General features: G+C 36.8%; 14 protein-coding genes, 2 long non-coding RNA genes, 1 other non-coding gene and 2 pseudogenes across 21 annotated transcripts; 9 read left to right on the forward strand and 10 right to left on the reverse strand.

Annotated features, from left to right (window-relative positions):
• The first annotated feature begins 6,897 nt into the window (after positions 1-6,897).
• LOC125216928 (uncharacterized) lies at positions 6,898-7,917 on the forward strand. Its single transcript, XR_007175513.2, has 3 exons — positions 6,898-6,998; positions 7,092-7,220; positions 7,299-7,917. It is a non-coding gene; the product is annotated as an uncharacterized LOC125216928 (long non-coding RNA).
• A 1,908-nt stretch (positions 7,918-9,825) lies between these two features.
• LOC125215219 (ribulose bisphosphate carboxylase small subunit, chloroplastic-like) lies at positions 9,826-11,250 on the forward strand. The gene is made up of 3 exons (XM_048116578.1): positions 9,826-10,032; positions 10,300-10,440; positions 10,815-11,250. Exons 1-3 carry the CDS (start codon positions 9,859-9,861, stop codon positions 11,043-11,045), a joined length of 546 nt encoding a protein of 181 aa, XP_047972535.1. The 5' UTR covers positions 9,826-9,858; the 3' UTR covers positions 11,046-11,250.
• A 686-nt stretch (positions 11,251-11,936) lies between these two features.
• On the reverse strand, positions 11,937-16,969 carry LOC125216768 (agmatine deiminase-like). 2 transcript variants are annotated; one of them, XM_048118532.2, is made up of 10 exons: positions 16,562-16,964; positions 15,148-15,261; positions 14,971-15,060; positions 14,802-14,886; positions 14,431-14,486; positions 14,247-14,325; positions 13,279-13,413; positions 12,703-12,935; positions 12,297-12,452; positions 11,937-12,195 (listed from the first exon to the last, which is right to left on the reverse strand). In XM_048118532.2, the coding sequence occupies exons 1-10, from the start codon at positions 16,679-16,681 to the stop codon at positions 12,109-12,111; spliced, it is 1,155 nt and encodes a 384-aa protein (XP_047974489.1). In that variant the 5' UTR covers positions 16,682-16,964; the 3' UTR covers positions 11,937-12,108. The 2 variants fall into 2 exon arrangements, with proteins under 2 accessions (XP_047974489.1, XP_047974490.2); XM_048118533.2 differs by lacking the exon at positions 11,937-12,195 and adding an exon at positions 12,557-12,608 and having other exon boundaries at positions 12,310-12,452; positions 16,562-16,969.
• An 11,564-nt stretch (positions 16,970-28,533) lies between these two features.
• ENO1 (enolase 1) lies at positions 28,534-32,127 on the reverse strand. The gene is made up of 7 exons (XM_048118430.2): positions 31,581-32,127; positions 30,492-30,799; positions 29,801-29,955; positions 29,406-29,723; positions 29,064-29,210; positions 28,931-28,981; positions 28,534-28,838 (listed from the first exon to the last, which is right to left on the reverse strand). Exons 1-7 carry the CDS (start codon positions 31,997-31,999, stop codon positions 28,773-28,775), a joined length of 1,464 nt encoding a protein of 487 aa, XP_047974387.1. The 5' UTR covers positions 32,000-32,127; the 3' UTR covers positions 28,534-28,772.
• Positions 32,128-35,980: 3,853 nt separating this feature from the next.
• LOC125211317 (tetraspanin-8-like) lies at positions 35,981-37,609 on the forward strand. The gene is made up of 2 exons (XM_048111051.2): positions 35,981-36,470; positions 37,168-37,609. The coding sequence occupies exons 1-2, from the start codon at positions 35,988-35,990 to the stop codon at positions 37,483-37,485; spliced, it is 801 nt and encodes a 266-aa protein (XP_047967008.1). The 5' UTR covers positions 35,981-35,987; the 3' UTR covers positions 37,486-37,609.
• Positions 37,610-38,396: 787 nt separating this feature from the next.
• Positions 38,397-39,040, forward strand: LOC125217083 (SKP1-like protein 11). The gene is made up of 2 exons (XM_048118908.2): positions 38,397-38,684; positions 38,754-39,040. The coding sequence occupies exons 1-2, from the start codon at positions 38,397-38,399 to the stop codon at positions 38,925-38,927; spliced, it is 462 nt and encodes a 153-aa protein (XP_047974865.1). The 3' UTR covers positions 38,928-39,040.
• Positions 39,041-44,009: 4,969 nt separating this feature from the next.
• LOC125210874 (uncharacterized) lies at positions 44,010-44,750 on the forward strand. Its single transcript, XM_048110488.1, has 3 exons — positions 44,010-44,135; positions 44,228-44,301; positions 44,374-44,750. The coding sequence occupies exons 1-3, from the start codon at positions 44,057-44,059 to the stop codon at positions 44,554-44,556; spliced, it is 336 nt and encodes a 111-aa protein (XP_047966445.1). The 5' UTR covers positions 44,010-44,056; the 3' UTR covers positions 44,557-44,750.
• Positions 44,751-44,833: 83 nt separating this feature from the next.
• Positions 44,834-47,690, reverse strand: LOC125211197 (rhamnogalacturonan I rhamnosyltransferase 1-like). The gene is made up of 8 exons (XM_048110907.2): positions 47,193-47,690; positions 46,806-46,873; positions 46,633-46,721; positions 46,380-46,545; positions 45,995-46,284; positions 45,706-45,910; positions 45,452-45,609; positions 44,834-45,366 (listed from the first exon to the last, which is right to left on the reverse strand). Exons 1-8 carry the CDS (start codon positions 47,425-47,427, stop codon positions 45,111-45,113), a joined length of 1,467 nt encoding a protein of 488 aa, XP_047966864.1. The 5' UTR covers positions 47,428-47,690; the 3' UTR covers positions 44,834-45,110.
• Positions 47,691-49,562: 1,872 nt separating this feature from the next.
• On the reverse strand, positions 49,563-54,159 carry LOC125211308 (uncharacterized). Of its 2 annotated transcripts, none has more exons than XM_048111040.2 (6): positions 53,650-54,159; positions 52,540-52,640; positions 51,938-52,035; positions 50,892-51,103; positions 50,171-50,219; positions 49,563-49,843 (listed from the first exon to the last, which is right to left on the reverse strand). In XM_048111040.2, exons 1-5 carry the CDS (start codon positions 54,068-54,070, stop codon positions 50,185-50,187), a joined length of 867 nt encoding a protein of 288 aa, XP_047966997.1. In that variant the 5' UTR covers positions 54,071-54,159; the 3' UTR covers positions 49,563-49,843; positions 50,171-50,184. The 2 variants fall into 2 exon arrangements, with proteins under 2 accessions (XP_047966997.1, XP_047966996.1); XM_048111039.2 differs by having other exon boundaries at positions 49,563-49,880.
• Positions 54,160-58,054: 3,895 nt separating this feature from the next.
• Positions 58,055-59,125, forward strand: LOC125212631 (dof zinc finger protein DOF5.4-like). The gene has a single exon (XM_048112845.2). The coding sequence runs from the start codon at positions 58,118-58,120 to the stop codon at positions 58,898-58,900; it is 783 nt and encodes a 260-aa protein (XP_047968802.1). The 5' UTR covers positions 58,055-58,117; the 3' UTR covers positions 58,901-59,125.
• Positions 59,126-63,356: 4,231 nt separating this feature from the next.
• On the reverse strand, positions 63,357-63,429 carry TRNAF-GAA (transfer RNA phenylalanine (anticodon GAA)). Its single transcript has one exon. It is a non-coding gene; the product is annotated as a tRNA-Phe (tRNA).
• A 305-nt stretch (positions 63,430-63,734) lies between these two features.
• Positions 63,735-63,844, forward strand: LOC148930439 (U6 spliceosomal RNA; annotated as a pseudogene).
• A 159-nt stretch (positions 63,845-64,003) lies between these two features.
• Positions 64,004-68,601, reverse strand: LOC125200743 (galacturonosyltransferase). The gene is made up of 2 exons (XM_089069273.1): positions 67,997-68,601; positions 64,004-65,699 (listed from the first exon to the last, which is right to left on the reverse strand). Exons 1-2 carry the CDS (start codon positions 68,150-68,152, stop codon positions 64,272-64,274), a joined length of 1,584 nt encoding a protein of 527 aa, XP_088925399.1. The 5' UTR covers positions 68,153-68,601; the 3' UTR covers positions 64,004-64,271.
• Positions 68,602-70,185: 1,584 nt separating this feature from the next.
• On the reverse strand, positions 70,186-75,897 carry LOC125198128 (agamous-like MADS-box protein AGL8 homolog). Its single transcript, XM_089068759.1, has 8 exons — positions 75,544-75,897; positions 74,817-74,892; positions 71,622-71,686; positions 71,232-71,331; positions 71,089-71,130; positions 70,970-71,011; positions 70,681-70,787; positions 70,186-70,571 (listed from the first exon to the last, which is right to left on the reverse strand). Exons 1-8 carry the CDS (start codon positions 75,726-75,728, stop codon positions 70,454-70,456), a joined length of 735 nt encoding a protein of 244 aa, XP_088924885.1. The 5' UTR covers positions 75,729-75,897; the 3' UTR covers positions 70,186-70,453.
• A 10,511-nt stretch (positions 75,898-86,408) lies between these two features.
• On the forward strand, positions 86,409-90,997 carry LOC148930440 (Transducin/WD40 repeat-like superfamily protein). Its single transcript, XM_089068444.1, has 14 exons — positions 86,409-86,732; positions 87,173-87,256; positions 87,372-87,493; positions 88,125-88,197; positions 88,309-88,392; positions 88,484-88,573; positions 88,780-88,850; positions 89,085-89,136; positions 89,237-89,294; positions 89,472-89,569; positions 89,664-89,818; positions 90,120-90,228; positions 90,477-90,533; positions 90,624-90,997. Exons 1-14 carry the CDS (start codon positions 86,628-86,630, stop codon positions 90,774-90,776), a joined length of 1,311 nt encoding a protein of 436 aa, XP_088924570.1. The 5' UTR covers positions 86,409-86,627; the 3' UTR covers positions 90,777-90,997.
• A 16-nt stretch (positions 90,998-91,013) lies between these two features.
• On the reverse strand, positions 91,014-93,847 carry LOC125190822 (small ribosomal subunit protein mL104 (rPPR9) pseudogene; annotated as a pseudogene). 2 transcript variants are annotated; one of them, XR_016137117.1, is made up of 2 exons: positions 92,071-93,847; positions 91,014-91,370 (listed from the first exon to the last, which is right to left on the reverse strand). The product of XR_016137117.1 is annotated as a small ribosomal subunit protein mL104 (rPPR9) pseudogene, transcript variant X2 (transcript). The 2 variants fall into 2 exon arrangements; XR_016137116.1 differs by having other exon boundaries at positions 91,014-91,341; positions 92,071-93,846.
• A 3,108-nt stretch (positions 93,848-96,955) lies between these two features.
• Positions 96,956-98,969, reverse strand: LOC148930441 (uncharacterized). Its single transcript, XR_016136343.1, has 3 exons — positions 97,452-98,969; positions 97,297-97,356; positions 96,956-97,217 (listed from the first exon to the last, which is right to left on the reverse strand). It is a non-coding gene; the product is annotated as an uncharacterized LOC148930441 (long non-coding RNA).
• Positions 98,970-103,802: 4,833 nt separating this feature from the next.
• On the forward strand, positions 103,803-106,789 carry LOC125209686 (psbP-like protein 1, chloroplastic). Its single transcript, XM_089066475.1, has 6 exons — positions 103,803-103,815; positions 105,404-105,457; positions 105,718-105,804; positions 105,884-106,002; positions 106,079-106,346; positions 106,450-106,789. The coding sequence occupies exons 1-6, from the start codon at positions 103,803-103,805 to the stop codon at positions 106,551-106,553; spliced, it is 645 nt and encodes a 214-aa protein (XP_088922601.1). The 3' UTR covers positions 106,554-106,789.
• A 1,613-nt stretch (positions 106,790-108,402) lies between these two features.
• On the reverse strand, positions 108,403-111,325 carry LOC125216857 (cytochrome P450 78A5-like). Its single transcript, XM_048118629.2, has 2 exons — positions 110,364-111,325; positions 108,403-109,338 (listed from the first exon to the last, which is right to left on the reverse strand). The coding sequence occupies exons 1-2, from the start codon at positions 111,267-111,269 to the stop codon at positions 108,733-108,735; spliced, it is 1,512 nt and encodes a 503-aa protein (XP_047974586.1). The 5' UTR covers positions 111,270-111,325; the 3' UTR covers positions 108,403-108,732.
• Between the last annotated feature and the right edge of the window lie 3,284 nt (positions 111,326-114,609).

Genomic DNA, 114,609 nt, shown 5'->3' on the forward strand with positions numbered 1-114,609 from the left:
ACACACAGAAAACCCCCAAATTTTACCCGAAACCCTAACTCAAGAGACGAACCCCCCCACACACTATTCCTCAAACAGAAACTGAGCCCCACGCCGAACCCTCTGAAAATATAGAAGAAACTGATGCTGAGGAGGGTGATAGGATGGGTATGGAGGAATTAGAGAGAGAGGAGGGAGGGGGTAGTCTAGGTGAGCAAGAAGAAACACCGGATGTAGAGGCCGCTGGGTCAGGGGACGAAGGGGAAAAAGAGGAGGGTGAGGATGGTAGCGAGGGTGAAAAAGTAGAGGAAGTGGAGCAAGAAGAAACAGGGGATGTGGAAGAGATGGATGAACAGGGTGTAGAGGAGACTGTTGATGATGGGAAGGGTAGTGAGGGCAGCGTAGGTGAAGAAGGTGAGGCAGTTGTTGACAAGGAGGCTGAGAAGGAAGGTGAGAGTTTTGATGAGGAAGTTGCTGAAAAGGAGACTGAGGAGGAAGAAAAGGCTAAAGGAGAGGATGTTGAGAAGGAGGAAGAAAGAGACGGCGATGAACAAGATGCCGAGAAAGTTTGTGAAGAAATCGAGACTGACATCGTCGTGGTGGACGATACGACTACTGATGAACAAGTGACTCCAACGGATGAGAGGATGACAAGGAGGCAATCCCGTCTGAACAGAAAGCAAGTGGATGAGGCAGAGGCAGGCAGATCTAAGCGGCTGAGGCTGGAAGACATAGAGGAGACTGAGGATGATATCCCCCTGGTCCAAGAGACTGTGGCAGCCGAGAAGGAAATCTCTCCGGAGGCTATGGAGACGAGATACGAAGCGGAAAGGAAAAGGAAGGGGAAGCATACTGCTAAGCCCCAGCAGAAGAAATCTCGCCCCGCAAACACCACTGTGGTGATTAGCGAGCCGGAGGCGATCCGTGTGCCGTTTGCCCATCCAACAGACAAAGAGGAGACTGAGATACCAGCCGTGGAAGAGAGCCCATTTGAGACGATGGAGGTCCTTGTGACCAAGAGGTTGTTGGAAGCCATGGTCCAGTTTGAGGACCCAAAGCTGCAGAAGGCATATGATGGCCGAGCCACGAACGGAAAATCGGCGAAGTCCGGAAAGAAGTTGTGCCTCTCGGACCTGGAGGAACTAGGAGTGGAGAAGAAGTTCATCTCCTACTTCAAAAGCATCGGGTTTGAGTGGCTTCTCAACCACAGCAATGCGGAGGTGCCAGTGGCTCTGGCCAAGGAGTTCTTCACATCATTCAAGTTCAAACAATCTACGGATCTCGATGCAGACACAATCTCTTTCAGGATGTTCAACGAGGAGATGGAGATGAGTATAAGGGAATGGTCGTTGAGACTGGGGCTACTGACACCCGAGGAGGAGGAAGAAGGAGCGTGGAATGAGAGAGAGATCGGCGCGCCCAAGAATACAGCTGGCTTCGATGCTGAGGAGGCCTGGAGGATGGTTGCCCACAAGAAGGTGGCCAAGTTCAAGACAAGCACATCGAAGGGGATGCACATCACTGACCCTGTACTCCGATTGGCACAAGTATATATCGGGTACAATCTCTTGGGTCAAGTGGGTGCAACCCTCACTACTCCAGAGCTGTATTTCATGTGGTGCATGCTGAACAATGTGAAGGTCCACCTCGGGTACTGGACTGCCTATGCGTGCCAGAGAGTCAGAACTCACTCCGACCGCCATCTCTACACGTGCAACTTGCTGGGAGCATACCTCCAGAGAAATGTGTCAATGAAGATAGCCAACTCAGTCACCAACCTGCCAATGTGTAGCGACCCAGGATACTTCGATCTCCCGTTCTTCTTCAACAAGGGATTGACGATAATGAAGGACGGCGTGTTGAGATTTTACGAAGTAGGGAAAGCTGACGGAGTGAAGATAAAGACAGAGAAAGTGGATGAAGAAGGTGATGAGAAAACGACAAACGAAAGGTGGCAAACAAGAATGGAGGAAACGATGTTGAAGCTGGGAGCAAATACGGTGCAGCAACAAGAGATCTTGCTGAAGCTGCACCAAGAGGCGGTGGCGAAGAGGGAGATGATGGCCGCGCAAGCTGACAAGATGGCCCAGGCCGTGGAGACAATGATGAAGATGGTCACTGTGGTTGACCAAAAGATCCTCCGGGCCCAGCAGCAGCGCATGCCTCCCAAGTTGCCCACAGAATCTAGGCAGCTGACCTCAGGAGTCACCCCAGAGAAGCCAGCCCCCAGCACCCAAGGAATGCCACCAGAGAAGAAGAGAAAGGACAGTGAGACCACAACCAGCGTACCAGTGAAGAAAGATACCCCCAGGCCAGGGGAACAGAAGGCCAAAAAGGATGATGAACCCAAGCCCAGCCAGAAGAAAGCAAAGACGATGCCCAAGAAGTCTAGTCCCATGGGGGACCAGAGCCAGAATTGACCCCCCCCCCCCCAACCAAGTAATTTTAAATTTTAGTTTTTCTTTTTACGTCTTTTTATGTTTTAGTTCGTTTTTTTTTACAAAGCATGCCGTTTTTTTTTATGTGTCTGTGAATACTTGTGTTATCTTTATATATATACGTGTTAGCTATCTTCTCACACTTAGCCCGATGCTCGGTCTAAGTGTGAGAAGTTTGTTTTTATATAGCATGCTTTGGTGTCTGTTAATTTGTGTACCTTCTCCCACTTAGCCCGATGCTCGGTCTAAGTGTGAGAAGTTTGTTTTTTTCATAATATGTGTTTTGTAAGTCTGTTAGGTGTCGCACTAACTTAGCCCTGTTTTCCACTTCACAAAAAAATGCTTGGGGACAAGCATGGTGAAGTGGGAGGGGGGAGGGAGTTAGTGCAAGTTAGTGTCAATAATATGTGTCTGTTTACTAGGTCTAGGAGTTAGTAGTAGTCAGTTAGTAGGAAATTATGTTTTTATGCATAACTGGTGAATAGAAAGCAAAGCCCCTTAGTGAGAGTGATTGAAGAGAGAAAGCATGTCAACTTTGATGCCCTTTTCCTTAATAAATCAAAATCGGTTTGGATGAAGTAAGGACGATAGAATATGCCTCGACTAAACTAGCTGTGAAGCCCTTCATAAAAGTGAGTTATAAGCCTTAAACACTTCATACTAACAAAAAAATGAGAGGGCTGCCACTTGATGCTTAGGGAAAGAATTTAGAAGAAGAAAATTTTTGGTGATAGAAGTAACCTCTCGGGCCTAGGGGAAGGGTACTGGAGGTATAAGCTGGACGAAGTCCAGGGTCTAAAAAGGGAGGAATAAACTGGAACAAGGTCCAGATAAAATATATATATATATATATATATATATATATATATATATATATATATATATATATTTTGGAGTTATAAGCTGGACGAAGTCCAGGGAGGTATAAGCTGGACGAAGTCCAAGAGGGAAGGAGAAAATTATAATAAGAGCTAAGACAGGGGAACTATCTGACCCGAGGCATTAGTGGTATGGCATATAAAGAGCGAACGATCCTAACATCCCTGGTGAGGAATGAGTGACCGAGCGAATCCAACAGTTAGCGAAGTTAGGGGCTATCTTGACAAACTGACAAGCCGATTAGATAGAAGAAGGGAAGGGGAAGATTCAGAGACTGTAGGTTCTTGAATTGACCTTAATCTTGTGGGGATGGCTGCTAGAAAATGAACCAGTTTGTGCAATTATATGTTTATGTGTTTTTATCTGTTTTCTTTGTCTAATTCCTTAGCGTCTAGGTCTAGTAGTTTGAGTCTTTTTCTTTTCTCTAGTAGAGTCGGTTAAGGGGAAACCATGCATTGAAACGTGCCTTATTCCTTTTTCTTGTCTTCATACTTGAGGGCAAGTATGGTTTAAGTAAGAGCAGTTTGATAAGACTCGTTTCATGCATCGGTTTAGGGTTAAAATTCTGTGCATTTGGGGCGCTAATGTGTGTTATTGAGTTCAGGTGCGTAGTAAATCTGTCGGACCCAGGAGTTGTTGTTACCTGACCTGGCAGATGCAAAAGAGATGAAATTGAAGCAAAAGTCAGAAGTCGTCGTTCAGACCTGGGAGAATCAAAAGTTGGCGACAGGAGCAGAATGGAGCGAGAGCAAATTATTTTAAAGAGTCTTACTCAAGGGCAAGGGCGTAAAATCACCGGAGGGATACCCTAGGGATCAGAGCCTCACATATATAAAGAGCTCAACCTTGAAGAAGAAAAAAAGGAGGGAGATCCGTGAACAGCCACTTCTGCACTTTCTTAGCTCTAGCTTTCGTTCCATGCTTTAGTTCCACACTTCAAGTTTCTCATTTTGACTGCTGCGCACTTGGACATGGAGGATTCTGGCCACCGTGATTCTCATCGTCATCGTTGTTATTTTGCTGTGTAACACCGCCTCGTGGTGGCGAAGAAACAATTTTATTTGCTTTTGTTTAGTACTTTGTTGGTTTTAAGTTTCGCAACTCTAGTTTCTTGCTTTGATCTACTGGATTCAGACCTATTTCTAGTTATTATGGAAGTTTATGTTTGCTTTTGGTTGAATATCTCTGCGTTTATGTTCATCTCTTGTTTTTAGCTTTCGTTCTTGTTTGTTGTTGGATGTTTGGAGCTGAGATCTGTGTTTGTTGTTGGAGGTTGGGAATTTGCATATGAAGATGTTTGGATTTGTTGAATCTTGGTGTTTCGGAGTTGGAGTTTCACATATTTGGTGCTTGATGTTTACGTTATGCATGATTATGGGTATTTCCTTTCTGTTTCTGCATCCTTTAGGTCCAGTAGCGTAGATCTGTTAGTTTAGGCTTTAATTTCTCGTTCTAAGTCTCATTTTAAGTTAGATCTAAAGTTTGCTCTGTTTTCATGGTGTTTAAAACTCTGTTTTCTCTGCTATTCTCGTTTGATTCCTGAAGAAGATGAAGTTGTTAGTAGTTAGAACCAGATCTGCTTTATGTCAGTACTTTTCTGCATGTACTTTACTTTTTCTGCATATCTGCTAGACCTGTCAGTACGATCTACTTTGTCTCTTTTACTTTTCTGCATGCTTTCCAGACCCTGGTAGTTTGAGGAAACTTGTCTTGCTTTTTCACTTTATGCTTGTTTGCCCAAATTAGGAAAGTCTATCTAGTTAAGTTTACCCCAGCTGTCTTAGAACTTAGAAATATCTCGCTTTCTCTGAGTCATGTATGTTCCGTACGCTTTCGTTTCTTAGGCCCAGTAGGTAGAGTAAAGTTCTCCTGATCTATTAGACCCAATAGGTAGAGTAAAGTTTCGCTTATCTCTCAGACCCAGTAGTTTTAAGTTCTCGACCCACAAAAATTGCGTGGCAGCAGCCAACCCTTTCCCAAAACATCCTCAATTACAGTTCCGTGACACCTGCTTCCTCGTGGGATCGATCCTTTACTTCCCTGTGCTAGTTGTAGTATAGTGGGTTGAGGTTTTTGAAGGGACAGAGTACACCCAACGACCCCTTTCTGATAAGTTCCACGATCTTCTAGCCTTCGAAGTCTAGTCGAATCCTCTGGACCTGTTAGATCGAGTGACACATATCCTGCACTGCACTTCTGGGACCTGTCAAGGAGCAAGAAGATCTGGCTAACTCAGTCTAATTATGTGTCGAGGCTGATCAGTAAGTTCAACATGAATAATGTGAAAGAGGTCTCAGTGCCTATGGGGCAACATTACAAGTTAACAACAGAGCAAGCTCCAAAATCAGAAGATGAAATGAGGGAAATGCAGAAAATCCCATATGCCAACATTATTGGTAGTGCTATGTATGCAATGATTAGCACACGGCCTGACATAGCACAAGCCATATCTGTGACCAGCAGGTACATGTCCAACTATGGAAGGGAGCATTGGTCTGCCTTGAAGTGGTTGATGAGATATTTGAAAGGTTCTACAGATGTTGGGATCTTGTTTGATGGAGGCATTGAACATAAAGGTGATGCTTTGATGGGCTGGAGTGATTCTGATTTTGCAGGGAATTTGGATACAAGAAGATCTCAATCAGGCTATTTGTTCACTCTTTATGGCTCTGTGATAAGTTGGAAGAACAGCCTTCAAGGAGTAGTTGCTCTATCAACTACTGAGGCAGAGTTTATGTCTTTAACTTCTGCTGTAAAGGAAAGTAGCTGGCTCAAGGGAATTCTGGAGGATTTTGGCATAAGTCAGAATGTTGTAAGCATTGGTTGTGACAACAACAGTGCTCTATGCTTAGCCAAACACCAAGTTTATCATGAAAGGAGCAAGCACATTGATGTGCGGTTGCACTTCATTCGGGAAAAGATTGAGGAAGGAAGTATAAAAGTCTTCAAGGTTGATACTGCTGATAATCCAGCAGATATGCTTACTAAGCCTCTACCTAGAGCAAAGTTGGAGCTATGTATGAGGCTGGTGAATCTGTGCAAGGGGGGAGAGTTTAGCAGTTGAGCCATCAAGGTGGAGTTTGTAGATATTGATGGACCAGCTGCATTAGAGCTAAAGGCAGCTCATCTTATGAGGATTGTACAGCAGCCGTCAGATTGGGTTTGATTAAATACCTTTAATCTGAGCCGTAGGATTAAGTTTCTATTTTCTGGCTGTTGCTTTTAAGCTTTTGTAAAAAGTCTGTTTCAGAGTCAACGAAGTAGTTTGACAGCTCAAATTGTAATCCCCAAAATTCTCGAGAAATCAATAAGAGGTTTTTCCCGTTTTCTCAAATCGATCTTCAATCTCTCGTGTGTTCTAACAAAATCAATCTTTTGGTAGCAACGGTAGAGTAGGTCCGTGAGGATGGCTGGACAATGACACCTTGGCCAGGAAACATCGTCAAAGACCAGATTGAACAAATTAAAAGATTCAAAAATATGTCAAATATATAGTCGGTCCATTGGTAGGTAACATTTGGAAATTATTTAGGCCCATAATATAACCGGCCCACTGGAAGGTAATAATAGTTTCATCTTAACCATTATTAACGCACCAATACTCTATATATAAATTGAGGGCACAATCCTCTTTCAAATGTACAGCCACAAAATCGCAACAATATTCTTTCTTCATGTTCATAATTTTTTATTACAACAAAGGTCTCTTCTCTAATTTTATTTCCCTAGTTTATTGTGATCATACTTCACTTTGGATTTTTCTAATGCTCTTAAAATTTATCTCTCTTTATATAGGTTAATTAGATATCAAATCAGGTCGCCGAAAATATTAGGGAAGCGAACGGCCGGCCACAAAATATCCAAGGAATGAAGATGACGTCCAACAATCAGGAAAAGTTTCAGAGTCCTTTGAAAAATCGAAGGGTAAAATTTTGTTTTTAAATTATTTATTTTCCTAAAGTGTGATTTTTGTTTCGCATAACGTTATGTTCTTTTAAAAAGGTGTTTTGTGTGCTATTTTAAAGTCGGAATGAAAAGTGGAGTTGAGGAAGTAAGCAAGTAAGGTGGGCTTTTTGTTTAATATGGATTATGTCCTAAATATGTTTTGATGTGAAAGATGATGTAATGTATATTTCTCGTGCCATGTTTTTTTTATTTCCTCTATGGAACCCAGTAGCGGATTCAAGGGGGGCAGGAGGGGGCGGTCGCCCCTCCCCGGCGGCCAATAGAGCGAATTTGTCCTTAGATTTGGCCGGAAAAATCCGTGGTCGCCCCCTCCGTCGAAAAAAATTAAGAGAGAAGAAGACTCGTAAACTGAGCGAGCAGTGAAGAACGGTCCAAGGTCAGAAGGTGACTTGAGATGAGAAGGTTATCGGAATATGAAGACAATGGAGTTCTCACCGGAAATGGAGATTTGAGGGTCTGCGCACAGTAGGGAAGAAGAAGACAATATAGTGGGTTGCATACTTTGGGCCTGATAAATTAATGGACCAATATAAAAAACTAGAGGGCGGCATCATTATTAAGTCGGCCTATTTTATAAATTTTGATTTAATAGAATAGACTTAACAGATTTATTACTCCATTTTTCAATAGAGTTATTTCACAAAAATAATTATTAGACTTATTGCTAGAGATTTAATACTTCAAGTCTTACACAATGAATGAAATTTACAAAAAAATAAATAAACGTAACATTACTATGAGGCATGCATTAAGTATATATGAGTTGATTATATTTTATTGATTTTTATTTTTAATAAATTTATATAATTTTAAATTTTAAGCTATACTTTTGTTACCATTTTGTAAACTAGTTTCATAATCAAGTCGAGTTTTCAAAAGAAAAGTTTAGCTACCGTATTCTTCACCATGAATTTTGACAGAGTTATAAATATTTGGACCAAAAGTTAAGATATTTGATTTATCTGGCCAAAAAGTTGCTTTAAACAATATGTACGGGATTACTTGTAGATATTAGTCTATTGTATATATCAAATATAGTACTAGTAAAAATACTAGTTTGATGATAATTATGAGTGAAATTGCCGTTTGCATGTACGAGACATTTCAAGCAACGTACATAAGAAAACACAATTTCGCCCCCTCCGGAAAACATTTCTGGATCCGCCACTTATGGAACCTATCCAATGACTAGCTATATTCTCCCTTTTTAATTTATGGGTATGATTTTAACTTGGAAGAATACATACATTTTAAAATAGTAACTCTTTAATGTTTTTCTATTTTCGATTTTTAATATTATTCTTAATTATAGCATTTTTTTTATGGATTACTCGATTTTGTGATTATGGAAGACATTAGTGCGTGAGTCATGTCACACTACATTACTTAAATAAATAAATAAATGATTTCCTAGTTAGTAGTACTGTAGTAGTAGTAGTAGTTTTTATACGAAAGACTTATGTCTCAATCTGGAGTACTGGGGCTGGACTTAAAATTTGACCACAAATAACAAATTTATCATATACTAGTGGGAGTTGGGATCTACATCAATTTGAACCTAACATTCTCACATAGTTTCCTTACATCAAATTGAAGCCATCTTCACGTCCAAGCCCAAAGAAAATTCTTGAGTTCAAACTTCAGATAGGGGGGATATTGTGACCACACATAATAGTTGTAAGTTGTAACTAAACTTACTTAAGAGACTACTAATTCTTGAAATGGATAAATTATTATTATTATAGTACTTATCACATTAATTGTAAACACACGCATCAAATACATTATACACTCATCAAGGAAAAGGTCTACAAATATAAAAAGTCGAAAGAAAACTACAAAACAAATTAACCTTGTGCAACAGGTTTGAAGATACTATGTGATATGCAACCATAAATTAATTTACCCACAAGTCCACCCTTAATTAAACCAGTCCCAAGTGGCTATGTATTCTCTTTTTTTTTCATTTTTATTTTATTTTTTGGGAGAAATTTTTATACTCCTATTGGTTAGCCAACAACAATAGTAGAGTTATTTCTACAAGCTTCGCCTAGACCAAAATCACTGCCCTTGTCATAACTAATCATGATTGTATATGATTGATCAACTATGAATATTGCAACAACCTTACTTCCATTGTACCTTTAACTAAGTGAAGGTGTGAACATAGTGTAGTCATTTAAAAAAAAGAATAATTCAAACTAGAGGCATGGAACATCTTATCCTATGAAACACCTTCCATCCCATCAATTTCGAAGGTGGCCATAAACTTAATTTTCCTCAATTTCGAAAGGAAAAAAAATATCTTATAGCAAACAAAATAGAGTAAAATCTAGAGGATGAAGGGCTGTGCTGCCATTGCAGTCTCAACCTCAAATGCCCCATACCAGATAAGATAACCGCCACGTGTCAATATGGCACTAATCCATCTATATGTGGTTGCAAAAGACCACATCCAACGGCCTATATCCACCGCCACCACCCAATATCAAACCACAGCCCTCCGATGAGAAACGAGAGAATGCATGGCCGTTATAAAGGGTGGGGGCAGCCAACGATGGTACCACGCTAATTACTTTGAGAGAGAGAGACAGAAATGGCTTCCTCAATGCTCTCCACCGCCGCTGTCGCCGCCCGCTCCGCCCCTGCTCAAGCGAGCATGGTGGCTCCTTTCACCGGACTCAAGTCCGTCTCCGCCTTCCCCACCACCCGCAAGACCGCCGACATCACCACCATCGCCAACAACGGCGGCAGAGTCTCATGCATGAAGGTCACATTCGTCATACCTTAAATTAATTGTCATTACTTTCCTTTTCGATCCCGTTGCAAATACTTGTTACACTTATAGTAGTACTACTTTTGTTAATGAGCTTTACATTCCACTGGATAATTTGATTCACATTTTATTATTATAAGATTAGTACGTAAAAGTAGGACTCACAATCCACTTACTTTCCTTTACATTTCTTAAAATCTAACCCGAGTCAACCTGTGACAATTAGTTATTGTACTTATAAATGTGTGTGTGTATGTATAGGTGTGGCCCACTGAGGGACTGAAGAAGTTCGAGACATTGTCGTACTTGCCACCACTAACAAGGGAGCAACTCTTGAAGCAAGTCGACTTCCTTATCCGCACCGGCCTCATTCCTTGCCTCGAATTCGAGTTGGACCCAAAGGTACTTTTAATTCCTTTTAAGTTGAAATCATTTTTTTTATATTAGTAAAATTTTATAGTTCTATCACTAAGGTGTCGTTCGATTGCTGTGACTTTTTATCATACGATTATGCATCTATAATTAAATTGTTAGATTATTTTAGTTGGAGAGAGTTGGCTAGGACTCATTATCATATAATGATCCATCTAGGATTAACTTATAATTTAGATTATTTTAGTTGGAGAGGGTTGGCAATGATGCATTATCATATGATTATCCATCTAGAATTAAGTTGTGAAATTCAATATCATAAATAAAAATAATATATATTCAATCATGACATATATATAATATTTCAAACCGAACATACCCTAATTGTATATATTACAATGTAGAATGCGTTCCCGCACCGTGAGAACAACAGATCCCCAGGATACTATGACGGAAGGTACTGGACAATGTGGAAGCTGCCCATGTTCGGGTGCACTGACCCAGTCCAGGTCCTAAAGGAGCTTGACGAGGCCGCCACCCTCCACCCCGAGGCCTTCATCAGAATCATCGGATTCGACAACAACCGTCAGGTGCAGATTGTCAGTTTCATCGCCCACAGGCCCCCAGGCTACTAAGCATTGCTTTCTGCTCTCTCCATCAGTTTCATGGATGCTTTGGTTTTTTTCAGTTTCATTTTGTACCAAAACTTATTTTGTGAATTTCCTCCCCCCTTCTGTTTATCGGATCCTCGATGGAATGTATGAGCATAAATATCATATCTTGAACTATCATCCATCCCTTTTTTGGTTATAGTAAAATATAACGCATATTTGTTTTTAATTTCTTCGTTCTCGAGATTTATTGTATTTTGCTTAAAAGTATATTTTTATATAATTTAAATTATTAATAAGGGTTCTGCATAGTACTAGTATTACATTTGGATAAATATAAAACATTCATAAAAAAACATTTTAAAAATGATTTTAGGGAGGGCTCGAGCCCCGCTAACTTTTGCCATTTACATTTCATTTTAATACATGTATAAATACCGCCAACTTTCTGTAATCATGAAATGATAATAAAATAATCAAAACTTTTTTTAACTAAACAAAGAAGAATTCTTTTATACTAACATCAATCGTAAAACATTTTGTACCCCATATTAGCAAAAGGTTGACGTTGAGCTAAATATAGTTAACAAAATGTATACATGAAATGCGAATGTATTATTCTTGCACACTTCAAACTTTTTGTACAAACATAAAATAATGACATAGTAACATTTTGTATGAATAGTAAAATTACAACCCCGCAACGCACATCGTGACCTGTCCTGTACCGCTCTCTCCACCTAGCGTCATCCTCCTTTCTCATCACACCCCCCCCCCCAAACTCCAGCAACGGGGTGTACCGCACGACACACCTCCCAACCGGTGCAGCGCCCACTTTTCCTATCCATTACCCATGCCCTAAGATGCCACATTTACCTTTCAAGTTGATTTGCAAGTTGTCTGAAGAAAGAGAGAAAATCGCAAAACAATATATTTTACAAATCAAGCAGTGCAAATTATTATGTGCTTCGCTTCTAAAAGTTTGCATAGAAACATTGTTGATAGAAGAGAATACGAGAGTGAATTTTGAGTAAAGTTATGAATCAATAAATTCAAGGCAATAGACGCTGCCTTTGAAGCTTTAGATTTATGGAGAAGCTGGTTGCTGTTGGGTGATGCAATGTATATTGCCTCCACCAAGCACGATATCACGAGCGCCTTCGATTCTCACAATCTGGACTCAAACATCAAGCAAAAATTATATAAGTAAGCATGAACATAATCTACTGGTAGCTAGAGATTCATGAACATCAATCTGGACTGGGAAACATCTACCTCATAATCTGGAAAGGCGGAAGACAAGACGCGAACAGCTTCATCATCCCACTTCTTATCACCAAATTGAGGGGTGATAATTGCTCTGTTTGCAATATAGAAGTTTGCATATGAGGCCGCAAGTCTCGTGCCAGGATCCCTTCCTTTACCATCGCCCTGTAGGTCAAGTCTCAGTTTCAGAATTATTCAATGGCATGGCAAAGAAATTAAACGATCATAAGCACAACAAAGAGATAAACAATGGAGTGTACTTTTATGACCTAAGATCAAATGCCGAAACAAGGAGTCGCCTTTTACTCGTGTTGAGATAAGCTTAAGTCAATCAGGCAGGTAGTTAAGCTCATAATTCTATCATTGCTAGAAAATTGGCGACAAAAAATGGTTATATGAGAGAAAAAAAATCAACCTGCTGTAGTCCATTAGCTTCCTCCTCTGTCATATAGAGTGGTCCTGGCACATGAAGTTTGATAATTTCGAATTTTCTACCTTTGGCATCAGTTTCGCTGGTAAGAACAGAAAGAGCTTCCATTGATCGTTCGTATTGGGGGTCTGACGTATCATCGGTCCATGACAATAAAACTACACCAGGCCTCGCGAAACAGCACATGTTATCAATGTGCCCATTAGTGTCATCATCACCTGCAAGATACATAACAATGTTTGAAAATATATGTCAGGCTGTGGTGTTTCCATGGAATTAGGATAAGCCCGAGTCAATGAAAATAAGGTGGTGAAGATCAACTATCTACCGTCAACCCTAAACCCTAAACCCTAAACTACGAAAACCCACTTTTATGCATTCGATTATAGCCTTACACTAGTTGACAATATGGAACATAATAAGTGAGGTTGTATATGTGTAAATCCAGACCAAACATGTTAATCTAGTTACATGTCCCTGAAGAGATGTGTTCATATCGAGCTATTTAGAGTTTGTCCCTGAAACCAAGTAACCAGAAGCAAGATGTGAACAAGAAGATACCAAATAATCCACGAGGCAGCCAGATGACCTTCTTCACTCCAAGGTATGCCTTAAGTTCATCCTCAATTTGTCCCTTAGATAAACCAGGATTTCTATTTTTATTCAGTAGGCATTCCTCTGTTGTAAGACAAGTCCCTGAAGGAAGAAACAGATATTGATTAGTCTGTGTTATTCTAAAAAATTCTAAGGATAATAAGTTTAACGTACACACTGGAAGTTCTTACGAAAGAATATGCTTGTTAGTGGTAGGCGGTTATCATGAACTATAGAAATAAGAAAAGTCTTAGTTTATAGGATGTCATATTGACACTAAATAAAGAGGCATATATACATCAATTCTTTCGCCTGCTAATATCAGTGCCTCAGTCCGCAGTGTTGAGAAGTAGTACAAAAACATTCTATAGACAGAGACTGGGTTTCATGGACTGCATTCTGCAATATAGAGTGAAATCAACGTACTCAATGCATTCTGCATTCATACATATTGAGATGCACCACTCAGTACATTCAGGGAGAAACCAAAGTAAATAAGCAAATCAGCTCAACTGCTTCAAAACCGTAAGTCGCGAGGCACTTGATCTTTTCATACGCTGGTCGTATATATATTCTGATCCACACCAAGTTAGTTTTCTTTTAATATCTAAGCAATAAGTTGACGAAAAATGCTTATATTTTCCACTAATTAGGCATGTCAGTACTCATACAGAGCAATCATTTCTTATACAGAAATCTTCATATAGGAACTCAACGAATTTGAATTTGGGAGTCACGTCTCTTGCCAAAAATCTGAGTGACTAAGATTATAACTAATCATGCCATATAGAAATAACGATGGAATATGATCATCCTAATACATAAAAGATAATGATAAAAGCTAAAGTTAATTCAATTTTCGTGCAGAGAAATTCGTGTTTGAGTAAACAAAATGTATAAGTAAGTACAAGGATGTCAAGAAAGAAGTAAAAAACCTTCTCCATCAACATGAACACTTCCACCTTCAAGAATCATAGAATGAGAAAACCTTGGAACATTTTCAATTTCCAGAACCTGCAAGGGTAAATATAAAAAAGTATATAATGTGATTAATGTAGGTCCAACAAAATAAATTTCTCCACGTACTTGCTTTCATATTGCACTTAAAACTTGGCCAACCTTATTAGCGATAAGTAAGTCAAGGCTCCAATCCTCATAACAACCTCCATCCATGCCTAGGAAGTGGAATATGTTTATTTAAAACCTTTGGTGTATGTAGATAAGATAAATTCATGGTATAGACCTTATACCATAAACATTTGCTCATTGTGGAGATATATCACACCAAAAATTAGTTCCACACTGGATATATATCCTACATAATTTAGAAAAGCTCTAAAACAAAAATGAAATCACCAAAACCACAAAAAAAAATGATTTAAGTACATTCTACATAGAAATGGCAGCATTTTACTGTTTAGACAGTGGTCTACTCTGCAAAAAATATCCTCAGAGTAGCGGAAATATTTGAAAGATTCATGCTGACTTACCACCATAGCCATTGAAGTTCCAATCAATCCCTGCAACCTTGCTGTCCAAGTTCTTGTTATCTAATAGACTATTTCTGACAAGAAACTGCCAGAAAATGAAGCCAGATCATATTAATACAGCTTCAGTAGCAGAGGATAATAATATGGTTTAGACAAGTAAAAGTCTCACAGTTGGTCCAGTGTCACGGAGCCAAGAGTCATTCATGCTAATCTCAACCACCCGGATATGTTCTGGCAATTGACTGCGGGCATTCTCCCACTGTATTATAAGGAAACCTCTGTTGTTGAAAGGAGTACCAAACATAAAAGGAAGTACTGAAAAAGTAAAAAAAAAAGAATGCCAAACCTGCGCAGAACTGGCACATACAGTAACTGGTTCAAATCTTGAAATTGCAGTTGCAACTCTGGTAAAGACACGTTGAGCATGCACGGCATTGTCACGCCAATTGTCTGGCCGTTCCTGTGAATCAAGCGGAGGAGCTAGGATAAGAATTAACTAATTGAGCCATTAATATTATGTTCAGTCTACAACTGCCATTGCTATGTTGGAATACTGAACAAAGTTTAGTTTTGTTGAAGAATCTTTACAGTTTTCCTGCAACTACTAGGAGTAATTTTTGTGTGAATTTAATTCACTCAAAACTTTTGAGACATGATTGATGTGTAATACTATATTCGAAGTTTTCACCCCACTTCTCAACAAACTTTGATTCTCCAGTAGTCTAGTTTCATGTTCCAAGAAATGGGAGATGACACATGTAATGGTAACCACAAGTTAAAGCATAAAGATTATGACCATAAGATGTTACATTGTTGGAAGCCTTCCAATTCCTCAGAGATGCATGTTTTCTAATGCAAACACGAAGTTCAACTATACTCAGAAGAAGCCATTATTCCAATCTTGACCTCATATCCTACATCCCGGAAAGGGTATAGACAAGACACTACAATAGACACAACACGTAAACAAAAGGAAAACATCTTATTACAATCCAAAATGCTCTGTATATAAAATCCCTAGCTCAATTTGATAAAGACCTAGACGATAAAAAAAAAAAAAGTAAGCCAAAATCAAAATTCAAACATGGGTATCTGGCACTGAAGGTGTGTACCTCAAGCTGGTAGGATTGCATGGAGATTGGGAAATTCGTATACATGCATACACATGTACTTATAATATATATGTATAGTAATCCCTCCGTCCCTGAAAATTTGTCCCTTATTTCCATTTCCATCCGTCCCTAAAAATTTGCCACCTTTCCCTTTTACCATTTTTGGTAGTGGACTCATATTCCACTATCTCATTCTCACTCACATTTTGTTATAAAACAAATATATAAAAGTAGGACTCACGTGCCGGGTCAAATGGTGACAAATTATGGGGGGGCGGGGGGAGTAATAGATAGAGAAAGAAATATTTAAAAAGCAGATGTTCTGTGCAAACTAAAAAATAATTTTATAAAAGATCTTTTCACAGCATGAATATCAGCAGCAAAAATGTGAGTATATGAGAGAACAGTACACCAAACCAGCAAGACTATGCAAACGCAGGATTCCTATTAAACTCTTGTCACATTAAAGAGATAGCAACAAACAATCATACAATATAATTCTACTGAATTGGTATTATTCAATTAAACATATCAGAGCATTATCCAATTAGAAAGACCTATAAAAAAAAGTCACAAGAAAAAGAAACACAAAAAAAGAGCAGTGAAAACAGAGCAAGAGATATAATGAAAAAAAAGGAAGAAACTCACAGGCCAGCCGATCCAGCAGCGCGAGTGAGGCGCCCACTCAGCAGGCATGTAATACCCGTGATCCATGGGCCTCCCTTTCAGCTTCATCCTAGCCACCCGCTCTTCCAAACCAAACTTCATAATTCTTATAGAGATTAGAAGGATTGACTTGCAACGATGTGGCGACGGCGTTGATTTGTTACGAAATTCAAGGTCGAAATCAGCAATAGAAAGTTGGTAAAGTGGAATCAAATCGGCGGAAGCAGCGGAGATTGATTTACAATCACGAGTTCTAGACCTAATAGCTGGCAACTGTAGCAGCACCTTGAATTTTCAATTAAGATTCGTGAGTGAAAGGAAAAGTAAGTGGGCGAATGGAGGTAAAAGTAAGATGAGGTTTGAATTGTGGGGATTAGAATATGAATCGGGAATCTTAATGTGGGGCTGTGCTGCCGCATTTGCATGTAAACTCTGTTTTTCTCTCTATCCAGGCCCACTGCAGATCTAACGACTCTGCCATTATTCATTTCTATGTTCGGTTACGGTTTATCCAATTCACCTGAAATGCTTAATAATCATTAAAATCATAAATTCAGGCTAATTTCACAAATTGTTATATTCCTCATTTCAATTAAGTTTGGGCACACATATTAACAAATTGTATTGAAAATAAAAAATATATAAAAAGAGAGTAAAGTAGGTGATGGAATAACAAAAGTTTTATTTTTATTTTATTTTTATTTTATTTTTGTTAGAAGGGGAAATGACTCAACTTAGTTGGGACATTCAAAAAGGAATGCGACTCAACTTAGTAGGGAGTATGTAGGGATCAGACCACTCGGGATTCGCTAATTACCGGGACCTCTTTATTGCAATTGATCTGAGATGGCTAATCTCAGAGATACAAGCCAAGATACAAGGTATACAATCGAACTATACAATCTACGGAAGCTACAAGATACAAAAGAACCCTTGCACTAATCTGAAGCACTGCTCAGTTCAGATTCCACCGCTATATCTTTTTATCTTGACCTGCACACTAAGTAGAACAATCAGTATAGTAAGAACTCGGATCTGACACAAGAATAATCTGAAAACACAAGTAATAAACCGAGGGACTTTGGCTCAGGTTGCACACGCAACTTCACAAGGGCCAGAGACCTCCACCGTCTGCACCACGAGTCACAAAGGAGCACCGTGAGACTGAACAACCCCAAAACCCAAGGGATTAACCGATTACTACTTCACAGATGCGATTCACCACAGAAATCACAAGGTCTCGTCTCAATCACCAAGAACACTGCCAAAACATCACCAACTGCCTCCTACACACCAAGATCTTCTCAAAACTTCACCGAATGCAAAAGATCAGAACTCAACCGTTCGATCACCAACAGATCCACCACATCAACACAACGTTGAAAGGATCTCACTCTTCCTCACACAACAAGAGAAGGAATGATCGGAGAAGATGACCGAAGAAGAATGAGAGAGAGAGAGCAATCGCTAGAGAGAAGCCAGAGATGAGAGAGAGAGAGAGAGAGTATCAGAATGAATCGGCAAAGGGTGAGAGGTAGAGTTTAAACACTCACAACAAACACACCCTAGATCCAACGGCCAGCATTCACAATCTGGGTGACAATGCTACGTGGCAGCCATCGGTTAATCCCAGGTAAGTTACGGGCCACAACACATTGGGCCACAAATAATAGAATCTGGGCTTCGAATTAATTAAGCCCACAATTAATTCCTCCAGCCCAATCCACAATTGGTCCATATATCTCACATACTCCACCTTGGACCACATTGGGTAAACAGTGGAGAGCCCTGGTCCACGTGTGTCTTCATCACAGCCTACAAGGTAATCCAAGACACCAAATAACAAGGTTCATTAGTCAAGGAAATACTAGGTTGCCTCTAGGCACCAGAGGACCAAGGTCCATTAGCCAAAGAGGTCTTTTGACCCACAGACACTAGAGAATAAAATCCAAGTCTGGGTCACATTATCCGAGGGACATGCAATGCTAACCACAATCAAAGTGCAACTTTTTGATGCAGGAAAGCAATTTATCAATAGATAGACACTTAGTGTCCATATCTGCTGGGTTTTGATCAGTGTGAATTTTATGCAATGCAATCTCACCTTTTTCAACAACATCTCTTATAAAATGAAACCTAACATCTATATGTTTGGTTCTATCATGAAAGACTGGGTTTTTGCACAACTGAATAGCAGATTGACTGTCAGAGTATAAAACAGGCAAAGACTTAATAAATTTCAGTTCAGAGAGCACTCCCTTGAGCCAAATGGCTTCTTTCATGACTTCTGTTATAGCAATGTATTCAGACTCAGTTGTTGATAGAGCCACAATGTGTTGAAGTTGGGACTTCCAGCTGATACAAGATCTGCACACAGTAAAAGCATAGGAAGTAGTGGACTTTCTCTTGTCCCTATCATTAGCATAGTTAGAATCCACATAGCCACACAACTCAACACCATCATCACACTTTGAGTAACACAGACCATACTTAGAAGTATGTTTCAAGTATCTCAACAACCATTTCAAAGCTTCCCAATGCACAGGGCCTGGATTTGACATATATCTACTAAGCACAGAAACAGCATAAGCAATATCAGGTCTGGTGCTAACCATTAAATACATCACAGAACCAATAGCATTTGCATAGGGAATCTTTTTCATGGCAGCAATATCATCATCAGACTTAGGGCAAAGATCTTTACTCAGTAAAAAATGTGCAGCTAAGGGAACAGAAGCAGTTTTAGCAGCAGCCATATTAAACTTTTGAAGAATCTTATGCACATAAAGCTCTTGGTGAAGCACCAGGATAGACTTCTTTCTATCCCTGAAAATATTTATCCCCAATATTTTCTGAGCATCACCAAGGTCCTTCATGTCAAAGTTCTCACTCAGAGCAGTTTGCACAGACTTAATAGACTTTAAACATGGTCCCATAATCAGTATGTCATCCACATAAAGCAACTATAAAACAAGAACACTACCAAGGTTTTTAATATATAAGCATGCATCAAAGGTGCTCCTAACAAAGCCTACCTTCTGCATACAAGAGTTAAATTTGATGTTCCACTGTCTAGGAGACTGCTTCAAACCATATAAAGCCTTTTTCAACAGGTAAACATGATTGGGAAACTTAGGGTCAACAAAACCTTCAGGTTGTTTCATATAAATAGGTTTATCAAGTTCACCATGAAGGAAAGCAGTTTTAACATCCATCTGTTTCATTTCCCAATTAAAGTGAACACACAAGTCTGACTGTGGTAAATTTAACCACTGAGGCAAAAATCTCAGTGTAGTCTACCCTAGAGGTGCCCACGGTTCAGGAACCGGCGGTTACGGTTTGGAACCGCCGGTTCCGGTTTTGGAAATTGTTGAACCGGAACCGAACCGCGAGGGTGTTTCGCGGTTACGGTTCCGGTTCCAAAACCGCCGGTTTCGGTTTCAGTTCCGAACCGGCGGTTTTCCGACGGTTTTTTTTTACGGTTTTTCACTGTTCCAAACCGCCGATTTTTTGTGGTTCCGGCTTGATTTCACGGTTTTCCGGCGGTTTTTCGTGGTTCCTGTTTGAAACCGCCCGGAACCGGTGGTTCCGGCACGGTTTCGGTTCGAAAAATTTTGAACCTGAACCGAACCACGGTTCAAAAATCGATGGTTTCGGTTCGGATAAAATTTCACGGGTTCGGTTCGGAACCTTAACCGACGGTTACGGTTTCGGTTTTAACCGCCGGTTCGATAAACCTTGGGCAGGTCTAGTCTACCCCCTCTTGCTGAGTAAACCCTTTTGCCACTAACCTGGCCTTGTACCTAATACCATCTATTTCATTTTTAAGCTTATAAAGTCATCTGCAATCAACCACAGTGGCACCAACAGGTAAAGGCACAAGAATCCAAGTATGGTTTATCAACAAGGAATGCATTTCATCTTTCATAGCCTTAAGCCACAAGTTCCAGGCTTTAGACTTCTGAGCCTGCTTATAGGTCTGAGGGTTCATCCCCATCAGATTCAAAAACATTGAAAGCAAGAGCAAGCAAGTTTACCAAACCAGTGTACCTAACAGGGGGGTTATGAGGCCTTCTTACCCTATCCCTAGATAACACATAATCATGCAAGTTTGGCTCATCAACTATAGCACTATCTTGGACAACAGTTGAATCAGGGGGTGCATCAATATGATCTACATCTACTGGGTCCTCAGCATGGTCACCATCAGGTCCAGGAGTTGGATCAGTGATCCAAACCTGCTCCACCTCACTTGAGGCACCAGTAGGAATCTCCACCTCACTTTGAATGTGGGTAGGAGACTCACTGGCTAGAGCAGACTCCCCAGAGGGTCTAAGGCAAGGGAATTCAGTTTCATTAAAGACAACATCCCTGCTAATTATAACCCCGAACCCTGGTTCATCCCTCAACCATACCCTATACCCTTTAACACCATCAGGGTATCCCAGAAAAACACCTTTCCTAGACCTAGGATCAAGTTTATCAACCTTCTGATGAGTAAAGGCAGAGCAACCAAAGACTCTTAGATGAGAAAAACCAATTCTTTTACCAGAAAATACAGACTCAGGACATTTTCCTTTCAAAGGTACAGAGGGTGATCTATTCACCAAGTAGCAAGCAGTAAGAAGAGCTTCTCCTTAAAACTTTTTAGAAAGACCACTTTTAGAAAGAAGGCACCTGAATTTTTCAAGCAGGGTCCTATTCATCCTCTCAGCTACTCCATTTTGCTGAGGGGTATAAGGAACAGTTTTGTGCCTCTTAATACCATAAGAGACACACAGACTATCCATCTGGGCATTGCAGAACTCCAACCCATTGTCAGTTCTGATAGCCTTGATGGATTTTCCAGTTTGGTTTTCAATCAAGAATTTCCAATTTTTAAAAGTGTCAAAAACATCAGACTTTTGCTTTAAAAGAAAACACCAGACCTTTCTAGAAAAGTCATCTATCACAGATAAAAAAATAGACAGACCCTGAATGGGTAGTCACAGAAGCTGGTCCCCACACATCCATGTGTAGATACTCAAGAACTCCTTTACTGATACATTCAGTAACAGGAGAGGGAAAAGACACTCTATGCTGCTTACCTAACACACAAGTATCACAGAAAGGAAGATCACTTTGAAAATCTTTTGAGGAGAGAAGCTGATCCTTTTTCAAAATCTTCAAACCCTTATCACTCATGTGTCCAAGCCTATTGTGCCATAATAAAGTCTTAGAATCATTTACCACATTTGCAGAACTGTTATTATCACATAGGGACTTAGAAGAACACACATACAAGTTATACTTTTTGAAAGCTTTGAAAACGCATAAAGACCCCTTAAAGATTTTCATAACCCCCTGCCCCATTTTCCCTCAAAACCATCTTTTTCAAGAGAAGTACATGAAAGCAGGTTATAGCATAGATCAGGAACATACTTTACATTTTCCAATTTCAAAGTAAAACCATTTTCGAATTTCAAACACACAGTCCCAACCCCAAGAATTTGACACTTTTTATCATTTGCCATTGAGACAAATGAGTCAGAAACAGGTTTGAAATCAGAATACAAACTTTTGAAAGGAGAAATATGAAAGGTACATCCAGAATCAATCAACCAGTCAGTTTGGGCAAAAGAGCAAGCAGAGGCATGATTCACAGAGAACATATCATGATTCATAAAACAAACTCCTTCAGAATCATCATTCTTAGCAAGATTGGCAAGAGCATCCCCATTTTCATTATAAGACTTTGCCTTTTTAGGCTTTGTACATTCTCTCTTATAATGACCAAGTTCACCACAGTTAAAGCACTTCCTGTTGTTCTTATTGGGATTCCTACTCTTAGACCTAGACTTTCCTCTGTTTGACTTTTTTCCATTATCATTTTGCTTTCCATTGTTATCACCCTTGAATCTAGATCTACCTCTAACATTCATGGCTTTATTTTGACTGGTTTTGACCTCATTATTCTCCCTAAGTTCAAGTTCTTTAGACTTAAGAGAACTAATGATCAACTCAATGGGAGCAGAATCCCTCCCATACTTAATAGCAGCCTTCACATCACTGTATGAGTCAGGGATAGCATTCATTAAAGCTATGCTAGTATATTCATCAATGGTTTTATCACCAGCACGTTTAATGTCTTGAACAAGCTTTTGAAACCTGTCCACATTGTCATCAATGTCCTTAGTAAGATCAAGCTTAAATTTGAAGAGTTTTTCCAACAAATACATCCTACTAGACATGGAAGTTTCAACATACAAGGTTTCAAGAGTTTTCCACAATTCAGAAGCAGAATCAATAGTTCCAACCTTCCTTATGACAGAGTCACTCAGGTTGAGGATAATAGTTGAAAACTTTTCCTCTGATTCAGTTTCTGGAATAGTATTTTCAACAGCTTTGAAAACTTTTTGATGTATTAAAATGCACTTAGTCATTTGCTTCGAAATGCTAAAATCATTTTTACCATTGAAGGGAGTAATCCCAACAACTGGAGCAGCCATTTTGAAAACAAAAGGGTTTTTCGCAACACACACAGAAAAAGGAAAAGAAACACACAAGGCACAGCACACAACCCTGCACAGGCAAACTTTTTTGATGAGCTAAAAGCCACAGAGACACAGAGGACTCACCAATAAAACAAGTAATGCAGGGATTTGCTAATCTAGGACTCCACAGAAGAGCAAGTAATCAGTCAAGATCACACACAAGCATGCACACATAGGTGGTTAGCACAGAATGTGTTCAAGAATGTACCCAGCTCAATCACAGAGATCCTCCCTATCTGTCACGAGCACCCTGGCTAGAGGATTTCCCAGTTCACAAGCACTCACTGAATAAGGGCGCAGGGGGTCACTCTAGGCAGTTTGGAATAGCACTTGGTGGATAGGTAATTTTCTCTTTACAAGCAGTACAAGGAAAAAACCAGAACGCACAATTTGCTAACTCTTAAAACACACCAAAGCACACCACAGCGGAAGAAGAAAGAAAACAATAAAGCACCTTGGAAAGCAGTAAGTCCTAGAAGACCAATACAAGAAAACAAGAGCAGATAGCCTAAAGCCGCGGCAAGCGACTACTACCAGCAACAACTGCCCACACCTAAAACTAGAAAGCAGTAAGAGTTTAAGGGTTTAGCCAATTTACCAGAGCGAATATCCTTCGTTAAGGAATACTCGTCTTACCTCAGGGCCTATACCGGAGGCCGAGCTTTACTCTGAAGAGCCCACCTCCTTAATTTGCGACCCGGCGCGCCCAAGTGATCCCCCCGTGGCTCTGATACCACTGTAGGGATCAGACCACTCGGGATTCGCTAATTACCGGGACCTCTTTATTGCAATTGATCTGAGATGGCTAATCTCAGAGATACAAGCCAAGATACAAGGTATACAATCGAACTATACAATCTACGGAAGCTACAAGATACAAAAGAACCCTAGCACTAATCTGAAGCACTGCTCAGTTCAGATTCCACCGCTATATCTTTTTATCTTGACCTGCACACTAAGTAGAACAATCAGTATAGTAAGAACTCGGATCTGACACAAGAATAATATGAAAATACAAGTAATAAACCGAGGGACTTTGGCTCAGGTTGCACACGCAACTTCACAAGGGCCAGAGACCTCCACCGTCTGCACCACGAGTCACAAAGGAGCACCGTGAGACTGAACAACCCCAAAACCCAAGGGATTAACCGATTACTACTTCACAGATGCGATTCACCACAGAAATCACAAGGTCTCGTCTCAATCACCAAGAACACTACCAAAACATCACCAACTGCCTCCTACACACCAAGATCTTCTCAAAACTTCACCGAATGCAAAAGATCAGAACTCAACCGTTCAATCACCAACAGATCCACCACATCAACACAACGTTGAAAGGATCTCACTCTTCCTCACACAACAAGAGAAGGAATAATTGGAGAAGATGACCGGAGAAGAATGAGAGAGAGAGAGAGCAATCGCTAGAGAGAAGCCAGAGATGAGATTGAGAGAGTATCAGAATGAATCGGCAAAGGGTGAGAGGTAGAGTTTAAACACTCACAACAAATACACCCTAGATCCAACGGCCAGCATTCACAATCCGGGTGACAATGCTACGTGGCAGCCATCGGTTAATCCCAGGTAAGTTACGGGCCACAACACATTGGGCCACAAATAATAGAATCTGGGCTTCGAATTAATTAAGCCCACAATTAATTCCTCCAGCTCAATCCACAATTGGTCCATATATCACAAAGGAAAGGTATATTAAATTTTAAGTTTTTAATTTTTTTTCAATTGTCTCATCTATCGTCTTTACTCTTCCGATAATATTCAAATTGACGTGTTTCATTATAAGTAAGTATATATATTTTTTTCTTTTATTTAATTTTTACTTATTTTAAGGAAACGATGATGATTTGAACATCATCAACGTCATTTTATATATAAAATCGATAATTGAAAAAAATTAAAAAATTACATCCTAGACGAGCTACGATGTGGTGCACATTCATTAGTCATGTGCAAATTTGGGCACGCTCCATCTACCGACTGTAAATTTTCTTGTCATTTAATTTATGAATATTTTATTCAACTATATAATTTTTGAATTTTAGTTATGTTTCTGAATTATAAGTTATTTATTTTAATTTTATAGATATCACAGTATAAATAAATTATTAATAATATTTAATTTTGACCTATGCATGTCAGCATGCGAGTGTTTCAGCATTCAGGCCAAACATATTAAATTGAGGTGCTGTATGACTGATATAGGGTCCAAAATTTTCAGATCTTTCTCTTTTTTTTAATTAATTAGTTAATCCTCATTTTTTATAATTCGAAAAAGTAACTAATTTCACCAAAGACATCTATATAATTAATACCACCTAATTATAACTCCAAATTAAATTGTTATGCGATAAAAAAAAAATATGTAATGTACCCACCCTATAGACTGAATAGGAATTTATCTCGTTTTCTGATTTTGTATATGTTCAAATCTATACATATATAAAAGGGGAGTTTTGACAATATTTACAATAATGCCATTTTAAATTAAAAATTTAATTTAATTAGAACTAAATCTATTAATGAATTTGTACATTTAAACGCCGTCAGTTTTCATATACATATTTAGTCAAGTAACATTACAGTACATTTAATGAGATTAAAAGAATAATTTTTTTCCATGCACTAAATTTTTAATCACATTTAGTAATCGAATGCGTAAAATTTGGTGTACGAACTTAAACTAAATGACATTTCTCCATTGTGGATAAGTAATGCTTGTGTGCCTCCATAGATTTGAAACATATGAATCTGTCCTATTCGTCTCAGTCCATGTTAAATATATGGAATAAGGCAAACTGAGATGAAATTGGCGGTTGATAGTTGAGCTTAACCACTTATCTTCATTGACTCAGGCTTATCCTAACTCCAGCTCGATATCTATATACAAACATTGTTGCAGGGTGATAATGACACTAATGGGCACATCGGTAACATGTGCGGTTTCACGAGGCCTGGTGTAGTTTTATTGTCATGGATCGATGATACGTCAGACCCCCAATACGACCGATCCATGGAAGCTCTTTCTGTTCTTACCAGCGAAACTGATGCCAAAGCTAGAAAATTCGAAATTATCAAACTTTCGCTAATGGACTACAACAGGTTGAATTTTTTGTCTGTCATTCCTTTGATAGTGTTTTGGGTTGGAATTCCTGCCCTGTACCTCTTTGTTTATGTGCAACATAACCATTTTTTGCCCCCAATTCTCTAGCAATGATGGGATTATGAGCTTTACTACCTGCTTGACTGACTTAAGCTTATCTCAACACGGGTTAACTCGAATGTGTAGCTAACAGTAGACTATGTTCATGTTTACTTATATAATTTTTGCTTCATGTTTGAGACCAGATTGTGAGAATCGAAGGCGCTCGTGATACATTGCATCACCCAACAGCAACCAGCTTCTCCATAAATCTAAAGCTTCAAAAGCAGCAAATGTTTTCTTTGCTCAAAGTTAACTGTCATATTCTCTTTCCTGTTTTTCTCTATCAACGATGAATCTATGCAAACTTTTAACAGAAACACATCATAATTTGCACTCGCATGGAACATGGTGTAGACCCACCATTTCTTGCACTGCTTGATTTATAAAATATTTTATGATAATGCAAATCAACTTGAAAGATCGATGTGGCCTCTTAGGGCATGCTAATGGGTAGGACTTAGGAGAATGGGGTGCCGCACCGGTGTGCAGTGTGGTATGCCTCGTTGCTAGAGGTGGGGATGGAGATGGCGCTAGGTGGTGCGGGACACGTGCTGCGAGATAATTTTATTATTCATACAAAATGTTTCATCATTATTTAATATATTCATAAAAGTTTGAAGTTTGCATTAGTATTTTATTTTAATACGTTCAGTCTAATGAATTTAGATAATGTCAACCTTTTGCTAACATGAGGTACAAAATATGTTAACAAGTTGATAAAAAAAGTTTGATATAGACCTATTATCACACCATAAATGATTTCCAGTGTGGAAATATATCCTAAATTTGGAAAAGCACAAAAACAAAATGAAAGAGCCAACTCCGTATTAAGTAAATTCTGCATAGAAATTGCCACATTTTACTGTTTAGATGATAGTCTACTACTCCGCGCAATATATTCCTCAGATTAAGCGGCAATATTTGAAAGATTCATTCTGACTTACCAGTTGGCAGTTACCACCATAGCCATTGAAGTTCCAATCAATCCCTGCAACCTTGCAGGGATATGAATTAACTAATTAATCCCTTAATATTTTAGAACAAAGTTTTGTTTTGTTCAACTATAGCAACTTGGTAAACTGGATTTATATATCAATCAAATCAAGTTGGTAATCACGAGTTTTACACCTAATAGCTCTCAATCAAACGGAATTGTAGCAGCACTCTGAAATTGCAATGAAGATTTGTGAGTCATGTGCTGCCTCTGCATGAAAACACTCCTTGTGTTTGTTTTTAGTTTTCTCTCTTTCGTGTTCAAGAGAAATAATCTTCATATAATAAGATTTACACTAATGATCTTCTACAAGACAGTAGAAAGTAGGACCAAATCGTTTATCACGGGTGATCAATTCGGTCCAAAGCCGAGTTACTATTACTGAGGATGTCCGTGCACCGAGAGCGTGAAATTGTGGCACGACGTCTCGTCGAAGATTATTTCTTAGACTAGCCACGGAGTGGCATGGGCGGAATCATGCGGATGAGAGGTGGGGCTAAAGCCCTTAATAAAATTATTTTTTTTAACTTTTTTTTTTTTATAAATTTTTGAATTTATCTATGTTTAATTTTAGTTATGGTGTAAAAGCCCTATCAAAATTTCTAAAAAATCCAAAATTATACTTTGAGATAAAATTTAAAAATTGTGTTTGCCACTTAGAAGTGGTGCACATTCGTTATTCATGTGCTAATCGGGCACGCACCATCAATAGATGAGAAATTTTTGAAATTTAATTATGTCAATTTTGAATTGTAAGTCATTTATTGTGAGTTTTAAAATCAAAATAAATATTTACAAAATAAATGATGAATTAAAAAGATAAATGATTGATTATGAACCATAGGTCTCACTTAAAGATAAATATTATGCATTGTGGGTGTTTTAAGCCACACCTATAAAATTGATGGATTGTATGAATACTATAGGTTTAGTCCAAATTTATAGTTTAGATTATGATTGTAGACTGTATCCCAGTGAATTGTAAGATTAAAATTTTAAATTTAATATTGAACTAACATGTCTGAATTATAAAATTTTAATTCAAATATAAATACTATCATAAAATCTATGGTGAATTATATTTTTTAGATATCATTTTATAATCCTGGAATCAATTTGTATCTTATTATGTGGGCTTAATTTTGCAAAATCAATACTTCATTCCTTTTACAAGAGAAAAATATGGAATCAACTGAAAACAGAGGTGTGTCAAAATAAGTTTTAAATAGAAAAACAGAGAATCTTATTGTTCTAAGTTACATTCTCCTCAAGGTTTCTCTCAAGAAATGCACAACTCAATCAGCCTCGTCACAGATATCACAAACACAAGAAGCTCTCTCTACCAGTCTAGCTCTTTTATTTTCAGTAAATTTCCTTCTACTCATCATATTCAATATACAACAAAGAGAAAGACTTTGGATTCATCCCAATCGATTCGATCAGAGCTCACGGGGATCTGAAACCTTCACCAGCATAGCGAACATTGCCAAGCTCCTCCTCAATGCGAAGAAGCTGCAATCAAGTTCAGAACAAATACAATCATTCAAAACAAGTTTGCTCGTCATAGAGAGAATGCATAAAGGAGTGTTGTCGTCGTCTTTTACCTGATTATATTTGGCCAAGCGCTCGCTTCTGCAGGGAGCTCCAGTCTTTATCTGTGCAGTGAGAAGATAATTTTGTTAGGTGAGTGCTTGTAAAAAGAGATCGGTAAATATGAGATATAGAGCTGCTAAACACCTGTCCGCTAGCCAAGCCCACGGATAAATCAGCGATGAAGTTGTCTTCAGTCTCACCACTACGGTGACTAACCATCACCCCCCATCCAGCAGCCTTCGAGTCGAGTGCTGCTTGAATTGATTCAGTAACAGTACCAATTTGGTTCACCTGCGATATTTGCAGCGCATCTTTTAGTGTTTAAAGATGTGCTTTAGCTACATGACTAAATCTCACGGATTGACTATACGATCACCCATATACCAAACGATTGTTGCCTCAATAGAATAACTATGTATCGGAACCAAGGAAGGACGCCATGAGACTGATCACTGATGCAAAAATTTAATGGGTCAAAGCACATACCTTCAAAAGTAAAGCATTGCAGGCCTTCTTCTGTATAGCTTCTGCTATCCTTTTTGGATTTGTAACTAACAAATCATCACCCACAAGTTGAATATCAACTGCAGATTGCAAGGATGACCACGAACTCCAATCATCTTGGTCAAATGGATCTTCAATTGATACAATTGGGAAATCCCTCACAAACTCTTGGTATAATTGACCAAGTTTTTGTGCTGTCAGCACATGAGCGCCATCATTGGGTTGCTTTTTGAAATTGAGATCGTACTTCCCCTCTTTAGTCAAGAACTCTGAAGCAGCAACATCCATCCCTATTTTGATCTGGACAAAGAATTCCAACAAAATGTTGAGAAACAACACAACCCCAGCATGAAGAACAGGAGAAGCAATGATTATACCTTTCCTGTATACCCCGCCTTTTCAATTGCATCCATGAGCAGTACCAATCCCTCTCGGTTGTCCTGAACATTTGGAGCAAATCCACCTTCATCTCCGACATTGCATGCATCTTGTCCATATTTAGTCTTGATAATGCCCTTCAGAATATGATAAACTGCTCAAACCAAAGCAAGTACGTCATCTTCTCATCCAAATGTCATGATAGGCACAAAAGTCAGACAAAGTGAAGCATCATGTTCTTAGTTTTTAGCATGCTTTTTAACAAATTCATAGTAGAAATTAAGAAATCAGAGGCACGTGGTTAGGTAAACTACCCAATGATGTCTAGTAATCTAATAGGTAACCAACTAATCCTAAGGATGAGTCTGGAATGAAAACAGTCCAAGATTTAAAATAATTTCCTCACATGACTCCATGGAGCTTTGCCTTTCACCTTGGACATTTATTATAAGCCTACTCTAAGTCCTGACTCCTGGATCATTTACCGTGAAGAAACGTGTCAAACAAGCATTTTTTTCCCTTCCCTTTCCCCACCTTTGTTGTGTTTTGGTAGTATGGAGGTCATTAAAATATTCGAAACAAATATCCAATTCCTTTATTCATAAAAACGTGTATATCTTTCAATATGAGTACTCTGATGACTGACAGTAATTAGAGAGATTGTTGTCCAAGAGAAGAAACTTTACTAACCTTCACTGCCCATCCGAAAAGCCTCAGAAAATGAGCTTGCTCCTACTGGCAATATCATGAATTCTTGCATGGCCAGGTTGTTGCCAGCATGGCTGCCTCCATTGATGACATTGAACGCTGGAACTGGCATAACAAGTTCTTTCGTGTTTGAGATCTCTTGTATGTGATTGTACAATGGCACGCCCTTTGCTCCAGCTCCAGCACGACATACACTAAGAGAAACTCCTAAAATAGCATTAGCCCCAAGTTTTGATTTGTTTGGAGTCCCATCAATCTCCAGCATAACCCCGTCAACATCACTCTGATTCCTTTAATGAGAAAAATATGTAAAGGGTTATAAGATAGCAATTCACAACCAGAAATCAAGAGTGAATATTTCAGTGGAGTACTGAAAATTATTGATAACTTCTTTGCAGCAATACACACAAAAGATCATATATATTTAACTTCTTTGGATCTCATCCTAATCTCTGACAAATCTAAAAATGCCACTAGCAACTATCCTTGGTTTATTCAAAATCATGAGTATTGATATCAAATGACCAGGTTGTACCACCTTCACCCACCACTAGACTAATCCCTCATTTACATTGACAAGATGAATAGGGTTGCAAATGAGTCAAGCTTCTAGAATCTCGATTAGAAGTAAACATCGCGGCTCGATTGGATGCTCAATTTTATGACCCTGTTCAAGATTGAGCTCGAGCTCATTTGTTTATCAAGTAATCCATTTACATCTAATTGTATATGTACTTTGCAAGCTCAAGCTCTGTGACTGATAGAGTCGTTGACGAAATCATAAAAGTTTGAACCAAGCTTGATCGAGCTCAAGCCTGCTACTATTCAGCTCTGTAAGTGCATATGGAATTACTCATCAGTTAATTATAAACAGACAAAAAGTAATTCTTGGACATGTGAAATCATCGATTAAAACTAGAAATGTCGCTGTCAATTAAAAAAAGTTGAAATTTTTGTTTGAAATCATCACATCAAACAAAAACTCGTGTAGTCAAAACACAAATTAGAAGAATAGTTATGAACTACAGCAAAAACTGAATCGAAAAGAGGCAATTTCTTTTCATGATATACCTAACATCAATGCCGACGAGCTTAGGCCCCAAAAAGTCATTAATATTCGTCACAGCATTGAGGACTCCTTTCCCCCCATAGACGGCCTTGTCGCCGTCTCTGAGCTCGAGGGCCTCGTAGATCCCGGTGGAGGCGCCGCTGGGGACGGCGGAGCGGTAGAGCGCGTCGTCATCGGTGATCAGATCGACCTCGACGGTGGGATTGCCCCTGCTGTCGACGATCTGGCGCGCCTTGACATGCTTGACCTTGCTGGAGGCCTTGGCGGCGACGGGAGGTGAAGGGGCGGCGGCGACGGAGCTGCGGACGGAGAAGGGGCGGGATTTGACCTTGTGCGAGGAGGGGAGTGAGAAGAGGGGGGTTTGGGGTGTGGGCTTGGTGGAGAAGATGGGCTTGGAGAGGTTAGTAGGAGTGAATGCCATTGTTGAGTAGAGAGGAATTGGAATTGGGATTGGGGATTGGGAATATAAAGGGGGCGGAGGGTTTTGGGGGTTTTTATGGGAAAGTCCGTCAAAGGTGGCGATGAGGTAGAGAGTGAGCAAAGTTGGCTATCGATGGTTGTTGGAATGTAGTAGGAGAGAGAGAGGGTAGGTGGGTTTGATTTGTTAACAAGTTGGGTAATACATGGGCCGCCATTTACCTACCTTTTGACGTTATATTACTTGCAAAATGCTAATTTGTTGACTCAATTCCCGGATCGTTATGATAACAATTGATGTGGAGTATATAAATTAAATAAGTTCTTTCTCTTAATATACTAGTCTTTTGGGATGAGTTCTCCTGTTTGGTCAGCTCTTTAATTGAGAGCCTAAATGGCTCGGAGTGGTGGCGGGGCAACGAACTCGCCGTGACCAACGAGTACGTTTGGGGCTGACTCGGAGTGGTGACTCACGGAGTGGTGGCCGGGCAAAGAATCCACCGTGACCAACGAGAACTCGGAATAGTAGCCTGACGAAGGACCAGCCGTGACCAACGAGGGCAAAGAACCAGGATTACAATAACTCATAATAACTCTTATTTATGGTTCGAGATGGTGGGAAGGCATAACTAGTTGTTGTGCACGGGTGGATTCCCGTCGGGCAGCGACGTAGCTATGGTTCGATTGGTGTGGCTAGTTATTGTTCGCGGTGGATTCTCGTCGGGCAGTGACGTAGCTGTGATTTGATCGGTGTTTTGGAGGGTGAGATCGCGATGAAAGCACCAATCTGATAAGATAAAGCTCCTATTAGGTTGATCGGCGATCGATAAATATCTGTCGCGGGCGAGTGCCTGACTCGTCCGTCGAGCAACACAGTTTTCTCACATTGGAGAAGAGAATGAACGATAATATTGAGCACCAATTTGATAGGATAAACCTCCTATCGGGTTGATCGGCGTCTGTAGACCAGCGATCGATAAATGTCTGTCGCGGACGAGTGCTCGACTCGCCCGTCGAGCATGAAAGTTTTCTCACTTTGGAGAAGAGAATGAACGATAAAATAATATTGATATTTTTGATTTCTCAAATGTTTACAATAACTCATATTTATAATGCTAATAACTAACTTAGTGAACTAGAAAACAAAGATATGGAAAAGATACGCAAATTCCTAATTTAACTAACTAAATAATGTTCGTATCATAATTACACACAAAAAGCATTCAAATTTTAAGGGCAATAGCTGGGATATCCTAACTTCCGCTTCCGTCCAGAAATGTGGATTGACTATGACTATATGATCGTTATCTTTATTTTTGCTCTTCCTTTTGTTCATATGGTTCCTAGTTTAGTTTTGATAGCTTGGAGTTTCCCAAATTGTGGGATCTTCAGTTTGTTTTCTCATGTTCTGGTTTTGGATACTAGTCACTTTTGGGCTAGGATCATGTTTTGGAACGTTATATTTTGATTTTATTCACCGGTTGGGGGTCGGCCTAACCCCCCGCCCACTATGGGTGCTTTTGATTAAAAAAAATTAAGGGCAATAGGGCATTGACGTGTGTGGTTCGGTCCCGGAAGGGATGAGATGGGGAATTAGGGGACGCGTTACAATAATCCCTGTCTCCCTACATCGTGTTGCTTGGTTGAGAGACGTAGAGGGTGTTGCTCCACGCACCCACCCCTTATCCGAAGTTAGACTCTAGCTATCTATCTTTATTGAGCTTTTGAAAAATTGTGTTTAATAGCAATGCAAGAAAATAAGTCCTTGTAATTATGTTAAAAGAAGATTTTAATCAAAGACAAGAATCAAGGAATGATGGAAAATCAAATTAAAGGATATTTACAAGAATTAGAATTTATTTTCTACTATGTATTTACTTACTGGCCTATAAAAGGACGTGTATGACAACCGATAGAAAATTACTAATATGATGTAGTCTAGGGTTATCGAAACGGGTAGCGGATATCCGGTAATTTCCAACCCGACTCGATACCTGTTGGGTATCGGGTATCCGTTACCCGACCGAAACGGGTAACGGGATGGGATCGGGTATTCATATTTTGGGTTTTGTGGGTATCGGGTATACCCGATACCCGAGTGGGTAACCCGTTAGCCTCGAAAATTACCTGATTGTTTATTTTTATATAAGATATATTAGCATTTTATAATTTATTTTTTCCTCTATTAATTAAGGTTAAGTTTTTTTAACATTTTTTAATCTTATTCTCTCCCGTCTTTCTTGATTCTCATTCCACCGCCACCACCCGCTAGCCTATTTCTTTTTCCTGTTACCTGCTGCTCTATTACACATATACATATATCTTAAATTGATTCTTGAATATTATTTTAATTTCTTTATTGATTTCAAAATTGTTGGGAAGGAATTCTGTGTTTACGAAGTAAAAGTTGTGTATGTATTCTTGATTCATTGTGAAGTTGTGATTCTTGATTCTTAATTTCACATTTTTCCAGCCGCCGGCTGCTGCCTTCTTGCAACAAAAAAAAAAATTAAAAAAAACCATAGTCGGGTCGGGTACCTGCAACGTCGGGTGCGGGATACCCCAGTCGGGTATCGGGTTATACCCAACACAGTGCGGGACGGGTATCGGGACTGCCATTATGGCTGAAATCGGGTGCGGGTACCCGTTTCGACACCCGTAGTATGATTCTTCGAGTTTTTTATTTTTTAAGTACTGTATTATATTATCTATTATGGTAGTATTAGAGTAGCTAATGATATATAACTAGTTGTTAGTTAATTGATTATGGCAATACATAAATTGATCCAGTTTAATTAACCCTTGCCCACACGTATCCAAACAAACTTTTAGCATAAAAAATATTGAAATTTTGAATTGGCTCATTGACACGAGCAAAAATTGTCGATGAAAAACTGAAATGGCTTCTAATTAATGAACAAAAACTATTTAGCTTGGTTACTAGATAAAAGTCAAAATTATCTTATTAGCTCCTTGGTATGAGTCTAAACTATCAGTGAAAATTGAAGAACTCTTAAATATTACTCCTTAAATTGTAAATTATTTTTAAAATTAAAAATTATTGCAAGTTGAGTGTCGGGATGTCTGATATTTAACTTGACGGAGAATGTTGGAAAGAAGATTTTGAACAAAAGCAAGAATCAAGGAATGATTATGGAAAATCAAATTAAGAGAATACTTGCTACAATTAGAATATATTTTTATATAGATACCCAAAATTAGAGCCTATAAAACAATATATTAATAGAAAATTACCCAAACACAATACTACTACGAAACGATGTAGTCTTTACAATTTTCGAATATTTTATTTTCCGCATTCTATATTTTATCATATCATTTCGGTAATACAAGTAAAATCTCGTATATAGTGATCTTTATTAGTATCATTTCGGTAATACAAATAAAATCTCGTATATAGTATAGTGATCTTTATTTGGGTAATACATGTGCATTGTTGGCTAAGTTTATGTGCAAGTACAATAGCGCGTTTTATTTTTAATACCACGTACACACAACACAAGTGATATATGTCTCTTTTATCATAAAAATAGTCCTAATTAGATGTAATACGGAATTTAAGAAAAGTGATTTAAAAAGTTGATAGTAATTAATCGGTATTCATATCATCGTATATTCATATGTAATACAGTAATACCACTTATAATTTTTTAATCACACGTGTCAACTCAATAAACTAAATCAGCCCTTTTAAATCATGAGTGATTACTAGTTCAACTTGTCATAAAAAATTAACGACATTATATTCAAAAAAATAAAAATTAATAATATAATTAGGGATACACGATTGATGAAAGCAGTTAAACTCCCACGTTGTCCCCCTAACTCAGCAGTTATTTGTCAACCGGCTAATCCATTTCAAAAATCCAACCGTTTTAAACCCTATTTTCCTGCAATCAGTTCCCAAATCAAAATCCACAACCCAAAACCAAAATCTCCCTTCTCCCAATCCAAAAAAGAAAAATAAAAAAATGGTGCGCGCAAGCAACGGGATGATCATAGCCCTCAACGTGGCAACCATGGCGGTGGCTCTGAGCGCCATGGGCTTCTCCCTTTGGTTCCACGTCAGAGACGGCTCCCAATGCCAGCGAATCCTCAAGACTCCTCTCCTCGTCGTCGGCGTCGCTTTACTCGTGGTGGCCGCAACGGGGCTCGTCGGCGCCATCACGGGCTCCTCGCCCGTCATGTGGGCCTACCTCTTCATGCTGCTCGGCCTCATCGTCAGCCTCGTCGTCTTCACCGTCTTCACCGTCATGGTCACCAACCGCGGCGTCGGCCGCGCCGTCTCCGGCCAGGGCGTCGGCGAACACCGCCTCGGGAACTACTCCAAGTGGCTGCAGAGGTACGTCGTCAACGCCAGGAACTGGGACGAGATCAAGAGCTGCATGATCGATGCGGGCGTGTGCAAGCTCGCGCCGAATGTGAAGACCGCCGACATCTATAACCCTATCGTGGTATGTTTTCTGTAATTACACCATTCATACAAAATGTTTCCCATTTGTTTATAGAATTTGAAATTTACATAAATTATAGTACTACCAAAAGTTCCATCTTAATAGAATTTTTTATTTATATTTACTAAAGGTGTCATCATTAGAAATTAGGGCAAATATTTGTTTTTTACCAAATTGTGTATTTATAATGTTCGTATGTATATATCATTATTTTATATTAGTACAAAATATTTCATGTTTTATACTCCATGTAGTTAAACTGAAATGTAGATGAAATTTTTTATATAATGCAAACTTCAAACATCATATGTAAATCAATATTTCATGTTGTACACAAAATTTCATCATTATTTCATGTTTTATACTCCATGTAGTTAAATTGAAAAATAGATAAAAATATTTGTATGATTTATATAGACTTCAAACATTTTGTATTAAAAGGTGAAATTTTTTGTATAATGAAAATTTCAAACATCATATATATCAATATTTCATGTTTGGAAAAAAAAAATTTATCAATATTTCATGTTTTGTATTCCATGTATTTAAAATGAAAAATAGATGAAATCTTTTGTGTAATTTTTATATAAATTTTAACATTTTGTATAAAAGAAACATTCTGTATGAGTTGTGTAATTATCCATGTTCGTTTCTAACGAATTAGGGCAAAATATATTTTCCCCCCCCAAATTTGCAGTCGGGTTGCTGCAAGCCGCCAGGCTACTGCGGGATGGAGAGGCGGAACTCGAGCTACTGGGTGATGCCGAAGAAGCATGGGCCCGCAGCAGGGGAGCCGGACTGCAAGGCGTGGAGCAACAAGGCGGAGGAGATGTGCTACGGCTGCGACGCCTGCAAAAAGGCAGTGCTGAGGAACATACGCAGAGAGTGGAAGATGGTGGCATTGATAAACATGGGCATCATCGTCGTCGTCACCGTCGTCTACTCCATCGGCTGCTGCGCTCTCAGAAACAACCGCTTCCATTACCATATTAAATCCCCACATCCACATGCCTAGTGCTTATGCTTCACAACTTATTAGTGTTCTACTTTTTTACATGCTTTTTTTCCCTACATACTATGTTTGTTTGGCGTTGTAATCTATCTAGTTTAGTTGTTAATTTGATGATGTTTCGTTTCAATCTCGTGCTTTATTTTATTCATCTATGTGTGTACACTCTCTTGAAAAAATCACTACAAGAAATGATCTAATTTTGAAAAAATCACTACAAGAAAAATGAACATATTATAGTACTACGTACTACACAACATTTCATTTTAAAAACTGTCGTATGTGTGTTTGTGGAGTATGTGAAAATTTGAACTAAACCGTCATATATAAGAAAAATGAATTAACAAAAATATATATGAAAACACACATAGCACTATATTAAGTTATCAAATTCTTTTATGATGAAAAATATAATAATTCAGTTATATAGTGTGTTTATTAATACTACTATAATAGTAATAAATTAATAATTTTTTAAAAAATAAGTGTTCAATTAACATGATAAAAATGATGCTCCATATATACATATGAAATTTTTTGAAATCCATTTATAACTTTGATGCATGATTCAAGTTTATCTCAAATTAACACGCATTTAGATTAAGATATTTAATTTGATTTAATTTTCCTTAATTAGGGTAACTCACAATATAAAATATAATTATGGCAAAAAAACATAAATATGATAATTACCTTATTTAATAAGGGAACTATGTTATATTTTCCATTATAGAGTCATATATATTCCTTTTATAATTCAGGCTTGTTTTGTAAAAATCGAATCCAATTTTGAGACGGATTTGCTTCAATCTATAAATAGATGACTCGTGAATGCGATATACCTCACAAAATTATTCATTAGCTCTAACTCTCTTCTCTCTAATTAAATTTGTCCATAAAAATTTCAAAACAATTCAATGGCTTCGAAGACGATTGTTTTGATCAGCAAAGAAGGGCAGAACTTCGAAGTAAACGAAGCCGCCGCGAAGCTTTCGAAAACCGTGGAGAACATGATTGAAGACGGGTGCACCGAGGGCGGAATCCGGCTGACTAACGTGGATTCGGCGACGCTCGTGAAGGTGCTCGAGTACTGCAACGCCCACGCCGCCGCCGCCGCTGATGTGGATTTGAACAAGTTCGATTCCGATTACAAGAAGAGTCTCGAGGATGATCGTCAACAGAAGATGCTGTTTGATCTGATTGAGGTAATTTAGTAATACTTTGTAGTTTTTTTTTAATTATTAGTAATTTAATTTGAATTGATTTTGATTTAGGCGGCAAATTACATGGATATTGAAAGTCTTCTGAATCTGACGTGTCAAGAGGTGGCGGATATGATGAAGGGTAAGACTCCGGATCAAATACGCACAAAATTCCACATAAAAAACGACTATACTCCAGAACAAGAAGCTGAGGTTAGAAGGGAGAATCAATGGGCGTTTGAATGAATTCATGGGACTATTTTTGACTTCTTTTTTTTTGTTTTTGGATATTATTTTTAGTACTTAATTCTAGTAGTATTAGTTTTTGTTGCTTAACAATTTATCTACGTTTCAGCAATCTGATCAATCATACTTATTTTTCACTTTCAATAATGGCATGGGAATTTGATGTATATTAGCGTGCAGATTTTATTTCAATCGTCTGAAAATTTATAAGTATCAACATTAAGCATATTGCAATATATATGCAAGGTTGATGTCAATCCAAATATAGTGTAATAATTTGAATTAACCCTAATGGAATTTGTCTCAAGTGATAACAATGCTCGTGACTATATATCAATCACGCCATCACGGGCTAATTAAAAAGAACAATTATTAATAAATAATATATGTTACACTTTCTTTCTTTAATTTATTAAATAAAAGATGTTACATTATTTTTTTACTAAGATCTCTTACATTAATATTTAATATGTCAAATATATGTTTTCTTTCTATTTAACAAATGATGCAAAATGAAGGAGAAACTGACTGAACGGAGAAGAAAATCAGAGAAACCCTAGTTTTTGTGAAACAGAGATATATATTATCAAAAATCAACTGCGTTCAACAACTTGCGTTCAAAAACAAAAAAAAAAACAACCCTATTTATAAGCGTCTAAAAACCCTAGAAAGTCAAAAGGAAAATAAGCAAAATAGGAAATTAAAACCTAATATCGTGGAAGGAAAAGCAATTTCTCCTAATATTTTCCCCTCTACTATATTTTTCGATCTATAAATTCTGCTAACTAGGAAATAAATAAAACATAAAATATATTTTTCTTAGCCTCCAAGTCTTGTCTTTTATAACTGCATTCTAAACTCTCTTAAAATTCTGTAATAGCCAAAGTGTAAAATGGGAGTAGTATATTCAATCATGACCAAAATCCATCACTGCAAAAAACTTGGAGTATTTTTTAAGGACACAAAATATAGAAAAAATTATTTGTGCTGGAAAATTTTAGAAAATAATAAAGCAAAAGAAAACATTTCTAAATTAAGAACAAACTAATTTAATCCTTTGCTATTTTAGGACACTTGCGTCCTCTAATTTTAATTAGAATATTAATAATAAGGACACTTTTTGAAACGTTGTTGGTATGTTTAGAAACACATAGCGTCTTTAAATGCATTAAAATGTCCTTAATATTTTTTTTATTGTAGTGCATGGTGGAAAATTTACAATATAGTACTATAAACTATCAAACATAGGTTATGATTTTATCTACGAATTTTAATACGTATAGAAAAAACTAAAAAATTGTCATAAGTCTGTTTATTATATTAGCGCTTATTACCTCTATTACCAATTGTTGTTGCAATAACTATTTTTAAACATAAATCAAAATATGAGCATAGATAAATGTACATAAATTCTATATAAAAAGTTAAATTTTATTAAATAATTTAATATATTACATATATATCCTTTTGCAATAATTTAGGAAAAGATTACGGATTACATCTTTTATGGTATACTCCTCTATAGGGCAGATGAAAGAAAATATTATTTTTTCATTTTATATCTCTAAATCAAACTGTAAATCAAGCGTAGATTTATCATAACTTTTTTATACTATCATTTAATTTTTGTTTTAGAAATTCCAGCGGTGAACTAGCCTAAAACTTAAGAATTTTGAATACAGTTGAATTTTTATTTTTATTTTTCATTTTTTTTCTCCGCATAAAAATGTCAGGACTAGGGAATGCGTTTTTCACATTTGTTCATGTAAACTTGTTAGTCTCGAGTGCCACTAGAGGTTCATTTAATTTAAAATTTAGTTCCTAAAAATTTGAAATTAAAGAAGAAATTTGATGATGTTTAAGTTGCGAAGTTTGGAAGTTGTGATTTCTTAAAAAAAAAAAAAGAAAAAAGAAAAGAAAAGTTGGCCTGCAATACTCTCAATGGTGGCCAAATAGACAAATATAATTATACTACATCCCACCTTTCATATATCTAGGAGTGGCAAAATAGATAGCGGGTAATGGGTAATTCTCATCTCGATCCGCTACCAGCCGGGTATTGGGTACTCGCTATGCGACGATAACGAAAAATGGAGCGGGATCGGGTAGTGTATTTTAGAGTTTTGCGGGTAGCGGGTATACCCACTACCGGTGCGGGTATACCCATTAGTCCCGTAATACCAGTTATTATTAGTATTAGTCATATTCCATCTTTTAATACTCCCTCCGTTCCATATAAATAAAGGTGTTTCAAATAGTTAAAGTGGAGAAAAAAAAAGTAAATAGTTAAATAATAATAGCCATATACGCACTTATTTTGAAAAATTAAAAATAAATAGTTAGAACGGAGAAAAAATAAAGTAAGAGAGATAATAATATAGAAAAGAGTATCTATATTATTATATTTCTAAAATGGGAGAAGAAAATGAAATGCCTCTATAAAGGCGGAACAATGGGAGTACTTTATATAATCTAAAAGTTCTTTTAAAACATTTTTATATTCCAACGAACATACAATTGAAACCTCATCGGAACTAGCTATAGAGTGTCCCCTTACTTTTATTCTCAATCTATTCAACGTTTACCATCGATATTAATAAAGTAAATTAGGGAACATTGACGGTTAATATTATGGTTTTCAAATTTTTTATTAGGATTTCGGGTCGAGTATGGGTACCCGTCACGGGTATCGGGTAATCCCGGTATGTCGCAGGGCGGGTATTGGGACAACAAATTTTACTAAAATCGGGTACGGGTACCCGACTTGTCGGATGCGGGTACCGGCGGGTAACCCATTTCGCCACCCCTACATATATCCCAAAATTCTTGAATGAATGAAAAAAAACTTCGAAAGCGTATAATTTATCTGTTAGATAATCATTATAACGTTTTGGTGATAAAATATTATATGACATAATTGACATAATCATTAAATATTAATATCACTATTTATAGTGGTGATTTAACCCTTACATTAATTTAATTACAAATAAATCTCAAACCAAAAATTCAAACAAAATTGTGCAAAAAAACAACTAGTTCCGAAAATGGTAAAGTTTGTTGCATCCATTAATAAAGCTACTAATTATAGCATAATTCCAACTCAAAAGAATGACCGCCGACCAACCACCGGCCGCCAACAATTTCCGAGCAAACGTAGGGTTTTGAGTCATGTGGAAATGCTAATTGACTTATTATTACTGTTCAAATTAATTTAAACAATTAATTAGCTAAATTGGGATTATCGATATAAGGCAAGTGAGAAATGTACCATAAAGTCGTGAAAAACGGTCTTGTGTTTTGCACCTCGTGGAAACCAATTATTGTCAAAAGCTACAAATGTTTTGTTGCATCCATTTGTTTTATGATCCATCAATTTTATTTTACCATTTGATTAATTCATTAATTTAGAGTACCACTTGCACATTAATCATTATTAATTTTCTCCCATTTCTTGGTTTTGCCCCTCTATCACATGTTAGAAAATCTGCGCCTTCACAACTGTGTGTATAAGTATATTGTATTTTTAAAATTAGATCGAGTTCGTTAGTTTGACTGCTTTTATGAAAATAGAGATTCACGTTTCCTGACAGCAGTCTTGTTTTCTTTAATTTATTGATTAGTTTGGGTTATTTCAACAATTATTCTAATGGAATGGTATTACTAATAAACTAAACGTTTGTAATGCAATTAATGTTTGTGGTAAACATAAGCATATGGTCCCTTCAATTTTGCAACCACATATATATGACAATATTAGGCAATAGATACATTTGTAATCTCTAACTGATTTTGTAAAAAGTCTTCTTTTCAAGAAATTATAGAGAAACAAAAATTATATAGAGAAAATTAATGAAATTTTTGAAATAGAATTACAAATGAGTCGACTTGAAAAAGATCTATTTTCCTAGGGCCAGCCGTCCATCCTATTGAGGTGCCTACAAATCAGCGAGGGGAATAGTCACTGAGTTCGCCGTTTGATGAAGACGAGCTACGTTGGATCATTACCCTAAATAGCATGAAACACAAGGAGATATAGCCGTGTGACACGCCCTCGTGTGGTTTGATGAAGACGAGCCGCGTTGGAGGATAAACATCGGGACCATGCCCCTGTGCAAACGCACGACCATTTACCTCACTTGCTTGTGTTGTCGTCTAGGCACGTCATGTAGTGCACAGCCGTTTTTTGTTTTTCTTTCTAAATTTTGAAATAGTTTTATGTTCATTTTTACCGTTTTTAATTGGTAAAATCTGATTTCTTTGATCAACTTACCGTGCATACCCTTCTTGTATATACTACACTCCATTCACGTAGTGCCAAGTATGAGCCTTCTGACTAGACAAAAGGTAATTAAGCGTAAAGCAAAGGGGAAGGCGATGACACGAGGGATACTCGCACGATCGTGGACAAGTTCAAGAATATCAACAAAGAAAATTCCAACATTCAATGAAAATTCTCAATAAAACCGTGCTTCATTTCATACTAATTTTGACTAGTACACAAATTTGAAATATATGTACCGCATGACTAGCATGTCAGATGGATAAAATATGATCAAAACAACATGCTTGCGCACAAGCATATTAAAACATATAAAGCAGAAATTAAGTAACTATAATGAATTAATCAAAAGTGAGATTAATTTGAAACTTGAGCAGCAATGCAGCATTGAATTGTACAGAAGAATATATATCAGATTCCGGTAAACGCATTTGGATTTGGGAACCAAAATATATTTAAAAACTAAACTAAATTCAATTTAAATAAAAAATCCACATTTAAAAATAGTAACTTTTCCTCGTTGCATGCATGGCGGCAGACAGGGGCAAAACACACTCTCTTTTTCCTATAACACATAAAAAAAATAAAAAAATAACTCCCACTTTTCTTAACTCCTAACTTTGAACATCAAATTCGAGTTCTCCGATGTACAAACTGTCCCATGTTTATTTAATATTATTATTTGAATTTAATACATTCAAGAATTGATTAAAATAACCAAGCTTTGACCTGATTGATTTTGTAAGTAGTACTATCTATATATATGCCCCAACACCCTCATATTTTTTGCATGCGTTTTTTTCATCTTCAACACCAACAAAATAATTTGTGGGGAGAAAAATCAACAATGAAGTTGCAGATTGTGATCTTGCTTTTCATAATATTTCTTGCTATGCAGGAAAATTCTATTTCACTTGCTCGTCGAGGTAAATTCATTATTTTTTTTATATTTTTACTTTCCCAATTAATTAATGTGACTATTTTTATACTGATTTTTGCTTTGTATATATATTTGCAGTAAAGAAAGGAAGTCATTTGTTAACAACAAAGAAAGAGATGGCAGCAGAGAGTGATTGCTTCAGTTTAACAAAGGTAACTTTTTATTTAATTTAATCAGGATTTGGGGTAACATTAAGTTGAAATTAATAAGTAAAAATTGTGCAGTCAGTTGAGAAAATTGCAAGGAAACTGACAGTTGAAGCAACAAAGAAAGTGGTTTCCAATTCTCTTGGAAAGACTAAAGGTGAAGAAGAAGAAGAAGAAGAAGAAGAAGACGATGAAAATTCAGTAATGGCGTTCAGCTCGGATTATCATCCACCGAAGCCACATCCTCCGAAGAACAACTGATCTAGATAAGTATAGAGAGAGAGGTGAAGTGAGAGAGCAATTTTCCCCCTGCTCTTGCTTTAGCTCTCTCAAAACAAAAGCATATATATATAGTATACAGTTTTGTATTGTATTTGTATGTATCAGATCATATCAAGAATCAAATAGTTTTGTTCAGAATCATTTGTTCTTTAATTGCGGAAGAGAATTTTTAATATTATGTGTTCATTTTTTCTATTTGTTGCAGACATATATATCTATTATTTTGATTAATTTCAGGATTTTTGTGTAACAATACTTTAGCAAAAACATTAATCTATATCTGAAATGTATGATACAGAGACAATGAATTGGATTATGTACAAGAATGGTCATCATGTACAAATTAATTACACTACAAAAAACTCACGGTTTACCAACGAATATTAGTAGCGGATATAGTATGTCACTATTTGTAGCGGATTGCAATTTTCTATGAACTTTGGTGCCTCGATCACGCGTCATAATTACCAACCTCTTGTGCTTTGTTGACAACAACGGCTACTCTCTACTTCTATCACACAACAACAGACAAATTAAACGCTATTTACTGCTTCCTCGCGATCCGATGATGTGTGTAAACACTCCCAAGGGTTGGCGTAGAAATAGTCCTCCTCTTTAGGCCGATCGGGTATCACCAATCTCTTGCTCGGCTTTCCCATCCGATCAGCATGAGCAGCCTTCACCGCGCCAGAGAATTCGTCCCAATTCAGTGATCCTGAGCTGTAACGGTCTATTAGGTCGACTAGTAGCCTCCTGTCCACAAGGATCGTCTTCTTGTACCCGAGATATCTGCAAACAATGTTAACAAACTCTCTCAAATTAAATCTGCACAAAAACTTGTGTCCTTTGAATTTGGGACTGTTACAAATTGTACCTGCGATGCCCTTCAACAACTTTAGCCATGTTGCCATCGTACGTTGGAACGAAGATATCACTCTCCAACGACACAAGATAATCCAATGCAGCCATTTGAGATGAGTGATTTTGGAAGAACATAAGATCGGAGGGCTCCAACAGCGTCTCCTTCCTAACCTGTCGCGACATAGACAAACAGATGAATAACAAACATAGTGACACGTAACTCCTGAAAGACTGGAAACTACATATAGCTTTCCGCAATGGACTCACAAGATACGGATACGATGATAAGAGTGTTGACAATCTTTGTTTCCCGCCATATATTTCCCCAGCAGCAATGTAAATCTGAATGGCAGGATCAATCTCCAATGCCCTCAACACGAGTGAAGTTTCCTCGGGTGTCAATGGACACAACCCCTCTTTTCTCTTGATATCGGAGTCTATGACTTTCTCTTTCCACCAAGGGTAGGCGTATCTATGAATAACGGATATATAACCCGAGTTTAGTAGTAGTCAACACGCTGTGTGCAGGCTGCAATACAAAGCGAACGGAGCTCACCTCATGCTTGTTAGCTCTTCCACCTCCTCGGAGTTGCACCCTTGAGTACAACCGGAGAAGGCTAGCATATCCATCTCGTATCTGAGATGAAGCACTAAGAAAGGGCCATTTCGCCTCATTATTTTGATGACTTTTCTGCTGAGTTCTTCTATTTGAGGTGTAAATCTTAAGGAACTAAAGTTTACTCTGCAACGCAGCCTCTGAGTCTCGTAGGGCTGGTCGTTGTTTGCTAGACGAGCATCTGTCCTATTCAGATGCACAACTTTATATCTCTGAATGAGGGGGAGAATCTGCATACACCAAACAAGATAGAGATATAACTCAAAACTTGCAATCAGACTGCAAAATCAATCAAACAAAGCAACAAATGAACAGATCTGATGACCTCATTGTGGTAATATGAGATATCAGACCAGCTAATCGGGGGCATTGTGCGAATAATCCCGAGCTCCACTCTGCTCTGGATGTGTGGGGGTAGCTCCTTGAGTATTCGAACTTCATCTCTCAGCGAAGAAATGAAATGATCGACGTCAAATATGTCTTCAAATTCACTGCAAACCAAATGCATAAACTATGATGAAGGTGAAACATGGCCACAAATTTTTCAACATTGGGCGGTGTTAGTAGCGAGGGAAAACCTCGGATCGTTCCAAAACGAAGTCTTGTCAAGTTCAGGAACTATCAACGTAACATTCAAAGATCTTGCAATAGCAACCATGTCACAAATCTGCATCCACACAAACAAGACTAGTCAAAAAGTGAAAAAAACTAATCGGATCAAACACATTCATCGACAAGAAAAGCAACTCACTGCTGCTCTCATTTGATTAAGCCCTCCATTGCACGAAACGATTAAGTAACCGTTGTTTTTATAGACCCCTGAATCAGGAACACAATTTAGCAAATCATCCACAGATTAGGTCAATAATTCTACAACTGCAAGTTTCAATAAAGCACAAAAATGCCTAATTAAGAGTGAAGAAGATCATCAAACAAGGCAATCATGCTAGGAACACAAACTCAAACATCGATTCCAGCTGCGAATAAAAGCATTAACATATCCAATAATAACCATACAACCATCTTACTATCATCAACATCTTTAACTAAAAAGGCAAACAAACAAGATTGCCAATATTCATCATCTCTAATCAATCACCACGAAGCTTAACATAGAGACAATGGAATAAAGGCTCACTTTTAGGTGGGAGAAGGGGTGAGTGAAGGCCGAATGCAGGCTCGGGATCGTGAAAGAAGCAAGAGGGCCAGCCTTCCAAGAAGCGAGACCCCCAAGTCTCACTCAGTGCAGTCAACTGAAGTGCACAAGTCCACAACAAAACCATGGTGGTTGCTCTGATCATCCATAGCTTCATTCTCGACCTCGGCTTATCCAGCCTCTCCCCTCCAAACGCCGCCGTTTTGTGCCCCATCATTTCACAACCACCCCATTTATATCTTCAATCTATACAAATTGAACCTCAGATTTTTCCCCAAAATAGAAATTCAAGAAAATTCGTTGAAGGAAAAAAAAATTCAATCTTTGAATGTTTTAGCGAAGAAAGAGAGGAAGAGAAAGAGAAAGTAAGTGTTAGTTATTCGAGATTGAGTGTCGGTGGATTGGAATTGGATCATCCATTCAGTGGTAGTATTTACATACGAATACGAATTTGAATTTGTACGGACGATGGCAGCAATGAGGGGTCCCAATTCAATTGGCATTTCTGCAGTGAATTCCATCTTCTGTAAATTTTACTTAGTAGGAGTAGATAGATAAGGATTTTGGCGGTTCTTTCCGAGATTGCATGCTGAATTCGTTGAAGCTAATTGAGAACCGTCTGTGCCATGATGTGCGGCTGCCAACAAAGTCAAATAAGAGGATGAATGAAATAAAAGTGAAATTTGTATTCTACTCAAATTTTGTTGTATTTATAAACAAATTCATGGAATAAGATAAATATTAATCCCTTCCCTAAGTTCTATAAATTTTGGCACATTTTAAATGGGTGCCAGTTTTAAGAAATGTAATGAAAATTGGGTAACATGGATAATATTTTTATATTTTAGTTTTATAATAAAATGTGAGTAAGAATGAGTTAGTGGAATATGAGGTTCACTACTAAATATGGTAAAAAGTAAAATGTGACAAACTTTTATGGATGGATGAAGTAACTTATTTTTTTTTTCTTTTTTAAACTTTTGATGGATAAATTTTGCATAAATTCAATTTTATGTTCATTTCAAAGTCCATTTACAAAGAATTTGGAGAGCATTCATGAGGTCATGAGGTTAAATCTTGATTTAAGTACTTCGTAATCTCCAACTATTTATAACAAACTCAAACTTGTTTTTTAGTATATGTCACACTAGAAAGTAATTTTACCCCAATCGTTCACATCAAACTCAAATTTTACACCATTGTGTAGGATGTCTCTCAAAATTTTTGCAGTAGATCCATACTGGATGTCGTTCTATACAAAAATGCAAAAATAGGTTTGAGTTTGTAATATGATTAGAGAGGTAGTCTACTCCAAAATGAGATTTAATGTATGAGAGATAGCCTAAGCATGCAACCAACGTGCTATGGACGGGCATTGAGCATGCGGATGTCATGCTATAAGAAACGGTCCCAATAGAAATAATATCTAATGAAAGTTTGTTCTCATTTGTCTCAGTCAATCCACCGGGATACAATTATTCGTTGAATTTTGGATGTAGTTGAGCCAAACAACCATGAAGAAGTATATCATGATTCATGCGTATGTCTTTTTTCTGAAATTGATTATAACTTCTCAAGTGTAAACATATGTTGTTCAAATTCTTGTGGGCCTTTGTGAAAACTAATAAAGAATAGAGCTGACGTTTTGTCAGATGAATTGAACCACTGATCGGTTAATATTGGCAAAATAAATAAATGTATATGTCGAAAGGGGTTTATGACTCAAGAACGTAGGTCCTAATATTGGCTAAATGTACCCTATTTTTAATATATTTTGTTTTTGATATGGTAGTCAAAATAATTCAATGTCCTATACTTAGTTTTTTATTTATTTAAAATTTATGAATAACAACTTGATTGAAGGGCTTAGATGGGCTCCAGTGGTCTGATACGCCAAGATCGGGCCTTTCAAGACGATTATTTTCCAAATAGAGGTTAAAGTCAGTGGGCCCAAGTAATGAAAAGAGCATAATTTCCAAAAAAAAAAGCAATTTAGAATATACAATTTATACTACCTGTAACAGAAAGGTATACTAAAAAAATATATTTACTATTTTGAGTAAAACTAGTTCGAGTAGAATAAATAATTATAACACACAAAGACTAATCACATACGAATACCCCCTCCGTCCTATAAATTCATTTTCGTCAATCCCATAAAAATATGAACATTTTTATTTATAAAAAGTTATCCCACCACAATCAAAACACTAATAAATATATTAGTTTCACTCTCCACTGACATTGCCACTACTTTAAAAACCCTACTCCAACTTATACTCTCTAATGAAAGATAGGTATAAGTAACAAGCTAGAGCCTATTAAAATAATTGGTCTTCACCTACACATCAATTTAGTAAGGATGAAAGATGATTTCGGATAATTTGGACAATATTAACAATAGAAAAATAGAAACAAACAACAGTATGATGGGGGCTTAAGTCCCTTCACCCATATAACAAGAGAAGACAGAATTTACGATTGCTAATTGTATTGTTATGTAGCTAATTTGCAGCATCCTGGTGCAGTGATGCCTATCTTCATAACACAAACACTGCTCTTTTCTGAACCTCAAAAATACGATCATCTCGTCCGCTAACCTGCTTGGCATTAGGCCATCTTTTCTCATTTTCCTGTGAGACTAGGCCACTCATCGTCAATTGAATGGGTCTACCAACAAGATGAGCAAGAGGATTACCATTCGAGAAAATCATATAGTTACTCCGATGATCTATAATTTAAACGAAATGTCCAATCATCTTATGTATAAGTTGTTTTAATTACTCAGCAAAGTATCAGACCTGGAGAAAATGAACTCATAGAAGAGCATATGTACTCTACAGAATTTGCAGTAGTATAAGTTCTATATCAACATGAAGGCTTATCGAGGAAAAAATAATATTTTGGTGTCATAAAATGAAGTATGGCAACAAGCCACAGTAATGCTACATTTCACTTACCAAGCTATATCCAGTCAAAAATCGTCATCGAAGCCATTGTCTCCATCATCTGATAAAACCGTGCAAGTAATTAGCAAGCCATCATTGAGCACAGTATAAAAGCATGAGTTCAGATCAATTCAAATAAGAGAGTTGTGGGAAGTGAGAGAATTGTAAAGGCCTAACCAAGTTCATCTTGGTTTACATAATCACAAAAATGAAAACCTACGAGAATGGCCTGCTTATTGCTTGAAAACCAAGCATGACGTGTGATGGCACTATAAATATCCCATGCTTGATTTGTCTTGTAGTTAGGGATGGAAGAGCAATAGAACAGAATATCATTTCAAATTTCGAATTAAGTTGGGTTTAGACATATGACTTCATGCCATTACATAAATAATATGATGCACACAACAATTTTGTACTCGTGAAATGATTCCAAAAGCATTATAAGCAGAATAGAAGCTTGCTTTTTCATTTATTCATGCAATAATTTGATGGGAATGTTGCATAGCACAATAAACGTGAACATTTCTTGGGTGCTTTTTCATGTGACACATACGAGAGGAGACATTTTAACCAAATTAGGATACACAAATTTTGACAAGAAAGTGTAAATTTGAAAGGTTAGCTACAACAAATGAAGAGCAAAGGATAGTCAAAGCATTCCAGTGTTTGTCTTAAGAAGAAATAAAGAAAACAAAGCGGATAAAACTTCCACAATGATTAATTAATTTACCTTGACCATCATCACCATCCTCAAGGTCTCCAAGAAGAAACGCATCTAAATCTTGCTCATAAGCTTTTTTCTCTGTATTATTGCTTTTGGGTTTTGTAATCTCATCTGCTTTTTCAGGAGATGTTACACCTGATGAAACTTTCTTCACTTCAGTATCTTTCACCTTTTCAGCAGTTTTATTCTTTACATCATCCATGTAGAGTAATTCATATCTGCCATAGACTTTGTATGTTAGAAGTACTCAAGTAAAAAAAACCATTGCCACACAGGCAACCATATGTTAGGCACAGAGTAGAATGAACATAATTTTGTGCATCACCGGACAGATATCTTTGTTTGAGCATATTGGTGGGGGGAGAGAGATATAGTACTTTCTTGCTTGGCACATATTAGTATAGCTAGGCACTTTTAATTTTATCAGTTTGTCATTCGGTTGGTCAAAAGGAAATATCCATCCATATTACTTGAGTAAGCAAGCTTCAAATTTAATACAGTAGGTTAAAACATTCACCTATATTACTTGAGTAAGCAAGCTTCAAATATAAAGTCAAAAGGGAATATCCATCCATATTTCATTTAATAGGTTAGAACATTCACCTATAAAATAGAGATTTTTGCAACGAAAAAAATGAATTAAAAGAGAGTTTTCATCTACATCTTCATTTTAAAACATAAACAATATGCAAGAGAGCAGAGTTCCAAATTTCCTAACTCCTATGACATGATGTAACAAAGTCAACTCACACTAACTCATATCTATCTGTAAAACAAAGATGCTGAAAGGAGAAAGGTCTGAAATTTCTAACTAGCTGTTTTATCACAAGTGTTATACTAGAAATGGGTTTAGTGTGATAAAGAAATCAGAATATAACCAGTTTCTCACAATTCAAGCAAAAACTTTACACAGTAGTATACTGATTAAACAAAAATAGTTTGAAGATAACACAAGAGACCAAGACAGTGATCTTAATTCAAACAACTACCTAAGAGATTCACCTAAAAATCTAAAAATCCAAATGAACCTCTCTGAATAGATAAATACTTACGGAGCAACATGGCTCTTAACTAGAATGAAGTAGATTCTCCAGAATTTCCTTTCTTTCATCACTCGTGGGCACAGCTGATACCTTAGCTTTGAAACTTCCTGAAAATGGTAAAAGAATACAAACTTCTTGTTTACTATTGAAGACTTTTAAAATATTGAAAACTCTTCCACGATTAAATGTGAAGCCGCTGGTTGATATTCGAACATATCACACATTCTCTACATGTATATAAACGGGATATAAAAATTAGTAAAAGTAATGTGATTGATTCGCAACATTCATCTAATATGCAAAGAGATATATCATTATTTCCAACAGTAAATGTACAAAGTAACTAGCTTATGGATGTTTTCCATCCAAGATCCATGTTGCGTTTAGCATCATAAGTGGGATTTAGCTGACACCAGCACTGTTGCACATCACACCCTCCAGAAATGTAAAATTAAGAAACCACCTTAGAGTCCTAAGCCCAGTTTGCATTATTCTGGAATCACCATGCTATATATTGATATCTTACAATAAAGAATATGTTAGTGTTAAAAACAGTAACACATCCTTGATACCAACACTGTTTAAGTCAGTATTCAAATTCACATTCTAACCTTCACAGTTACTAGAACAAGCTTCGCATGCTTTTCTTGCCACTCAGTCAGATCCTGTCGGATATTTGAAACCATAGGAACATCAGACTCCCCTGAGTCATCTGTAGACCAGAAATGCTGGTTGACATTAGAGTTTTCTTCAAAATTTGAAAAACATGATACAAACTTTAAAATTAGTTTTATATTCGGGAATCAACCAGCTCAAACTTAACCATGTCCTGATCATAATAGTATGCATCAACAAAATACTTAAATAAAACACTTGACCATGATATTTTAAAAGGATCTTAGTAATAAATTTGCACACAGAACGGAACAGCATATCCAAGCAAAGACAATGCCAACATTGCATAAACTTGCATAATTTTGCCTAATTCTAATGCTGGAGAGTAAGGCACCTTATTTAGTCTCAAATTTTGGCCATCCTATTGTGGTAGCCTCTGTTGGCATTCATAAGTCTTCCCTGAAACCCCCAGTAACTAAGGTAAACAACATAGAAAAAACACCTACTCGTATTTCTGTACTGCTTCCAGGGGCGAAGAAAAAAAAGGATGATTTGTCAATAGGATACAATAATCTGAGGGATGATGACACTTTTCGATTGTTCACTAGCCTAATATCTAGGTCCAGAAATGAGAAGAAAATCTCCTTATTGTTTACCAAGACGAACATGCATAAGTTAGTGATTTTATGCCTATATTCTGGATACCAATACGAGTACTAAATTTTCTACACTAACGAGCTAGCCTCCTCATGAATCTCTTCAGACTTTCAGAGTGCCATAGTGTTTCCTACATTTGAGCAAGATCGAATCCTAAGCATCCGATGTCAACCTATCTCAAAAAAAGCCAAACTCACTACATAGATCCTACAAACAACCAATCGTATCTCAAATCCCTATTTAACTGATTATCTCACTAATGTCGTGGAAAGAAGCTACCAATTGTTCCACTGCATCAGTTCACAAATCTAATCAGAATTCATAAAAAACAGTAGACTAAAGAGACAGGCAGATCGAGCAGCAGTATAACAAATCAAAGCGTGAAATAATATATCATGCACACAGTTTTGATCGGAAACAAGTAGCAGTAGTACATTAGAGTCCAGCACCTTCTAGCGGGAAATCCTGGAAGGTGTTAATGGTAATTTCCTTGACAAAGTCCCTCAGCTCATCAGTGACCCCATACTTTTCGAGATCGGCGTCATCGTCGTCAATGCGGGGCTTGGAGTCGACGAGATTGGTAATGGCGGCGGCGGCGGGCGGAATCTGAGCAGTGATCTGATCGGCGCGCTTGAGAGCCTCGGCTGCGAGCTCCTTGGATCGCTTGGAGGCCTCGGAGACGACGTCGGAGAGGTTGGCAACGGCGGCGGGGGGAATCTGAGCGGTGATCTGATCGGCGAGCTCCTTGGAGCGCTTGGAGGCCTCGGAGACGACGTCGGAGAGGTTGGCGGCGGCGATGGACTGCCTGAGCTCGTGCGATTTCTTGGCCGCTTCCTCGGCGAAGGAGCGAGCTCGGTTCCAGATGTCCATGGACGATCTGGATTGCCGAAAACGAGAGTGGATTTAGTGATTTGCGACGTCGGATTTTGGAATTTGGATTGGATTGTTTGCTACGTCGTGCGATTAAGTCGGGTCACAATTATTTCTTTTATTTTTGGATAATTATTCAAATTAATTTTGTATTTAGGCCATCTCATCACTAAAATCTCATTTTTAATATAAAAAACTTCTCTAATTATATTGTAAGCTCAAACTCGTCTTTATAGGAATACTACTATTTTTCTACATAACAACATTAAATAGGAATGTGTAATGTAGCTCTTGCAAAACTTTAGTGATACATGCAATAGAAAGGTGTATATTTTGAATTAAATATTAATAATTAGAGTAAAATTACTTTTTAGTTTGACATATACTCATAAATAATTGAAGATGGCCTTAAAACTAACGCACTTTTATTTTAACGAAGACAAATAATAATAAGAGTAAAATTACTTTTTAATTTGACATATACTCATAAATAATTGAAGATGGCCTTAAAACTAATGCACTTTTATTTTAACGAAGACAAATAATAATTCCTTATTAATTGACTTAAATCTCAAATTTATCGGTCAGAGAAAAATATTTTACTAAAGAGATCACAAATTTATCCTTACAATTCATTGACTCCATAATAACTTCTCCTCAAAAATTTTCTACTCCAGATTAAAGGAGTTGAGTCTAAGTTTTCTCTTAAAATTTTGATTTTACTACTCCACTACTTTTTAAATTTATTTTCATTCATATAAATTAAAGAGTTAAATAATTAAATCTAAAATTGCATTAAAAAGCATAAATATACATAATTTTAAATTTAAAACTTACCTCATCCGTCCCATAAAAATACGGAAACTTTTCTTTTCCATTCGTCTAGTCTATTTCTCCATTTATAGAAAGTTCTTCCCAACTCATAATCCATCTACATCAATATATTTACAACATGTAGCACTAGGCCAAACAATTAAAACTAATAATAATATGGATCTCATTATCCACTAACTATTGTATCAATTATGCATTAATTTACGTGTCGTCCAAAATGTCTATATTTTTATGGGAAAGAGGAAGTTATTATTGAAAGCATATATTAAAGTCCATTCAATCCTTCTTATTTGAGTTATTTTTCCTTTTCAAGAAGTTATAATATAATTAAGTAGTTTTTATTTTTTATAAAAAGTAATGCACTCTCTTACTTTATTCTCTCTTCACATTTTTCTATTTATTCTTCCATTTATTTTATATAGTACTATAGTAAACATCACTTTCTTAATCTTGGTGCCGAAAATAAGTGACTAGTAAACGAAAAACGGATAAAGTCTAATTTAAAATTCAAATTGTTTGTTGAGAGGTCGAAGCACACCCAAACATGTTCAATAAATATAGGTTTTTAGAGCATCCGCAGCGGTGAAGGCTGCGGTGCTCGTCCGTCCGTGCCGCTGAGCAGCACACGTGGCGACGCCTCATTCGCCAACAGCATAGCCGTTAGCTTATTTAATTTTTTTTAAATGCGAAATTAATTAAAAAAATTGTTTTTAAATAAAAAATATATTTTCCCACTTCCCAAAAAAAATATTCATTTTCTCCCCACTTTTAATTTATTTTTCAATTTTTTTCCCCCAAAATTCACATTTTCATCTATAAATACCCCCACTTCAACACTAAAAAATCACATTCTCATCTATTCTACGTGTGTAATTTTTAATTTGTAGGATTTTAATTATGTATATTTTTATTTTCTAGGATTTTAATTATGTATTTTTATTTTTTAGTATTTTAATTATGTAATTTTTATTTTTTGGATTTTAATTATGTAATTTTTATTTTTAATGTATTTGTATAATGTAGAAATGTTTTTAATAATTGGAGTATTTAAATTGAATAATAGAATGGTGGGACCCTTGAGCTTGTCCTTAGCTAAGAGCACGAATGTGGGCGTTATGCTCTTAGATAAGGACAAGGAGTAAAAGTGGGTCCGGACCCACTTCCGTGCTCTTAACTAAGAGCACGGATGGGGATGCTCTTAGATCCCTTAATTGTGGTTCCAAGCAGAGCAGGGATGACTGTTCCACAATTAAACATATTTTAAACAAAAAATAAATATTTTAATACTTTAATATTTTTTTTAATTTATAATTCAAATAATAATATTTTTTTTTAATTTATAATTCAAATATTATTTTATGGATCATCAATCTCTGTATGCTTGAAGCTACATAGGTATCCAAACCCAAAGTTGATCTAATAGAGAAATGACTGGTTCATGATACGTGCTTTCATTTTGACATGTAATCACACCTTGACACCCATTTTTGACATGTAATTACACCTGTAAATCGTGATAATTCAAAAAGATTTAGTGGTAGTTGACCATACGTATATTAAATAAACCTTTTGACTATATGCCACCAATAAGAATTTTAATATTTATATGGGTCAATTTTCTCTCTAGCATAAGAAAAACAAAAAAAAAATGATTATTACTCTACATCAATACCCTGTGATCATATTATATGATTATCATAAATTGAAGTATAAAAACGGTAAATAAGTTGGTCGAAAATTTTTCCATCATATCTACAGAAACTAAATAACAAAATTGTGAAATATAGTCTTGCTCAGCAAACTCAGGACTCTATGCTTTCAATAAATTTTTAAATATTCCAGATCCTAACTTTTAGTTGAAAATTAGAAAGACAAATTTTTATTTCTTAATTTTCAGATTTACTAAACTTTGATCTTTCCGAAAATCAGAAAATGTCATTGAGCATATAATTAAAATTTGGACTAGAGGTGTACATTATTAAGCAATGGGCAATGTGAAAGCGTTGAAATGGATCGATATATAGGCATGGAAAATCTATATATAGGCCTTTAAATTATGGACGGTGCAGGCACTGCAGTTCTAGCTATAAATCCAAACTGCCAAAATTGATTTGTAATAATGTTATACACTATTTTGAAGTCTATATTCCCACTGCCATTGATTTTGATTTTCGAATTTTAATTACCAATTTTTTATAAAAACGGCAAAGGTATCATTTTAAATTACTCCTATGTTTTTATGTTCTTTTATAGACTTTGGCACTTGGCAATGGCAAATTCACCCTTTCTCACTTTCATTTCCTACGTTATAGTTACAAACTTACAATGCACGATATATGAAAATGTATACTATATCGTAACGAAATTTTTCATGTTGTACTAAAAATGATGCTAGTATATGAAAAAATGGATTTTTTTTGATATTTTTTTAATACAATAAGTACACATGTAGCAAAACTTTTAAACACTAAAAATGATGCTAGTATATGAAAAAATGGATTTTTTTTTTGATATTTTTTTAATACAATAAGTACACCTGTAGCAAAACTTTTAAGCACGAATATTAATAAATCATGTTGAATGACTAGGAGAGATAAAAGAAAGTAAAGTAAATAATGAAATAAAATAAAAGTAATTAGATGTTTTGTATTTTTGTCAAAAAAGAAAAAACTCGACTTAATTGAGTCATCCCAAACCGAACTCAATTTAGTTGGAATTTTGAGAATAGTATATAGGTATTTTCCCAAACCTAGTTTTCACTAATAAATACTAATGTATAGAACAATTTAACAACAAAATGATTATAAACTGAGCTAATTTAATTAAAATTTATCTACATTTATCTTTATTCTTTACACAATTCCAATGTACTCCCTCTGTCAATATTATACTCCTATGTCATAAATTTTTTAGTCCGTCTATTTTCACATTTATTTTTACTATTTTTAATAATGGACTATAAATTTGATTATTATTTTTTTTAACCAAGTTTCCTCTTTTATACACTTGAATCGGATTAATTTGTGATAACTAATGGGTATGAAACTGAAATTCAACAATATTTTAAATTTTTAATTAGTTGATATTTGGAAGGGTAGAATCGTCAGTTGAGGTCGTCACTAAACTATTGGGATTAGAATATCTGCTGGGAATTGGGATATTTGTTAGGAGCAAGAGAGAGCGACTCACATCTCAACACTCAGCATTTCCCAAATGCCGGAAAATTGGGCGCTCGTAAACCTAGAGCCGGCCAAATCGCCGAGGATGCATGGCATTGGAGAAGCAAGCGGCGCCGGTGATCGGTGCCTACGGCCTCTCAATCACCAGATCCTCAATTGCCCCCGCTGCGATTCGCTCAACACCAAATTCTGCTACTACAACAACTACAACCTCTCTCAGCCGCGCCACTTCTGCAAGAGCTGCCGCCGCTACTGGACCAAAGGCGGCGTCCTCCGCAACGTCCCCGTCGGCGGCGGCTGCCGCAAAACCAAGCGCTCCAAGCCTCGCACCGACGACGCGCCGCCGCCAGAGACCAAATCCACCGCTCAAACCTCCTCCACCAGCGATTCCTCAACCCTAACCACCGCCCCTCCGATCAATTCGACGCCGGATTCCGCTCTCGTGTACAATTTCGCCGACGCTAGTTTCTCCAACGCGAATCCTAGCCTCGATCGGCAGCCACCGGTGGTTAACGATCGTATCTTCGCGGCGGAAGTGGGGAGCTTCACGGAACTGATGACGTCACGGGAGGAATTGATGATCGCGAAGACGACGTCGTACGCGCGGGAGCAATCGGCGACCGTGGATGAGTTGAAGGTGGAAGATGATAACAATAATTGTACGGAGGAGCTAGCGGCGGCGGCGGCGCTGGAGTGGGGAAGCGGCGGCGACGACGGAGATCAAGGGCTGTTTGATCTAACGGCTGGCGTGGATCCTGCTTACTGGAGTCAATCTGATTGGACTGACAGTGACCAATCCCTAAATTATCTACGCTAGTTTAATCTTACCTTTAACTAATTATAATAATAATATTATTATTTTGTTTCAATACGCAAAAATATTCATAATATCTGATATTGTAGAAAATTGTAAGTGGCCTTTCTGTTTTTGAAGAAACGCACTTAGTTTGAGTATATGTTGTTCTTATTTTTATTCTTACGTTTTTGGTTGTGAATTGTATACATTTTGTTGAATATATACAACTCTATCTGTCTTGTAGTATGTGTGTTTTAAATATCATTATTATGTAGTACTTTTAGGGATATAGGTCTCTAAAACCATGAACTTTGCTCATATTTTAGTATTTTTCATAAATTTTGAAATTGATCTAAAAAATTACAAATTTTATATTTTATTTATTATTTCCTCCGTCCTCTAATAAGAGTAACACTTCATTTTTACCATAAATGGTAAGTAGGTCTCATATTCTACTAATTCATTTCACTCACATTTTATTATAAAACCAAGAGGGAACATCTTTTTTGGTACACGAACTTTGTCAAAGTATCATTTTAGGTTCGTAAACTTTGAAAATATCATTTGAGGTCTGCCAATTATGGTTTAATATCATTTGAAGTACTTTTTTACTATTTTCAAGTTTTTTTTGGACGAAAATACCCTCAATACCTTAAAGGGTATATATTTTTAATAAACTTATCATATACTCATATTTTTTTTATAAATATGTTTACAATATATTATTTATGAATTTTCTAAATATAATTTGACCTTTAATATTATCACTTAATTTTGTGACATTCGAAGTAAAATTGCTTTTTCAATTTTTTATATTAAAATTTTTTAAAATTGAATAAAGAACTTTTCTTTAACAATAAAAAATTTAATAAGGATCTTTCCTTGCATGACACAAAATTAAGTGATAATATTGAAGGTCAAATTATATTTAAAAAATTCATAAAAAATATATTGTAAAGATATTTTTTAAAAAAATATGAGTATATGATAAGTTTATTATAAATATACCCTTTAAGGTATTGAGGGTATTTTCGTCCAAAAAAACTTGGAAATTGTAAAAAAGTAGTACTTCAAATGATATTAAACCATAATTGGCAGACCTCAAATGATATTTTCAAAGTTTACGGATCTAAAATGATACTTTGACAAAGTTCGTGTACCAAAAAAGATGTTCCCTCTAAAACCAATATAAAAAAGTGGGTCTCACATTCCACTAACTTTTTCAACCAACTTTTTGTTACATTTCTTAAAATCTGTGCCGGTCAAAGTGTTACTCCTAATGGGGGACAGAAGGAGTATTTCCCATAGCAGTCTAAATAATAAATCTTCGGCAAAAATCTTATTACACGTGGCAATCGTGAAATGTTTATAATATTTTAGATTACTTTTTAAATCCGTGATAAGTAGGATAAAAAGCTATGTAGAAAATCACGTTGATTTAATAGTGCCAAGTAGGATAAAAAATGCACGGAAGTTGGTTGGATATGGTGATTGAGCCGTCATGAGAAATAACAAACAAAATGTAAAGTTTATAGCTTTTTAGGCCAATTTTAAAGTTAATGAGAAATACCAAAATTTGAGCAAAGTTTATGATTTTAGAAACCAATATCTCTACTTTTAAATAAATGCCTGACTAAAATAAATAAACACATAATAATATTTCATATGAATAAATATGTAGACATTTTATCAGGCACAGAAAGTATAACAGCTAAATGAATATTGATTTTGATTATATGGTAAGTGAAATTAGCAAAATAGGCGGTCAAAGCCAAGGGGATATATTCATAAGCCAACTCTTTTCTTGCATTAAAACCAAACCTCATTACTTTGATTGCAACTTTGCAAGTGGTTGATTATAAATTCATCAAACAGAAACGTTATTGCTAACCGTTTGAACTATGTAGGTTGATGGTTGTATTTGGTTTCGGCTAAATAAAGGATAATGAAAATCAAAATAAAATAAAATCATAATTGTAGATTGATGATAGACATTTCGAATAAACTATAGCCAAATTAATATTATGGAATAGGACTCTATTATTTTTAATTATAGTAGTATACGATTAACTCTATACAACTAAATAATACAATTTGCATATTCTTCTGTCTCTTAAAAAAAAAAATCTTCTTTTCTTTTCAGTTCATTCTCTAAAAATAAAAACTTTCTATTTAATAAAAATTCTTCATTTTTAATAAAGTGGAACTTATTTTTCACTATTTTTTTTCTATCTTTCTCTTATTTTATCAATTTTATAAATATTTGTTATTTTAAAAGTTTCTATTATTAACGTATACTAAAGTATTAAAAAACTCAATTTATCAATTTTTCTTTAAATACAAGTAGTATAATATAGACATAGGTTCCGTACGTATGATATAATGTATGCATGTGGATGGCGGCAAAGAGGCGGTCGGTTGGTGGGCGGGGAAATTGACAACTCCTATCATCCACGTGGCATACTGATAGCGACATCACAACTCGTCCCTATTCGTGTCGCTTTCTTATTGGTCCTACGCTGCTACTTCCTATAGATGCAAATAAAATCACTCTTTATAATTTAATTTCCACTTGTTCACAATACATATTCAGCATATTGATTGGTTGGTTGCTTTTGTAATCGCTCACAATTTGGATTTCGGTTATTTTGAGATTGACCTTAATTGCAAACTATATTGTAGAGTACTTTTTTAACACTTTGAAAGCGATATTGCAGTTGCAAATTGGGTCTTAAGACATATATAGGGTGGTGATTTTATTTACAACTAAACACATAAATATAAATATATAATACTACTTCTTCACTCGCTAAAATTTAGTTACTTGTTGCCTGAATAAGTATAATCTACTTATTTTGTCTTGTATGATGAGATATTTTTATTTCTAAATATGTCATTTATTCAACCGGAGTTTTCTTGTAAACATGTCCACTGATTGGTGAGTGTTTTCATGTGGTGTGACTGTGTGAGAGCCTATTATACATAAACTAGTAGGTAAATAATTTATTTTTCTTAAAGTTGTCTCATAATTGACAATTTACAAGGTCACTATTTAGTTTCAAGATATGTATTATTCATACAGTCCAAAGAAAGATGACCCTCATTTGTCGTCACAAGAGTTTATGTTGAGTTATTTGTGTGTTAAAGTGTAAAGAGCATAAGTGTTTTTATTTTTAGCAATTGATTATCACGATTGGAAAAAACTAAAAGAAAAAAATTAGTCATTTCTGTTAAAGACTGTAGTAGTCATGCTAGCTTGTTTTAATTTTATTTTGCACAAGTATATATGGCCCCATAGGGGAATAAATAACGTTACATATTGAAGTTAGTAACGATCGGACACACTAAAAATTATTATTAACTTGTCATCATCAGTGAACATCTGAGTTTAAAAATAAACAAGTTGAAGTACATTATAGAAGATCTCAATGATTCCGATGTCGTGCGTCATTTTCCATTGTTTGGATTCGAAATAAGGCTGAACAAAATGTACATTACTTACCAGCCTAAATGATTTGTTAATTTTATCTAGTCCAAAATGAATCAGTCTCTAAATTTAGGCCTAATTTGCTTAGTACTTTAGCTCATATTGTCTTTTGATTTAGGCACAATTATAGGAAAATAATTCAACTCATTTAATCTCTTTTGTCTCTCACTTACTCTTGATCTATCTTGCTGCTTTGCTTTTGCTTATCTTCCTCGGTCCTTTATCTGGCTAGTTAATCAGTGGCGGTTTTAGGGGGGCGGGGCGGGAGGGGTCGACCACCCCCTCAGTTTACTTCCGACCGTCCCGAGTATCGAAAAAAATAGCCATGTTTGCCCTAAACTAAACCCATAATATATATTCTGCCCCCTCTATTTCCAAGTCCTGGATCTGCCACTAGTCATATTCATAGTTGTTATCTCTTTTGCAAAATCGAGCAGTAGCACTATAAAATCGGAGGTATTCAAATAGACATTTACCAATTTTCTCGATATTTTTTTTCTTGAAATCAAAATACAAATTAAACCTACAACTCAAAAATTATACTGTAAATTTGATACGTCATTTTTATTATAGTACTAATAGACAAATTTCCAGATGTTCAATTTTAGGTGATGCAATAATCAATTTTTTTTAAACTTAATTTAATTAAAAATTATTATAAATATCCTTATAACTATTTTAAATTATTGGGCTCATGCTCCCAATCCATATTCAATATTTAGTTTGTGAATATTCAGGATGAACATTGATAGAGCGAGGATGAAGCACACAAACGAACCTAAATATTAAATGAAAAATATAAACTCCTAAAATAATTGTACCCTATATATTTATAAGAAAACAGAACTATTACCCATTTTTCCAATTTCTTACTAACAATCCATCAATAATGGCATAGGATATTGAAAATATCGTTAAGAAAAGCACACCTGTTGCCTCTATAAAGTAATAGTAGTAAGAAATGAAAAGTTAAAAAAATAATTTACAAAATGCGGTGAACGTGGATCGAACACGTGACCTTCAGATCTTCAGTCTGACGCTCTCCCAACTGAGCTATCCCCGCTTTATGTTTATGTTTGGTTTTAAACGAAGATAAATTTAGAACTTTATCATGTAAAATTGCTTGTTGTGTACTATATAAAAACTCATGATTATACTGATATTCATATGATTGGAGGTGATATTGTATGCAATGTTTTCAATGGCTAACACTTTTTTTCCATCTTCTTCTTTGTGTTTGAAGGATTTCGAGACTTAAACAATCTATTTAAATTTCCCAAAATTGTTGCTATTTTTCCATTATCATGGTTGAAAGAATAATGAAAATTAGCGAGTCTATGGATGCACTTTCACCTTGTAAGATATAATGCACACATCTTACACGAACTTCCGATAAAATTGGAACGACACGTAGAAGATTAACATGGCCTCTCGTAAAGGATGAAACACATAAATCGAGAAAAGGGCACTTGAGTTTTCTCAAAGATGAAATCATATTCATTCTTTCTTCCTTCTGCAACAGACTCATCCACAAAGCAATGCGCACAATAACAGATGGCGCGATGATTAACAACGTATGGCTAACACGTTCTAAACATAACGTGTCGTGTGACGACTAATCATATCGAAAAATAGGAAATCAAGAAATTCATAAGCTTTAAAAGGGAAACACATTGATATTACAATTTGCAGAAGACTGATGTTACCATGTTTTCTTTCTATTGTATGATAAAATGTTCCATATATAGTAGCTTCAAATGAGTGAGAAGAAAAAAGTTTCCTCATAAATGTCAAAATTTTCTATTTTCGGTGGGGCTACACTAAAGGCAGTTGGATTTCTGAATATTTGAAACAATAAAAAGTAATTAAATTAAATACCTGCAAATATTAAAAGCTTGATGATTATCAACTTGTGACACACTCTTGCAGATATTGGTGGCTCTGATCCAAATACTGTTCCCACAGAGGCTTATATCTGCCGATACTCAGCTTCAGCCACGGCTTCATGTTCCCGTTAAAGTGAACAACAGCGGCAGTCTCAATTAACCGGCTATCAATAGTCAGGTCGTAGCCCAACCCCAACACGTGCCATCTCCGGTCAAGTGGCTCAGTCAGTCCATAGAAAGCCAGGAGCCCCGGAGGGAGAGTGCCGAGCTTCCAAAGTGACCGATCGATGTTCCTTTCCTGCCAGAAATGATATTTTGAAGTTACATTCTCCTTTCTCCAACCAACCAAATCGAAAACGTTCATGCCAAACGCCCATCCACAGGCTTGTGGATCAAATTTGGCGCTGATGAGTGGATTTGAGAAATTGAGATATCTGTAGTATCGGTGGAAGGCTTCCAGGCATGTCTCGACAGCACCATTCACATTCCCGTGCAAATCCAGCGAGAAGAGAGGTGTCAAGTCCTTCTGAACCACAACATCGTCATCGAGAAAAACTACCTTCTCCAACTGAGGATAAATCTCCGGGATGTAGAAACGAAGATGATTCAACAGAAAGAGGTACTTTGGGTTACGGAACTTGTGTTCAACTTCGATATCTGGTGAAGCATCAAGTAGTTGTTTCAAAACAGGCGCATACGACGCATTCAACCAAGTGAAATCTTCAACGCTTTGGACTTCTATGGCAGCCCCTTTAAAATCATTACCAAGAAACCAAGCCTGCATTGCCCCATACTTCACCCCATTCGTGACGATATGGAAAACGAGCTGCTTGGGGTGTTCAGCATTTGAAATGGTGGAATTGACAACAACTGAAACAGCCAGAAGGTTATCGGAGAATATACAAAAATGGTAGAGGTTATTATCCACTAGTCGGGGCGAGTTTCTACTCTCATTTGCAAGCTCCTCTATCGACTTGTTCTGAAGCCAGTTGGTCGTGAGCTTAATGTCGATGCACTGAAGGTTCTTGGGTATTGATTCGGCTGCTAACTCTCCAAAAATGGTGCTCTGAACAGTAGCAGCATTAGCACGCTCTTCAAGAGCTTGAATATGGGATTTCATTGTCATCATTGTGGTTGCAACATCATAATGAGCGTCTTGCGCCTTGAAAATAAGGGTTGACAAACTTCTAATAATCGGTTCCGCTTCTTCAAGAGATATGGCCTCCTCTCTCTTTGCAGCCTTGGAGAGCAACAATTGACAACTTCGTATTTTTGTACTCAGTTCCCAAGCAAGGTGGAGATTATTATGTTCCTTTGCAATAATAACATAAGCTTTGGCAAGGGTCATTTGCTCTGCTAATTGTCTGGCATATGATCTTGCACTCAATATTTCTTCAGTAAAATTTCGGTTCGTATGAACAACCCTGTCAATTCGTGGGTTTATCTCCTGGAAAAGGCAGTATAAGTTAATGAACCATTTTTTTTACGACAGTCTGATTACAGCAAACTGATGAGAGATATATGCATGACAATCAACTAACATAGTCAGGAGAAGTGCAGTACATCAAATACGGCCAATCATGGAACATGGTTCGTAAAAAAAAGTAATTAGATAACAAAAACAAGCAATCTGGACAATGGGGTTATAGGTATTGCAAGTTGTTGATGGTAAAAGAATCCTTAATGCTGAAAGTCAATGAGTTTGTGTGCTTTCATTCTAGAAAGAACACTCGCCTTTCACCATTTCAAAACAGGAAAATGCATTTTTCATCCTCATTTTCGTCTGAATACAATATACTACCTTAAATGTCATGCTTATCACAAACCTACTAGCAGTTCACATCTTTTCATGAAACTAGAAAAGGTTACCATAACTAGCACTCCCTCCGTCAACAAAAACATTGCCACATTGTGGATGACACAGGTGTTCATAAAATAGTTGGTGGTGTGTGAGTGGAACACACAAACAAAGTTCTCTTAGATTTCTCATGCATATGAAAGTCCCACATTTTCTTTTTACTACAAAAATTAAATTCACAATATTTTACTTTATTTAGTAAAATTAGCATACCCTATTCTCCATACAGGTACCAATTTACTTGTCATAGTGAGAGTTAATCTATAGGGAAGATAGCCGAACATTAAACAGATACCATGTTACTGTCAAAGTTGGAGGAAAATAAACATAGAATCATTATTGCTAGAACTTTTTTTTTTTTCCTGAAATATGAGAGTAGTACAAACCCATTTTCTCAAAGCAAGAGTAGTAGCAAGCTGATTTAAGGCATAATTTCATCATTAAAGTCCACAAGATCTGTTAATGATAGCTTTACTCCACTAGTATAAAATTTCAGCCCTACTTAATTGCTTTACTCAGCTGGTAAGCTGTTCTTGAAACTTAACTTAATATTTACTGAAATTGTAACTGAAAAGATCATAGCTTTGGTTGCTGCCTCAAAAGCAGCATTAGCATATCGACAAAATTAAATTGTCATCACTATTTACGAATTTTATGCACATTACAGAATTTTCAAAAGGCAGATCAAATTCTATTGAGCATCATCGTGATGAATGTCCGTAGTACTGTAAAGCAATGACTAATTTGCTCATAGAAAATGCCTAGGAAAATTAATGATAAGTGACAATCAGCAGTAGTGTGACACTTATAATTCTCCAAAACGTTGCTTGATATATTGCCAAGGAATACAATAACCTTGCATAGTTACATTTTATAAGAGTTATATGACAAACAAGTCTCAGGGGTCATTCCAAAAACTTCTCCAATGTGCTCATTTGATTGTTCAGTGCCACCATTATATACTTGAAAGTCCACACAAGACCTTTGATCTTCTTTTGCGGTTTACAAGGGATTTTCACAACTAATACAATTTTGAATTTTTGTCATGGGATTAAAACATACTAATGAAGCCCAACCTGTTTCATATCTAATTCCAAAGCCCTTAACAAGAAAGTCGAAGAGTAATGAAGGACGCCCGAAGGTAATTGCATAACTCACATGTCACAAACATGTATAAAATATTACACTCTGATCTAGAAGCTGAACAAAAATGGGGACATATGTCTTTTACTATTAAATGACTTCACCTTCTGCCAAAGACCACTCATTTAGTTTTCTAATTTTCTATGAGAGACAATCAGTTGCCATCCACGTAGGCTTACCTCACTAGTCACTATAGTGGTTGGAGCATAGACCTAAAACACTACGTCATATACATTAAACTGGAGCTGTGATGTAATGGTAGTTCATAATGCAAAGGTATTGGTATCAATGTATAGTGATATATGAAGTGTGCCAATACAGATAATTTGTTCATATATCATGAGAGTAATTCATATGAGTGCAAATTGTAAACATAAATCAAAAGGTAACTTTTTTTAGATGTAATCACATTGACAGATTAGTAATTCATAATCATGATTAACTGGTTAATCACTAGATTTTTAGATTAGTTTATCCAAGTTACTTATACGCTTTCCTCTGATCCAATTCAAAGACGAACAAGAAAATATTGTGTTAGCAAGATTGAAGCAGGAAGAGCAATCATCTTACACAAACAAACAAAATCAAGGCTTGCGATAGATAATGAAAAGCCCAAACACAATGCCGAGATGGCGAGATCACAGGCATTAATCATCTCATCTAAAAATACATAAATCCAATCCCAAAACATACATTGAAATACAAAAAAAGAGATATTTATAGTGATGGTGCAGCAGCATTACCAGAACAGGTTGTTCGATGTGATCCTCATCTCGATGATTATGCTGAACAACAAACAGAGCAAAACCTGCAATCAAGAACAATAGAAGCAGCGCCCAGATCCACCACGAAAACCTCCTCCGAACCGGGCGCCGAAGGTCGGCCGCCCGACGGCGCATCTCTCGCGCAAATCTCCCCCAATTCAATGCCGATTCCACAATCCCATCGATCGGACCGGAACACAGAACCAGCTAAATCGAGAATCTCGAGATCCCGCCTATCAACAGCTCCCAGCAATTTCAATTCGTGCCCTACCAAATGCACTGCTCTGTCTCAGATATTCAGTATCAATTGGGATGCCACTCACTCATGAATGCTTACTGAGTGTTTGAATCAATGGCAAAGAAGCAATTTTGGGTGAGTTGGCATTTGCAGTTTTGTTCATCAATCAAAAGGGGGGATTTTGGGTAGAAGATTTGATGGAGGGACTGCACAGTGTTTGAAGCTCTTTTTTTAGCTACAAATTCATTGCCTTTGGATTTTGATCGGTGAAATTGGAAGATGGTAATATATGTAAAATGATTCTCATATTTTCTTTACATGGAACTACACATTTTCAGTTATTGATCCAACTTGGATTACTATATAACATGTTTATATAATGTGAAATTTGAATCTAAATCCCTTTTTTTTTTTGTAATTGCTCCATTAGTAGAAATTATAATAGTGTATATGTCTTAAATTATTGATGTGACACATGCGTGTCTTAAATTTAATTAAAGTATTTATTAATTTCGCAATTTAAATTCAACGGTTAAATCATTACTTTGATATTTTTTGCAATGCTTGATTTGAGAGAAAGCCGACGGGAATCTTAAAATGGCTGGCCTATGAAGCGACGTCGTATGTTGAGATACAAACAATTTCATTTTTATTAACAAATATTTCTTCTATTTTTGTATTTATATATTTCCCTTCTTTTCTTGCCCTCCACAACCTCGTCTATTGCCCTTTTCTATGAAATGTCTCTTCTACCTTCCACCAATACCAATAAGGCAATAACCACGAAGAACAAGCCAATCCATGATTGGCGAAAATCATTTCTTTCTTAATTGGAGAGAGGCAATCATTTCTTTCTTAATTGAAGAGAGGCATCGAAGAATAATAAATTGAAGTTACGAATTTTGGTTTTGATTCTAAATAATTGAGTGGTCCCTTCATAATTTTTTTATTTTGATTTTAAAGTAAATGCATGGTTTATTCAAGCAATTTATCATTATTATTAGACAATATACACTTAATTGGTCTCGCAAAAAAAAAGTATTTTCTAATTTTGGAAGCTTTTTTCTTTCTAATAAGATGAGATTCATTCTCCACTAACAATACTTTAATTTCTTTTTTTCTCTACTTCTCTCTTATATTATCAATTTTGCATTAAAATCTGTGTCGCACCCAAAGTGCATATTCTTTTGGGACGGAGAGAACTGTATATTAATTCATAGAAAGAGAGTCGGAAAAAATTTGCATAATTTTTGCTATTACTTTGGATTTTAATTTCAACCACTAAAATAATGTCGTTTTATTGTACATTTGTGTCGCCTAGTTTGCCTAAATTTTAGACATGTAGGTTTCATGTCAATAATTTCATAAGACACATATGGTATAGATGATTTTTTTGTCATATGATAATTACGAAAAGGGAAGTGATAAATATGCATAATTAAAGTCATGATATTAGTGTTGGATTTGATAACGGCAAGAATAATCATAACTTCGACCAAATTTTACTTCATCAATTTAATATATCAAACTGAACGCAGATATAAGAGCTCAGTGGAAAAAATGACTTTTCATAGCCTGGATAAGTGTCCAAAATTGAGTACTACTACTATTGTTTTCTCCGTAGTCAATTCTATGCAAAAATGTTGCCATATATGAAAGAATAAATTTATCCACTTATGGCATATGTTTGAAACTACCCCTAAATCTTAAAATCACAACTTCTTGAAACTTTACACAAAATATCGACAAAAATACTCTCAATTTAAAATGTAAACCCTAATTTCTCAACCATCTTATAACCCCCTTTTTTTCTGCTATATATCACATCTTTGCTTTTTTCCCTCTCTTTACTAACATTATACCAACAAGTAGAGTAGGAGAAAAGTTCATATCCTTGCTTATGTTAATGACAAAAAATAAAACATTATACTAAATCACAATCATAAACAGCAATTTCAAATATCTTCCATGAATGTTATCATTCTGAAATAGTAAGAAAAACTCTATTAACATTCCTAAAGCATCAACACAAACTTGTTTCTAGACATATGGACAATATTTATTTCCTATTAACTTGTTCTTCTCTTCTGCAAAATGCATACATTTCATAATAGTATCTAAATACACAATATATATACACACACAGCAGGTTGATACATTATACATACATACATACATACAGCCGATTCAATATACAGTTACATCTGCCTGTTTTGGCCTTGCATCTGGATGTGGTGGAGCATCCACGGCGGCGCCGCCATCTCCCCATTATTATTGCAAGGTTCACTTTGGCCAACGTGGCCCTCATTCTCTTCACTACATTTACATATTATCACATTATACTTCATAAGGTTGATTCATTGAAATAAAAAATTTAATTAATTCTTTAAAATTGAAGAAATTAAAATGCATGTAACTAATTAACCTAGTGTTCAAAGAGCTAAGAGGCTGCTCCAGATCAAGAGACAGCGCGTTTGTGTTGTGATTTCGGGCTTCACATGGTGGAGTCGATTCTAGCGCCTTCTCCTTCATCTGCGCACACCATCAATACAACAAATGCACAAATTTTTTAATCAAAACATCAAACCTAAATTACTATTGTTCTTAATTAGGGTTTGTGGAATCAGTTAACAACAACACATTCAACTTGTGATTTTCGCCCATTCTTGACTAATGATATTTTATAAAATATGTAAACATTTGGCAGAAATTACCTTTCTGGAAAGCAAGTTGTTGTGCTCCTGCATTGCCTTATCCTGACAAATAAAGTGATGGTAAATAAAGTGATGGAAAACAAAGATTTAAATTAAAGCTTTCTGATTAAGCTTCTCACCTTCTTCTGCAGCATTGAAATGGACTCATTCATGAGATGATTCTACCAGGAAAAAAAAAATCAATATCAAATATAATTGAAAACAAAAGGCGGTACGATCGTTAGAAAAATGTATAGGCCGTTGAATGCAAGGGGTTAATTACCTTTCTAGACCTAAGTTTTTTCAGAGACACATCAAGTTGATGCTCCAAGTTCTGCACCTCCTTCATACTCAGGCTTTCCAAGTCATCACCCGATAAATTACTGCATAATAGCAACATACTATGCTTTTAAATTCTTGTTTTTCAAAAGAGACTGAATCATCGTTCACATCATCGTGCAATATGGCATGTTCGCATTTATGCATGATCAACGATTCTCCTCATGTTAAGAGACATTGCAAAATTTGCTTGATTTTCAGTTCATGCAAAATCATGTCATTTTTGTACAATTCTATAGCTAGGAATTTGGTAGATTTCTGCAATTTCTTGGCACATGACAAACATCGAATAATACATATAAATTAAAGTAGCTATATAGTATAGATTTTATACCTGTGATTTTTTTGCAAAACCTCCAACCTAGTCTTAAGCTTACCAAGTTCTACATTCCAGCTTCCCTGCTCAATATTGTTTGTTTTTAGTCAACATTCAGTATGATTTATATCCACAAATTTCAACTTCTTTCAATATGTATGCATTATTGAAATAAAATGAAGTTCAATATGAAGTTAAAGATCAAAAGCTGAATTTCAAATGTTAGATGGTACTAGATCCCCTCTTCACATACAAGACTACAAGTTCAAGATTAGTTGCACTAAGCTTGTATTGTATACAATGAGCTAGTGAAATGACTTAACTAATAGTATTTCCATTACTGATAACAAGTTATTGTATGAATTGATAGAATTGCTAAAAATAAATGATATTAGTACATATGGAATGATATTTTCTTCTAATGATTATAACACAAAATAAACAATGGAGCGCAATATCATTTTATATTTTATACGATTAGAACTTAAAAAATGGTAAATAAATTAATTGTAGTGACTATTATGAGTTCTATAAAATTACATGCACATGTCTAGAGTACATTTAGATGCATATATTATCTTAATATTATGGTAAAAAAGACTCCGTATTTAAAAAATATTATGAGTTCATTTAAGTAAAGTAAAAGTTAATCAGATTTATTCAACACAATCTACCGTATCAATAGTTTAAAGTAGTAACTATCAATTAATCTTTTAGTTAGAAAAATACTACTAGTAGATAAATAAGATTTAAAGATTTTTTTTTTTAATCCAAAAATAGTCTCTATGTAGATTAATATGAGTAACTTAATATTTTACTGCCTGATGGAGGGGGAAGATGAGACCTACAAATTACCATCAAATTTTCATAGGTCATAGCAACAACTTTGATATTCACCAGCATGCATCATCTAAGCTTCACCTACACAATCAATTTGCAGCAAACCATTATGCAATTTGCTAGGTACAATGAAGAGTTGGGATTCTTTGCCACCCAAAATTCGACGAACACGCGAATGTGCGAGAGGGTTTCGTCCAAATTCGATTGACAAAGGAACCCAACCCTTACCTAATACCATAACTGCAAGTTGTAGGCTGATCTTATTGCAAATCGACAATGTAATTGAAGTTTAAACGGCACATGTTCGTGAAATTCAAAGTTGTTGCCATATGCATTCATACCATGGTAACTTTTGTTGAACCCCCTCTTTCTCCCTAATGTTAAACGCCATTGCGACATCACAATGAAAAACGACAACGACAATGGCAATACGAACACATGTAGGAGGATTATATTTTAGGTGTTTTCTTGGTAAAGAAATTCTAAGATTTAATTCTATCTATTGTATTATTTTCTAATATGATTATTGTAAAGTATTCTCATAAGAATGGATAATATGCATATATATTTTTAAGTTCTTAACTACTACTATTTTCATTGAGGCGAAAACAACTAATATACACTCCCCTGTTCCAAATTAATTGACCGACATTTCTTATTTGGACGTATTAATTGGAATAGAATATAAGAGAAACTCTAATATAGTAACTGATTATTTATATTCCACCGACATTATGATTTATTTGTTTTCTTCTTCTCTCATATTTTATTAATTGAAATTAATCTTTCAATGTCTTAAACTTTTGGTGCGTTATAATGCTAACTTTTCTTAAATTGCTAACTTGCTCAACGCAGTATATTAAAAATGTTAACACGATCACATTAAAATGTCAACACAAATTTGTGTTGACATTTTAATATACTGTGTTGAGTCAACACAGTGTATTAAAATATCAACTAAGTATACGTTGACATTCCGATGTGATCATGTTGACATTTTTGATACACTGCGTTAATGAGTTAGCAGAGTTAGCAACTTAAGAAAGTTAGCAACAGATCACACCTCTGACGATAAATTTATCTTCTCTCTATTTTATTTTTTACTTCTGATTTTGGATAGAAAGAGCAGCATTAAAATGATCATTCCACATATAGAATCACTATTTGAAGGAAAGATATATCCATAGTTGTAATAGCCATTCTATGCATGTCTTATTTTACCATATCATTAATCCCTAGTGAATCTTTATGATAAATCACATCAAAAGATTTATATGGTTAGATGAGATGCTCTATCAATATGTATCAGGTGTGATTATTATGAATATATATCTTCTTATCATCAGGTAATTTATGAACCCAAGTAATTTCATTTTTTGGCACAATAAATAACATAATAAATCAAATTCAGTCACTACACAAACAAACTCACATACTCATGATAAGAAAGAGACTTGTTTAATCCTCTATCCTCTTTTTAGGGTTTGTTAGCTACACATGATAAATATGAGTGTGTAATATATGCATATGATATGCAAATATTTTGTTTACTTCCAAAAATCAAAATTCTTGGTATATATTATTGGACTAACTACCATAGTTCATATATTCCTGATAACTTATAGGATAATGAACTATTACTCCCACATAAAGAGTATGGTGAAGAGGTATGACACTGAGTTTAAAGAAAAATATTAGGAAATGTATGTTAATCTAAGACGTATCCCACTAGGAATATTGGGTGTTGAATAAGTATTGATTAGCGATTAGTTTCGCCCACATAAAAGTAAGTGGTGAGTTTTTTTAGTAAATATCGAGTATGCATGAGGTAAAAATAAGGAGTTATATATACTCTAAAATGAAAATAACTGATTTTTGGTGGACAGGCGAAAATAGCTATGAGATCACACTTTTTTGTGAAAGGGGGAGTGTATATTTTTACTAAGATGTCATTTACCATACATTTGTAATAAAATCATTTTGGTTTGACTGTATAATATAGTTGAATATATTAAAGTTAATACTAATACTATATGTTATAATTGTCTTAATTTGGTTATTACAGTCAATTATATATGTTATAAAATTGCATAAATTAATGTGTATAATACATATCATAAATGTTCTTTATCAAGAATTTTGTGTTGTGAAGCTCAAGATGTTAATTAGAATTTCAAACATATCAAAGCTTTCTTATCCAAAGTTCCTATGTTAATACTGCAGATTGGACAGATAAGTCTTTATCATGCAGGTTAGTTAGCAAATGAATCCCTAATTTATTCAGATATAAAACTACAATACAGCCGCAGTGAGACATAAAATAGCTCCAATTTCATGCATCAATATATTTAAAAACTTGTTTATAATACATACCGGTGATTGAAGATCGGGTGCCTTCTGCCCATCAACCGACGATGATCTTTCATAACGGTCGAGGATTCTTTCCATGCTGCAAATTTAATTCACTATAATAAATTGGATTTTAATTGTACATTATATAAAACTAAACTAACGATTCAATCTATAAAAACTCTTAATCAGTCCAAAATACATAAAACAATATGCTAAGAAATAAAAGTGATTTATTTCAAGTTCTTCATAAAATGAACTCACTCGAAAACAAGTAGAAATATACAAAAACAGCAGTAAAATTAAAGCATAAATTACTCACTTATTTAGGGGTTTTAAGCTAAGAGTTACATTTTCAGTTTCAGAACAACAAATTTCCCTAATCTTGTTTCGATGATTGCATGTTCATGATTAAATTACGAATTAAAAAAAAAAAAGCAAATAAACAGGAGAGATATTTTGTGCATAATATAATATCAAGTGGGGAAAGGGGAATATGATCTTTATCATGGGAAAAGGAGAAAAAGTTACCCGTCGCATATCCCAAACTAATTTTCAGATATTTTCAAAAGAAAAAAAAATGTGCACAGCTACAAAATCAAACAAAAACCATATCTAATTCACTCACAAAAATGGCAAAACAAAAATCCACCAAATTTGGAACAACAAAAGGGGATAAAAAAACATCCAAATCTCGCCAATCATAATCTGTCAGACTAATATTTAACCAAATTAAAGAGTCAAATAATACCATGAATCAGTAGCATATTCCGAGAGCTTTCCTTTGGTGGAGAAGATCATCAATCCCACATCGGCATCGCACAGCACGGAAATCTCGTGAGCTTTCTTCAGCAGCCCCGTTCGCCTCTTCGAGAAAGTCACCTGCTGATTCACCTTGTTCTCGATTCTCTTCAGCTCCACTTTCCCCCTCACCATCTCTCCCAATTTAAAAATAATTAAATTGAAATAATTTACACTATACCTCTGGTTTTTGCCATTTTTGTAGCTGTGCAAAATTCAACACACAAACGGAGGTATATATAGAGAGAGGAGAGAGAGATTCTTAAATTAGCCCTGTGTAGTATGTGTGTGTGAGTGAAAGTGTGAGCGGTTTCAGATGTGGAAATGTGTGGTTTTGGAAAACCATGGTGGATCTGCTGTGATGCGTTTTCTATTTCTGATTGGCTGATGCCAACTAGTGGGAGAAAAAGGACATATATTTATTGTTTTTTTCCTATTTTTTTTATTTTCATTCAATAACTGTCGCTTCAGCTTTGCTTATTTTCTTTTTCTCTAATTAGTGTGTTTGTTAAATTATGATATGATTCCGAAAAAAGAAAAATTAAAAAAAAAATTAGTACTATGATACTGTATGTGATTGGATTATAAGTAAAACGTGCGCACACAAAATGCAGATCAAATACACATTAGATCTGGGTTTGATCGATAGTAGAGTTGAAGGCGCATGAAATGTTAACATTTCTGTTCACATATAACTAATGTTATAATGGTTTGGATTGTCGGGTTTGTGACAACGAAGGGATCGCACTAGAGGAGGAGGTTTGGCGCGAAGGTGTGTCGCGTCCATCATGCCATGCATTGATAGGCATGTCACTATGTGTAGTCACCGGTTATTTAAAAAATATTCTTTTTTAATTGTTAAAATATTGTTTTTTTTTTATTTTTAAATGTTAAATACCAATGTGTTGGTCAACTAACCATTATCCATCTTCTATAAATACTAGTACTTCACTTGTCTCGCACTACATTCACACGTCAAAATTATCATTTTCTTTAAAATTTTCTGATTTCTTCTTAATTTTCTTTCAAATAACTATGTCTCTTTTTAAATGGCTAACACTTACTTCACACAAATTTTATGAAATGTAAGTGAAAACAGACAAAGAAAGCTAATGGAATGTGAGTTCTATTTCTATATACTAAAATCTTAATAAAATGAATTAGTATAATATGATCCATTAATAAAAATTATAAAAGCAAAATAAGACATTTTATAATTAATACCTCAAAATGAAAATATAGAATAATTAATATGGAACTGAAAGAAATATCTTTTATTCTCCAATTTTTTACCTTTATCCACCAAATTCCACTTTTATAGATGTCAATAAATAATTCGAAGAACCATTAAAAGCAAATGGCTACCCCAAAAGCCCAAACACTCTTTATCAATCCAAACACTTTTTGTGTCTTTTCCTTGTTTGCTATTGTTGGTTGCCTTTATATTAAGCTTCTTGACATAGTATAAAATTAGAACATTGCATTAGTTAATACTCCCTTTCAACTTTATGTACCAATTATGATTTTCGATTTGACTGGGGAACCCATAATTGTTACACAATAATTTAGTCCTACATGCATGAATATAATTATATAATTAAATATCTTACAATTGATCAAGCTCTAAATGAGTTAATCAGTTGGTATAATGTCAGATCAGACCATACAAAGAAGAAAAAAACTTCTTATTGTCAATATCTTAATTACATATGTAGTATTTCCTTTTCAAATTTCATCATGTGATTCGAATAATAAGGTTGACTTCTGCCCACCTTTTGTTTTAGAAAGGTTGGTTGTTGTATAACCAACTTGATTTATTGATTTTGAGTTAAATTATACTTTGTTTAGTTTGAGGTTCTTTTAACTATTCTTAATAATTTTGTAACTTATGTAGAGGTTCTTACCTAGAGACTGATGTTGAAACTTGTAACTTACTAAAAAAAAGGTGCACAATCAATAATTATGTTATTTATTTTCGAGAAGGGCGTTTCTAAACTTTCTTCGTATCTTCCTTAATGTTGTAGTATATGATTTATTATGATTAGTTATAAACAAACCAGTATGCGCCTCTTTTTTTCTTCATCATAATTACAAGAAATAATGAATTGAAGACACAAGCCAAGATATGTAGTCGCGGGCCGAAATCTTAAGCGAAGAGGGCTTTTGAACGGCGCCAATATGGACTTGGTTAGTTAGGTGATTGGATTTGGTGATCTTTAGTTATGAACAATTTCTTAGTTTTGGTAAAAACAAATCCTTTCAATTATTTTTACCGATTTTTTTGTTTGTGATATAAGAAGTGGTTTAACATGCAGGACATTAATTTTATCTGTTGATATCATTTATTTTATATGTGTAAATTAATTAGTAGTATAAAAATTTCTTAAAGCAAGATATTGTCTATTTCAAAACATAATTGGTTAATGTACATAGCTCATTATACGCAAATTCACTCTTTACTGCTGAACTGCAGAATTAAATTAAAATTGGGTTTTTAAATCTAGTTTTTGTTGGGTGAGATGCGCTGATGTATAAATTATTTCCGTCTTCATCATGGGCCTATCTTACGTCAAATCGGGGCAAATAAGTCATACTAAAATATTAGAAAGATTTAACTTCATTGCATAATATATTACTTCATTCAAGTAAATTTTACTTCATTCAAGTAAATTTTACTTCATTCCAATAGGATTATTACTTCACTCCAGTACATACATGTGGTTTTGTCGTCGCGTACCGTTCTTTCTCTCTGCAATGTTTATCACCGCTGCCACGACGCTGACAACAAAATGGAATGATAGCCTAATTGAATGGTGTGATAAGCACATGGAATGATGTAATAAACTATTTGAATGAAGTATGTGTAGAAGCATTTAAAGTCCTGCTGAAATAAAGTAAAAACTTTGTCCAATGAAGTAATAATGTTTTTGAATGAAGTAATAAATCTACTGGAATAAATTATCTTTTTTTAAAGTGAATAAAGTAAAAATCTAGTTCAATGAATTCAAATAAAGCATGTGTTGAATCATTTCAAAATCTATTGGGAGTAAGTAAAAACATAATGTAGTTTAAAGGTATTACGTACTGGATTGAAGTAAGAGCATCTCCAATGGTCGGCTAGCGACCGGCTAGCCGATTCTTCGCGCTGGCCGATCGGCTAGCCGAACCATTGGAGGCGGCCAGCGCGAAATCGGCTAGCGGACCGGCGTGGGCTGGCCGATCGGCCAGCGCCGATTTTTGTTTTTTTTAAAAAAACCTATATAAACGCGATTTTAGTTTCATTTTCATTTGCACCACTTGTTTTAACGAGTTTTCTCTCTCTCTAACTTTCTGTACAAGAGCATCATCGAGCGATGGATCACAACAACGAGTCCAACCCAGCGACGAGTGGATCTCAGACTCCCACGGTACCTGTGGGATCTGGATGGGGGCAGATGGGCCCGGGGTTTAACGTCCCTTGGGGGCAGTTGATAGGGATGATGGCCGGTGCGCCGGGGGGGATGCAAGGGGGGAACTAGGGGGGTATGCCGTGGGGGATGCCGGGAGGGGGGCAGGGGAGCGGCGGGCAGTCAGCGCCCGGGTGGGGGGGGGGGGGTATACCCCAGATGCAGCTGCATATGATGCTGCAGCAGATGATGGGGATGATGTGGCAAGGAGGGATGCAGAGGGGGATGCAGCACGGTATGCATCCCGGGATGCAGGGGGGATGCAGGGGTCTGTTGGGGATAATCGCAGCGGAAATGCAAAACAAATAAATCCACATAAGAATCTATTTAGGTGATTATGTGGGTCGATTCAATTTCATGCTTGAACATGTAGAAACATATAATTGCGCAGTTAATCACATAATTTAAATTAAATTATGTTATTGAATACTTACAACAATGATTCTCCAAAGAATCGAAGTGGCTTGCTACTTCTCCACGTGTAGATCTTGAAGCTTGATTGTGAATGCAAGACCAAAGATCTTCTAACCTATGACCCTTAACTCTATAGATCTAAATTCCTTGTGGGAGGAATCTCTTAGAAATTATAAAAATCTTGAAGGAGAAGACAAGAAAGCCAAGTGTGGAGGCTAGGGTTTGTGATAACATTTGTCTCATCTCCTTACATTCTTATTTATAGAGTTTATGATGGGCTAGGTTAGGGATCTATGGGGCTTGGATTGGGCCTCCCCCATTGGACCTTCTTTATTAATTAAATTATAACCCATAATTTAATATAAGGCCAATGGAATATTTCTTGTGCCACTATAGAAGAAATATTGACCGCCCATCCAATCCGTGATTACAAGCAATCCGGGTTAACCTCTTTAATATATTATTTCCCGTGTCTAAGACTTTCTATATCCATTAATTAATTTGTAGTCTGCTATAGACTTTAAATTAATTAATATCTTTTTATTTCCAAGAGTTTGTCTAGTACGAGATGTATATTAAAAATATACTTTTCCTTTTCTATTTATTCTTGGATTAAATCCAAACCGGTCGGGTTTCCGAATAATAGAACTTCTCTCGAACACCTCTTGGGGGTAGTCAAACCGCGCAGGCACACGATTCAATGTAATAATAAAACTGACACCATATTAGTTATTAATTACTACTACCCAAGATATCAGGAATATTGGGTTACGAAAAACCCGCACCTATTGATAAGTCAAAGCAGCGTATGATTAAATAACGTGTGTCCTATATTATTACAAAGATTAGGAAATATTAAATCTCCAAGACATCGTCTTACAGTAGATAGCAACAAAGACGTGTCTATAGTTTAGATCCATTCAATGATATACCACACCAGTGTCACTAGTCATTCTCAAGGTAAAGACGACTTTTCGGATGGACACTGCAACCTTTCACGATAGGTAGCCAAAGCCTATCTAGGTTGTGAAAAAGTTTTACTTCTACAAGGTACCGGTTGGGCCACCTACTGTGATGACCTGTTCCACGACCCAACCTTAAATGTAGAAGACTTAGACTGATTTTACTTTCCGGCGTTTTAATTATATAATTTAATATATAATTAAATACGGTCAATACCCATTAAAGTAAAATACACAGTGTGAAGAAAACATTTATTATTCTCATTAAATGAAGAGTGTTTACAATATACAAACAATTTATCAAATTCAAAAACTCGAAAAATGCTTTTTAGTATATATGTTCCAACAGGGTCACCGGGAGGGGACACGGTATATCGTCCCTTGCTTGATTTTTTTACGGCTTCGTCTCACACGTCGACCCCAGTGGAGACGCAGTTCACTGGCGATGACCTTCTGTCATTGCATGATATGAGGATCGATCTCGGGGATCCGGATACTCCCGTTCCAGCGAGGTGGGCCGCGCCGAAGAAGAAGACGAGGGGGAAGACCAAGGCGGTCGGCGAGTCATCGCAGCCCGCTGTTGATGACACCCCTGGCCGGAGGAAGTGGACGGAGGATGAGTACGCCGGGGTGGCCAGGGGGTGGTTGGAGGTGTGCGACGATCCGCTGGTTGCGAACAACCAGCGGGTCGTCAACATGTGGGCGAAGATCAGAGCTGCCTATAGGAGGCACTGCCCGCACGGGAAGGACTTCAGTGGGGAGGAGGTCCGGAAGGGGTGGGAGCGCATCAGGGCCACGGTGGGCCGTTTTGCGAATTTGTACGCCAACGCCCTCCGTCAGCTCAGTAGTGGGCAGAATGAGGAGGATGCCCGGAGGATAGCCGAGAGTCAGTTCCCCTTGGCAGGGAAGTATAAGGAGTTCACCTTCTGGGAGTGCTTCTTGTTGCTGAAGGACTCCGAGAAGTTCCGAGCGGGGTGCGACGCTGGGTGGCCGAAGAAACAGAGGCTGAACTATACTGGCGACTACAGCGGCAGCAGCGGCGGATCCCACGACCTCCCCCCGGATGCTGGGGAGTTTCCATCCCCTCCTTCATTTGCTGGTCGCCCCCGCTCGATTGGACAGAAGCGGGCGCAACGGGCTGCGAGGGGCGGATCCCCCCTATCGCCCCGCGAGGTCCAGTCCTCTGCCCTCCCACCCGCCCCACTCGAGTACACTCTCCATTCGCGTAACCATACGCGGGATCAGATGTACAAGGTCTTCCAAGATTGGAGGACCGCCACTGACCCCACGGAGAAGATGTTTCTTCACTCGATGCTCGAGAGCATGCGGGTTGATTTGGAAATCGCGAGGGCACGGCTAGCGGGTTCCGACGTGGGCTCAGATACCACGGGTGGCGGCAGCGGCAGCGGCGGCGGCGACGGCGAGGACGGCGGCGACGGCGACGGCGATGAGGAGTAGAGAGTGGCGGGGCTCGTGTGTGGAAGCCCTTTTTTTAAAAAAAAAATCATGTACTTTTTTTTTAAATCTTTGTACTTTTTTTAAATGGAATGGACTAATTTTTCCGTATATGTGTCGTAAATTTAATTCCGTAATTTAATCGTAATTTTAATTCCGTAAATGTAGTATATTTTGAATTATTTTTATTGCGGTTGGCCTATGGCTGGCCTAAATATGATGTGGCAGGTAGATTTTTTAGTGATGCTGACATGGCAGGGGAGAGAATGGCTAGCCTATTGCTGGCCTATGTAGCATTGGAGATGCTCTAATAAACCTGCTCAAATGAAGTAAAATGGGCTTGTAAGAGCATCCGCAATGGTTAATAGGCCAGCCATAGGCCAGCCATTCTCTCCTCTGCCACGTCAGCAACACTAAAAAAACCACCTGCCACGTCAGATTTAGGCCAGCCGCAATAAAAACAATTCAAAATATACTACATTTACGGAATTAAAATTACGATTAAAATACGGAATTAAATTTAGACACGTGTACGGGAAAATTCATTAATTGCATTTTAAAAAGTTACATAGATAAAAAAAAAAGTACATGAATAATAAAGAAAAAAAACTATCGTCGTGCAGTACTCCTCAGGATCCCCACCACTACCGCTACCGCTACCACCCGCGTGATCCATCGCTCGATGATGCTCTTGAACAGAAAGTTAGAGAGAGAGAAAACTCGTTAAAACAAGTGGTGCAAATGAAAATGAAACGAAAATCGCGTTTATATATGATTTTAAAAAAAAAAATAAAAAAAAATCGGAAAACACCGCTGGCCGATCGCTAGCCGATCGGGCCTCTGCAATGGCGGCTAGCCGATCGGCCAGCGGATCGGCTAGCGACGAGCGATCGGCCAGCCCACGCCGATGCGCTCGCCGATTTCGCGCTGGCCGATTGCAATGGTTCGGCTAGCCGATCGGCTAGCGCGACGAAGCGGCTAGCCGGTCGCTAGCCGACCATTGCGGATGCTCTAATGAAGACTGAAATAATTTACACATCAGCGAATCTCATAAAAAAAACTAGATATAATGACCCTAATTTGGTCTCTAGTTTGGTCTTTAAGCTTGGTTCAACATTGATCACTATATATACATGCAATCCATGTAGTAGATAATATGGTCGAGTGTATGAAAAGTATTTAGAACTTGTGATTTGGGAAAATTTAGAGCATCCACAACGCTGCGGGCAGGACCGCACCTGGGTCTCGGCTCGTGGCCTGGCGCGTTGGAGGGAGGCGAGACGCAGCCTTGAGCCGCGCTTGGTGACGAAGGAGGGGCCTGAGGCTGGGTGTGGTTGCGGCCCGACCCCGCATTGGATGCTCCCGGGACGGGCCTCGTCGCGGTCCAGCCCAGCATTGGAGGGGGTTCGGGCCGCCGCAATTCTGAATTGTTTTAAAAAAATTCAAAACTTTTCTATAAATTCCGCACCATTTTCATTTTTATTCTTACTTCATTTCTCTCACTCTCAAACTATATCACTCGCAAATATATCCGTCAAAAATGCCTCCTCGACATGATCAAAGAGCAATCGAAGCTGAAATTGCCAGAATGTTAGAGGAGGCGATGCGCGAAGAAGAAGCATACACTCGCCTCCAAGCGGGGATCTAATTGAAGAAATTTGGACATGCACCAATGTTTTCCAGCATTGATGTTATATTTTAATGTACTCCCTCCGTCCCATAGTAGATGTCACACTTGGGGATTGACATGAGATTTTAGGAGGTGTTGTTTTGTGTGTTAAGTGGAAATAAAAAAAATAATATATTTATATTAATGTAAGAAGAAACTTTTTTCAAAAAAGTAAATGTGACATCTTTTGTGGGACAAACAAAAAAGGAAAGTGTGACATCTACTATGGGATGGAAGGAGTAATTTTTTTTTCTATTTTTAAATTTCTACTGTTGTAATTTTCAATTTCTAAATGAAGAATGAACTTTTAGTGTTTTAAGTGTTCAACGTTTTTTATTTCATGCGTAAAATAGGTTGTAATATGTGAATAGTGCAATTCAATAGTTGTGGCATGGATGAGGCCTGCAGGGTTAGAGAAGCTGTGACCTGGTATAGAAATATAAGGGAATAATGACGTGGAGTGGACTTGAGACCTGAATCTGGGCCAGGGTTGTGGATGCTCTTATAACACTTCACTTCTCAATCCAGTATAGAACAAGAGGTACGTTTATACCCAAAAATGACTTCTTTAGAGTACATTGTTGTTTCATTTACAATAATGTCGTAATGGCCCAACGGTAGAACACGGGCTTTTGGTCTCACTGACTCGAGTTTAGACCCTATTTTCTAGTTTGCTGTATTTTGTAACACTATTTTGTTATTTTTTCTTTCTTTCTTTCTATTTTGTTAGATAGTGTTATTATATTCCTATGGGTATGAAACTTTTAAGTATTTTATTTATAGTTATATATAATTTTATTTTCTATTTTATAAAAAAAACTAAAATGGCAAAATGATACAACACCCAAGGACGGAACTAGAAATTGAAATGAGCCGGTGCTGAAAATTAATGACAAATACGGCAAAGCACGCGATGCTCCTGAAATCTCATGTAACGACTAGCCTTCTCTAATAGTATTAGTGGTCCGTAATGATGCATATAGAATTTTCGATTTGAGAATCCGAAGAAAGTATTGTTATATTCACAAATAGTGATATCTTGATATCGTAAAAGTATGCAAATTGAGTTGTTATAATATTAATTCAATATAATTATGGTACTTCATCCCTTTGAGATTACTTATCTCTCTTTGAGTCATTTTAGGTGGAGTATTAATTTCGTAGTAATACAATGTAAATGGAATGTGAGTTTTATTTTTCAAAATTTGTAAAAGATAAATAAATATGACCAGATAGACCGAAAATGAAAATATGAGATGGATAATTATGGACAAATAATTTGTAAATAAATGGATTACATAAGATAAAACTATAGAAGAACATACATTAGTAATATATTCCTAAAAATTAAGTCTAAGTCTTCTTTGTTACTACTCATTTTCCCACTATTACAATTATACCTTTGGATTGAAATTATATTCATGTAAATATATTGGATTTAATTTAACTAATTGAGGATTTGGGGCTTAATAAAACTAATTTATTGCTACCTAAAAAACTGAGACAAATTATGTCGAATTTAAAATTTTCGTATTTTTCTAATTAATCCCACAGAACAATAAATGGAGATAAATGTGAACTCTATTCCCAAGATCATAATCAAATGTCTCTTTCTCCATGTCTTCTTTCTTCAATTTCTTCCACCACTGTAAAAAAAACCAAATAGCATAACAACATTATAAGCAAATCTAGAGAAAACTGACAACACCCCTGTATAAATAGGCATTCCCCATAAATTCTAGAACGCTATACTTTATTATTTTATCTTTATATCTAGATTTTAATATATTAAAATCTAGAGAATAATATATAGTTCTATATAGATTTTTTACTACTACAAATTATCTACATATTTCTACTACACAAAATTAAAGTTTATAATTTTTTATTCCAACACCGCTATAAACTGTCATTGATATACGAGAGAATTGACTACGAGATACGTCTTCTTTACCTTTAAAAACAGACTTTTTCAGTATTTATACATGTCTTCTACCTTCTTTGAATGTGATATACAAAAAAATCGACTAAGGGGATATGACATCATTTCTTCGGTTTAACAATATGACTTACTTCTTTTCATGCTTCTTTTATATGTGATATACGAGCAAATCGACTATAAGACATGACTTATTTATCTTTAGAAGCATACATCTTCGATTGAACAACATGACCTCTTTCGTAGCCTTATTTTGTCTATGATGTACTCTGTTGCCATATGCAACTCATTTTACTCCCTCCGTCTCAGATTTATAGGCACATTTTGCTATAAAAGTCCGTCCCACATTTATAGTCACATTTACAATTTTTCATATTTGGACATAAAATTTTACCCCATTATTCACTAAAATTACACCCACATGCCATTATCTGCATTAAAATAAATCAAAACAAAAATAAAAAATCAAAAAGTCAAAAAGGAATCCACCTTCAACCAACCCACTTCATTTATTACACACTCCATCATCTCACTCCACCATCTCATTTCATTTATTACACACTCCACCTCTCACTTCATTAATTACACACTTCACTAATTCCTCAAATTTCGTGTCATAACTAAATGTGATTATAAATGTGGGATTGAGGGAGTATTTGGTTTTTCAATAAATTCTTGTTAAGTTTAAATCGGTCTTAAGAAATAATTTTGTAACGGTTTAATATAGTAGGTCTTACCTTAGACCAAACATGGAACACTTATTAACACCATACAAATAACACATGAATCATGATAGTGAAATTTACATTTGTGATTCTTGGCCTCAAATATAAACTTGAGTCTTGAGTTTGAGAAGTGGGAATGCAAATTAGTTGCAAATATAATACACCATATGAGAGTCAAAGGGGAAAATAAAAATGCTACTATATTTACTAAAATCATTAATAGAGGATTTTGCTTCTGCACTCTAATTTCTTGTATATTTGATATAAGAAAATTATGACTAATTTTGATAATCATTTTACTGATTAAACTCCACTTTATCTTCTTACTTCATATTGCTATACAGTTCACCGGTCGAGCCACAGAACTCGTTCAAAATTCCCCCCAATTTTTTGTGATTAGGGTTTATATCAATCGACATATGCAATGGACATCACAAACGGATTGGAGCAGACGTTTCAGGACGGAAAAATTTACCGCCATGTCAATGCTCTCATTGTCGCCCATCTCCGTGACAGCAATTTTAATCAGGTAAACCCTTGATTCACCATTTTCTGTTTGCATCTCTACTTGTTTGCTTAAAAAGACTTCATTTTTCCCCACCTCTCTTTGTAAATAAGCTTTTCTGAGCTGAGAGATGGAGTTAAATTTGCTTGGAGTTTGTTTGAGTAGAATCTGGAGGTGAATTTGTGTTTCAAACTTTTGTTAAGTTGTAAAGTTACAGCCTTTAACAATTTGGGAGGTTTCCAGACTGATTGAAGTTACCTCATAGTTCTGTTCTGATTTGGTGATTAAGTAACATTCTCAAGTTTCCTTTTAAATGAGACATTCAGCCACATAATAAGTGTAAAATGAATCCGAGCAGCCCATGTCGTAGCTGCGATTTACACCGGTCATTATTATTTTGCACATGTGATCATACCAGCAGTTGTGAAAGTTCGAGTTGCTGATATTGTTCTTCTCCTATGCAGGCAGCCAGTGCGGTTGCATCAGCCACAATGACGCCTCTAAATGTCGAATTTCCCCCTAACAAGCTCCTTGAGTTGGTGGCCAAGGTTTGGACATTTTGGTTGTAATTTTGATTTCAACAATATTGAAAAAGATTGACAATTTCTGAGTAATTATGAAAATAAGGATATATATATGTGGTAAGAACTCAATTTCCAACAGGGTCTTGCAGTGGAAAAGGATGAGATGCTAAGAGGGGTATCTTCAACTACATTATTTGAATCAAGCATACCTTCAGCATATGGCTCAGTGCCTGCTCCGCGAGTTGTTTCTTTGGATTTCAGGTGTGATATTCTGTCATAGTTTTATTGCTGAACTTTATGATGTGCTTGTTAGGTTCGGAAATTATTAATATGTTTCTTAATTTTTTTTTCCTTTGATGACTTTTGTCAACCTTAAACATTCTAATACATCTCTTGGCAATTATGAACAACAAGTAATAAATATTAAGTTAGTGATCAGATGAACAAAAGGGTTTCTCTGTCCCAAAATACATCATCTTTAGTACTACAAGGGATTGTAAATCAAACTCTGACATAAGCACTACTAAAAAAAAGGAAAATTGCATTTCAAGGATCGACATATATATAGGGAGAAATTCCGAAAGAGGTTAGAAACTTAGAATTTAGATTAGTAATGGTCTTCGATATGCCTGTTTGAGGTGTACACAAGTTTTCATTTTCTCTATCCTATTCGGAAACATCCAATTATTTTTTGTTTCTTATGCTTACATTTCTCTCATTCTAAACTCAGTTTTGGGAGGCATCATCAAAAGATGCTTTGGTATATTGTTTTTTCTAATTACTATAATGTCTAGAAGTAGAAGTGATAATGATAAAAATGATCCACATAAAAGGGCCACATCCTAATATCATATGATCAATGGTCAAGAGTGACAAAATTTCTTTTCAACAGTGCCGTGCATAATGTCAAAGGAGCATCAAAGAGTTTTCCAAAGCATGAAACGCGGCATATTTCTGAGCACAAGGTCTGATATCACCATATGAAAAATCTTGTGAGGATACTTCTGTTTAATTTTACAAAATATAGATAGATGAAATATGCTAAAGAAACCCCTCCCCCTGGATTTTGTAAAAAGAATGTAGCTAGATGTGCAAGATTTAGTCCTGACGGAAGATTTCTTGCAACTGGAAGTGCTGACACATCAATAAAGCTATTTGAGGTTAGTTCCTACTTGTTAAGCATGAACATATCAATTATTGTATCTAACTCATTGGTTTGTGCTGCCCAAAACTGAAACAAATATATTACAGGTATCAAAAGTCAAACAGATGATGCTTCCGGACCAAAGAGATGGTGCCCCTGTGCGACCTGTTGTACAGACATTTTACGACCATCTACAAGTAAGTTTTGGTAATAAAGTAAATGGTTGAATCTTGTTATCTTGGTCTCCTGAATAAGCATGCTGCATTATCACATATAGATCCAAAGTACAAATATTTTACACCCATCTTGTGTTTTCATATTTTTTTTTTACGATTGTGCTTTGAATAGAAAGAGTGAATTGTTTCCTAGTTTATAATGTTGTATGCTGTATTTTGCTATGCAGCCAATAAATGACTTGGATTTCCATCCTCACAACACAATTTTAATTTCTGGGGCCAAAGATCGCACAATAAAGTATGGTCCCCAACCTTTATGGCTATTGCTTTTATGTTCAATAGACAAGATTTGCAAGTTCACCTTAAAAAATTAGAGTTTTTTAGCCTCAAGTAATTATTGTTGGACTCCTACTAATCCTCTTACTCAACGTGAAGGATAAAGAAATTATATTTGAAAGTTTAATCTTAAATATAGCTTTAGATTACTTATTGGATGCCTAAACTCATTCGTATGATGCTTGTTGATTGGCAGGTTCTTTGATTTCTCAAAAACAGTAGCAAGGAAAGCCTTCAAAATTATTCAGGTTATCATTTGTCTAATCTATATTCAATAGTTGATCTTCCTTTTTAGAGAAATTTACTGTGTGTAATCTCTTGTCTAATCTTTTCAAATTAAATTTACAGGATACTCACAACGTGAGGTCCGTATCTTTTCATCCCTCTGGAGAATTTCTTTTGGCAGGTTATTACATCATTTGAAATCTAAAGTACAACTTCTGTTGAACATTAAACCAGTCTTAAGAAGTTATAAAGGAGCTTTGTTCTGTTTAATATAATTGTTTCATGATATTCTAATTTAATCGAGGATGTGCTTGGAATATTTCTATCTTGATGTGCTGATGATCTAATTTGATTACAGGAACTGACCATCCTATTGCACACTTGTATGATGTTAATACTTTCCAGTGCTATCTATCAGCAAATGTTCAAGAGACTAGCAATGGAGCTATAAACCAGGTAAACCCAACCCTGTTCTGCTACAGATAAATATATTGATCATCACGGTTCTTGTAATCCATCAACTATCTCACATTTCACTTATTTCTTGCAGGTCAGATATTCGTCAACTGGTGGCATCTATGTAACAGCTTCGAAAGATGGAGCTATTCGGTTATGGGATGGGGTGTCGTCGCAGTGTGTCCGCTCAATTCTTAGTGCTCATGGAACAGCGGAAGCTACTAGTGCAATTTTCACCAAGGATCAGAAGTATGGTTTTGTCATGTCATTGTTTATAGGAATAATAATAACTGATCCATAAAAATATATCCTAGGAAATTTGACTGAAAAAAGATATAGTTCCATAAATCTTCCTAAACTCAGGTTGAGGAATATATAGAGTTTTCTGATGTTACGTATCACTTTCTAAGGAGCACCAGTCATTTGTTCTACCATCGGCATTTTATTTGTTAAAAGTGATCATTTAAATCACTCTACTTGAATTTTCAGAATTTGGTGATATTTTAGAAGTAACTTGGTCATTTCTCTCACCTTTTGATCTCTGTCACAGGTATGTTCTTTCTTCTGGAAAAGATTCCATGGTGAATCTTTGGGAGGTTGGGACAGGTAGGTTAGTCAAGCAATATTCCGGGGCGACACATACACAACTGCGGTCCCAGGTACGGTAACATTTTTTTGTCAGCTCTAGTTGAGCTTTTTTTTATATTGAACTTTATTTTCCTAGTCTTTCATCTGTCAACGGCTTTTAGATCAGAGCTTATTTTCTGTATTTTGAAGAATATACTTTATTGCGTGAAAATGTGCAAGCATGGCTCTGTTGAATCCAAAAATGCGCGATTATGGTTTTGTAATGTTGTAAAGGATTTGTTGATGTGATTGATTACTCTTGTCCACTTCCCTACTGCAGGCTGTTTTCAGTGAAACTGAGGAATTTGTACTCTCCATTGATGAATTAAGCAATGAGGTTTCTTTCCTTGGCTAAATAATTTTTTTGGCATGAATTTAGTAAGAGATGTTCTTCCTTTGGTGATGGATGTTTATGTTTTTGTCACAGATTGTTATATGGGATGCTCTTACAGCTGAGAAAGTAGCTAGATGGCCTTCGAACCATGTGGGAAGTCCCCGTTGGCTCGAGCATTCACCAGTCGAGGCATCATTTGTCACATCCGGAACTGACAGATCGATTAGGTTTTGGAAAGAGGCGTAATGCAACCACCCAAGCCTCATTGGGCTGTTTCCTGGTCAGGAATCATCCCATTGAATACCCAACTTTGATTTTCACTTCAAATAATGTTTGATGGAGTTTTGGTCTTATTACAGTGATCAGTCGCTCGAGTTTGTAGAATTTTATTTATATGAAATGTTACAGATTATGAAAAATAGTACGTATTTGATTGCATAATTGACCAAATTTTATCAACTCTAAAACATATGCATAAAGATATGAAGCAACAGAGGTTAAGATGGTATAGTAACATAAGATTCAAGAAAGAAAATAGAAAACATAACTGGAATCAAAGTTACTAACTGCAGCAAAAGTCTAGGCACGGCAACTATCTAGGAATGATCCAACATTGTGCAATAACCTTTTTTATTTTTGCAACATGGGAAATAATCCTTGACATAGATAGGGTGAAAGTTGCCAGAATCTTCAAAGAAGTATGGTGACAATGTAGGCTACATTTCTGTTGAAAAAAGCTCGATAAGCATCGAAACGGAAAGTATAGAATTTTGAAAACAGCAGCAGCTTCCCATGTAATCTTTGATGAAGCCTGAAATAGGAGCAGACAACTATTACTACCTGTCAAAGATAACATTGTGTACTTATAAAAAGAATTGAAGGATCTTCTAACAATGCAACTGATATTACTTCAACAATCAATGTAAACTAGCAAAGAAAGAGCTGGGTAAAAAATTGAGGGTGGTGATGCCAATATACAAAACATTAGAATCATAGGAGATAAGAAGACATGATGCAGAAACTACCTGAGTGAGGACTAATTGATAGCCACAAAGATAAAAATGGATCAGCGAGGTTCAAGAACAAAACAATAATCCGTAAAGCTCATCAAAACTTAACAAACATTCTTGTCATCTTTGCGGGCAAATGATACATTAACGCTTCGTCAGCAACAAAAATACGCGTTTGACTATCCACATTCATTGCTCAACCTCTCAATCGTATGTACTATGTATATACATGAATTAATTTTAATTTGGGTGCTGAAGCAATGGAATTCTTGGGGAAGGCATTCCTCAATATTTTGGTCCTAACAGACTGTTTTATGCTCTCAGTCAGTTGAGAGGGTTTATCTCTCATTCTTTGATGGTAGTTTTCAAATTCAATGCTGCAAATTACAAACTCAAGGATAATGCCACAACTGAATGAAATCCTAGGACAGATCATAATCTAGAGAAGTAAACATCTACTATAATTCAACACAATGAAACATCAAATTCTAAATCATGCTCGAATCTAGAGAAAAGAAGAGAAAACTCACATGTAGGAATTCAACATCAATCTCTCCCAAAAATTCTGATGGTCCCACAAAGAAGAGGGTAGGAGCTTAATAAGCACGCCGCCTCATCTTCTTTGGCTTCTTCACAAAACTCAACCGAATTTGTTTAAGCCGTCTCCTCTTCCTTGCCATCTTCTCAGGGAGTGTCTCCCTCTTCTTCTCCTTCTTCACCGCAGTATCCTTCTTCTTCACAAATCTAGGATCAACCTTGTACGGCTTCGGCTGCACAGCCAGCCCGCTGCTCTCAGCCTCCTTATAAAGGGCGTTAGCCTTATCAAGACGTCCATGAGCACACAGCTTCCCCATCAACAAGTCATAAGTCTTGATACCCGGCTTGCGTCCATCCTCCTTCATCATTGCAAAGACATTCATAGCATGATCAATCCTCTCAATCCCACACAAAATCTTCAAGAACTCATAATAAGCCTTGGTATCCAGAGCATCTCCAAACCCAGCGGACTTCATTCTATCAATCATCTCATCCCCTTCACCAACCCGCGCAGCCTGATACAAACTCTTGATCAACACAAGAAACGTAGTCTCATTAGGGTAACATCCCCGCATCCGCATACTAGAGAACAGTTCTACTGCAACCGACGTCTTCCTAATCTTGCAATAATTAGTAATAAGCACATTATACGTCTCCACATCGAGTGGAACACCGTTCCTCTCCATCTCAACTACCACATTTCTTGATTCGCTCTCAAGCCTAAAAGGATCCTTCTTCCTACAAAGCGTGCAAACACACTCTAAAATCGCATTGTAAGCGTACGTACCAACCTCAAATCCACCCCTCTGCATTTCACCAAGCAATCTCTTGGCTTCATCCAACTTCTCATCCACACACCAACCTTCTATCAATGCATCACATATATACTCATCAGGAAAGAACTCATTCGCCAAACCCTTAACCATTTTTTCGGCATAGCTGGCGTAGCCTTGCTGGCAGAGACCCGAAACAATCAGCTTCAAAGAATCCAAATTCCTCACAAACCCATAGTCTTTCTCCATCCTCTCAAACAATGCAACGGTCTGTGAGGGCCTCCCGGCACGAACCATTCGATCAACGAGGGATTCAAGACTCTTAACCCCAGCAACTCCACGGCCATCCACAAGAACTTCGTGTGTAGCTTTGAAATCCTTCCTCCTCCCAAAATACTCAACGAAATAGGAGTAAACCTCATCACTTGCCTCAAACCCCGGCCTTGATTTGGCCCATTTGAGGAAATCTAGCGCCATACGCCCCGCATCAGGGGACATGTTGAGCGTGGAGTGGAGCACCGCGGGGCTAATCCGGACGTGTGAGAATGAAAGATCGAGTCTTTTCTGAAGAGGGAGGGGCTCCGCATCCGGATTTTTCTGGAGCTCCTCGGAAAACAATTTAGCGATCGAATCTTCACGATCTCCTGATTTTTCAGGGTTTTGATTGAGAGAATTTGCGGCTGGGATGTCTGTTTGCGAGGAGAAATTTCTGATGGAAAACCAGTGGCGCCGGGCGGCGGAGGAGGCGTTTGAGGAGAGAAATTGGGGGCGGTGAAGTGGTGGAGACGGCGGCGGACATCGAGGGGAGGGGAGGGGATGGTGGGTGAGGGAATTGGGGGAGGCGGAGAAGCAGCGGGGGAGGAGGAGCTTGCGCAGGTGCAATGGCGAGAGCGGAATGGTAGGCTTCCGCATTTTCACTGTGTGTGAAAGAGGGAAAGGGTTTTGGGTTTTGGAGGTGCAGTAGAAGAAGACCTCTGATCTGCTGCGACGAAGTCCACTGACCTTTAAAATGGATTTTTCCCATTTCATCATGAAAAAAGAAAATATAGTATTTTATAAGAGGGAATAAAAAGTCCATAAAGTTTGCCAAAGTATTATTTTAGGTCCGTGAACTTTAAAAATATTATTTTAGGTCTGTGAACTATAAGTTAATATCATTTGAGGTATTTTAAACTTTTTTCGGACGAAAATGCCCTTAAGGCCTTCAAAGGGCAATTTGGACAATTCTTTCGCTACTTATCTTGCGTCAAAAATCTAGAGTCCAACAATTTTTTTTACTACTACTATTTAATTCAGTTACCATCCAAATTGAATTTAAATATAATTAAAATTTGTCGTAAAAAATATATGTTAGTTTTTCAATTATTAGATGACTAATTATTTTATGATAGTTAATTGGGACTTGATACTTTATTTTATTTTTTCAATCTAAACTGCATTCTAATAACTTACTATAGGTGATGTATGAATTCTATTTAGTTTATTTGTTTTGAAATTAGATAGCTATTAATTTGGATTGTCATTCGGAGATGAATTTCAAAATGGAGATCAATTAACATCTAAATTGAATTTAATATAAAAATTTATTGTTAAAAATCGTTGGATTCTATGTCTCTGACGCAAGGGCTGACAATTTTTGACAAGACACGATAATCTGACACGAATCCGCACAAAATTATTGGATTTGGATCAAGTCTTATTAGATGCGGGTCATTATTGGATCGACCCACTAAGAACACGAAAAAATCGGGTCGGATGCGGGTTGGATGCGGGTCGGGTTGGGTAACCCGTTAAAAATTAATATTATTATTTTTATTTTGAGTAAAGATAACTTACAAAAATTGTATACATAAAATTCCCTTCAAATTTTAAAAAGGATAATATTAATTTATTTTGATTAGATAGCATCATTAATTACATATTTTTGTGACTAATTTGACCTTATTTATCATTTTTAATTTTTCATTTGTATTGTTGTACAGATATGTACCAGACCCTTATTAAAAGATAAAATTTTAGAGAGAATAACCATCCATAGTATTTTAATAGAATAATTTTTTATTCATTTTATTTAAACTATCACAATGATATAAAGATAAATAAATTGCTTTTTTTTTTTACAAAGTATAAATTAGGAGAACACTCTTTTGTTTGAAAATTCTCTCATATTATTTTTGAAACCATTGATATTTTATCATTAATTTCTAACTTTTAATTTTGAAAATAATATTATACATATTGGTTGATTATTCTATATAAAATTATTAACAATATAATATGGGTCATTCAATGATGAGACATTGTTGGGCTCAACACATATAATAGTCATGAAAAATTATTAGTATTACTATACGATAAATCACAATATTTTCAATATTTCATTTACTGTATTATTTTAATATTATTTTTATAATTATTTTCATATGATGATAACAACACGTGGAACCTACTGTTTTTTCATGCAGTATTATGGAGTACATATTTTTAACAATGCAGTCGTTGGTATTTAACTTTAAATTGGCTCTCAACCACAACTCATGCTTCTCATCCCCACCACTTGCTCCATTTCCTCATGCCTCATCATTTCACCAAAACTGCAATTCTTGAAAATTGAAATCATATCCCACCTTCACAATATTTACAACAACCAAACTAATCTACTTTACTCACAAGAAAAAGATCAAGGTTCCCATGTAAGGCATGATTGCCTAGATCCATGATAGTGTTAATTGCTTCTAACTCTCTCTCTAGGGAGGAAGCAGTATGTGGGACGGTAAAAGAAAAATCATTTTTCATAAAGGAAAAAGAATATTTTTACAGCTGATGTGAAAGGCAAAACAGGATTAACATGGGTTGGCATCTTAGGTGAGTAACAGCTTAAGCACAAATTTAAGGCTAATTAGAAGCATTTGATTCCTAATCATTAAGGATGAAGAAGAAGGGTTTCTGGTGCATATCTTGACTTTGGTTGTGTGACAGAAGGACAAACCGTTTTGTTTATTTATAGCTGATTGAACAGATAGTTGGACAAAACAGCATGAAACATATTAAGAAAAAAGGTTTCTAGTAAAGTTGGAAGAGCTTATGTTAAGTCCTACTTTCCAAATCCAAAATTTCGTTGAGCTCTTGTTTGAGTGAAAAAAAGGAGCTTCAGTTGCAAGGGAATTCCAAATTACAAAAACTCATTGATTTGAGATGATCAGATGGTTTTGCTGTAGAAAAAGAACGTCATGTGATGGTTGGTAAGGTTATGCTTCTACTAATTTTTGGTAATGGAGTGTTGGGGCAGTTAGGTGTCTTACATATTGGTGTATCATCTCTTTCATAGCTGGACTCTATGCCTATAAGCATTCCTCTTCCCTTTTCTTCTCTTTGAATTTTTTGTCAGATGAATCATAATTCATGCATGTCTGAGTTTCTGTTTAAGTGTCTGCTGCTGCATTTGTGTGTGTGTGTGTTTTGCTTTAGAGTATGATACGGGACGAGATTCGCAGCCCAAGATGCGACTATTATCAATGTATTCAGCCTTCAAAGTGCTTGAAAAATAGTTAGCTCGCGAGTTGAAAAGGTAGACTTCAGAAATCTGTGTGTTTGATGATTCAGGTTCCTATTTGATGTGTTATTTTCATTTCAGTGATGATTTCATAAGCATTGATTTGCTTCTTGATTTCAACCTTCTCTTCGCAGTGACTCAGGAGACACTGATAATGAAGGAGAAATCAGCCGTTGTCTCTGCGTCATTCTCTGAGCTGGTGCTTTTCGTCTCCGACTTGGCTTGCTACTGAATATACGCTGTGGGATAGAGGGTGGTGGTTCACAAGCAGAGGTGATCGAGGAGATCATTTGATCTGTTCCTTTGGATTCGTTTTCGCCTCATTCATCTGCTAATTTCTGCTTCGAATCCAACCAAGAATTCTGTCTATCCATCATCAATTCTTTGTAACAGATGCAAACTCAACCAATTTGATCATTGTCACATCCAATTTATGCAATTTGCATCATTGTAAATAATCATCCATAGTCAATTCTTTAACAAAGATGAAACCATTCAAACTCGAACAATTTGATCGTTGTTACATTAACTCTGGGTAAAACAGACTATACCTTCAGAGAAACAAACAACTGTAAAATATATGAAAAAAAAACTATGATGTATCTCTCGACTGAGCTAGTCCTATACATAGAATAGCATCCAACGACAGTTAGCCGCGTTCCCTTACAATCTCTGTCATTTCTTGTTGAATCCGAACAGAGATTTGATGGCATCGATGGCATTCTCGTTGATGAAAGACTCATCATATTTCTTCATAAAAGGATCGAATTCCTCTGATTTCCTGATGTTCTCAAGGTCAGGATCTGCCCGAATTCTACGTCAAAAGTGGTCATAGTCAGAAAAGGATTGATTTTATATAATGGTGGGATGTTAGATTCTGACAAAACATCAACCTTAAAATCTTCAAATCCTGCATCCAAGGCATCCTTAAGAGCAGATGGTCCAGCTTGTATCTGCAACAAGAATTCACATACTCGAGTTCAAGTAGACTAATCAGCAGGAAGTGGGATTGAAAACGAACAAGAAGGCAACATAGCTGCATCAATACCTGATCAAGCTTTGCATAGCAGCAAGCAAAGCCTCATCTGGTTCCGGTTTGGACCCTAATACCGACTCAAACTTGATGCACTATTTATTAGCACTAAAAATACCTGCAAGCTTACAGGGTAGATCTAGTATAGCTAAAGGTTAGTACCGGGATATCGAACACAGGAAATAAGATTGCAACTGACTACCATTTACTAAGCATCATATACTATCTCGAGACACGGAATTTTTGGTTTTGGTTTATTAAACTAGACAGGAAATAAATAAACAAATAAAATAAAGCATAAAAACTTATGATACAAAGCAGGCGTAAGAAAGTACTCCCTCCGTCCCACTTAAAATGCAACATTTGAGAATCGGCATGGGATTTTATGTAGTGTTGTTTTGTGAGTTAATGAAGAGAGAGTAAAGTAAGAGAGATGAAAAAGTAGAGATAGAGTTGTTTCCATTTAAGGAAACGTTTCATTTTTAATGGGACAACCAAAAAAGGAAAACGTTGCATTTTTAATGGGACAGAGGGAATAGAATTTAAGGATTCAAAACTCAATTGACTTCCTTGAATTACGGTCTCTAGTGTTATTAAGTCGGTCACTTAACTAGATTAAACCCCCTTCCGAGGTGAGAAATCCGTAGATTAGATGTAATAATTGAAGTCCCCTTCTAATTCATAGACCTAACTCCTAAAAGATCGTTAAGACCAATAACCTCACGTGAAACCTCAACTCTCCCGAGTTCTATTGAATTAAAGTGTGAATTATCCCTTTTTCAAGTCAACTATTTCGTCTCCCGAGTACTCTAATCAACTCTAACATATATTCAAGAGGTAGCTAATCAATTGAATATAGAAGCCATAAGGATAAATCAAATAACTGCAAGAGCTAACAAGGAAAATCAATTTAATATCTTCACCAAAAAAATCCACAAAAGTTGTTCTACTCATAGACAAGTAAAAACTACAAATAAAGTACGAGACATGAAAGAAATAGATAAAACCCAATGTTGAATCTTCAATCTTCAGTCTTCTCTTGCCTGGATCTGCAGAGCTCCGCTCCAATGGAAGATGGATGATTATATGTGTGGATTGTGGGATGGAAGAAGGTAGAGAGGGAGAAGGATTGGAGGCCCTGAGATAAAGATTGATAAATTAGGTTAAGAGGTATTTATAGGTGGGAAAAAGGTTTATTTTTGATAATTTTCGTGCCCTACAAGATATGGGAGAGATTTGGCTTCACAATATAATAATTTCTTTTCTTCCGTGAATTTCCGCCTAAATTTCTGCCAGCTTTGACTGCACTGCGCAACGTTCGTAGAATGGTCATAACATTCTCCACAAAACTCCTATTGAGACGTGCGAGATATTCACACAAAGCTCTTTCGAAGACGAAGAGAATGGTATGAATTAAGCACTGATTGGACCTCAAAATCGCTGGCAGAATGGGCTCGAACAGAGGCTGCTGCACTTTGGCCTTGTTTTCACCTTTTTCTATCTTTTTCTATCATTTATCAACAAACACGTCAAAAATACCAAATGTATAGAATACACAATTTAAGAACATAATTTGCATGATTTACATTTAAAACGGGTCAAATCTAGCCCTTAAAAACATGCAAAATCCGTGTTTGTCAAAACTTCTCCAAGGCCTCTTCATACTTTCCGCTCCGGCATAAAAAACGACAGCAACATTAGTGGTTATTAATCAGAGAAGATGGACTCATTGAAGTTCCTCACTTGTAAAGCTTGAGTCCTTCGTGTAGTTCTCTCTCTCGCCGCTCCTTCTGCTCTTTCTTTCTCAAGTAGTTCTGCATCTGCACCCATAGAAGTTGCACATTAGTACAACACAATCAAGCTTGTTGTTGTTGGGAAAGAAATGGGATAATCAATCCTACTCACTTGGATTTCCCTAACTCTGCTGCTTACAACACCAGAATTCCTCAGAATTTCCTTTTCACGCGAGCATTTGGGCAGAAAATCTAGCAGCCGTAGGCGTTGGAGACTGCCACCTTCCCAAACACTGCACCCTTACTCAGCTTTTGAGTCACTGGTCCAGATTTGCATGGCTACCCCTCAATTCCGCAGAGGTTGTGATTGTTGTTCGTTGTGATTAATCTTTTGGACGATAGAGACAGGCGATGAGCAATGGGATAGACGTATATTTGCGGTTATGTATGTAAATGGAAGATTGACGTGAAGGGTTTAGGGGGATTACAACTTTCGCTTGGCAGCTATTATATTTGGCATCAATCTTCACTATGACGTTAGAATTGGATTGGGGTATGATCGATTTGTGGATTCCTCATTATCTAGATGCTACACTAATGGTGATCGAAGCAGGAAAACATCTCCGAGAGAGACATGGCTACTTATTATATGTCACCTTGAGGACAAGGTGATTTTCGTGCATGTGGGAGTTGATAGGGCCCTCGATCTAGCGAATCTTGCCAATCATATCTCACCAAGATATAGCATCTCTTTTTATTTTAGTTAGCTATCCTTATGCAATCTTTATCTTTATCAAGTCTAGTTAATTTTCTATAAATTGTGTAGATCTTTATTCATTGAGAAATAATAAATAAATTATTCTCATTCGCGGTTCTAATAGTAACCGTGATCAGGCTCGATAGGTCAAGAACCTATCAGAAGACAACATACTAGTGGTTGCAGAAAGTCCCTGATGAAGATATCTTCTACGAGCCACGTGGCATTTTGTGGATTTCCCATACCTTTTTCTTTATTTTTTCATCCAAGCAAATATTCATTTAATTATTATACAACCTTCGTCCCAATCCCAACTAAGTTGATGCAAATTTTTTGAATACGGAAATTAAGAAATCCATACTAATAATAAGTGGCAATTTTCTGATACTTTTCAGAAATACCACTTTTGCATTTTTGGCACATCATGGTTTAATTTAGAATCTTATGTTATCTTTTATGGAAGTTTATGTTAAGACCTCTTTTGGCCGATTTTTGGACTTACATCCTTAGTAAGGGCTACAGACACTGTTTCCACTCTCCATTTCTCAAAACCCAAAACTTGAAGCATCCAAATCATCATGATCGTCATCTTCTCCATTATTCTCAAAATCATAATCTTGATTCAAGTAGTCAGCAACACTCAGAAAATAATACTCATATTCAAATTCAAGAGCTCAGCAACAGGGACGAAGCCACTATGGGCCCCCAGCTTATGCTATTATTAGTATATATATTCTACACAAATAGATAAAATCTCACCTAATGCAGTTGGTTTGGGCCCAAGCCTCTAGTCTTAGTGTCCCAGGTTTGAATCCGTATGGACAAATCCTTATATTTTTCTTTTTTTATGTCCTACTGTTTTATTTTCCTTGTTTTGTGTCCCAAGTTCGAGTTCCCTCTTGAACAAATCGATTTATTCTCCTTGTTTTATGTCCAATTTTATTGTCTAACACTCTTTTCTCTGTAATCTAAAATAAATGCATTTGTACATTATATGCCAATAATCATTTGAATTGACTAAAATTTTACAAATCTTAGTAAATTAAAACTAATTATAGAAAAATAATTTACCTAATTAGATAAACTAACATATCAAATAAAATGAATTTATCGACAGCTTTATTTGACGATTGTATGCTTGTAACACCATTTGGTTATTTGTAATTTAATACCTAATCTTTGGGATCATTTAAGCTAGCTCTAGCAATCATTGCAATTTATTAGATCCCTTCAATTTTTCTATGTGAAATTGCATTTGAGATTTGACATGAGTTATATTCATACGAGTCTTTATTTTATTTTCTTACACTTTTATGTCGAAGAGTTTTACCCGAACTGCTATTTATTTTCATATATATCCGATTTTTGTCTTATTTTCTAATTTACTTACACTTTATTTTCTAACAATGACCAACATATCTATATCTAAGTTCTACTACGTATCTCTAATTTTTTTTCCTCTAATTATTTATATATATCGCTTGCAATTATCTATTTATTGAAACAACTTTTGGCCATACCGATACTAAAAAATACCTAAAACTTGGGCCCCTCAATAAAAAATTTTTGGCTTCATATCTGCTCAGCAGCCCTTTATACTCTAGAAAAACATTGACACCAAAGCAGATCAACATCACTCAGAAAATTGCAACAAGTTTTTTATAAACTCCACAATCTGAAAGTCAATTTAAATCAATTTCAGATAATAAGTCAATAAAAATCATTGAAACCAAAGCAGATAACAGACATCAACTGTTGAAATTTTAAAAATAAAGGTTTAGGTTCATGGATACATAAATCAGGCAAGCATACAGAGAAACATATTGACATAAAAGCATCCGCAATGGTGCTTAGGCCAGCCATTCTCTCCCCTGCCACGTCAGCAACACTAAAAAAACCACCTGCCACGTCAGATTTAGGCCAGCCATAGGCCAGCCGCAATAAAAACAATTCAAAATATACTACATTTACGGAATTAAAATTGCGATATACGGAATTAAATTTACGACACATATACGGGAAAAATAATCCATTCCATTAAAAAAAAAGTACAAAGATTTTAAAAAAAAGTACATGATTTTTTTTTTAAAAAAAGGGCTTCAACACACGAGCCCCGCCATTCTCTACTCCTCATCGCTGTCGCCGTCGTCCTCATCGTCGCCGCCGCCGCTGCCGCCACCCGTGGTATCTGAGCCCACGTCGGAACCCCCCAGCCGTGACCTCGCGATCTCTAAATCAGCACGCATGCTCTCGAGCATCTCGTAAAGAAACCTCTTCTCCGTGGGGTCAGTGGCGTTCTTCCACTCTCGGAAGACCTGTAACATCTGAGCCCGCGTTTGGTTACGCGAATGGAGAGTATACTCGAGTGGGGCGGCTGGGAGGGCGGAGGACTGGACCTCGCGGGGCGATAGGGGGGATCCGCCCCTCGCAGCCCACTGCGCCCGCTTGTGTCCAACCGGGCGGGGGCGACCAGTAAATGAAGGAGGGGATGGAAACTCCTCAGCATCCGGGGGGAGGTCGTGGGATCCGCCGCTGCTGCCGCTGTAGTCGCCGCTATAGTTAAGTCGCTGCTTCTTCGGCCACCCAGCGTCGCACCCCGCCTGAAACTTCTCGGAGTCCTTCAACAACAAGAAGCACTCCCAGAAGGTGAACTCCTTATACTTCCCCTCCAAGGGGAACTGACTCGCAGCGATCCTCCGGGCGTCGTCCTCAATCTGCCCACTTCTGAGCTGACGAAGGGCGTTGGCGTACAAATTCGCAAAACGGCCCACCGCGGCCCTGGTGCGCTCCCACCCTTTCCGGACCTCCTCGTTGCTGTAGTCCTTCCCGTGCGGGCAGTGGCTCTTATAGGCAGCCCTGATCTTCGCCCACATGTTGACGACCCGCTGGTTGTTCGCAACCAGTGGATCGTCGCACACCTCCAACCACCCCTTGGCCACCGCGGCGTACTCATCCTCTGTCCACTTCCTCCGGCTAGTGGCAGCGGGCTGCGATGACTCGCCGACCGCCTTGCCCTTCCCCTTCCCCCTCGTCTTCTTCTTCGGCGCGGCCGGCGCCGCTGGAACGGGAGTATCATCGTCCCCGAGATCGATCCCCATATCATGCAATGACAGAAGGTCATCGCCAGAGAACTGCGTCTCCACTGGGGTCGACGTGTGAGACGAAGCCGTCAAAAAATCAAGCGAGGGCCGATATACCGCGTCCCCTCCCGGTGACCCCTGCACCCCTCCCCCCCCCCCGGCATCCCGGGATGCATACCGTGCGGCATCCCCCCCTGCCACATCATCCCCATCATCTGCTGCAGCATCATCTGCTGCTGCATCTGGGGCATACCCCCCCACCCGGGCGCTGACTGCCCGCCGCTCCCCTGCTCGCCGCCCGGCATCCCCCACGGCATACCCCCCCGCATACCCCCCTGGTTCCCCCCCATCGCCCCCCCGGCGCACCAGCCATCATCCCCATCATCTGATTCCAAGGGATGTTAAATCCCGGGCCCATCTGCCCCCATCCAGATCCCACGGGTACTGTGGGAGTCAGAGAGCCGCTCGTCGCCGGACTGGACTCGTTGTTGTGATCCATCACTCGATGATGCTCTTGAACAGAAAGGTAGAGAGAGAGAAAACTCGTTAAAACAAGCGGTGCAAATGAAAATGAAACGAAAATCGCGTTTATATATGATTTAAAAAAAAAAAAATCAAAAATCGGCGCTGGCCAATCGGGCCTCCACAATGGCGGCTAGCCGATCGGCTAGCGCTTCGGCCAGCGACGAGCGATCGGCCAGCCCACGCCGATCCGTCGCCGAAATCGCGTTTGCCGATTGCAATGGTTCGGCTAGCCGGTCGCTAGCCGACCATTGCGGATGGTCTAAGTGTTAAAATGGAGCTTAACTGTAATTGCTTATATATAATGGTGAGGGCATTGGACTAATATTGTGAGAAACTAGAATTAATTCAAAGGTAAAACTAAAGTCATAGGTTAATGGTAAATTATTTACAAGAAAATACAACTGTGATTTTGCTGGTGGGAGATGATCAAATAGAGGTATGTTTTTAGTCAAATACGACTGATTTTTCGCAATTTGGGAGTTACACACAGAGCCATCATGGGAATTGACAGTTTTAAATTAATTGACCTCTATCAGATTTAGAGAAATTTCAAATTTCATTTGAGGTTCATATTAGGAAAGGTGAGCAAATTTAATCCTCAATTTTGAAAGGTTAGAAACAAATCCTTTTTTCCGAAATCTCTTTGAAGAAGACCACTTTATCTGCTGCGACGAAGTCCACTGACCTTAGGTGAGGATCCCACTTTTAGCCGTCGATTATTTCAATATTTTAAAAATATTTTTCCTTATTTCATGATGAAATGGTAAATGCATTTTCGTTTTGAGTAATAAGGTGTTTTATTCCTAATTGACACGTGGCAGACACCCTTGCTTCGCCGGAAAACACTCAATTCCGGTGGCCCACGGCGGAGCTCTGATAAAAGGTATCCGAAATTTATCAGCATTCACACTCCCATGCATTTGAGAGCTATTGCTTCCTACCATTGTTTGTTAGCTACAATTATCCTTCTTCCGGATTAAGGCTGATTACTTTAGTTTCAAATTCAAGATTATTAGTAAAATTTATGCATTGCGTTGAAGAAATTATTGCTATTTTGGGAGAAAAATTTGCATCCGCTGTTTAATTTGAGGATTTGGGAGTCATACTAATTCAAGCTTTTAGAGCATCCGCATCGCGTCTCGATGCGGGCTCGATCTCGTCTCTCCGAGACGAGACCGCATCGAGACAGCGCTGCAGCCTCCCATCTCGTTGCCATCTAGTCCCGTAGCTCGTTCAGGAGAGCAAGCTGGCGAACTCCCGTTCATCCGTGATGCCCGCGAGTGCCTTTTATAGCTGTTTTTTTTCAAATTTTTAATTTTATTTTCTATTTTTAAGCCCCCAATCACTTCTATAAATATCAAATCATTCTCACAAATTATCCACCATAAAAAAAACTCTCTTTAATCATGTGTTTTTTATATCTTTTTTAGGATTTTAAATTGTAATTTTCTTTTATTTAATGAAGTGTGTTTTCATTAATTGAATTTGTTGGAAATAAAAATAAAAAATGAAATTGAATGAATAGTTAAGGGATAAGATGGTTAAAAGATTGAGGAATGCAGATGTTGTCTCTTAGTTAAGCGATGGGTGAAAAGTACAGTGGGGCCCATGAATGAGACGGTTAAGAGACAAGATGCGGATGGCCTGAAAATGGAGCTTTTGGTAGTAGAGTACTTACTCTTCATTTTATCCCAAATTAATACATTAGTTCCATATCTTCATTGAATGCGCCCTTTGCTTTTCTATGTTGATTAATAGATTTAATAGAATCCTTGTATAAAAGTTGTAAGTTTTGAGGCCCTGTTTACATAGTTTTTCCCTTACCTTGAAGCAGATATGGTATATGAACTGTGGCCGAGCTCATCGACTCAGGTTCTCGTCTTAAATCACTTTTAGCATCAGTTCTCCATGGCTTATCTATCAGCTGTAAGTTTTTATTTCATCACTTACCTTCAACTTGTAAGATAGCCATAAACTCTTCACATTTACTTTCCGTCAATCATCTTTCTGAAGTGGATACATTGTTGTTTCATGGCACACTTGTTGAACAAAGTTAGGCTAATTTTCTTACGTTTCTGTATCATTGTCCTTATCGTTTCAATCCAATTTGACCACCATCATCGTTAGCATATATCCTTTGAGATTTATGGCTGATGTGCTAAGAGTATGCCGTTGATGTGGCTCAGTTGCTGCAGAAACAAAGAAGGGATTCTTGGCTGTCACGGATAAGAAGGACGGATATACTTTCCTGTACCCACCCCTTCGGGTGACAGGTGTGCTACATCGTAACTTCATCCTCAAATGTTTCCCCTCCATCTTACCCACATTTTATCGTGTTGGTTGGATTGGGAGGTTGCTGTGGAAGGACAAGACAAGGTCTACAAGATGTTATCGAGCCTCTTGAAAGCGTTAGTGTAAATATAATCCCCAGCGCCAAACAAGATATTCGTGATTTTGGCCCCCCACAGGAGGTTTGCAAGGCAATTTTCCTACTTGCTTTGTCTGTCGTATAACTGTGGACTTTTCGTTCGAACATTGTTCGTATAGGTTAGCGAAACTATAATTCAGAAGGTCTTCACTTCTCCTACTCAGAAAACAAAGCTGATTGAGGCATCAGAGGTAAGTTTTTTTTACTTAGCTTCATGTCTACAACACACACAATTGTGTCTTTGTATTCGTCCTTTTACCAATTATAGGAAGCCGAAGCTCATCATACAGCACGACGTGGAGGGGAAATCGTATTACACGTTTGACTTCATTGCGAAAGCTCCAAACTACACCCGTCATGCTTTGAGTACCGTCTGCATTGACAATGGTACGTAGCAGGCTTCGTTCTTGCTCATAGTTCAAATTCAAATGCTTTAGGCTTCGTTCCAAAAATGATAGCACATTGAAAAGCTGAGCTAATTCAATTGCAGGAAAGTTCTATACGGTGACAACAGGAGCGAACGAGAGGAGATGGGAGAAGATGAAAGATAGGCTGAAAACCGTGGTTGATTCGTTCCAGATCTTCAATGTCTGAAGGCGGGGATGTGAGGTGTGTTGGTTCTTCGTCATTTATAACATAAACTAGAGGCATGGATACGAAACTACTAGTCTCTGCACATTCTGTTTTGTACCTCTCCAAAAATATGTATATCTTCTAATTTAATTTAGTAAAGAGGTGACATATTTGGCATTGTTTAGTAAGCATGTATACCATTTTGTGTGCAAAAATAGGGGAATGAATTCATAAATAAAATGATTATATCATCTTAATTCGTGTCATTTATTCTCTTTTTTTTTTTTTTGGCTGTGATGCATTCTTATTCTTAGGCCATCAACAACTCAAATTCCAATCATACCACAATTTAAATATTTTTTATTTCATCCTTGTTATAATTGTTATCCAATTTTAAAATTATATTAATTAAATAATAAAAGCTTATATATAATTTATTCATAAAATTGCATTATTTAAATTCTAAATACAATCAAATAAATGATTCGGTTTGTGGTGGGGCCCAATGCCCTGCAACACAACCGCATTCGAGGCCAGACCGCACAGCATGCTCGGTCTCATACTGCAAATGCGGTCATGGCCTCTTGGCAACCACAATGCATGGGGCTGGGCCGCAATTGTGGCCTAGGTTATCGATGCTCTTACAAGGACAGTTGGGAGTGTGACAAATTTGTTGTGTTCACGTTGATTCTTGGCCAACAAAGAAATGGAAGTCGCATTCATATATGTTATCGAGAATGTGATTTTTTCCCCTAGAAAATAGGTTCTTTTTGGTATAGGGGAATTAAAGAATCAACCTCGAAAATTGATAGAGTTCTTCACAATCCCATATTTATGTAGAACGTAAATAATTATTCAAAATATTTTTTGACGTGGAATCTTGTAACGATGTTTTCATGTAAGAGTGCTTATTAATTCACGCAATTAGAGTTTACTAATCCTCAATTTGGATTCAATAGTTTAAATATGGGCTAGAATTTCTCACGTGTCCCCATAGGAGATCGCCTCGTGCTTATTTTATTCTTGCTAGGAATATGCCTAAAATGATGGGTATTTTAATCGATAAGGAGGAATAATAATCTTGGAATTTCACTTTTTATATGGTAGTACTATGATAAAGAATTTGTGGAAACTAATGTCGAATACGATCATGGAATCGCTCCGACAAGATGGGATAAGATGCAAAACATTACAATCACCCTCTTATATTGGTTGATATATATCTAATGCAATTCAGTGAATATTGAATTGGTAGTTTGAATGATTCATCACTTAGATGAAAATTTAATTTTGTATTTTCAATAAAAGGGGGGGAGTAAAAGTGGTTAAGCTTTATGCAAGCACAACTTATATTCCCTAGAAAAGAAGCATATGACTCGGATTCATATTCTTCAATCGTATGAAACCACATCATGTAATGATCATATGACCCATAATTTCCTATGGTACTTATCAAAAATTAAATAAGTAATCTAGTATCATATTCGTAGTAACTTTTTCCACCGAACAAAACGGCCAAAGGCTAAAAGATAAACATGACATGCTTTGAATACATACTTAATATTATGCTTTGGGCAAGTCTCAATTAGTCATCACTCATACATAAATAAATAAAAATTTATAATATAAATAAATAAATAAAAATTCAATAATTCAAACATATTGATACATAGTAGTATTAACCAATCATAATTGTAAAAATCACTTCTTTTTTTCTCTATATTTTTGTAACTGTGATTGATTGAGTACATCATATATTAATGTGTCCAAACTATGCATAAGCTTCAAGATTTGTTTCCCCCAAAATAATTAATGATGGTCATTAATTTAGTTCAAGATTGCGATCGTTTGTCCCACAACATAAGGAATGTTATCACCAAAGTCCAAAAAAACCAATCATATACTTATCCACAAGAAATAATTCATGACATTAATTAATTACAATGACAATATCGTGAAAAAACCAAAACAAGCAAGAAAATAAATGACAATACATCATTTAAAAACCAAATACTCACTAATTACCAAAGCACACACTCAACCTCACATTGTTTTTCATATATATACATCATTTTCCCAAACAAACACCATGCAATAAGATCGATACCATAGTCCTTCACATCCAATTTTTTTGGTTCTTTTTTTTCGTTGACTTTCTTATCATTCCAATTTTGACCATAACTTGACGCTCAAATTCAAATTAGTTGAAGAACCCTCGAGGAATAGCTTTGCAAACCAGTGGATGCTTCATCTCCATGGACATTTTCAAGCATTCCGATAAATCCACACTCGAAGCACTCCACTTAAAGGTACGAAGCAACTGCGCCAGCCAAAGATGGACCGTAGCAAGTCCCATGGCCTTACCGGGGCACACCCTCCTACCCGACCCAAATGGCGCCAATCTGAGATCCGACCCCATGATGGCAACATCTTCCTCTATGAACCTCTCGGGCCTAAACTTTGTGGGCTCGGCCCACACCTTCTCATCGTTCGCTATGGCCCACATGTTGACCATGGCAGTCGTGCCCGCGGGGACAAAATGTTGTCCCACATGTGTGTCATGGATCGCCAGCCGGGCCCATGAGAGGAGTGGGCCCGGAGGATGCATCCGGAGTGTCTCCTTCACTATGGCTTGGAGGTAAGGGAGGTTTACGAGGTCGGAATCAGTTATTATGGTTGCGTTCGCGCCGATTGCGGTGTCGATTTCGTGTTGGGCCTTGGTTTGGATGTCCGGATGAAGAATCATTCTTGCAAGAATCCATTCTAACAGAATTGCAACGGTATCAGTTCCCCTAAATACCATTTCCTGAAAAAAAAAAACATAAAGTTTCCCAAAATATTATTATATTTTTATTTAGAGCAACGAAAATATATATAGGCCCACACACATGATTAGCACATTGTTGCTGTCACAGGGCGCAAAGTGGTCGAATTAAATTGGGCATGTTCCATTTCCACGAATCTATTTGAAGAATCTACTTTTGTAAGAAGATATAAGTGAGATGAGAAAGCAAATCTGAAACAGCTATGCATAATCCTAATATAATGATCGTGATACAAAACATGAAAGACCTATTAAACCTATTTATCTAGATGAAACAAATTAAGGAACCAAACACTAAATTTAAATGCAAGAAAATCTCATTCAGGGAAATTAAGGTTTATCATATAACACAAGCAAGTTTTAAATATCTCAATTGATCCCACGGCCAAATTTTTTCAGACACAAAACTCATGTACGTTCTACACAAAAGCATTCAAATCGCACAAGTGAACCACACCTTAAAAAAAAATAGATGCAACTGCAAAGTCACTACTAAAATGTTTGTGAGATTCGAACACCAGACTTTTGACTAGGAGTGAACATTCGGATTTTGGATCAGATTTTTACCCAATCCGATTCAAGATCCAAAGTTTAATGAAAAATTAATCCAATCCGCTCTGAGTTGTCCGAAAATCTAAATATAAAATTCAAAATCCAAATAATAAAAATCAATATCGAAAAATCTGAAGCTGGATAAAAAAAAAATTCCACAAAATTAATAACAGAATTCGAAAATACAATAGATATGATATATTATATTCATATTTTGGATTTTAATATATCCTATCCGATCCGTTCGATCCGAACATCCAAAATTTCCAAAAAAAATTGAACGATCTGAATTGAATATTCAAAAAATCCAATCCGAATTCCAAATTTCAATTTGGTTCAAATCGAATTTTCAGATTTGAAATTTTTGCTAACCTCTTCTTTTGACCTAGAAATACCCACATTCGACACTAGACTATCCCTAAAAGGAACTCAAGAAAGAAAAAAAGAAAACTTACCCAAAGAAGAGCAATCATGTCAGAATCATCCAACCTATTCTCCTCCATACCAAGCAAAACATCAAGAAAACATTGATTATGATCCTCCCTTTTGATGACCCTATGCTCCTCCACAATCTTCCCCACAAAAACCCCTACCCTCTCCCCCAAATCCCTACTCCTCCTCCTCACCCCCTGCAAATCCATCCACCCCAAAACAGGAAAATGATCACTCCAATTGAACACCCCCAACACCTCATACCCTTCCCTCACCAACCCCTCCAACTCCATAACATCACCACCATCATCCCATTTCCCAAACACACTCATCATCACATTCTTCAATGCACCAAAATGCAACACACTCCTCACCTCAACCCCACCATTTTCTCTTGCAATCTTCTCCATCATCTCCAGCCCTATCTCCCTTCTCATGCTCTCGAACGCCGCCAGCCGCCGCGGGCTGAAGAGGTGGAGCGCCGAGACCCTCCTGAGCCCCCTCCAGTAGTCCCCGCACGGCGCGAACCCCATGGCCCGGTGGAAGAGGAGCTCCCGGGCCGACTCTTTCACCGGGCGGTCGGAGAAGGCCGGGCTGGTGAGGATCTCCCGGGCGGTGCCGGGGCTGCTGGCGACGACGAGGCGTGTGGACCCCACGGAGAAGGCCATGAGGGACGTGGCGTCGAGGGTTTTGGAGAGGGATGCGAGGACTTGGTGGGTGAGGGGGCTTGCGAAGGCGGGGGCGAGGCCGAGGAGGGGGAGGCCGGAGGGCCCGGGAATGGCGGGGCGGGTGCGGGATTTGGCCCACGCGAGGCCGCCTGGGGTTAGCCAGAGGCCGAAAACTGCGGTGAGGAGGAGGAGCCATAGGAGGTGGAGAGGTGAGGAGTGGGGAAAGATGAAGAAGAAGAGGAATTCAGATGACATTTTCATGCTTTTTTTTTCAGTTTTTTAGGGTTTCAGATGTGTGAAAGCTAGGTTTTTGGTAATGAGAGAGAGATTGTAGGTATGGGGAGTGTGATTGAACTGTTAAATAGAGGTAGGGTTAAGGCAAATAGATCACCAACTTTTCATTAAACTAACAATTCGAATTTTATGGTTTTATATTTGGAGAATTTGGTTGCTAATATCATGAACTTTGGCTGAATCTTGAATTTTTTTTCCAACTTAAAATTTGATCGTGTAACGATTATGAACTGTGGTGTAGTTTGGAATTTTCCGCGATTGATAATTCTTGCTAAATTAATGTGATTCCTATATGTCGGACTTTTTAAAGGTTGGATCACGGTGGGTTCTAACCCGAATCCTTTGGCCTTGTGATAATCACTCCTTATGTGGACTTTACGTGGATTAAATAGCTATATATATCTTAGAATAGTGATCCACATAGAATATGTCATATAATTTGGCTGATTAACCAGCACAAAATGGTACTCCACTCCACAAGAATTCCTGCATTAGACTTTATACAAGTACAGTACTAGTACATTTTTTCAGTTTATATACTTATAGTCAATGCTATTAGTATTAAAATGTGTATCTAAATTTTGACATGTTCCATGATTAAGGATGATTAGTTGTGTAATTGTATAATGTTGGTATTTTAATTATTTTGAAATATGACATAAATTCTTTTAGATTTATTTTGTTTAATTAATGTTAATGTGCGTCTTATAATATATTTTCTAATTTGACTTACTTCCTTTGTATGTTTCATGAGTCATGGGTGGCAATGCATAGCCATATTTAGGTTTCTCTTCATTCAAATAAATAAATATTTATATTAGAAAAGTAACTACTTCTGTGTGATCTAGACTGAGAAGCAAGAATATAAATCGTATATTGGTTAGAGAAAAATAATAGTACTCCTTCCGTCTGTAGTGTGAAATCTAACTTTGACTCAATGCTAAGATGAAATAATTGGAAAGTTATTAAAATGTGAAAACTATTCTTATATTATTAATTTTACAATAGAATGTAGGTCAATCATTTAGTGGAATGCAGAGATTATTACCAAAAAAATACAAATTGTGATATGAGACTTTTAATTACAATGATCTAAAACAAAACTTTATTTCGTATACAAACAACAGTCATTTATAATTGATACATCCATTCCAAAACTTGAAGTGGCACCAATTATTTGCTAACATGAATGGAGCTTTTTCAGATTTTGTGCAGTATATATCATGTGTATGTAAATCATGAAATTGATAAACTTGGGTTGGAACCAATCAAATGAAATGAGAATATGATTGACACATGATACCACGCCGCATTAAATATTGATTAATTATTTTCCCACTAGGATGTAGTACTAATTAGCATCCTACTTTGCCACTCCAAATTGTTAGCACGATCCAATCATATACATGCCTCTGAAAACTTTAATTAATTGTTTGTTTATTTGCAACTATATAAACAGCTAGGCTATGATTTGCATCAATAATGTAGCTTCTAGTGGAAGCCGCTCCTTATCATGATTCCAAGTTTCGACTACACTTGATTTCTCTAGGCGTGTGACAATTTGTTTTGAATTTCGAATATTAAAATAATAATTTTTTTGTGATGCTGAGCTTTTGCACAGTGATCCACATATAATACTAATAATTCGACTATATTATACGAATAAAAACATTTTTAATAATAATTTGATTGATAGTTTTGTGAAGGAAGGGGCAGTTGTGAGTGTAGGAAGGTGGGTTTTTGGTGAACCTAGTAGTAGTATTTGTTTTGTGTAAATATTCATTTTTGGTGAACCTAGTAGTAGTATTTGTTTTGTGTAAATATTCAAGTAAATTGAGGTCGACTAAAGGAGGATTTATCCTAAATCAGATTATAAATATTTTAATTATTATTGAATGAATTGTTATACAGTAGAAACTAAAAGAAGGCTTGTAGTAGCAATATAATTGCTCTCTTTAATGAAAAAGTTGTAACAGCCCGGCCCAATTTTTTTTTTTTTTGGACATAGAGATAAATGGACTTTGATCTGGTGGGCCACTTTTACGAGTTAAGTGCAAGCATCAATTTTCAGCAACATAACCTCTTCTACTTGGATAGCCTAAACACGTGAGCTTTTTTGATAGCGTTGAGCCCGAGCATCCGCAACAATGGCTCTTCTCCCTTGCCCGTAACCCATTTCGAGTGGCTCATCCCACTGCGATGACACTGGTCGTTTCTTTGGCCTCCAATACGACTCATGAGTTGTGTTTCTTTCGCGTCTTTTTTATTTTTCCAAATTTTTAGCTTTTTATACACTCCCTTCGTCTGCAAATAGGAGTCCCGGTTCACTTTTACCATAAATGGTAATAGGGTCTCACCTTCCACTAACTCATTTCACTCACATTTCATTTAAAACTAATATACACAAGTGGGATCCTATTCCACTAAATTTTTTCCACCCACTTTTTTTAACATTTCTTAAAACCCGTGCCGCCAAGAAATGGAACTCCTAATAGCGGACGTAGAAAGTAACTATCTATATCCAATTAATGCACAACGAATAATGTCAATCAGTTTTATAGATTATTTTTCCCCAAAATATATACGATTTACACAAACAACCGTACGGTATACCTTATCGAAATCACCATATCATATACCATACCGAAAATTCGATATGTGAAAAAGTCATACCTTTACCTTACCAAAATTTTACCGAACTTCGGTATACTTTATTTTTGGTATGGAGAATTTTCATACCGATACCGTACCTCATTCCGGTATATTGTACCGAAATTCGGTATACTATAACGAAATTTGGTATGCACATCATTGTTACCCCAACCCAAGGTTAAATCATCATATTGTTCCAGTTAGAGATGTCAAGTGGCCCGGGCCCGGTGAGGCCCGACAACATTTGAGCCCAGCCCGGCCCAGGCCCACGTCTGAAACGGTCCGGGCCAGGCCTGGGTTTTGGTTGACATGGATGGGCCCAGCCCAGCCCGAGCCCAGTAAGTAAATGGGTCGGGCCGGGCTGGGCCTGGGCTTAATTTAATGCATGCTTTAGTTACAAAATTACATACTGTCAATCTATAATTTTTGTTAAGTAGTTCGTGAAGGTTAAAAATTAAAAATGGAAGAAGTAACTTGTTTACCTATTAATTTATTGATTTACATAATCCCATAAATTTAGGAATCAAGAAACTAAAATACACTATTTAGAAGGAAACGGTTAAAGTCAAAGATTAATTGGAACTAAAGTCATGGAAATATTAATTGGAATTATGGAATATTGGGAGTAGAGAATGAAAATATATATTGAATATAG

This window comes from Salvia hispanica, chromosome 3 (assembly GCF_029641045.1).
Source record: "Salvia hispanica isolate PSC_SH4W2 chromosome 3, Shi_PSC_v1, whole genome shotgun sequence".
Taxonomy (NCBI): Eukaryota; Viridiplantae; Streptophyta; class Magnoliopsida; order Lamiales; family Lamiaceae; genus Salvia; species Salvia hispanica.

Coding starts and splice junctions, on each gene's coding strand:
- ENO1 (XM_048118430.2), bottom strand. CDS start 31,999: ATGGCATTCACTCCTACTAACCTCTCCAAGCCCATCTTCTCCACCAAG. Junction 29,956..30,491: donor TTTTCGGATGGGCAGTGAAG/GTTAGTAAAGTT, acceptor TGGTTTGAGCAG/TTTATCATATTCTGAAGGGC. Junction 29,724..29,800: donor AGGCGGGGTATACAGGAAAG/GTATAATCATTG, acceptor TTCTTTGTCCAG/ATCAAAATAGGGATGGATGT.
- LOC125215219 (XM_048116578.1), top strand. CDS start 9,859: ATGGCTTCCTCAATGCTCTCCACCGCCGCTGTCGCCGCCCGCTCCGCC. Junction 10,033..10,299: donor GCAGAGTCTCATGCATGAAG/GTCACATTCGTC, acceptor GTGTATGTATAG/GTGTGGCCCACTGAGGGACT. Junction 10,441..10,814: donor AATTCGAGTTGGACCCAAAG/GTACTTTTAATT, acceptor ATTACAATGTAG/AATGCGTTCCCGCACCGTGA.
- LOC125216768 (XM_048118532.2), bottom strand. CDS start 16,681: ATGAAGTTTGGTTTGGAAGAGCGGGTGGCTAGGATGAAGCTGAAAGGG. Junction 15,262..16,561: donor GCTGCTGGATCGGCTGGCCT/GTGAGTTTCTTC, acceptor CTTGATTCACAG/GAACGGCCAGACAATTGGCG. Junction 15,061..15,147: donor TATGTGCCAGTTCTGCGCAG/GTTTGGCATTCT, acceptor CTTATAATACAG/TGGGAGAATGCCCGCAGTCA.
- LOC148930440 (XM_089068444.1), top strand. CDS start 86,628: ATGGACATCACAAACGGATTGGAGCAGACGTTTCAGGACGGAAAAATT. Junction 87,494..88,124: donor GTTGTTTCTTTGGATTTCAG/GTGTGATATTCT, acceptor TCTTTTCAACAG/TGCCGTGCATAATGTCAAAG. Junction 90,229..90,476: donor ATACACAACTGCGGTCCCAG/GTACGGTAACAT, acceptor TCCCTACTGCAG/GCTGTTTTCAGTGAAACTGA.
- LOC125211317 (XM_048111051.2), top strand. CDS start 35,988: ATGGTGCGCGCAAGCAACGGGATGATCATAGCCCTCAACGTGGCAACC. Junction 36,471..37,167: donor ACATCTATAACCCTATCGTG/GTATGTTTTCTG, acceptor CCAAATTTGCAG/TCGGGTTGCTGCAAGCCGCC.
- LOC125200743 (XM_089069273.1), bottom strand. CDS start 68,152: ATGCGCCGTCGGGCGGCCGACCTTCGGCGCCCGGTTCGGAGGAGGTTT. Junction 65,700..67,996: donor ACATCGAACAACCTGTTCTG/GTAATGCTGCTG, acceptor TGCCTTTTCCAG/GAGATAAACCCACGAATTGA.
- LOC125211197 (XM_048110907.2), bottom strand. CDS start 47,427: ATGATGGGGCACAAAACGGCGGCGTTTGGAGGGGAGAGGCTGGATAAG. Junction 46,722..46,805: donor TTAATCAAATGAGAGCAGCA/GTGAGTTGCTTT, acceptor GTGTGGATGCAG/ATTTGTGACATGGTTGCTAT. Junction 45,367..45,451: donor GTTGTTGAAGGGCATCGCAG/GTACAATTTGTA, acceptor CATTGTTTGCAG/ATATCTCGGGTACAAGAAGA.
- LOC125209686 (XM_089066475.1), top strand. Junction 106,003..106,078: donor ATTTTGGCCCCCCACAGGAG/GTTTGCAAGGCA, acceptor TTGTTCGTATAG/GTTAGCGAAACTATAATTCA. Junction 106,347..106,449: donor TACCGTCTGCATTGACAATG/GTACGTAGCAGG, acceptor ATTCAATTGCAG/GAAAGTTCTATACGGTGACA.
- LOC125198128 (XM_089068759.1), bottom strand. CDS start 75,728: ATGGTGAGGGGGAAAGTGGAGCTGAAGAGAATCGAGAACAAGGTGAAT. Junction 74,893..75,543: donor GAATATGCTACTGATTCATG/GTATTATTTGAC, acceptor TTAAATTTGCAG/CATGGAAAGAATCCTCGACC. Junction 70,572..70,680: donor CTTAGCTCTTTGAACACTAG/GTTAATTAGTTA, acceptor ATGTAAATGTAG/TGAAGAGAATGAGGGCCACG.
- LOC125216857 (XM_048118629.2), bottom strand. CDS start 111,269: ATGAAAATGTCATCTGAATTCCTCTTCTTCTTCATCTTTCCCCACTCC. Junction 109,339..110,363: donor ACATGATTGCTCTTCTTTGG/GTAAGTTTTCTT, acceptor TTTTTTTTTCAG/GAAATGGTATTTAGGGGAAC.
- LOC125211308 (XM_048111040.2), bottom strand. CDS start 54,070: ATGGACATCTGGAACCGAGCTCGCTCCTTCGCCGAGGAAGCGGCCAAG. Junction 52,641..53,649: donor CCAGGATTTCCCGCTAGAAG/GTGCTGGACTCT, acceptor TCTGGTCTACAG/ATGACTCAGGGGAGTCTGAT. Junction 50,220..50,891: donor GGATGGTGATGATGGTCAAG/GTAAATTAATTA, acceptor CGGTTTTATCAG/ATGATGGAGACAATGGCTTC.
- LOC125210874 (XM_048110488.1), top strand. CDS start 44,057: ATGAAGTTGCAGATTGTGATCTTGCTTTTCATAATATTTCTTGCTATG. Junction 44,136..44,227: donor TATTTCACTTGCTCGTCGAG/GTAAATTCATTA, acceptor ATATATTTGCAG/TAAAGAAAGGAAGTCATTTG. Junction 44,302..44,373: donor ATTGCTTCAGTTTAACAAAG/GTAACTTTTTAT, acceptor AAAATTGTGCAG/TCAGTTGAGAAAATTGCAAG.
- LOC125217083 (XM_048118908.2), top strand. CDS start 38,397: ATGGCTTCGAAGACGATTGTTTTGATCAGCAAAGAAGGGCAGAACTTC. Junction 38,685..38,753: donor TGCTGTTTGATCTGATTGAG/GTAATTTAGTAA, acceptor ATTTTGATTTAG/GCGGCAAATTACATGGATAT.
- LOC125212631 (XM_048112845.2), top strand. CDS start 58,118: ATGCCGGAAAATTGGGCGCTCGTAAACCTAGAGCCGGCCAAATCGCCG.